Consider the following 121,243-nt stretch of genomic DNA (forward strand, 5'->3'; position numbering starts at 1 on the left):
AGGCTAGACTGGGGCTGAGCATTAAAAGGCTGTCACTGAACAGTGTTGGGAGCCATAGCTCCTGCAGGCGAGGCAGGCCGAGACTTGTGAGGCCTAAGCTTTAGTCCATATCGCCATTTATTGAATCAGGATAGTGGTACTTGCCGTCTTTCAGTTTTCAGGTTTGCAGCTAAAATGTGGTGTAGAAGAGGTTGGGATGTACCATGTCGTGCTCTCCAGCCGTGGCTGCAGTTGTTATCTAACTGGCACGTTCATTAAGTATTCCTTCGTGCAGTGGTTACTCTAAATATGGACAAAAATGGGCAGCACAAAAATGGACCGAAGATTTTAATAAAGCACCATAAAATTCAAGAATTAAAGCTTCAGTGCTTAAATTTTCATGTGTAACAAGTTAGTTGGAAGAAAGGAGAGAGTAACAGCCATGCTGGGTCAGCACCCCGTCTCCAGCAGGCTGACTAGCAGATGCCTGGGCAGGAATATAAAAGCAGTGCAAGCACGTGTAGCACTTCCCGACGTAACACTCCCCCCAGTGCCGCGCTGAGAGACTTTCCAAGAAGGCCAGTAGCATCTTGATCAGAAATAGCATGGCCAGCAGGAGCAGGGCAGTGATCGTGCCCCTGTACTCGGCACTGGTGAGGCTGCACCTCGAATACTGTGTTCAGTGTTGGGCCCCTCACTGCAAGGACATTGAGGTGCTGGAGCGTGTCCAGAGAAGGGCGACGAAGCTGGGGAGGGGTCTGGAGCACAAGTCTGATGAGGAGCAGCTGAGGGAACTGGGGATGTTCAGTCTGGAGAAGAGGAGGCTGAGGGAAGACCTTATCGCGCTCTACAACTGCCTGAAAGGGGGTTCTGGTGAGGTGGGTGTTGGTCTCTTCTCCCAAGTAACAAGTGATAGAAGGAGAGGAAATGGCCTCAAGTTGCACCAGAGGAGGTTTAGACTGGATATTAGGAAAAATTTCTTCACCAAAAGGGTTATTAAGCACTGGAACAGGCTGCCCAGGGAAGTGGTTGAGCCACCATCCCTGGAGGGATTTAAAAGACGTGTAGGTGTGGTGCTGACGGACATGGTTTGGTGGTGGACTTGGCAGTGTTAGGTTAACAGTTGGACTCAATGATCTTAAGGGTCTTTGCCAACCTAAATGATTCTGTGATTCTATGATTCTAAGATCATCATGACAGTCTACTGATAATCCTCAACAGACATGATCCAGTTCCCATGTAAACTTCTAGCAGGCTGCAACATACTATGGCAGGAAAATCTGCCTTTTAACAAGGTGCTGTGTGAAGAACAACCTCCTTTTGTTTTTTTCTGAACCTGCCCATGGCTAGTTTCATGTAATACCCCTTGATTTTGCAGCATAAAAGAAAATAAACCAATTCTTCTCTCTATTGTACATGATCTTACAGACACCTGCCCTGTTCTCACTCGCATTCTATGAGGGAGGTAGACGGGGCATATTCTTACATTACGTTCAGGAAGTGAAGCTGCCTTCCTTTCACAGAGAATCATGTGGATTCGAATCTTAAGAATTTAACAAAAATGCCTATGATCACACTTCAGCTGACTAGCACGCCTGATTCTCAGAAAGGTTTGTCATGTTTAAGGCCCTGCATTAGGAGTGGGGCCAAAGTATGCTTCTGACTTTGTTCCTTCCGAGTCAGAAGTTAGACAGCCAGTACAGCTGGAGTGCAACGTGACCAGGTCAGAAGATCAATGCCTCCAGGTGGATGGCAAATTTCCTTGGAAGTTCACAGCACACATTTTAGCAGGAAAAAAAACCCAGAATAACAAAAACCAAATGAGACAAAACATCCTTCCCACATAAATCTTCGGATTTATGAAATGCCACTGGATGGTGCTGCATCTTAAGGTTTTCATTCTTTTCTTTGCATTTTTCTTGCGGTTCTGCAAGCCAGGTGTCAAGCAAGTCCCCTCTTGGTGGTACACCTCCCTTTCTGCTCCGCATCTCCCGAGAGGACGTGCCTGCTGCAACCTCAGAGATTTGTGTGCTGTGAATCTGCAGCCCGGACATGACACTGCGCCCAGCACCTACCAGTGAAGGCCTACAGCTTGCTGGGTTGTCACTTACGGAAAGCCCAGTCAAAGCCCTGGCTGTTATTACTGTTTTCGTTAAGCAGGACAAGGTTTGGAGGAAGACTTACAACGTCTATTACACCAACAGGCGTAGCTGCAAAGATCCGACAAGCAAACCCCGCAGGAACGGGAGCGACTGTTCACCGCTCCATGGGGCTGCGCAGGTCGGACCCCCCTGAACGAACAAGGCTGGCACGGGCAGCGCCGAGGCGCCTCCGGCCTGGGGGCACACGGGGGCTCCAGCGCATGAGACCGGATTTCCCAGTTGCAGCCGGCGGCTGCCCATTCACCGCCGTGGCCACCGGCCACCCGCCCCCGCCCCAAACTCCCCCCTGTCCCTTTAAACCCACCCCCTCCCGCTCCCGCCCCCCTCCCCCGGCGCGTGACGCCATCTGCGCGCGCCGCGCGGCGCCCCTTCCCGCCCGCGCTGCGTCGATCGCGCGCGACGGGGCCGGAGCGGCGGCTGTGGCGGGCGCCGAGGATGTGAGTGGGGCCGGGGCGGAGGCCGGGGCCGCGAGGGATCGGCGTCCATCCTGCCCGGCCGCGGCGCGGAGCGGCCCCGCCGCCGCGCGGGGGTGTCGAGGGGAGCGCGCCGGAGCCGCCGAGGAGGAGATGGCGGAGCGAGGGTCGGGGATGGGGCCTCGGCGCCGCGGCCTACTGCGCCCGGGGGCGGGGAGGGGAGGGAGGGAGGCCGGGCCGGGGAGGGGCCGGGAGGGGCCGGGCCGGGGCCTGGAGGGGAGCCGCGGCCGGGGTCCCGGCGCTCCCCGCGGCCGGGGCGGCGGGAGGAACGCTGTGAGGGCCCGGGGGCGGGCAGGTGGGCCGGCGGCGCCGCCGGGCGGCGCGGGCCCCGGGGTGCGGGCTCTGCTCTGAACCGACTCTGTGCTTGGTCTGTGCTTTTCTCTCCCTGTTCCTCAGCCCGCGCCTTGGCTTCGCTCATAGTATGGCAACACGCACGGTGCGGTCAGCAGCGACAAGCCCTCGGTCCGCCCGGCGCCGTAACGTACCCCATGGCGTGCGAACCGGGACGCGGAGCTGGCTGCCCCTGCGCTCCTCTGGCCCTGCTCGCTGTAGTTAGCTTGGGCGAGCGGCCGTAACTTTGCAAAGAACTGCCGAGCCTTGAACCCTCTCCTCACACGAGGAAATCTTTTCCCCATTTTGCAAATGAGGATCTGAAGCAAACTGCCATTAAAGGACTTTCCTGTAGTCGTGCAGGAAGTCCGGGGGAGAGCTGGGTTTGCTTCCTCTGCCACAGAATTGCAGCTCTCTAAGAGTGCAAATCAACTCTTTAAAGCAGAGAGGTGTGTGTGTGTGAAATGAATGTTTGGCCTCTGCAGATTGCTCTTAGATTTTCCCGTTTGGGGTGGGTGCTGCAAAAACATTGACTTGTTAGGGATTGAGAGTATTCTTGATTGTAGGAAATAAGCATGTCATTTAGAAATGCATCTTCTTGTGTGAAGACCATGACTTTATTTTTTCCACCTCTTCTAGTGAATGTCTGAATACATGGAGGTGAAAGTGCCCACAGGCTGTGTCTCTTAGGCTGGGGTTTCCAACTGAAGTAAGCTAGACAAGTGGCATTCTTGAGAAAGTTACATGTATTTTGATGGAGAGAAAACACTGGTTAGTTTGGAGGCTGCTTAAATGCTTCAGGTACCATTATGTGGAATTTTGCTGAATGTATAAACATCATGTGGTTAATTGTCTGGTAATTGCCTGTCCTGAGGAGTGGTGCCAGAGTGGTAGCTGTTTAACTGAGTATTACCCACTACTCCAGCAGCAGGCAAAGCGTGTGCTGGTCTTCATCTGGATGCCCTCTCTTCCCCTCTTCCAGTAGGGGCAAAACTGGAGCCAGCTATCAGTCAATAATAGATAGTGTTGCATGGCTGAGGAGGTAGCATCATCACTGTGGTAGTCCACAGATGCAAAAGAATTTGGTGTGTAGGAAGAGATAACACAAACCTGATGATGGTATATTTAGGAGAAGGAAGGTAGGAGAGGAAAATGTCAAATTTTTTTGCCTTGCGAGTCCAGAAACTTGTCTGTTCTGTTCTTCCAAGTGAGCTGGCTGGTCTCATGTGGTGGTTTTCAGTTTTTGAACTGCAGGCCCCTTGCACTTTGCACTAAAGGCATAGTGCTGGTTAGAAAAACATACACTGGTTTGCTTTCCTTAGTCACTTTTGCAGCACCTATGGAACAGTCCATGGACTGACTTCTTACCACCACTTGTGTTAGAGAAGACATTTCCTCTCTCAGTGAGCCCTGCCAGTGTCACATTTATGTTGTGGGTTTCCTGTTCTCCATGCAAAAAGGCATGGGTGCTTCTTGACTTCTGGACCTGCAGAGCGCTGGGTTTGCAAATGTTCATTTGTGTTGCTTTTTGGAGTTGTTGTATTAGGGAAAGCTGTGAAGCTGAAAATGAGGAAAGTGAGTTCAGCTGTTCAGAAGTGGTCTCTTCCCAAGCATAAATTTAATTGCAATTTAGAGAATAAAGTAATTCCTTACCAGAATCTACACCAGAAGTGTAGAAGCAGCAAAGCTGTTGGATGCAGTGAGCTGGAGAGGTGTTTTTTTCTTGTCAACTAAATTTGCCTGTGATGCATGCGGAGTCAGAGAGGTTTCCAACATCATGCAGTACTGTGAATATTCAGTACCACTTCAGATAAGCCTGGCCGTTCAGACATGCTTGTACCCACTCTTCCATTTCCTGAATGTTTCATTCATAGGTAGGTAATGGGTGTTACAGCAAATCAAATCTGCCACGCTCTTTTAGTCGTTATTAAAACATGTGTTGGAGGCAGCTTTGTAATGCAGCTGTTAAACAAACCTTGTGGAATAGCCAAAATGCAACAGCGTGTTTAGACATGGTGGAATATGTGATGGATGCAGCCCTCTCATGGGAAACCTCTGGAATTCAACTAATGCCCAGTATTTCAGTGTTAAATAGTGGGGTGTTAAATTTGTCTCCTTTTGGGTCTAGAGTAAAGAGGGAACTGATTGGGGCTAGATGAGGTCAGAATCTGGTTTAGACTTTCTGCTAAGAAGTTGAAGTAGAATCTGCTGTTGCAGCAGTGCAGCAAACTGGGCCCTTTAATCTGACCTCTCCAGGGCTGACAGAGCTTTGGAAGCAGCTTGTTAAGGCTGAAAGCAGCCATAATTCAGTGGGAGGTTTTGTTCTCAACAACCCTTTCTTCCTGACAAATACACGCTATATGGCACAAACTGGCTTTGGAGGAAACCAGTGCTTACTCCTCTGGAGACAAGGCTCTCGTTGTCAAGAGGCATGAGCTGCATGTACATCTTGCAGAGAAAATGGATGTCCTCTGTCTGCCATTTTTTTGGTTGGATAATTAAGGTCCTTTGTACTTCTGTGAATGTCAAAATGATAGCTTTAAACATGGACACAGACTTTTACATGAGGCACACGGTGCCAGTGTGAGGCAGCACAGAGGTTGGCTGTTAACAGCTATGTGCCAGTATGTGTAAATGAAGTACTCTGTAGAAGTCGGTTGATGCCCAGTGTGCTGCCATTATTGCAAAGCAGGTTTGTTGTTTTATGCCTATCTGTTAATTTCTTGTTTCTAAACCCTTTTATCTTGTCACTAGGCTGTTCTTTGGAGTTTATTGCACTCGATTAGGGATCGATTCTCAGAATCAAGGAGTTAGAAGTGAGATTTGAGATAAGTGAGGCCCATTCGGTGCTGCTTTGGACGCCTCCGAAGGGGAAATGGAGTTATCAGGATTGAAAAAGAAGAGTTTGCTAGGACTCAAAGAAAATAATAAAAAATCCAACACTAGGTAATCATTCTGTCCGAATTTTCTAGGCTTAACAAAACTGGGGATGTTAGAGGATACTAGGGTGCTCTCAGTGAGGGTGAGGAATTGGAAATGTACCTCTTTCTGTGTGAATTTCTGTATGTGAGAATTTCTGTATGCTATAGCTGTCTTCCTCAAAACTGCTCTGTAATGCAAAATATTTTCCTTTTTCTAAAAAGTCCAAACTTGCCTAATGCTTTAGTTCTGCAGTTACAATGATCTTGAGTTACATTTGAAGTTCAATGTTGTGTGTTGATGTTCTGTTCTTTGTTTGGGTGTGGGGTTTTTGTTTGTGTTTTTCTATATTAAACAGCATCTTCTGCAACTTATTCTTGAAGGGCTCCCTCACCAACCAAGCGCAAGGATAGGTCTGAAGATAAATCAAAGGACCGGTCCAAGGATAAAGCAGCCACTAAGGAATCAGGTGAAAAGGATCGTGGTCGAGACAAGACGCGCAAAAGACGCAGTGCTTCCAGCGGGAGCAGCAGTACCAGGTAGTTACTTTTACAGGTAGTAACAAATTACAGTGTTTTCAGAAACCACCAGCTTGATTTCTGGTAGGTTTTGTTCCCTGTGTCACGGACTTCTTGAAAGCTTGCATTGTGTTAGTCGCAATGCAGTTTTGTCTAACTTAAGGGGTTTATTTTTTAGGTATGAATTTCCTTTGGCTGCCTAGTGAGCTATGGAGCGTCAGTTTTCATTGTGCTAACTCACAGTTGCTCTCTCCATAGTTACCAGAAGTTTTTCAGCCATTCTTTTTCTGGGTACTCTACTCATTTTTCTTTCCCGCCCCTGCCCCCCAAACAGATCCCGTTCCAGCTCAACTTCCAGTTCAGGGTCCAGTTCCAGCACTGGTTCTAGCAGTGGCTCTAGCTCCTCTTCTGCCTCAAGCCGCTCTGGGAGCTCCAGCACCTCACGCAGTTCCAGTTCCAGCAGCTCCTCTGGATCTCCAAGTCCATCTCGACGGAGACATGACAACAGGAGACGCTCCCGCTCCAAGTGAGGTTTATTTTTCTTCTAGGGATTACCAGATGGCAGGTTAATTTCCATGCAGAACACAAGATTGTGATCAGAATAGATTTTTTTTCCTGAGGACCATTTTCTCTCTCTGTAACTTGGAGATCTGGATTTTGTTAGAATGGGTGTGCTTCTTTTGCTTGCAATCAAAACATATGCCCTACAGGAAAAGAGATTAGAACCTCATTTTAAAGAGTGATTTCTACACACTATATTTTGTAGAGGCAGTTTTAATCAACGGTTCCCCAATAGTGTGGGAATATATGGGCCCTAGATGAGAGTAAAGCTCTTTGGTTCCTGTAAATTACATCAAAGGCTAACAGAAAAGTAAGGGCTGAAAATGGTGTATATGTGTATGCATGTGTATATGTATATTCGTATGCATTAAAAAAAAAAAAGGGAGGGGGGCAAAGGAAGCATTTTACTGTAAGGGTAGGAATCAATAATGTCCATACAATTTTTCCTTTGGATAATTCAGTAGGTAAGGTACTGAAGGCTGAGCGAATCTACTGAAGAATCTACTGAAGCCAGTGTGGCTTTTTTTAGTATACCCCTCAATTTATGGACAGTAAGATTAGGAAGAAGCATAAATGTGAGTTTTGCAATGCAGTATGTAAAAGTGCAGACTGAGTTTTTTACAGGTTAAAATTACATTCAAGTTTTTTGGGTGGTTTTTTTTTTTTTTAAACTACAAAGAAATTGTGATTGCAGCTACTTCAGTAGTTTTTTTTTAGCCGTGACATTTCTGGACCTCTGTAGTGAACAGAAGATACAGAAATACAAATCATTGGATCCATTAATTTTCCTGGTTGTGGCATGCTTTGGTGTTCATGTCCTCATTTTGCCTCTCTAATTGTTGAGGCAAAGAATGTTTTTTGTTTTAGCAACTGGGAAATTCTTTAGCTGTGGCCAACAACTTTATAGAAATGTTTGCTAAATTTCATGTTTGTTACCCTAGTTGCAGTAAAGTTGAAAACTCACAAAAAAAGGCTCGCAAATTCCAGAAGGTTCTAAAGCAAAAGCAGACAAGGCAAATGCAAGTCCTGAGGTGTTTCTAAGTGGAACACCCTCATCACCACCCCAGTACTTCTTAACCTGTAACTTAAGAAAAAAGATGCTCTCCCAAGAAAAATGGTATTTTTTATCATGTGATAATGACTGGTTTCTTGGTTTGTCTCGCATGTTCCCTGAAAACTCTGAACATTTTCTGTTGTCAAAATCAGGTCCAAGCCACCCAAGAGAGATGAAAAGGAGCGGAAGAGGCGGAGCCCATCACCCAGACCTACTAAAGTGCATGTTGGAAGGCTCACTAGAAACGTGACCAAGGTAATGGCATGCTCCCCTGTAATAGCAAGCTTGCCTATCTTCTGTGAGGGAATGCAAGTGGCTCCTTTAAAGCTCTCAAAAACTTCTGTGTTGCTAGAGTGCTGCCAGGGTGTTGCTGTTGGAAATTCATGCTTTGTGTCCAAATTATCAGTGAGGAAAATTTTGGTAGGATTTTACAGCGTCAAATACAGTGCAGGCGTTTGAGACTGTGTAGTGCTTAAGAGGTCTGTCTGCTTTGTCAGTATCACAGACCTTGTATCTTGCCTTACTAGGAAGAAAACTGTAGAATTTGCGACAATAGCTGAAATTACCTTGGAGGCATTAAGGATATCTGAAGGTTCTTGATAAAGGATCCAAAGAGAGCTGAGCTGGCTTGAGTTGTCTTTGCTAGAATGTAATTTAGAGGTCTTGGTTTAGGGTGCTGAAAAAATGATGTGTATGTTTTTTTGTGTTTTTTTTTTTTTTTTTAATATTAACAGTTGCACCTTAAGAGTTGTCAGCTGAAGGAGCTAAGTTCCTTTTTCAGGTCCCCAACAGGATTTTTACAGTAGTTACATTTTTGTAGCCGATGTTGACATGCAGCAGTAATGCTGCTAGAACTGAAGGTTTGGAACAATCGGAGGAGGAACTGAATAGACAGCAATAGAGAAAGCAATGGTAATCCTTTCCACATCTGGCCAATGAAATATGGCTCTTCCTGGTCACAGCATTGATTTAAAAAGCTAATCTAGTGCTGTGTATGGCTTGGATTTACTGCTCTGCGCCAGCCAGGCCTGGTCACTAAGTGTGGTCTATATCCTTAAGACTTGCTCTTTCTCTCAGGATCACATCATGGAAATTTTTTCCACTTACGGGAAGATTAAAATGATTGACATGCCAGTTGACAGGCTAAACCCGCACCTCTCTAAAGGTTATGCTTATGTGGAGTTTGAGAACCCAGACGATGCTGAGAAAGCCCTGAAGCACATGGATGGAGGTAGGTATCAAATGCTGCAGGGAGGCTGGGTGCTTTTAAAAATCATTGGAGCAGATGAGTCTGATCTGAAAGTGACTTAGAAGTGATGGGGAAGCCTTTGGGGAACTGATCTGAAATACTGTTTTCAGCCCAGATGACTTTGGCTTTTGTGTGGTTCAGGACAGGTGCAAAAAAATCATAGAACTACTAAAAAATATTTTTTCCAAAACAAACACTAATAAAATTATCTAAGTTTTCTAATCTTTCCAGGCTAACATCTGAACTGCAGTTTGATGGGATTAGATTAAGAAGTCTAGTATGTGTATGGATTTTGTCAAAATGATCCCTGAGCAGGTGGTAGCAATAGGAGTGTAGGCTGATTCACGCTTCAGTTGCTTGTGACAAAGCTGTGAGTTGCAGTAATGTGATTGGGGGTTGGACTAGACGACTGTAAAGACCCCTTCCAACCCAAAGCTTCTATGATGTGTAGATCTTAGTGTTGGAAAATACTTACTTTTTCCTGTTTCTGTGATTCCCGAAAAAGGCCAGATTGATGGTCAGGAGATCACTGCCACAGCTGTGCTGGCACCACGACCTAGGCCGCCTCCCAGACGCTTTAGCCCACCCAGGAGGATGCTGCCACCACCACCAATGTGGCGCAGGTCACCCCCTCGCATGAGGAGAAGGTGAGAGCTGTGACAATTTGTATTTGCTTCTCAGTGTAACAACAGGTTATCACTGAAAGACTTGGCATGGGGACAATTTAATCCTGTTGGAGTTGGCTTTCCCCTCCAAATGACAGTAACAGCTTTTGGGCATCAGTTGAACCTAGATTGTACTTCTTAATTCCTTAGTGCCAGGGTGACCTGCTCTGGTCTACACCCTGAATGCTGTCTGTTGGAAATGTCAGATGCTTTCCAGGATGTTCCCTGGAGTCCCTTCTGTGTAAATGCTTCGAGGTGAGGTGGGAATGGGCTTCTGGCTGGCAGAATGCTTTTGGCAGCCTGCTCCAGCCTCTTGCATTCCTGAAGCCTTTGCACCTCCCTCCCTTATTTCTATGAATGCGTACATGACCAAAAAGCAGTCTTTCTGCATCAGGTGAGTGGAGTATGCTGATCCCAAGATGCGGGCTGACATGCATGTGAGGACATTGGATGTTGTCTGTCTGGACTTCTGTATGGCTTTTGATGTGATCCCCCACAACATCCTTCTCTCTAAATTGGAGAGAGATGGATTTGATGGGTGGACTGTTGGGTGGATGAGGAATTGGTTGGACGGTCGCATCCAGAGGGTGGTGGTCAATGGCTCAATGTCCAGATGGAGATCAGTGACGAGCGAAGTCCCTCATGGGTCCATGCTGGGACCATTACTCTTTAATATCTTCATCAATGACAGAGACAGTGGGATCGAGTGCACCTTCAGCAGGTTTGCAGATGACACCAGACTGAGTGGTACGGTTGGCACACCCGAGGGACGTGATGCCATCCAGAGGGACCTGGACAACCTTGAGGAATGGACCTGTGTGAACCTCATGAGGTTCAACAAGGCCAAGGGCAGGGTCCTGCCCCTGGGTCGGGCAACCCCCAGTATCAGCACAGGCTGGGGGATAAAGGCTGGAGAGCAGCCCCATGGAGAAGGACTTGGGGGGTACTGGTGGGTGAAAAGCTGGACATGATCTGGCAGTGTGCGCTCGCAGCCCAAAAGGCCAACCGTGTCCTGGGCTGCCCCCAAAGCCATGTGGCTAGCAGGGCGAGGGAGGGGATTCTGCCCCTCTGCTCTGCTCTGGGGAGACCCCCCTGCAGTGCTGCATCCAGCTCTGGAGCCCTCGGCACAGGAGAGACATGGACCTGCTGGAGCGGGGCCAGAGGAGGCCCCAGCGACGCTCCGAGGGCTGGAACAGCTCTGCTGGGAGGACAGGCTGGGAGAGCTGGGGGGGCTCAGCCTGGAGCAGAGAAGGCTCCGGGGAGACCTTCCTGCAGCTGCCAGGGCTGAGAGGGGGCTTAGGAGAAAGATGTGGACAGACTTTTTAGCAGGGCCTGTTGTGACTGGACAAGGGGTAATGGTTTTAAACTAAAAGAGAGTAGGTTTAGTCTAGATGGAAGGAAGAAATTTTTCACAGTGAGGGTGGTGAGACGCTGGCCCAGGTTGCCCAGAGAGGTGGTCGATGCCCCATCCCTGGAAACATCCCAGGTCAGGTTGGACGGGGCTCTGAGCAACCTGCTTGAGTTGAAGATGTCCCTGCTAATTGCAGGGGGTTGGACTAGATGGCCTTGAAAGGTCCCTTCCAACACGAACTATTTTATGATTCTACGCATGCGCCTGTTGTGCGACTTGGGGCTGCCTGAATGTACTCGGATAATAAGTCTTTTGGCATATTCCTCAGCATCTAGGTGGGATCCTCTCTCTTCGCAATCTCCTTAAACTTCTGTCACTAGTGAAAGTGGCTTCTGTTTGAGCCACTTGATTTCTGAACAGCTGATTTCTGAACTACATGTTTGAAAATGAGAACTAGTTAACGAGGCACAAGATCACGGCCTGTTGGTCCTCCTTTTAACCTACCTTCTGCTGAGGTCTGGCAAATGATAGATTTGGCATTCCTTCCTCATTGTTTTCTTCCCTAGTCTACCTTTTATTATCCTGTTCAGGCTCTGTTCATATTCTGTGCCTGGAACCTTGGTGTCATACTGGTGGCCCTACAGATTGATTGTAGTACTGAAGAGGTTGAAGCTTAACTATTTCTTTAGAGTTAAACTTCCTCTAAGAAATGTCCCTGTGGTTTGAAAGGTCTTACATAAATCCTTTCTCTGTATATCACTGTATTGCAGGAGTCAAAGCTGACCTTCCAGGTGAGGGAGAAACTGATGTAGAATGAACTTGAGCTTATTTTACCTGAGGAAGAAGACAAGATTCTTCTCTGTTCTTTGGCTATTAAGCATTCTTTCGACTTCCTGAAGCAGAGGGAGGGTAGCCAGAACATTCCTGCTGTGTAGTCAATGTTTGAGTTGCCTTTTTCCTCTCTGGTGCTGGCTGTATTTTGCTGGAGCTCTTTAACTGTGGTGTGTGAGGGTTTTTTGGAGGGGGGTGGGGAAGTGTTTTTGAAAAGCTGGTAAATGAGCTGACAAATTACTGGAACCTGTTGCCCTTTCTCTTTCTTCTCTGTCAGGTCCCGGTCTCCTAGGCGCAGATCACCTGTTCGGCGGCGATCAAGATCCAGATCTCCTGGACGAAGGCGCCACCGCAGCCGCTCCAGCTCAAACTCCTCACGATAAAGCAAAAAGACTGGACAGCTTTTTATTTTTTAACTTAAATCCCGTCAGACTAAATATTGTACCTTTTTTTTATAATGGGTCTGGGTGAGGAGGAGTGAGAGAGTGGCAGTGAAGGCAACCTAAGGCAACCTAATCCTGGCAGTGAAGGCAACCTGAGAGGGCAACAGTTCCCGGCCAGTAGATAGCCTTTGCTGTGGGGCTTCTAGTTTCCTGGCATTGAATTGAAATTATTTAAAAATGGCTGTGATTTTAAAGGCTGCAAAAACATCCTTTTGAGATAAACAGAAGGAAAGATGTTACAGCCCCTCTTTTTCCAGTTAGCAGGCTGCTGCTTGGTGATCTCTAAATGCTTAGCATGCTGTACAGACAAGCATGTAAATCTTGAGCTATTTCAGAAACCCTGTATATAAAACAGGGAGGCATTTAACTTGGTCTCTGGGTGCCAGCACAGGAGTTTTCAGAGCAGCTGGAGTCCACATCTGCCCGAGACTTAAATACTGAGTTGTCGCTTTATTCCAATTCCTAAACAGATTATTGGTTTCTGCAGAGTAAGCTCTTCTGTAACACATACACCAGGTGATCACCACAGAAACAAGGGTCCAGCCCACTGAACAGGATACTTTAGAAAAGAAGCTGGAAATCTTGAGAATTCGTTTGTAGCTGTCCGCGTAAGTGATTTCTTTCACCTTTTCTTAAAGGGTTTTGGTACAAACTTCCTACACAGCCTCCCAATGAAGCGGTGTGAGTGCTTCTGCTTTCACAAATCTCAAATTAGCGGCTAAGCGTCAACCCCCGAAAACTGCAAGGCAGAGAGGGAGGCTCAAGGCCATGATGCTGTCTGGATTAACTGGGGTTCACATAGGGAAAGGCAAAGAATATACCACCTGTTGTACAGTCAATACTATAAAGATTTTGTTTTGTTTTGTATAACTTTGTAGCCTTTTGGGCCATGTTGTGTTTGTACTTGTGTAGGACGAGCTACTTGAATAAAGCAGTAGGGTTGAGAATAACCGGCCTGCCTCGCTCCCTTCTCTAGCCGCTTGCTCCGTGCGGAAGTGCTGAGGCCGGCGGATGCCTTTACTGGCGATTTGTACGGTAAAACCGGCGCCGGCCCCTTCCGCCCGGGGGGCGGCAGAGCCGGAGCCGGCGGAGGGGCTTCCCCACCCCCTCACCAAGGGCACCTGTCTCTTTAAGACTGGCGCGGGCGGTGCTTTTTCTGGCGTCACGCCAGTGGGCGCCACTGATTGGCTGCCGCGGAGGGCGGCCGGAAGCGGCGTGGCGGCCTCGCTCCCCTTAGCGCCATGGCGGCGGCGCTGGAGAGCGCCCTGCGGGAGGCGGCGGCGGCACTAGAGCGGGACGGGGAGCGGGTGGCGGCGGCGCTGGGCGCGGTGCGGGCTGCCCTGGCGGCGGCGGGGGGCGCGGCCGCCCTCGGGGAGCGGGAGCGGGCGCTCTTCGGCGGCTTCCTGCGGAGCCTGGCCCGGGCGCCCCGCGCGGCGCGGCCCGACCGCGGGTGGCAGAGCTGTTTCCTCGAGGGCCCGCCCAGCCTCGCCTTCTGCGTCCTGCTGGAAACCCTCGCCTCCCCGGGGTCAGTCCGGCGTGGGCCGCGGCGGGCTTCGGGCCTGCTCCACGGTGGGAGGCGGGTGTCGCCCGGCGCGGTGGCCTGGCGAGCCGAAAGGGGCGCGTTCTCGGAGGTTGCCTCGGGGTGCAGGAGGGGCGTCCGAGGCTGCCCCGCCCGTGGCATCAGGGGGCACAAATGTGCAGGGGACGGACGTGGGAGTGGGCGTGGGGAGGCCTTGCTCTGCCCTCGGGCCCCCTGCATCCCTTCGTTTAAAAACCCACAGTACTGATGTTCCCCACAGAGGTCATAAATTCTCTTCAGTTACGCTTATTGAATGTCCTGAAACGTTATGAGCCAAGGAAGCTATAGAGATACAAAGAGATGAAAATCGCTTTGATTTTAATTTGATTTTGTGTGATTGGGCAGCAGTGTTGTGGTGGTGAGACCACAACAGAAAAACAATAGCATGCGGATCTTTTTTTATCAGTTAAAAGGGGCAGGGACTTATTCCACTTGCTTTCTTCCATTCCTAGCGTTCATCCAAGGGAGGTCGCTGAGGTACTGGAACAGTTCCTGCAGGAGGGACGGATTTCAGCTCTGATGTGGGAGGTCTGTCAGCAGCAAGCGCAGGCAGGCTCACCTGAGCTGCAAGAGGCCCTGCTCAACAAGATTGTATGTTTGCCTGATCACGTGAGCAACAAACTCCAGGGGAAAAACCCACCAGTGTTCTTCCCACAGAACTACTTTCCTCTCTTGGGTGGTGCAATTATCCAGGTGCTGCAGAAGATCTCTGAGTCTCTAAGAGGTAAGATTGCAGGAGGACTGCGCTATAGAGACGGCTCTTCTGGAGAAGTGTTTTGTGCATGGACCCCCTTGGCTGGTGCTTGAAATACAGATAATGGGCATTGCAGAGCCTCATGTTCATCCTTCAGGCTGAAGTTCGTTGTGATTAAAAGCATAAGATTCCAGGAATGAGGAAGATGGCCGAGGCATTTTTAAAATCCCACTGAGAGCTGCAATCCTACAAGCTGTTAAACAGCGTTGTCTGTGGCCAGAGCTTAGTTGTGGTCACTTGGTCTGTGCCGAAGTAATTGTGTGGAAGATTTAAACGGTACTGAATGAACCAGTGGCTTTGTTACTGTTGTGTTAAAGTGGGATTGAGCTGCTTTAGTCTTCTGACTCTTGCTGCGTATAAATAACTGGATGCTGTTTTGTGCCTGAAGGCAGGTAGGGGAGGGAGGAAGAGATGATTCCTGAAGAGGAAAAGTTAATCTGTGTTTCAGGCTTTGGTATGTGTAGAAGTGTATGCACCTCTTTCTGAAGGTTGTTTGGAGGATGCTGATGATGCTCCTGGTGTCTGTTTTATCCCAGGTGGCTTGGATTGCTCAATCTCTTTTGTTTCTCATGTCCTGGGGAAGGTATGCATTCATGGGAGACAAAGTGAGTGTTTTACAATACTGTTTTGGGGAGAGGGACAGTCTGTTTTACTGTATTTAGTATGGAAGGATGACTATGGTGATGATCAACAGGGGAGTGGGACACTGACCAATTAATGCTTTGTGGGTTTTGTGAGTTGGACTGTACAGGCTGCACTCTCCGTTCTGAGGCTACTCAACTACCTGCCTGATTGATATCGATGCTTTTCTGTCAGCTCATGTGAATGTCATCTGCTCTCTAAAAAATTGATGAGGTTATTAGCCTTCTCATCCTGCCATTTGGGTCATAACTATTAAATGCTCTTCTAGTGCTATTCATCCAGTGGTCTGAAAGTGCCTTCTAAATACCAGCATAAATCACTGCCCATATGTAGTAATGCTCTTGTGAGTAGCCTTCAGCCTGGCTTTGCTTAGGACTTTGAAGCCACTGAACACAGAAGTAGTTAACAGGACTGGGGAAGAAGAGGAAAGATTTTCTAGCAGTTTACTGTGATGAGGAATACTTGCAAGTTCCTTCGGCTGCTTAGGTTAGTTCTTACTACAGGAACAACCTGGAACTGCAAACTGTACATTGTATTTCTTTATCTTGTAAGGATCTTGGAATTTTGCAGGCTGACCTTGAGTACCATTGCACCAGTTCTGTCCATCTGGTGTATTTACCTCTTTTTTTCTTCCACTTCAGAGGAGATTCTGAGCGTTTTGGTACCCCGCCTAACAGATCTCACCAAGTCAGACTGCATCTGGCAAAGAATCTGCTGGCGATTGGTTGAATGTGTGCCAGACCGTTGGATGGAAGCAGTGGTCCTTGGTTTTGTGCAGAGAACACCTGGGTAAGAACTCTGCTTTCCTCCCTGATCCAGAGCAAAGGCTGGAATTTTTTCACAAATACTTGCAGAATCTGTTTCTGAAAGATGCTGATGTGTGTGTGTTTGTGTAGGCAGTGTCTTACAGTGCCATTTCCTGAGAAACTCTAGGGTAAAGTAGCTGATTGTTCCCTCTCAGAACCTGTACCATTCCTTAAAGATCTGCATTGTGACATGCAGTGAAAAAAACAAGTGAAAACATTCTTTGCAATTATTGACGTGCTCTTGAAGTTCAGAGGTGTTTTAGACAATTTGTTGCAAATCGCTGCTCACAGAATTTCCTATGATTAGTGGCATCATGACAGTAATTACATGGATTCCTAATATTTTACTATTGACCTGTCTTGCTAGGGCAGATGTCTTGTCTAGGTTGCTGGGGAATCTGGTTGTGAAAAACAAGAAAGCTCAGTTTGTGGTGACACAGAAGGTGCTGCTTTTGCAGTATGGCCACACGGTAAGGACTCTGCGTTGAACAGTGGTGTAGTAACGCCTGCTTTTGCCAAGTGCCAATGTGTTTTCTCGAGCTCCAGGTCTTGAGTAAGATTTAACTCTCCATTCTGAAATCAGCCCTCGGTCTCTCCACATGGACTTGAGCTGTGCAACTGTTCACTTACATCCCCTCAGCTGAATGTGATGAAGAGGGAGTGGTAAACGATTGCTTTGAAATTATGGGATTCATGTCCTCTCTCAGGGTTGATGGCGATTATCAGAATTACTGTACTCTTTCTGGAACCAAATAGTTATTTGCACATAATTTCAGTGTGCTGGGGACCTGGACACAACTAGTTAACTTAGAATCTGAAAGGAGAAACTGAAGAAGTCGTGACCCACCCTCAGGGATAAGAATTAGGTTGAAGAGATGAGACAAGAAGTGGGATTTTTGTTCTTTTCCTGTGCACCTAAGTTTGTCGCAAGGTGTTAGGAAGCATTCTGTGGCTTGTGATGTTGTTGTCAGGGATGTTCTGTGTTCCATGTTTGCCTGAGACTGTGCTGATCTGGTTTTGATGGTAAAAATACTATACTATATTCCTGTTCTGTTGTTCCATGTATGTCATCAGCAACTGCATGTGTGCGTTTGTTTTATTAAAGTTGCTTTTCTGTCTCTGAACCTTGTCAACCAGTCCCTTAGAATGAGAAGTTTAACATAGTAAAAATGCACACTTGTCATTGCTGGATGACAACTTTATGCCCAGTTAAGGCAAGACTCATGCTTTTCATTGCAGACTGCAGTGTTACAGAACCTCCTTGGCTACCTGTCCCTGGACAGCCTTCGGCGTGCCTTATTGATCAAAGTAAGGTTAAGTGACATTGTTGGTGAGGTATCTGATGGAAAAAAAAATCTACTGTGGGAGTGTGCATGTATGTGTGTCTGTGGGGTGCACAATTTTGGTACTTGTCTAAGTCGCTTTTGCTACTGTTCCTGAGAGTGAGTGAAGCCCTACCATATCACAAGTAAATGTGATACACAAATCAAAGACTTTCTGCACTGGTGGAGCTAGTTTTTCCTATTTAATTGGTAAATTGCCTTCCAAGTAGCAAAACTAATGAGGCTTGGATTCTGACAGATGTCCCATGTCCTCCATCCTTCTCAGCTTCCTCTGAAGTTGATGTCATCCCGTATTAGTGTGGCTGGGCAGAAGTGATGAAGTGGGATCGAGTGCACCTTCAGCAAGTTTGCAGAGGACACCAAGCTGAGTGGTGCGGTTGGCACACCTGAGGGACATGATGCCATCCAGAGGGACCTGGACAACCTTGAGGAATGGACCTGTGTGAACCTCATGAGGTTCAACAAGGCCAAGGGCAGGGTCCTGCCCCTGGGTAGGGGCAACCCCCAGTATCAGCACAGGCTGGGGGATAAGGGATGGAGAGCAGCCCCATGGAGAAGGACTTGGGGGGTACTGGTGGGTGAAAAGCTGGACATGAGCCGGCAATGTGCGCTCGCAGCCCAGAAGCCAACTGTGTCCAGGGCTGCCCCCAAAGCAGCGTGGCCAGCAGGGCGAGGGAGGGGATTCTGCCCCTCTGCCCTGCTTTGGGGAGACGCCCCTGCAGTGCTGCATCCAGCTCTGGAGCCCTCAGCACAGGAGAGACATGGACCTGCTGGAGCGGGGCCAGAGGAGGCCCCAGCAATGCTCTGAGGGCTGGAACAGCTCTGCTGGGAGGACAGGCTGGGAGAGCTGGGGGGGCTCAGCCTGGAGCAGAGAAGGTTCTGGGGCAGAACCTTCTTATTGCAGCCTGCCAGGACTATTTAAAGGAGGCTTAGAAGAAAGATGTGGACAGACTTTTTAGCAGGGCCTGTTGCGACAGGACAAGGGGTAATGGTTTTAAACTAAAAGAGGGCAGGTTTAGTCTAGGTGGAAGGAAGAAATTTTTCACAGTGGGGGTGGTGAAGCCCTGGCCCAGGTTGCCCAGAGAGGTGGTCGATGCCCCATCCCTGGAAACATCCCAGATCAGGTTGGACGGGGCTCTGAGCAACCTGCTCTAATTGAAGATATCCCTGCTCACTGCCGGGGGCTGAACTAGATGGCCTAGAAAGGTCCCTTCCAACCCAAACCGTTCTATGATTCTAAGTTGTTTGAGAGCTGACTGTGTGGCAAATGATTGATGCTTCAGAATCTGTCTCCTCTACATTTTTCTCAGTGGGGATGTGGATATTTTCCCTCTCCCAGTCAGCACTGTGATGGAACTTCTAGGGCATTTGTGTCTCTGGAAATCTCTACTGTTTGTCAAGGGTTTTTTTTGGTTTTGTTTTGTTTATTTGTTTTTTTTGTACTGGTTACATGTTCTGTTATTCTAATTACCTGGAAGTACTGGCAGCTATATAAGATTGGACTAAAAACACAAAACAATATCATATCATAGTGTTTTTTGACAATAATACATATTGCTTGTATATAATATTTATCACTTTTACTTAAAAAAAATTATATTTAACAATATGTTCAACAAAGGTGGTGTGGAGTTCTCAGCTGGTCTCAGTACATTTTGGGCCCTGAAATACAAAGTTAGCTCCATTTGTAGGGAGTGTAAAGTTCACTGGGAAGCATGAAGAGCAAAGGGCCATCAGAACATACAATGTGCTGTATGAAAGCACATTTCAAAAATATGCTTCAAAAAAATTACATGTGTGCAGAAAAGATCCATTTCAAGCCAGCTTGAGTTTTCTCATTCAGGTGCTGCAAGAACTGTTGGAGACCTGGGGCAGCAGCAGTGCTGTGAAACACTCTCCACCTGAGCAGCAGCAGTATATTAGCAAGGCCATCCTTATCTGCCTCTCCCACCTGAAGGAGCCTGAAATCGAGAGCTGCAGACAAGGTGAGGCAGTGGGAGAATCAGGGGTTAGGTTTGTTTAACAGAAGGTCTGACTGTGCGTAGAAGAACATCTTGTTTTGATCTATGGATAAAAGAAAATTGTCCCATCTTCATTTTGGCAAATGGGGTAGCCTGCTGGAATCCTCCTTTTCTTTAGCACTGATACATAATTCCAAGTGCATACGTTCAAATTATGAAGTTGGAGAAGCGTGTCTTTGAACTACGTTTCTTACCTGAACAGTGGTTAGGAACGCTTAAGTTTTGTCACAGGAAAACAAGGATTGACTCGGGGACTGGTTAGAGGAATGATGTGATTTGCCATTTGTAGGCTTACCGTTGGAGCATGAGTAAGGCTCCTAAAGGGGACAGGGGAAAGCACATCAGGATAAAAAAGCTGTTTGGTTGGTCTCTGACTATCCATGTGCGTTCCTCAGTGTCATTCTGCTCCCTTCAGTGTGGGGTGAGTAGGGTTAGTGAGTTACCAGCAAGGACCTCCTATTCTGTATTTATACAGTGCGTAGCATGCTGGGGTCCTGCTCTAAAATTTCTGTTTCTGTTGCAATAAAAAAGAAAATTTCTGTCCATTGTCTAAAGTTACTTGTCTGTGTGGGTGGCTTCTGTTGGGGGAGAAGGTTAACTTACAAGACCTGTTCATCTGTTTCATTCTAGAATTAATTCTTCTTTAGGTGAATAAGTGACATGTTAGTAAATAACAGTACTGTAGTTTTTTAATCTGTTTTTTATCTGACAGCAGTTGAAAAGATAAGCTTTTCTGAGTTGAAGGAGGTCAGTCTAACAGCAGTAACCCTGCTTGGTAAAGCTGGCAGCCACCATTCTTTGTGGGCTGAGAAATACTGGTGTTATCTGCCTGTTTCAACTTACCTAGGTGGTGAGGGAAATTTCTTCCTCCATGGTTGTTGTACTGGTCAGAATTTGTAGCTCCCTCAAAACATGGCGTTTCACTTAAGTGGCTTTGAAGCACTCTAAAAACAAGCTAAAGATTGACTTGACTTACCATCGTTTTTTGTTTCAGTGAAAAACAAAATATTCCAAATTTAGAATATACTGTAATGTTTTGTTGACTTTGTACCCCATGAAAAAGCATGGGTTTATTATATTGGTGCTGAGGGGCAATACTGCCATTGCAGAAAGAGAAGTCACGGTTGCATGGGCCCTTCCTATCTTTCTTCCCATTACTGGGTGGTGAGTGGCTAAAGATGCCCTCAGGGAACTGGCATAAAGATGGATGTTTGTTTCTGTCATTGTTTCATGCACTGTTTGTTGTTGGTTTTTTTTCAGAGCTTCTCACAAGCATGATGGAGGGTGTGAAATGCCACTTGGACAGCAATCTGCCACAAATACGGCGCCTGGGAATGATTGTGGCAGAGAGCATTAGTTCGAAAATAAACACTGATGGGCCTGTCCTGAAGTTTCAGGTGAAGGTTACAATGAAATCTATGTCTGGTGTGCAGGGCTTAGAGGAAATAAAAGCTTTAAACCAGCTGATGCAGGGTTTATAGCAAGTTCTAACACTGGAAATAAGGAGAGGCAGCAACACTTGCAAAAAGAGAGGACATCTGTTTACAAAAAACAATTTTATAGAAAATAACCAGGCGGCTGAGAGTGACCTTAAGAGCATAATCTGATGACACAGTTCAGGGTAAACTGATGATAATAAAGGACTGCTAGAGGATTATCGTATTGCATGAGAGAATCAGGATCTGACCCATGGAAGTTGAGAGGGAACTCCAAACATAAACCAGTGGTGAACATTCAGTCCCTGACATGGTGGGAAGACCTGCTCTGAGTTGAGATTTTAAAGATTGACATGGGGATATATGTTCTGCTATTTCCAGTAGAGTTTATAATAATTATGTTATTAAATTGCATTAATTCTTTAAAAACCTGCATTATCCCTTATGTTGCATTGCCATTTATCAAATATTTTGAAGATTCTATACCTGATCAGGTACTACTGTTAAATATAGGGACAAAGATTACATATGGCACAGATTGGTCTACAGCATAATTACATTATTGCTGGCAGCACAGCGATTGAAACAAATGGGATTTGTGTGGGTTCATCTGCTCATGATTCGATCTTCATTTGCACGCAGTAGAAGGGTCAAACGTTGAATGGTGGGTATGTTTGTGATCAAATAGAGTGCAGTAACAGTTATTCTGAACGTCTAGTATGAAGACGATGATGAAGCAAGAGAATTGAAGTCACTTCTGGTGCAGACTCCACCTTTCTGTGTTGTCCCCAGCCTTCCAGATGATGAGTAAGATATTGCTACTGTTCATTTCCATGCTGTCTTTTTGCTCTTCTTCATACCTTTTTTGAGTTACACACTAGAACTGTATACAGTATTCAAGATGTAATACACATGCTTAAGCATTAATGCACCTTATTTTTACAGTGCAATGTAGTGTGTTAAATTCATAATTCAAATGGTAGTATGTATTAAAATTTCTTGTTTGATAGCTGCACGTGGTGAAACTGTGCTGCAGTTTCTAGGGGGTCTTACGTGCCGCTGGGTAGAATCAAATAGGTCTTTTTGTTCACATCTGGGAAATACGGCATTTGGGCCATATGCCCCCAGCTCATTCATCAGGAACAAAAATCTAGCCCATGTGTCAGCCTAAAGACTGGTTCTTTGGTGCTTTTAACTTGCATAGCATCTGCTGAGGCTCTTTGAAGCACTTAATTTTATCAGCAGGTGAACAAAGCACATCATGTTATTAGCAAATGAAGCTGTCCAGCAATCCAGTGAAATACAGAAGATTTATTGCTCCTGTTTTAGGGGCATAACCAGCACAGTCAGCATTTGAGAAGCAGAGAGATGAAAGGACATGCCGAAGTCCACAGAAATAGGTACAGAGATAGAAAAAAATTTCTCAGTTATTGTATTCATTCCACTAGCAGTGGTTAAAGATGTTTCTTCCCCCTTTGTTCAGTTTCATTCATAGCTTCAAATACAGTGCAGGCCAGTGTGATCTACTTACCACAGATGAGTCTTTCCTTTAGCAGTCCTAGGTACAAGTTAGTGCAGGGGAGCAAATTAGCTAGCTTAATTTTTGTTATCCATTGCTTCTCTGTTAAGAGATTCTGCTTCTCTTCTCCCGTCATCCTGTTCTCCTTCCCAGGACATTGTTTCTTGTGTAGGCCAAGCTAGGTGGTAATGTGCCGCAGAAGTAATTAGCTGCTATTCAGTTTAGGCAGCAAGGCTTGATGGTGTGGGTAGTTTCTTGCTTGTGAATAAGGACTGTTACTTTATTGGTTTTAATACTTCTTGTTCCTCACAGCAGGAATGAGAAAGCAGATGCCGCACTGCCGTTGGTATTGGAAAGTAACAAGAAATCACATACAGCGGCCCCTGTGATGCCAGATGAGGAGTCGGATGCTGAGCTCGACAGGTCTGGGGCAAGAAACTAGTAGGAAAGGGAAACTAATGGCAGGTTTGTAAGAGCAGATGTGGGGAGAAGGGAGCTATTGGTAGCTGCGTTTCTTGGCAAATCTTGTGCTTTTGGACCTTCTTCAGCTGCGTGGTAATGGAGCAGAGTAGGACTTTGTGTAGGAAATGGCACGCAAGTATGTTAGTCAATGACTTGAGCAAAGCCTACGTTGTGTATAACCATCGTATTTATTCTGTTTGACTTAAATACATGTTTCCTGGAATTGTGGATATATCTACCCATTTTAATAGTGGACCTGCCTTATTCTGTCACTTTATCAATATATAAGGAAATCCCAAGAATCAGCTTCTAGTCTCTGGGTCACCTGACTCCTTCCTGCACTTGACCAAGAGATCCAGTTCCAGATCTGCTCACAGAACTGCTCTTTCACCAAGCTTCAGAGTAATTTCTAGAACTTCCTATGGAACCCTTTCAGGCTAGGCTTCATGTAGGAAGGATGATGTAAGAGTAACGGTGTTACAATAATGTTATGAGCTGGTTCTTTCCCTTTTGTGTGGATAGCTAGGGAAAGAAAGACCGTCTGTACCCCACAGGCTCTTACCTTTATTTCGTTTACAGTGATGATGACCTTATCCCTTATGACATGTCAGAGGATAAAGAACTAAAGACTAAGGCTCCTGTGTATATCCGAGACTGTATTGAAGGTAGGAGATTTTGGGATGATTCTTTATCTGTTTCATACTGGTTTTGGGAGAGTGGTCTCTGTGTAGGTTTATTTTTTTCTGATTTAATTTGAAGAAGCTGTAGGATTTCAGTAATTTGGGCTCATATGTTGAACTATAATTTCTGAGTAATTTCAATTTAGTTCCTAATGCCAGTCATGTGCTGGGTCAGTGATATCTGCCTATAACAAGACAAACTATTGGCAGAAGAAAGTTAGGGGTATACACCCAAGCACAACCATTCTGTTAATAGCTTTTGTTTGTCTTCTGATTACCTAAGTCCTGACAGGATCTGAAGATGTGGACAAAAGGGAAGCTACAGTCAAGGCTCTTGAGAGCTTGGTTCGAAAGAATCCAGCAGCAACAAGAGAGGTGAAGTACTATGAGCTAAGTTACCAGTGGGATGTAATACGGGATTATACTGTTGCCCTTGTGAGGAAACTAAACATACCAACAGAGCAGCAGGCCAGTCTAACGTGTATGTGGATTTAAAGCTTTCAACTTGGGAAGGGAAATAGAAGGAAGCAGTTGCTTTGGAGGTGAGGGAGCACAAAGAAACAAAGCAGCAGGCGAAGGTGCTGGCAACAGTATGGCATTTAGCAGCTCCAGTGCTGAAAATGAAATGCATTGCAAGTAGAGCTTGCCAGTGACATGAAGAAGCAGAGGAAACTCCGTGCTTTGTGCTGGGTGCAAAAAGCATTAGAAATGCAGTTTACAGAGCAGCCACAAATTCCACAGACCAGTTGATTATGATTTTGGACTTAATTGATTTTTAATTGAAATTGAATTTAATTGTGGTTCACCAACAAAAAGGGCTATAAAATCAAATGGACTTCCCCTATTTGCTTGTACAAGCATAATGTCTTCCTGCGGGAGTGGTTGGATTGTACTGATCACGATGAAAAGCTCAGGTGAGACAAACTTGGGAGAAGGTCACCAGTGTGATGAGTGTTTACCACTTGTTAGTGAACACTTGAAGGTGGCAGAGATACAGGCCTCTGCCAGCTGAGAAGGGGAAGGGGTGTCATCCAGTAAACAATGTGCAATCTGCTGATGCTCACTGGACATGTTACTGAGCTGGATGGGCTTTGGGTGTGGTACTGTACCCTCTAACCTATCAGTTATAGTGACAAGTCCTCCTATATTATGATGCCACCGCTTGTCCAAAAAGCCCAAGTGCATGTGGATGGAGAAATTGGCATAGGCGTTTATTCAGTGTTTTAATTAAGTTTATTAATGAATTTATTTATTTTATATTCTTTATTTAATTGGATGTTAATTGAATTTATTTATATATTAATTATAAATTTATATATTACTTGAATTTATTTATGTATTTTATGTTATTTATTTAATGAAGTTTATAATGAAGTTTTATTCAAGTGTTTAATGTCTTGATGGCATTTAGCTTAATGTGTTTTCTCTCCCTCCTAAGTAATGGACATGCTGCCTGTATTCCACACCCTCATTGTCTTTGCTTAAACATTAGAAATGGTGTGTAAACCCTGTGAGGAAAAAAAACGTGTAGGGATTTGATTCCTTTTTTTCATATTTTGAGCAGGTTAGCGTGGAGCTGGCAAAAATATTATTGCATCTGGAGGAGAAGACGTGTATTGAAGGCTTTGTGGAGCTCCGTCAGAGAGCTCAAGTAGCTGTTTTAACCACAGATCCAATACCTGTAAGTCCCTCTTACTGCTTTCCTTTTTCCAGCTGAGGCACAGGCAAAAATTTGCAGCTATTCACAAGCAGCTGAAGTCTCTTGCTAGCTTGGCAGAAGCAGGTATCAGAGTGTAGTAGAATAGCTAGTTCATGTCTGACAGCATTTATGCAGAGATGGGCTATGTACTGAAGAATCTGCAGTGGATGACTGAAAACAACAGGAAAGAGAAAACTCTGTAGCTGTAATGGACTGGAGGAACTGTTTGGAGGCTGTTAGTATGAGTATACCTGACAAGGCAAATTAGATATGGATTTGTTGCGCTGAAGGGGAGATTGTTTCACATAGATGGAAGCTGAGGCACAAAGGGCTTCTCTAGAAGGAGACTTGACTGGTGATTGTAATCATAGAATCGTAGAATGGTTTGGGTTGGAAGGGGCCTTTAAATATCGTCTACTACCCTGCTGTGGGCAGGGATATCTTTTATTAGATCAGGTTGCTCAAAGCCCCGTCCAACCTGACCTTGAACACTTCCTGTCATGGGGCATCCACAACTTCTCTGGGCAACCTGTTGCAGCGCCTCGCTACCCTCATCGTAAAGAATTTCTTCCTTACGTACAATCTAGATCTATGATCTGTCAGTTTAAAACCTTTACCCCTGGTCCTGTCAGTACAGGCCCTGGTAAAAAGTCTCTCCATCTTTCTTACAAGCGCCCTTTAAGTATTGAAAGGCTGCAGTAAGGTATCCTTCGAAGTGCCATGGCAGTTGTTTGGGCGCCTCTGTATAGGAGGGAGAGAAGAATGGCAAAGTCCCATTTGTCATTTATTTTCTTTGAGAGATTCTAGAAGTGGAAGTGCCTGAATTTCCCCTATTGCAGAGCGTGGCTCTTCCTTCTTTTGGAGGCTTGTGGTTAACTAACAGGAAGCAGGACTTCTGAAATGGAGTGCTTTTAGAATTAGTGGGAAGGCTGTACAGCCTGGGTGTATGTTCATTGCACCTTGATTTTTCTGTACAGGTAGCAAAGTACTTGACCTCCCAGTTCTACTCTCTGAACTACAGTCTTCGTCAGCGCATGGACATTCTCGATGTAAGTGCTCTTCAATTCCCACTTTCCTTGTGTCTTTGTTGCACCAGTGCTGTTTCACTGAGATGTAATGGAGTTACCTTTTATTCCTCGGAGGAGGCGGCAGAAGCATGGGAACCTCTTACATTAGCATTTTTGCCTGGCATTCCCCTCTTGTTCGTAACACCGCTACACTCCAATTACACAGCAATCATTCCTCACAGAATGCAAAACATACGATGGTTATTTGGCTGGGAGAAGCTGCTGTTTCCTAACATGTCATCAGTCTGTTATATCTTCACTTTCTGAAAGACAGCAATCTGCCTGTCACTCCTACATCATTACTGTGTCTGAAGAAGGAGCAACTGTTCTGTTTCAGGGTTAGATGACCAAGTGGTTGGTCAGTACCTCAGAGCCAATTGGTTGTTTGGAGGTCAGTTACCTTGCTGTTCTTCATTCTAAACCTGTTGTGCCGTTTGCTTTGCTGTTCCTATCAGTTTGGGTGCAGGTTGTTTTTCCCTAGTACATGGGTTACCCCTTTCTAACAGAACCTCCCTCTTTTTCATCTAGGTATTGGTTTTGGCAGCTCAGGAACTATCCTATCCCAAATCCCATGGGAAGACCAAGCATTCTGGTGCCCAAAAACCTTGTATTCAGCTCCTTCCTGGAAGTGACAGCTCTAAGGTCTGGAAAAGAATTGTTGATGAGAGGATCAAAAGCAAGACTCGGAGATTTGCTACGGTGAGGACAGGGCAGAAACAAACTAATGTCAAATACAGTAAAAATTGGGATGATAAGAGTTGCTGTTGAAAGAGCAAAATACCTATGAAATTAGGCCCAATCCAAAGGAATACTGTGTAACTTCAGATATAAATTTGTCTTAGTATCTGGCTGAGTCTTTCAGTGCAGAGTACCAACTCCTGTAGTCCTGTCCCACCAGGGAGAGAAAAATAAACCTTGAACTCCTTGCCTTGCATGGGGAGATAGTTGTTGCTGTTCTGTGTTTGTTCTGAGCTTGTCTGGCCGCTACAGGGAGCTGTGACTGCACCTCACGGATCCCAGAGCTTCCTCCATCAGACTAGCTGCCTCTGGCCTGGACTGTTTCAGCCTTCCTATTTGATGCCAGTTTCCTAGTTCCCAGAACTCGCCTGTGGTTCACTCTGGAGAACTTGCTTTCCAAAACTCCTTTATCCCTTTCATGTTCTTGTTTCTTAGATCTAACCCAGCAGTACTGAGCTATGTTGTACTGAAATATGTAGATATATGAGAGTGGGAAGTGAGCCATCTAGTCTTGGAAACTAGTAGCCATACGCGTACAAGCAAGCAGTGGCTGACAGTGGGATGGCTGCAAGGAACCCATGGTCTTGACAGTGTCCAGTGAAGTGGAAGAGTCGGATGCTGTGTCTTGTGTCTAGACTTAATTTTTCTCTTGGGCAGGGTCGGTCTCAAGTGGAACTGTCTTCTGGCCCAAATGAGTTCAATTCTGTTGCTGGGCACTTCTTTTTTCCATTGATTCAGCACTTTGACAGGTGAGTGTGAACACCTTGGGATGTGGGCATGGCAGCTGCCGGAGTGAACCTTTCTGCTTGTTCTGCTTGCCTCGGAGCAGCAGGCTAAAGCCCAGAAGCTGTGTGGGAGTCCCATGACACCACACTGATGCCTGGCCCGTGCATAAAGCTTAGAGAGGAGGGGTTTGTGTTCTCTTGACCTATTCTTTGAAGTCTTGTTGGGGAGGAGTATGTAAGATGCTGCAGAAGTGAAGATACATTATGAAGAATAACCTGTCAGCAGGTGCACAGGTAGATGATTTTGGCAATACCAAACCAGCTGTCTTGGCTGACCCTCCACCTTGGGAGGTTCACACAAAACTGCAGAACTCAGATTGCAGTCTTCAACCAAAGTTAACTCTGTCTCAGGTTTGGGCCTGTCACCTGGACTGGTCCTTGTGACCACATTATAGGACATACTTTATTGTCAGTCATTTAAATCTTTGCTTACCTAAGGAAGGCTGAGTAATTGATTCCATGAGAATCCAGATTCTTGTAATACCAGTCTTAACGGTTTGTTTCTGGTAAGGCAGTGGTGCTAGTTTTTGCATGCAGTTCTTTGTAAGTAAAACCTGTTGGTAGAGTGATATCTGCTGTAAGAGAAGAGGATATTACTGGTCTGGGAGCAAAGATGAGAGCAAACAGCTGTGGCCTGTGTTAAACTGGGAATGACTGTACAATGACTGTTGTCGTAGGGATTCAGGCTTGTTGGGGACAGTTTGCCCTGCAAAACCACCCTGACTGTTACAAACATGCACTGATTAGCCTTCCCACTGCTACAGGACTCTGTATCTTGCACTTGCAGGCCTTTGACAACATTTGATCTCCTGGGGGAAGATCACTTCGTCCTTGGAAGACTGGTCCACACTTTAGCAATCCTGATGTACTTGGCTGTCAACACTGTGGTAAGAAAGGCTGCATGAGCCTGCAGATAGCAGGAGAGACTTCCAGCCTGGGAACTCAGGGGTGCCTCCTGAAATAGCACCATGCTCTGGGCCCTGCTACACTTAGAGTGGAAGCAAGTTTGAGTCGCATGTGCTGAGAAGTTGCAAAAAGGGCTGGGAAGAAATGGTCAGAAAAGAGACATGGGATTCAGGACACCCCTGCAATATCCTTTGCTGCTTCTGGTAGAAAAACTATCAACTTCTATACGAGGTTGGGCATATCATTTCACTTTACTGCCGAAGTTTACTCATCTGTAAAATAAAGTTAATTGTAACCCTGATCTTCACAGCAGTGTATCTCAAGGCACAGTTCTGTAGGGTGGTGTGAATGTGAAGGTATTCAGTGTTTCTGTCATAATCCTGTTTTGCAGGCAGTTACTGCAATGGGAAAGGCACTGCTGGAGTTCGTCTGGGCTCTGCGTTTCCACACTGACTCGTGAGTTGTAGTTGTTTGCTTTCGTTTTTAAAGATCAGCTGCGAGCCAGTCTCCAGCCATGGTTTGTCTTTGACCAAGAGTAGCATCTGACTGAGAATGTCAATGACTTCATGCTCTCCTCCAGCCTTGTGTTCTTACGACTGAGTATTGCAAGAATAGGTAATGAAGGCATTGCTTTAATGTCGGACCAACATGTGAACTTGGCTAGTGTGAGTACAGTCATTACCTATAGAAAGCACGACAAATTCTCGATCAACTATCCATGTGATAGTTTCATCTATATTTACTCAGGGAGCTCAGAAAACTTTAGATTCAATTCCAGCATTCAACCCTGGAAAGAAATTAAGACATGTAGTCAAAATGCTGCAAACATCCGATTTCTGTTTTGATCTCAGACTTGGCCAAGACTCTGGATTATGCTAGGCTCCCTGCAGCACAGTATGGTAGGGAGTCTCTGTGTGGGCACTCTGCCAGCTGGTGCATGATTACACTCCTAATCAATAGGAATATGGCAAAAGTCATCATAATCACAAACATTTGAAACTGGAGAACCCCTGAGGTAAGGAAATCAAGGTACAGCATGAAGTTGCAGGCTCTAACGAGTTCAGTCTTTCTCCAACAGGTATGTGCGCCAGGGTCTTTTGTCCTGTATCTCCTCCGTGCTCCTCAGTGTCCCTACGGAGCGTCTTCTGGAAGACATGACAGAAGAGCTTTTGGAGACTCAGTCCTGGCTGGGAGGTAAGATGATGTGGTGTAAGCCAGTATTCTTCTGATTAGTGCTGCAGTCTTTGTGCAGCATCTCTTTAATTGTGATGGTAGCAGTAATGTCCTAGTGTTGTGCACCAGAGATTTGCATGATAAGCGTATTTATTGCTTGCTTGTAAGTTTAGGGCAAATACCGTGTGCTGTACGGATGTATTACATCTGTAGGTGTCTACATATTACATCTGTAGGTATCTAAAGCATAAGCTGAGAGCTGCATATGGCATTTCAAAGTGTGACTATCCTCACCTCACAACCAAAAAAATCCCAAAATGTAATATGTGCCCCCTTTCTGTGTCTAAGCATCCAACCACCCACCTCGTGAAGCTGCAGAAAGTATTGGCATATTGCATATTGCATCCAGGCAGTGACTTTGGCCAGCAGTAACATACAAGGCTTGTAAGGCCCGCTTACGCTATGTGCGCAGAAGATGGGTTTCATTAGTGCTAAAAACAGGAGGAAGAAGAGCACGGCCCCATCTCCTGACTTCCTATTGCTGATGGAAAGAACAACCTATGAAAGACAGCAAATGACTTTTCCGTGCTGCACCCAACGCACCTTACACCAACACAAGCTATGTTTGTGGGTTCTGGCAGGCTGGAACTGCACAATCGGTGGTCAGGTATCGCAGTGTGCTGGCAGTACAAGGGGAAATAATGCTGTGTGCTTTGTAGCTCTGAAGTGAAGTATTCTGAGTGGACCGCATGTGACTCCCTGCGTTGGTTTCCTTCACCATTCTCACTTCTGGCGAGTTGGCTTCCCACAGGGAGCAGGCAGGAAGCGACACTGAGACTGCCGGCCTCTGATCCTTGCAGGTTGTGGAGCTCTGTGCCCTTTAAAAGGAAGAGAACTGCCTTGTGGGGCCAGAAACTTTACTTTTCCCATGACATGGGGTGCTCAGAGGAATCTGCTTGTCTCTGCAGTTAACACTGCTATGACCGAGTAAAGCCTTTCCAGGAATGTTATAAATGTATTTCCAGCCTGAGGGTCTGCGTAATCTGTTTTTAATGAGTTATTTTTGGAAGGAGGAAGATGACAGCGCTAGTAGCATCTTTTTATGCCTGTAGGTAGTGCAATAGCCATCTCTTCATATGTAGTGCTTTTGCATTAAAATTGTGTGTTAGGTGCTGGTGGGAATGAGAGCAGGATAAGATTACAGTTGTGTGTGTAGTAGAGAAGGGGAAATTGTTCTATGAGCCATTCAGAAACCTTAAAGAATACAACTCAGCTCCGTGTCTGGTCAGATACAATTTAAGTGCAATTTAAAACTTTGCATCCTTTTAGAGCTGCTTCCTGAAACATGACAGCTTCTTGGGCTATGCCTTTGCTATTTGTTGTAAGATTGTTGGTAAAACAGCTATCACAGGGAGGTACTGGGCTCCTTCTTGCTACTCCAACAGGTGAAGTCAGTCACTAGAGACCTACTTTTGTGACTGAATCGTGGTTCTGAGCTAGCAGACTTGCTGTTGCTTCATGACTCTTCCAGACAAGATTTGCAAGAGGTGTCATGCTGCTGTAGCTGGGAAAAATTGCAAGCTGTCAAGCGTGCAAGCCTTCTACTACCATGTCTAATGGCCAGGAGAAGTCACCACTTCGGGCTTCAGCTTAAGGCATGTGCGTTTCTCCTGCTATGGCTAAAGCACAGTGAGGAACAGTGGGCTAGAAAATGTTATCCATGAAGCATTTAGTAGAAACCTACAAATCCGCTCCAGTTTGTTATTGTATCACAGCCTGTGCAGATTGCTGGAGTGCATCGTGTGAATATGACTGACTGTTCCTGCCCTTCAGCCTCTGGGCTGTAACTAGAACTGTTCCCTGTTAGAAAGTGTTTACGGTGTGGTGTAAGAAACTACTTCAGTCACTGTCACGGTACTGTCTACTCAGGGGACGCTTTGGGACATATCAGCTGGAAAGAGAGGCTAGGATCCACCGTGTACTTGTCTGTCATTGCCCTTAATGCCATGCTGGACCTACTTCGAGTAGCCTAATCTTCCCTGAGGGAGGGAGGGAACACCTAAACATTTCTAGGAAACAGTTCCTTTGATTCCTCAGCAGTGGCCTTTGAGGGAATTCCCCACCCCTTGCAAGTGCTGTAGAGCTATGTCATAGGTAAGTTTGTTTTATCTAAGGACCTGAATGATACTCTGGTGCCCTGTGCCTCCCTTTCAGTGGCAGCACTTCAAGTTCCATGCTCATGGCAATTAGAAACAGTGCCAACATCAGCCTTAGCTTTTGAGCCTGCACTAACCTGTCTTGTAGCCTCCCCCTTTTTGCCTTCTGTAGAGGGAGCATGGAAGCACCATCGTGAAGCTCTCCCTGGGGTTATAAATAGCCCTACTCCATCTGAATGAGTCATGTGTTTGGGCTGACAGTACTGGGCGCTGAGCACACGGCTTGTGCGTACAGGATATCCTTACACAGACTCTCTGCTCTTCCAGGCTCCCCCTGCTCAGACATCCTGCGCGCATCCTGGTTTTTACCTTGCAGGCCCATTAAGGGCCCCTGAAATAACAGCTGCTGGAAGCAGCTTCATGCCCTCCCTTACATGCTGCGTGAAGTGTGAAAGAACTGCTGGTTTATCAGAAGACTAATCTCTCAGAACGGGGAATGTGTTGAAACTTGGGGCCTGCCTCTTTCTTTCCCTCATCTGAAGGGCAGCGTGACCACAGATTTCAGGAGGGAGCACCGAGCGTTTGTTTAGGTTGCAGGAATTGGCAGAATAGAGACTTTAGGTTTTTGAGTAAGTGGATTTCTTAACTGCAGGCTGCATTCATGCTAGTAGATCAGCTGTAGAAAGGTTATGTATAGCTCAAGGGCACAAGTGTAAATTCTGGCGTGGAGGTTATCCCATGGAATGCAAGGTCAGGCAGTTTCTATAGTCTTTCAACCCAACTGACTATTTGTTTCTGCTGCAAGAGTGATCTGAGCATTATCACATGTGACAGTCAGGGCTTGGCTAAACTCATGCTGCTTAAGATGATCAAGTTTGTGCATCTTTGCTTTCTGGTGTAACGTAATTCCTGCAAGTGCTGATGTCCAGCCCAGACTTAGTCGCATTTTCTGTGGCGTTTAGTGCCGTTCTGTGATGGTCAGTGAAATGGTAGAGAAGTGTTAGGCGGAGGGCATTCTTCCCATTTTCCAACTAACAGTGGCTTTTTCTTTTACAGATGTGGTGGAGAAAGATCCAGATGGGGAGTGCAGACGGCTGGCCTTGCAGAACTTGCTACTAATGGAGAACCTGAAAAAGAAACTTGAAACTGTCCCTTCCTAGCTGAAGGGTGAAAGAAGTGACCTCTACCTCATACTCTTGCCAGCTGGATGTGTGTAGGCACTGCTGGGCCTCTTCAGCAGTCACCTGGCTGGAGAAGAGGAAGAAGGGGGAAGGGTGCAGAGCTGTAAGCCAGCAAACCTGACTTGACATCTGGACTTTGTAGTGGAGGCCAATTTAGTGAGCTATTGCTATCCGGTACGGAGTGTACAGATGCAGGAAGGTAGGCTAGCACTGCCATCCTCCCCACACCTCCCCAGCCCCCACCCCCAGCTATTTATAACCTTGGCAGGTTTGAGTGCTCTGCTAAAAATACAGGGAAGACCTCATAGCAGACTTCTTGTCAGAAAAACAGGAGGGCCGCTTACCTCCCAGGGCTAAGCCCATAATACGCCTGTAACAAAGGTTCCCATGTCTTCTAGCAGTCAGCATTTGGTGGAGTCGTCATTGGTTTGCTGTTCGAAGGGGTGGCGTGGTGTAGGGAATGACACTGCTGCTGAGATGCACAAACTGAATAGCTACACTGAAGTTCTGAAAATGTGCCAAACTTTAAAGACTTGAGCTAGAGCTGTGCCGTGGTTAGGAAGGAACAAAGCAGGAATTCTTTTTCTATAATGTTAGTACAGAAATAAGTTTCTATTAAAGGATAGCAAAGGTCTAGATTTTGACCTTAAAATCTCCCCTCCCTTCTTCCCTGAAAGCATACAATTTAAAAACTTCATATTCATCCTAAGTTTTGAAGCAAGTCACAGAACAGGAAAAAGAAAAATCACTCTAAGCAGAAGGGCTAGTTGCTATGAAATGTGTGAGACTGACTTTATAAATACATCTTTGTGGGGCAGGGTAACAGGCTTAAAAGTGAGCAAAACCTTGGTTGCTTAGGTTGAGCTTCAGTTCTCACAGTCCTGTTTGTGCCAGGGAACAAATTTGCATCCTAAATCTGACTAAGACAGAGTAGCTTGACTTAACTCTGGTGTTCGGAAAAGAAGCTTCACTCACACCCATACAGGGAGGATTCAATCAGATGACCTCCAGAGGTCCCTTCCAACCCCAACCATTCCATAATTCTGAGGTTTAGTCCAGATTTTTGTAAGTGGTAGCTGTAGCCTACGTGACCTTATGATGTATTTAAATACAAAAGCTTTTGGCTGGGTGAAGGCTCCCTTCGTTCTGCAGTAGGGGAGTAGTTTGATTTTTACCCAAGCTCCTACCCAAATGGGACAGAGATTGTTTTCAGAAGTTCTGACTTCTAGGGAATGACAAATAGTTTAGCACCTTAGCAGATCAAAGTTGTACTTGAAAATTTTGTCAACTTGGGAGTTTTCACCTCAGTTACTTGGCTCTTTTCTGTACTTGGAAATAGGCCTGAATATGTGGCTCTTGTTGGGGTGTTTTTCCCCCTCAAATTTATTAAAATACTAAAAACAGCTTCATTAGAGGATATACATGTGAATCTTTGTATGTAGTGCTTAAGCTAATATATTCACTTCGATATTGTTGCTTGTACAGTCAAGCAGGAAGAATAAATTTCTTGGTAATAACCAAAAAGCCTTGTTGCAGCAGTGTGTTGACTGATTTAGGATCCCTAATGAGGACAGAATAAACGACCCAGTATTAAAGTCAACTTGGCATTTGGTAAGTTGTCAGGGGTCCTCCACTTCATCAGCCACTTCTTCTTCCACCTCCTTGTTCTCCATACTGCTGTGGCACATTTGCTCTGGAACCAGGGTTCGGCTTACAGGAATGCCTACTCCTCGGTGAACAGCCTCGATGGTCTGCTGAGTCACGTAGTAGCTCAGGTTCATGGGTGGAATTCTTTTCTGCATCTCTTCCAGATACCGGTAAGCCTAAAGTAATGCACAGAGATCAGTTATGGGGGGTGCAATGCTTTTGTGAGTCCCAGCAGAACGGTGAAAAGCATCCACCCTTAGTGCGAGGCTGAGCTCTTGACAGGAGCTCAGTGTTAAGGGGTGCTAATGCTTAGCCAGGAGTTGTAGCCTTTGCTGACGTGATGACCTTCCATAACGACTTGTGTCAATTCTATCTTTTTCAGTTTAAAAAAGAAGGGGTCTCAAAGGTTGCTTTTATGTTCTCCTGACAGCTGAAGCACTGTCAAAACAACATGTTAAAAATCAGGTTAATCAGAACAGCTGGAGAAATTAGCGCTTGGCATCCTTATGCTTCATAATAAAGTTTAGTCCAAATGCTGGTGTGTGTGGCACTTCTGCCCTGAAGAAGTGATTCACCATTTCCTCTAATGATTGCAATTGTACAATTTTCTTTTCTTCTTTGGCCAGGTGGCAAATGAAGTACAGTGTAATTGCTGAGACATGCATCCAGACAGACCCTTCTGTTCTTACCTAATAACTGGGATTATTTAAGATTTTACCACTCTTTATGCCCTATGTCCTGTGAGCTTGCTTTTTCTCCTCAGTCCCGTGAAATTAAAAATATATTAATATGGACATAGTTCCTGAGGTCTACAACACCCTGCTGAGCAGTTTAGCTCCTGTAAAGGAGCCTCTACTGTGGAATGTCTTCCTGTATGAGATAACCATGCTATATCAGGCTGCAGTGGTGTATATAAAATATGGGCTCTGTAGATTAGCAGAATTAAGAATTAACTTACCGTATGGAATTCCTCCACTTGTACGTAATGTTCAACCAGAAATCCTAAGACATCACCGTGACGGATGGCGCTGTCAAAATCTTGTTCAGCTAGGAGAAGTTCACACTGTGTGACTGCTTCTTTGGGATCTTCAGAGTAAACTCTAGTACAGAGAGCAAAAGGAAACTGTTAGTCATATGGGGGAGAGCATTCAGCTTGTCATGTGAAGAACGGGGAAGATTTTTTTTACTGTGTTGCGTTTCCTAATCGCCTTTCTGGCTACACTTTCCTTGTCAATACACTCGCTTGTATTTCAGGTTACCTTTTAATTTTTTATGTCAACAGCACTTTTAAAAATCACATAATGGTTTCCCTGCTAGAAAAATGTAACAGCAGCTTTTAGAAGCGAGTCTGCAAATTATTTATTAAACTCTAGGTACTGGTACAACTTTTCTTCTTGTATGATATTTCTGTCATTAGTTTACATGCTCCGACTACTGCAGCTCACCTCCGAGCATGGATGAATCGCTTAATCAGGGCCATCTTGCTTTGCAAATGTGCTAGTTTGCTTTCCTGTTCCAGAGGGCTTCTCGTCATTGCTTTTGAAAGGCACTTATATGCTTCTGTCAGTGCTCCTTGTGCTTTTTCATAGTTCTGATACTCATCAATTTCTACCTGCAAGAGGAGAAATGAGATGAACGTCTTGCTCCAGAGCTAACAACAAAATGCCTTCAGCAGTTGCAGAAGGGGGATGTACCTGAGCACATGCATCATAGAAACCTGCCAGCAGGTCAGGGGCCCGTCCTTTAGTATAGAAGCTAATGATGTTCTTCATAATCTCGGGGTCCTTACGCCAGTCCAGTGACTGTAGATAGTTGGCTGCCATGATATAAATCTCTCGCTGTTTGGAAACTCCCGCAAAGAAGACAATTTTCTCGGTATCTCCAGATTTCAGCAGTGCCCTCATAGCCTAGCAATGGAAAGGGGGACACGGGGGCAGAAGGGGAAAAATACCATTATGAATGTAAAAACATGAGCTATGGTAAAAGGGCTAGGAGCCTTTCTGGATAGGCTACTGTATGAAGATTTCCAAGATTTACTTCTCAAAACACCGTTGTTTTGAGAAATCTTAGGAAGGTAATAGGCTCAGCCTCTTCAGCTTTTTCTTTCTACCACTGACCTTTAACTTGTTTCCTGCTTGCGTGTATTTCTTGGTTGCCATGTGGTAATTGCCTTGTCTCATGCAGCAATCGGCAAGTTGTTCTAACAGCTCTCTCCGGGACTCCTCAGAGAGATCCTTGGAGTCCTTAGAGACCGTCATCTTCTCAGCCATCTCCTCCGTGATGGTCAGGTTCTGCTTCAGGCAAAGTTGCAAAGCTTCATGGTACTAATGGAAGCGAGAAAGCAATGAGGTGTTGCAAACCCTATAGTAATGCTTCACGTTGCTCGTGGTGTAACCTACAGCAATTAGCTATATGAAGGCACAAATGCTAGCAGCTGTGGATGCTCCATCTAGAACACTGTTGTGTAGTTAAGTGTCCTGACATAAACTCCTGTTCAAGTGCACACTGTCTCATTTTGTCCACTAAGAATGCAGTTGTTCTTCCACGAAGTCCATCGTTTCTCACCCATTTTCTCAGGGGACAGTAGTGTGGCCATAAAGATTGATCCATTTCATCTCTTTGAATGTGACATTCTCAGAGACATACAAGTCAGATTTGTTAGGCATGGTTGAGTGTATTAAGGTTTTCAGCAAATACAAATAAAATAAATACAGGCATCTGAAAGATTTTGTTAAATATTTTGCTGCTTCCCATATAGGAACAAATCACAAGTAGAATATATAATAGCCCAGAAAAGGGCTGCTGTACCCTTGCAAAACATGGCAGACAGACAGACATAGGAGCTCACTGAAGAGGAGTGGGCATAGGACTGCTTTGGTATCCAGCATTTTGGTAAGGCTGAATTGCCAGCACAATTACGAGGGCAAGGTAGAAGCATGTAAAAGTTTAGGTGTGACATGAAGTGCCTTAACTACATTGGTAATATGACAAGAGGGACAGCATTGGCTTTTTTGACTGATGATGCTATAATTTCACTTTCCAAATACATTGGTTTAGACCATTGGAGTTTTTCTTCCCAAGAGTGCAAAATCTGCAGGTTTTAAGCAGAAATAAGACAAAACCCCAGGAATCCATTTTTAGAGTTGAGCCAGAGGGCTACCACCTGATGAGTCATTGGCATGAGAGGAAACTTTAAACCTTACAAATGTGTCTGCATAGCTGTTTACCAACAAAGCTAAATGTATGTGCACGCACATACGCACCGGTTGTGCTCGTCTTTACCTGTGCTTGGAGGGACCAGAGAAGCTAGAGCTTACCTTTTTGGCTGCTAGCAGCAACTCCACTGCCTTCTCATACTGAGCATGTTCTATAAAAAAATCAGAACAGCGGGCCAGCAGCACTGGGTCTGATTTCTCATCCAGGTCTTCAGCAATTAGCTGTAGGGCCCCGAACTGCTGTGTGGCAAAGGCTAGCTCCAGTGCTTTGGAGAAATGTCCTGCCTGCAAAATTACGAGTAAGTCTTTAAAGACTAGAATAAGCACTGCAGAATCAGTTTGCAGGATACCCTCGAGTGGATTAATGAAGCATTACCCACCACGAAGAAATGGCTAATAAACAGTACATATAGTAAACTGTACAGCTGATTCAGTGTTCCTTTGCTGTGGGAACCACTTCAGTTTAAAGTTTGTTATTTTTTACTAAAAAGACATTTACCTTGTGGTATAACATGACAGCTCTGTCCATTTGTTCCCCCTTTTCCTCATAATAGCAGGCCGCCTCTATCATGTCTTCTGGAGAGCTCAGAAGAGCCAGGTTCATCAGCTGATCATCTAAATTGTTCTCCTATTCAAAAGCAAAGATTTGGCTCCAGGTATGCAACAAACAGGTTTCATAATTCTGTCTCCTGGCAAGCCTGTAGCTTTACACTGCCCATCAACCCCCTTCTCTGTAAAACCTATACCAGCACAAGTAACTTTGATCTGCAACAATGATAATTTGTTTCAGGCAGTTTTCTGTTGAGATATACAAGAAAATAATGTCCCATATAACCAAGCCTTTATTGATGCATCGCTTGTAGAAGACACAGGCAGAAACCAGGAGCATCTTCATAGCGGGCTGCGTACGAGCAAGCAGTGTTTCGCAAGAGAGAACAGGCATAAACAACTTCTACCACTTTCATGCTGTATGCTGCCCAAGGGTAGAATCCTGCTTTGCTTTTGGACATAAATGTACCTCTTTGCATACCTTACACAAGCGGATGGCATTGTTAAATGCCTGGGCCCTGGTGTAGAAATGTACAGCCTGCTTGATTTCATCCTGACTCTCATACTGGCGGGCCAAGTGATATGATGCTGCCCAATTCCCGGTTTCATTTGCTATTTCAGCAGCCTGAAAAGGAAATCATGTAGCTTTACTTTGTGCCCATACTCATCTCTGGAAGGAGATGGGAGCAGGCTGCCTTACCTTCTGAACGTTGCCCTGAAAGCAGTGGACACGGACTAGAGAAAAATAATCCTGAGCCAGTGCATAGTATTTTAGCGCCGATTCCATATCTGATTGGCTCTCCAGATACTGTGCCCACCATTTCCATAGGCTCCTAGAAAAGCAACAATATTAATTGCAGTAACAAGAATTGCCAGAGACTGCATTTTTTACTCCTGGATATCTTGAACTCAAGACTAGATACATTTTTTCAGAACACTGACACCACCCCAACGCAAGGGTGACGTTCCAAGGTCTGCACTATAAGGGAGTTCAGCCTAGGTATCAGGTCTTGAGCAAGATGTAGCATAAGCCTGAAAAGCCGTAGGAGTATCATAATGGATAACCAGGGGTTGAACTTGCGGCTGAGAGGACTCATTCTCCTCCTTCCCTGCTCTTTTCACAAGTTGCATTTCAGACCTGAAAGTCCCATTTGGGAGAAGGAACAAGCATAGCACTGACTTGTCTTTCATCTTGTTGATGTAGTTCTCCAGGGCTTGTAAGTCTTCACAGAGCATTCGGGGTACCTCGAACCTATGCGTGTCTGACTTCTCATAGCTGCAGAGAAGAACATATTAGATGTGAAATGAGTACCTTATTAGCTCACTTCCCGTGTAAAAAAATCCATGTAATGTTGTCTGACAGCTATAGAGAGACAACACAGGTAACACTGCTTCATTTGTATTATTAAGTTCACTGTAAGACCAGTTGCAGTCTGCCAGCACCATCAAAAATAAAAAGTTTAATGGTCCTGCAAGGCACCTGGAATTAGGGAGGCAATGTGATCACAGGACAGTAAATACTTTAAAAGTGCCAGTGATGGTCCAAAGAAATATCCCAGAAAGCTCCCCAAACCCTAAGGACACCCCTGTGAAACAGTCTGAAAAGGTCGCAAGAGCCCTGGGCTCCTCATCTTGTCTAGTCCTTCTGCCAGCCACTACAACTTCAGCCTCTTTGCCACTACCGGCCACTGCGCTTATGCCACCATCCACCGTCAGAGTTGTCCCTCACCTCCCTGCCCACTTTGATCACCTAATGGGTCTGTCTGATCGCATCAAAGCTCTACTTTGACTCTGAAGAGAAGCAACCTATTTGATGATGATGATGATGATGATGATGATGATGATGATGATCATCATCATCATCATCATCATCATCAATCATCGTAATATTGTGAAGGTTCATATGGTAAAACTTGTATAAAAACAAGACAAAACCCAAGATTTCGAACAACAAATACAGCACATTAAAAATCACCACCCCTAACTTCTCTAGGGACTCAGCAGTCCCATCAGGAGAGGTCCAGGTGCCAGAAGCACCCACGTCAGACTAAATTCTGCCACAGGAGTTGTGTCTGAGACTCTCAGGAGAAGTAAACAAGTGGTTTTGTCATGGAAAAGGAAGGAAAAGAGGGCAGTGGTCTTCCAGAGGCAAGTACAGGATTGGATATTAGTGGGGTTCAAGTACTGGCCCCGACAAGACACTTAACCTTTCTGACGCTAAGCTTCATTAGCCTGGGAGGGTGCTGGGAAGTTTATCATAACAATGCTTTCACTCCATGAGATAGAAAGCACCAGAAACAGGAAAAGACTTTAATTAATTATTAGTAGTCATCACCAGACATCCTCCTTAGCCTGCCTCCAGTCTTCACGGGAGAACAAGGCTCTCAAACCCCTTGGGTGCCACAGGCTGGTGCTTACTGGGCGAGTGCAAGACTGTGCTCTCCGGTTGCCTCCAGGTGCTTAGCGTAGTTGTAGTACGTGGTACGTAGGTGAACCCGATCATGAGCTTCAGCTGTTTCGATGGCTTTCTGCCACTGGTTTGAGGCTTGGTAGAACTTGTTCAGGAGATCGTAGCGTTTGCAAGCCTTGTACAGTCGCTCCGCATCCTCCTGGAAGGAGAGCGTACAAACACCTCATTAGCTCCGACTGGCGTTTCATAGGTGTCCTTCACAACAGACACTGCAATTCGGAGTAGTTTATTAGTGTGGGTCATTGTAGTGCAATTAAATTAACAATAATTCAGGCAGGGGGTTTAACCAACTAAATACACGTAGCCTGGAATAGCACATTACTGGGAAACAGGATGTTTATGTGAAAATAAGGAAAGCACTCAGATCCTGGCATTTACTGTACAGCATCAACTGGGGGGTGACATGAGCAAGCCATCAACAATGAAACACTGTCATCAGGAGCATAAACCGTTTCAGAAAGGGGAGCTATGCTCGTGTGGGGCTGCAGTTGAGCTGCCGACCCAGAGGTGAGGTCCAGGAGAAGGTCCTGGGCACCAGGGCTTCAGCAAGAAGGCGTTATGCGCCGGGGACCCCCTGCAACCTCCGAGCAAGTCTCAGAGGTAGCAATGCTGTTCATGGATAACTGAGATCCATCCCTAGGAATAAATGCTGTTCATTTAAGACAGAATTAGAACAGGAGGATTTTGCCCATGCTGACGCAAGGGCAGGCAAATTTGGAACTATTATTTTTACGCTTTGAGAGGTACTCCTGTGGAAGGAGCATTTTCCTGCTCCACCCAACTGCTGTCCAGCTGAACACTATATTTAGTAAATTGAAATTATCTGTCCAAGACAGAAAAATAGTTTGTGTCTCTTATTGTTTCAAATTCAAAAAAGCACAGAAAATAGAGATGAAGATGCCTGCACTATGATTCTGTACGAGATGAAAAAAAGCGACAGAACTGCATTCGCTTTTGCTACAGTTCCCCTCCACCTCTCCAAATAGATCTAAATATCCAAAAGAAGGAGTATTGACACTTTTCAGCCTCATAGTTTTCTCTGCCAGGAAGCGTTTCTAAACACTTATTTTGAATCTTCCTTTTCTTCTTCACTTTAACTCAGAATTATTACTTTCTCTCTCTAGCATTTATACTCTTTAAAATAGCTGTAGATTGCTAAACACCTTTTTAAGCCAAACTCTAATTATTCAGCTAGCTTAAAGATTTCCTTGTCTGTGAAACCTTTCCAAGTGCTTAACAATTTGCACTGATTTTCTCTGAACTTCTTCCAGTTCATCAACGTTTTTTCTGCTAATGAGATACTTAAGGGTGGAAGTCAATGTTCCAGCTGTAGCTGCAACAAATACATAGACAGAAGTTATCAAATCAAAGCCCCAGGATGTGGTGTCTCCTCAAACGCAACCCCGAACAGATTTTTGCTGTCATAGCATCTTGCCATTTTTTATGTAATTTGTGATTTCCTATGAACTGTGCAGTATTTCATCAATTCTCCTTTCCCAGTTTTTCCCTCTTACAGATGGTTTGCCTGGATCTTTTATGGCTCCCAAACTAAAAATCTCTGCTTTTCTTACAGCTCATTTGATGAAGACATTAAAGAAAGGCGAACCGAGGGAAGTGCATGCTCTTATCATTCATCTACCTCAGCAGTGCTCCGGGTAGTTTTCAATCCACAAGGATAATGCTGGTCTCAAACGCATTTTAGATCTCAGTTCTATTCGTAATCAAAGGGAGTGGGTTCAGACTACAGTAAAGACACATGGGAAAGAGAAGGTCCATTTTGGTATGTATTTGCTGCTAGGTCGGGCTCCAGATACAGGTCCAAGGGACAGTCACCCTGTGCACCAGACTATGGGAGAACAGCCCAACCACGTCCTCTGGCTGTGCTGGATCCAGGCAAGTTACTGCTCCCATGGCGGGAGAAGCTGGGATGGAAATCTGGGCAACTGTAGCAGAGCAGGTGTCCCTGGGACAGCACAAGCAGCAAATGTGACTTGCCAGAGCTCTCCAACCCCGCAGGAAACATCAATTTTGCTTAAACCACTTAAATGCCTTAAGCGAGCCCTCACCCTCTGGCGAAACACAGCTTTAGCCTTTCACTCTACAAACAAACATGTCAAAATGGAACTTGTATTTCCCATATTGGACCTTAAATATGTTTGTTGAAACATTTTAGCTAGAATACTTTAAGGTACATCCTTTTTTTAATCCAGTCAAAGCTAGAATGATTTAGCTTGGAAGAATTATGCCCCCAAAAAACAGTTTTTCTGTTTAATATATCACATATAAACCATCCTTAAAAGATGTTCCCTTCATTCAGCAGTTTCCTTCATTTAGCAATTTTTCATATGGGAGTGAAACTCCCATATAAATTCTGTACAACAGTTAAGAAAACAGAGGAATTAATTTGCTATACCCTTATGTGCTATGGCTCCTGCTACTCTTATCTCCAGGCATCAGACTCTGCCACGCTCATTCTCACCTACTCTTTGTGGAACACGAAAAGGGCTCAGGGGACCACTGAGTCCCTGGAGTTCAGGGAAAGGCCCTGATCAGTGTCACACGGGAATCGTGCAGCACGGGGTTGCGCAATGCCGAAGGAGATGCCCATTTCCCCAAGATAAAAACTCAACTTCAGGAAAATAATTGTCAGAGCTATTCTTCACCACTCCTAGGAAACCTGGCAACAGGCTTTACTAATAGGTTTGACTTCCCTCCAAGGTTTTTGCATCTCAGAATTTTAAAAAGATTATAATTTTCTCATTCTTGTCCCTAGTTTAGCGGGGTGGATAGTCCTGGATGGTCAGCGGGGCTTACCAGCATGCCCAGCTGAACGGCCAGCACAGCCACTCTGGCCTCCTGCTCCGGTTCTCGTTCAGCCTCCCTCAATGCCTTGGCTCCTCTTGCATGACCCATGTTTCCAAGGCAAATTTTGGCAACATCGAGCCTCTGAGTCTTCACACACATGCGAGCCATGTTCTCCCAGACAGCCTCACTGTGAGAAATGGGAAAGAAAAGGAGACCCGTTGTGGTGTCACCCTTAAGGCTTGGCTACTAAGCGGGTATGACGCAAGGAAAGACGAGAGTGTGAAAGGGAAAACCATTAGCATATTGGACACTTGCTGGATGCAACAAAGAGACTCCAGGTGCTGTGTGAAGATTGAAGAGGAACAGAAATAGGCCTCAGATGTAAAGGTTAGTTCTGGAGCTGAATGCCCACAGCCTTAAGGAAATATTGTGCGGTTTGTTTTACACCAATGTCTAAACAAAAGCAGTTATGTTTGCACATATAGAAACATTTATCATGCACCCATCACTGGTTCGTGCTGTAGCTGCAACATACAGACATTCACAATACCCCCACGTCGATGGTCAGAATTCAAAAGAAAACCTATGAGCAAAGTCTACATAGACCTTACACTGGAATCATTCTGCTACTCTCCTACTACATGTTCAAATATGGAACAGCTATTAGGAGCCTAATAGTTGCACTCAACAGGGAATGATGTAGGAAACAACTGACCAAATGATCATATTCTAATTTAAAAATGGCACAAAGAAAAGTTTTGCAATGCTCAGAATGAGAACTCCTCAGGGCTAAGAGCTTACGCTTAACACTGCAAAATCCTTTGCCAAGGCAGAAGCAGGGAATGGCTGAGCACTGTGCTCCCATGCAAGAATGTCAGGTCTCAGCAGGCAGCATTGCTCAATAGAAGGACCGTGACACAGTTGACCATTACATGGGGTGACAAGCAATGATTTTCATAGATTCTGTTTACATTTGAGGCTCTTCAGAATCAAACGCAATATGTTTGACTAATAGAAACCATAAACATTCAAAATATGGGGTTTTTGTCAGGGTGTGAACCTCAGTGAGGTATGGTCCATATGGTTCTCATACAACACAAATGACAAAAGCAAGCAAAAAGAGAGGGGGGGCAGGGAAAGAGAGTTGAATGACACTTCAGGTCCTGCATCTGCAAGCAAATCCCCTTCCAGTTTTCCTATGATTAAAATGTTTTTCTCTTCCCAGTTGCTGTGGGAAAGCCCTGCACAAACAAGGAAAATGACTAACCGGGAAGCAGCAAAGCAGATGAGACACGACGTGCTGTCAAACACATACAATAAAGAAAGGCAGAGAAAAAATGTTTTCCCTAATTTACTTCAGCATTACAGCATCTTTTATTTGCAACTACAACGGGTATAAATTTTTCAGGTAGCAATCAACATAAATATGTCACATAAACTTCATTAAGGCCAAACAATATAGAGAAAATAAAATGGGATCAGAAGTGATAGATCAGGGGCAAATTTCAGGTAGTTCAGAAGTTTTGGTTGTTTAGAAAAGCAAAAATGCATGTCTGAATATTTTATTGAATTTCTTACATCTGCATGTCCATGCTGAATGTGGTTCAAACACAGCATCCTCTCATGCCCTGCTCCAAGATGTCCAAGTCCCCCAGACTGGGGAGCCAAAATGAACACTGAAACAGAGCGCAGTAATTTCTGAACCAGAAAGGCCTTACAGAAACTTCAGTGCTAGATCCTCCTGAGTGTAAGTCAGTCTGTGCATTGCCACTCAATATAGAAATGCTGGCTTACATCAGCAGAAGATGTGACCTTCCTAATTTTTCAAAAGTTGGAATTGGTTTCTCTTTTATTCCAGCCACTGCCTGTATCTGGAACTAGAAAAAGCAGGAAAAACATCTTTAAAGAACATTTAGGTTGTGTTGGATATGGTCACCTGGCATTGATCGACAAGGACGATGAGTTCTGTCATTAGTAAAAGAAGTCAAATCTTGTGCGCATGGACATGGCTGCACAAGGAAAAGAAATGTATTTTCCAAAATCTGTAGCATGCCAGAAGAAGTTGCCAATAGCTGTTTCACTCTGGGTGAAGGAACGCACGCCAGTGCTGTGCTTTGTCAAACTGATTAACAGCAACTTTCTGAAAGGCAATCAAAATCTTTATTTTGCAGAGCTTTGACAGCTCGTGATTCCCTAAATGCAAGAAGATGAGAGTTCATTGGCTTGAACAGACAAGTGCATGAGAAATCTCATTTAGACTACGGGGAGTGGAAACTTTTGAAAGGAAATAGACAAAATAGTGTATTTTAAAGCACTAAGTTAAAAGATAAGAGTGTGCAGAGACACACAGCAGAACTTAGAAGGTGCTGCTCATCATTTATCAGCTGCATTATGCTTTCCTGAAGGGCAATGACTCCTGCCAACTCCAACACCTGGTGGGAGCTGCTGCCCCGGGGATTCCTCTTTGGGAGCTCCTGCCCCACGCACAGGCTGCCCGTGGGCCACCTCGGCACCCGTGCGAGCCGTCCGCAGCAAACCACCCAGAAGCACCTCTGCCCCGAGGAGCTGGAGCTCTGCCATCCTGCCTCTTCCTCCTCCGCTCCAAACCCTTTGCAAAACTAACCCGAGAGGCTCCCACCACGGCATAACCCCTGGGCCAACGAATACAGAGGCAGAAACATCCCCAGCGGATGTGCTCTGTCTTTAGTTGTCTCCTGGCGAGCACTGCCGTCCGGACAGTGCCAGCCGGGCCGATGGTGAGCATGCTGTGGTCAAACCAGACCAAAGACACCGAACCGGGAAGCACTCACGGCAGAGCAGTGCTCGCATGGCCTCGCACGGCGCGGAGACCAAAGCCAGAGACAGGCTAAGAGCAGCTCAGCAGCGCAAGTACTTGTGAAGGGTACCGGAGGGAACGTTTCGTCTGACGAGCCTGGCCCTGCTCTGCGCACTGGGGCTAAGGACCGCAGCTGCGTGGGGGAGAACCCACAGCCAAACCTTCTCCCCTCGCCCATGTGGAGCTGCTGCAGGGGCTGGTTCTCTCCAGTAGACGTGTCCCTCACAAGAAGGACACTGCTCTGATACGGTACATACATGTACTATTTAAATTTTCTTCCTGCAGCAGAATAATAGAAAACTGTTTCTGCTTTGAGAGACATTTTGGCAGCACACTCCATATACTGCTGCTAAGGTACGCAGGTATTTTTGACACAGCATCATACTATTTGCTTGCAAAGACCATCTTCGCATGCATATATAATGTACTTATTAATATATTTACATTTGTATTTATTATTTTAATATATTGTTGTTTATATCTTATTTTAAATCTAGAAAGGTACCACAGTAACACCACCCTGTGAAGTGCAAACGACCCCGCGTACTTCACAAACGGCCTCACCAGACGCAGAAGGCCTTGCTGCCCAGCAGCGGCACGACCCAGAGGCAGAACCATTACCCGCCACAGCGCACCGCAGCCAAACCCCGGCTGGGCAAGCGCACGGACCGTGTCCCACGGAAGCCACGGGGGGATAACGCAGCAGATCCGCGCTCCCAGACCTGGGCCCGGGCACCGGGACCGATGCACCCACCGCGGGAAGACCCAGGGACCTTTAGCCAGACCCTCAGTTTTACCTTCACCCTGAAAAGACACCTCCAGCCTCTCCACACCACGGCTCACCAGAGGGAACAGGCACTTTCTATAGTGCCAAGCTGGTTTTTAGAGATCTCCCTTGCAAACCGTTCAGCTTGAGGCAGCTGGCAGGTTTGCTGGCCGGAGCGGGGAGGCCTGCGGGCAAGGGATGGGTTTAGAGATGAGAACGATCCGGGAAGCATCAGCAACACCTTCTCCGTGTTTCTCCGTGTGTCAAGACCAGCCTCGGCCTTGGGATGGCACAACCTTCCTGGTGGGCGGACACCTCCAGCAGCACGGCGAGGGTCCTGCCCCTCGGTTTTGTTGCCTCTCGGGAATGTGGGCAAATTCATGCAGGTCTGGTAAAGGAACACGAAGCAGGAGGTGCGGAACAGGCTCACTGAAATCCCAGGCAAACCCACGGTTTATCCCTCAACCCTTGTTAGTGTAGCCAGGAAGACGAGTCTGTCCTTGCATCCCTAAAAGGCACCAACTCTTCCCTCCAGGCCTGGCCCCGCTGTCGCGTATAAAAGGCCAAGTAACGATTTACCCTGCCCCCAGCTCACGCTCTGGGAATTTCCTGTTCTTCCCCTCCCCTCCTCCTCCTCCTCCTCCTCCTCCTCCTTTTCTCCTCCCTGGAAAGCTGCTCGCATCTGTACTTCATCAGCCGGAGCTGGAAACTTAATGAAGCCCAGATGCAGCACCAGGGCGAGCGGAGCCATGGTCCATTTCCAAATCCAGCTACGGATGTGGAAAGCGAACGCTGACGCCTCTTCAGACTGGACATAAGTTTTATCACGTATTTGATGAAAGGGGTTTTCTTCCTTTGTATCTGATCTTTTGCATCTGTTTTTCTATGAGACTATGTTTATAGCGTTTAACAGTCCAATTTTACAAACCCGCCTGTTCCTATGTATTTTTCATTGCCCATTTTGCATGAGTTTAAAGAAAAAATCCAGTAAATGGAGTACTATTTAGAAGTGCTGGAGATTTATATGTCTGAAACATCTCACTACAAAATCTCTCCCCCTCTATTTAATGAGGTGTATTTGGAAAACAAACACATGTTCCATCTCTTGCCTCTAAATATCTTGATCAGAAGGAAAAAAAGAAGTTCTCTTTCCAGTTTGGGCCCCACTTCGTTGAGCAAGACCCTAAGCATTCTGCTTTAGCAGACTACCGTATAGCGTCAGGAGAAATACCAATATAAGATATAGTATCTGTAACACTATATTATATGTAAAATATAAAATATATTATTCCGTCTCTCTAACACCATATTGCATGTAATATATCAGCCTGGAGCAGGCGGGTGTCCCCTTGTGCCTCAGGCACGGCCTGGGCTCTCAAAAATGGAAATAAATCCAGCGAGTGGGAGAGCTGTTGCCGACCCAGCAGTGGGGACAAGGAAGCTTCGCTTCCCGATCGCAACATAAACCGCATGAGAAAGTCAAAGCAGGTTCTCAGCAGCTCAGCCACGGGGACTGCAGGGGATGCACCGTCCTAGTGCAAAGTGTTTACTACGAGACCTACCCTGATGTAAACGGTGTCTGGGCTGGCCTGGACAAATGCTGCCCGGCACTGGGCACCACCCTTCCCCAGCCTCCACCCGCTGCCTACGTGCTGCTCGGGGGTGTTTTCTACGCAAAGGAAAAGGATGGGACAAGGCAGGTGCTGCTTCCTAAGGAAAATTAACATCTATTACTATTTTTCAAATGTTAATCCCTTGCCTGGATTTCGGTAACTTCAAGCTGCACCTTCCAACCCTTGGAAAAAACGTGTTAGAATAGCATCATCTGGCTTAAATCACAGAATAATTAAGGTTGGAAAGGGCCTTTAAGATCATCAAGTCCGACCATCAACGTGGGTGATTCTGACCAGATAATTCATTTATGATCAACTTCTTTACATACATGTGATTTGATTGACCAGTCATAGGACAAAAGCATCATGCCGTGGACCATAACAGCTACGGAGGGCTTGGACATGGTCAAACGAGACAAACTACGTCACACCTACGGCTAGCTGGGAGGATGAGGTGATCATTTAGAAGTACTATTTTGGAGACTGATCTTATCTTCAAACCACGGCAAAAGAGGGTTAAAATGTCAAAACTGGTAGCTTACTGTCTGTTTTCTTGTAACCCAGAAAAAACTCAGAACTTGAAAAAATGGAAGTTTTATCTGATGTAGCTAGATTACATTAGGTACTATTAAAATGCATTTATCAGATGCATTTATTATATGCATTTATTTATTAGGTACTATTAAAATGCATTATTCTGGTTATCCCTGTTCCGTGGGACTAAAAGATAACAAGGAACCAAATAATATATGAAAATGAGATTCTTGATCGCATTAATCATATCAAATGAGTGCTGCTCTGAGAACTGTATTAGGCATTTCTCATATACGATCAAAACACTGAAAGCTGTCTAGATTATTCCTAAAAACTCTTCCCTGGCAGAAACAGAATAGCTGATAAAGCAACAAACACTTTTCAGAATAGTATCTATAATATCATATTAAATACATAACATTTTCTATTCCAAACTTATCCTGATAAGATCAACACCAAGCTATTGTTCAGTCTGAATTGTATCAAACAAAACTCTTGTGTCCTCAGAAATGCACTAAGCAGCGCAATTGAATATACTGCTGCACATTTATCAGCACAGAAGTGTCCATTAAGGTGATTTTTTTTTTTTAGGGATCATAAGGATTCCTGGACTGTTTTTGTACTGGGAGCACAAGATCTCTGAGAGAAGATTGAGAATGTCATTGACTGTGAACGTGCGACTGAGAGCCATTCTATTAAAACTGTAACAAAAATGAGTAGCAACTGAGCCATTTTGGTATAAGCAGGCTAGGAAAATTTACCAGATCTTTGCAAAACTCATGTAATTTTGACTTTGTATAATCTACTCATTTGGGGAATTACCCAATTTTACATCTTTAGATACTGTTATTAGTTGAATAGAATGACAAAAAGCCATTTGCCTATTAAAAAATAACAGAAAAAAGATTATGCCCTGCTTAAACAACTGTAAACTGAATTTATTAGGTAGTAAATGGACAAATTCAGTATGGAAGCAACTAGTTATCTGGCATAATCTAAATTATTTAGATTTTGAAAGTAAAATTACATTTACATAACTGATTTCTCACCCAGAAAGACCCAAAATGCTTTATAAGCTGCTATGCAAATTGTGTGGAGTAATTTAACCTACCCCTGAGGAGAACCCCGCTCTCTAGAACAATCAATTAGCAAACAACTAGGTCTAGACAAGAACATCCACTAGAAATTTTGCCATGGGAAAAAAAGTCATCATGTGCTTGCTGAATTACTGCAGCCAACAGCAATTGCTACTGCCTTGCATTGCTCCTCAGATGCACTCCACACCGGTGTATTATCTGGGTGGGCTGAAGACTGCAGCGCTGCTGTCCTTTCTGCTCTGTAAGCCATCATCGGGGGTCCCAGAATAATTTCCATCATCCCAAAAAGTCCCAAATCAGCTGTGATGTGTCCATCCCCACCACCAGAGAGACCATACAGACTTGAGTTATGCAGCCTTTTTGGAGATGACCACCTCACCATAGCTAGAGGGATGAAGCATCTGATTTAAGGCCAACTTTGTCACCAGTCCCAGGGCCACCTCCTGTGTTTTATGTGGCCGTGAACTGACCCACTTGACTCATCTGCATCCGCTCCCAGCTGCAACTCACTGCATAGCCACCCACCCATCTGCAGCCACAACAAGAGGCAATCTGGGAGAAAGAGATTTATTTTTTTCCTCTGGGAAAGCTGACTTAAATGCAAACTCATTGACTTGCATGGATTTGCAAATGTAACATGAAGAATTTCTCAAGCATCATATATCTCAAACCACATACTAATGCCATGATGTTTAGATCATCTGATCCCTTTGATGCTCAAAGACAAGTATGACTTAGGGAAGGAATATACTTTTTTTAATGTTAATGGAATTCAAAGAGAGGTTGAATATTCTTACACCAAATAACTGGTGTGGAAAGAGGAAGAGATGTGACCAAGCTTTAAATGATGAGACTGATTTGTTCAGCCTCTGTAAAATAAAATTACTGTATTTTTTTTTACATGTAACGTGAACAAAGTTTGTGCCCTTCTGACAATGCATGCTCAGACTTCAACAAATCACAAAAGTCAAAGACAGGAGGGGGCAGAAGCAGGTGTGTGGCTAGGTAAAAGAGATTTTTCCCTAAAGGTAAATCTCTCCTGGCATTATCTGTCTATGAACATCATCTGTCTTGCTACTGAATCGGAGGCTTAAAAAAATAACAAGTAACCCACGGGTTCTAAAATATGAAAATATAGTCACTGTTCTTAGGAAATTTCTTTGAAGAGTGGCAGCCACCAGTGTGTCATCTATACTGAAACTTCTAAAATCAGAGATGTATAGAAATATAACCAATCACAGGGAAAAAAGAAACCAAAGATGCTGTACTGCTGTCAAAGTATGAAGATGCTCAAAGTACCTAAAGCTTAATCCATTTAAGGATTAAAAATGAACCAAGCTCACAGAGGAGGAGTGAATTCATAGCCAGATTTGTACATCCAATTCCAAAACTAGTTATAGGGGCATATGAACTTCATTGAAATATTTTCCACTCCTCTCAGCAACAAGTCTTAGAAAATAAAACGTTGACTTTAAAAAATTTTCCAACCAGTTTGTCTCCGTGTACAGGGTCGGTACGGATCTGTTGACTAAGGGCAAAGTAACTTAGCTGGTAAGACAGAACTGCAATAAAATGAAATCAGTTTCTAATCTAATTTAATGAATTACACTGATGTGAACTCTTGTGCCAACATCTCAGGTGGGGCCGGTGCGGTGCAGCTGCGCCGGGGGATGCAGGTACCCTGCCACGACTTCTCACCGCTCCCTCTCCAGGCTGTTGACAAGAATGTCACACCTTCACTCCACAATGGACTATTTAATGCTACGCCTTGTACGGTATTTTTTCAGCCTAAAGACCGTTGACCGGCCCAGCACGGGGAAGGGCACAGCCACAGGCGACAAGGCCCACGGGGGCTGTGGCGCCGGGGGTGGCTGCCCTCGTCCCCGGCCCTGCGGCAGGACCTGCTGCGGCAGCTGGCGGGAACATGAAACGGCGAAGAGCCATTTCGAGAGCCGGTCTCTGCAAGACCCCTCTGGAAACATCCACCTCCAGGGACGGTTTGAAACATCCTCAACAACTCTTTTTTAATCTGTTTATTAGAGCTGCTTTCCTTGCAGGTTTTGCAGCAGCGGTGCTGCGGTCCTGGCTTGCTGTGTGGTAGCCGATGCTGTCCTGGATCGCGAACAGAGGCATCGTATGAAGCGACTTGCAGCAGCTTTTCCATCCTCTGGCTGCCTACGGGAGAGGGCCAGCCGCCCCACAGGCACCGCAGGGGTCCACAGCAAGCGGGACGTGGGGCTCGGGGCTCTGCCAGCCCCGCACCCCGGCTCTGCAGCGGTTTTCAGCTTCGTTCACATCGTTAACACTTGCTACTGCCTTTTCGGACACCCCCAAATTCGTTTGCTTATCCGGTTGAGAATCTCGAGATTTTCTACTTTCTGTTTGCCTGCCACGCTCCCTTCGGGGACCGCCGAGAGGAAGGGGCACCTCAGCGGCGGCCCCCGCACACGCTTCGGTCGTGCTGTTCAGCAGCTGGCCCCAGGACTGTTTGCTTTCAGTAAGAAGCGTTTCAGAATCCCCCTCCTCTCCTCACCCCGCTTCTGCAGACCTGCTGCTCCGAGGGTCGAGCCTGGGCTTCCCTCGCCCCCTTCCACCGCGCAGCGCCGGCGTGCGCCCGCGCTCCGCGCGCAGCCCGGGCCTGGCAGCCCCGCTTTGTGCGGCCGGGCGGGTGGGAGGAGTGAGGCGGGGAGGGGGGCTCTCCGGGGGGAGGAGGTACAACTTTAGAAGTCTCCATAGTCTTTTCCTTTCAGGAAATACATCCTGTTAATGTTTGACTGCTGTGGCAGTGGCTCTGTTTGTTGCAGTCGACTACGCCCTGAGGCTCACCAAAAACAGCCACAAAAACAGCCATTTCCTCTTCGCGGAGAGGTGGGGGGGCCTTTGCCTCGCAGCAGTGGCTGTTCTCCAGCCCCTGCGCTTGCAGCTCGGCTCTTCAGGGAGGGACGCAGCACACCAAACTCCTCGAGATACTCCCACCTTGCAGAGCTCCTCTGGGATGACAGCATTCGCCTCCAGTTCGGCTTGGCTTTGAGAGAATGACATTTGTCACGCTTTGCGGGATATTCTGAAGTTCGCACCCCCCCCAAAAAAAAAAAAAAGGCTTTCGGAGTGGCGCACGTTGAGTTGGAGGGCCGGGAGTGCTTGGCACGCTGCTGGCGAGCATCCCAGCCTCTGCCTCGGCAGCGGCTCAGGCTCTCCCGCCTCGAGGCTGGATTCTTTCTGGGTTTGCCTCGTCTCACAAGGAATGGACCTCCCTATCGTTCAGTTCATCACAGGACTGGCATTACTTATCAAAGTGCAAGAAGGTGGATAAACCAAAACTGGGAAGGACCTGAAAAAGCTTCTTTCTCTTCTTATTTTATGGAATTCTCCTATCTACCTCGAAAAAATCTCATTTCCTTGATCAGAAACACCTCTGGAGTTGACTTTGAGAATGAACGGTGATGTCCTCTAGCCCTTCGTAACGTCCTAGCGAAGCCGCCTGTTTCAAGTCCAATTTCAATGTGCTACAGCTGATTGAGACCCTGTGTCTTCTGCACATAGAGACGGGCAGCAAGCTGACAGTCAGATATGACTGTCCAGAAACTGGTAGCCACAGCTGTGTTGGTAGCCCTGGTCTCACTTATTCTTAACAACGCAGCTGCCTTTACTCCCAACTGGGTGTACCAGACCCTGGAGGACGGGCGCAAGCGCAGCGTGGGGCTCTGGAAGATGTGCTGGCTGGCAGAAAAGAGCAGAGCGGGCGCAAGCACGAGTGCCAGGCATGGGCAAGGGGAGGAGCGCGAGTGTGAAGCCCTGGGCTGGGGTTCCGAGTCAGCTGGCTTCCAGGAGTCGCGCAGTACTGTCAAACGTAAGTTCAATCTCTTGTCTTCTCTGCTTAGGCCAGGTCGCGACCGATACGGTGTACCTGGTCCCCAGGAGATGTATAGCGTAGCAGAGCATCCTGAAATCTCTGTTAACCACCTGATTCTAAACACCTCAACATTCATCGCAAATAAATTAGTTTGGGAAAATAAGAATAATTATGTCCACCAGTGATTAACTTAACTTCTCCTCCTCCCAGCCCAAAAGCAGTAATCTACATTGTGCTCTCTGGTTTATACAGTGTTTGAAACGACGTACTTTGAAAAAAGAATCTCTGAAGGGTAGCTCTAAAGCTTTAAAACATCTGCTGCTTGCTTTTCCCTCTTGGGTTCCTGCTATGAGCATATCCCTTCCTGCTCAATACATGAAACGCCAACCACAGTTGCTCTGAATATCATAAAATTAAAAAAAACACAAGAAAGTATCCAGATGCCATGCTAAGTTATTTCTCCATTCTGTTTACTTCTGTTGGAAGTGCCAGGAACAGAATAGACCGAAGTAGTTTTGGTAAAAACACGTAAAATTGAGATAGGCCTTAAGGTATGCAACTATTTTTCCTGGTGAAAAAACACAGTTAGCATACTGCTTGGGGAACATTAAAATCATTAAGCACAGTGTATTTTTCATTTTGCAAATTCACAGACTCACAGGATCTGAAGGTTGCACCTAGCTTAAACTGAGCTAGTTAAAGCTTTTGGATAAAATAAACCTGTAATAAGTTGAGAACTATAAAGCTGACTAATAGAAAGTGCACGTTACTTAGCCCATTCATAACGTTAATGGCGCGACCCTGCTCTCACTAAGAAACTAGAGCGGAACTGTGCCGGAATACCTGCTGGACACCGTGGCTGCGACCACAATAACCACCGTGCCAGGAGGTTTGCTCCGCTGAAAGCCTCAGCTCCCAGCAGCCGCTTCCAGGCAGGGGCTGCGGGCAGCAGCGCCGCGGGGGCCGCTCCTGCACCCAAATCAGCTGAACCCTTCAAGGAACTGAATTTATCAGAACAACCCTCTATAAAGTTCATGCCTTGACAGATGATAGGATTTTCCAGAGATTTTAACAGTGCACATCAACAGCTCTGGTGCCTCTGAAGGGCAGAGCATTGGTTACATAAGTTATTTCAGGTAGATTTTTTTTTTTTCATGGTTTGAAATGTGGAGAAAGAGCAAAATGCTCTGCTTCTCCTCAAAGTCTCTCACATCCCTCTGGAGACAAAAGCAAAGAAATATGAGAGGAATTTCTTTCCAAAAAATGCTTTCATGTGGACCCATTCCATATCATGTTTTCTGACAAAATTGTGCAGTAACATTTTTTGCACATTTGCTAATATTAAACCTGCATAAATCACAAACAGAAAACTTCTAAACTGTTATAAAGCCCTAACCCTAACTTTCAATTCTTTTTTAATTGAAAGAACTTTTGAAATGAGAAATAGTTACAAAAAGGACTAAATTGTTGATAAAGTTCCTTGATGTGTATCTGCAACTTCATCACTGGAATCACTGCCCCAATTAATACTTATAAGTCAAGTTCTAATTTGAAAAACATGCATGAATTCATGAATTTTCAAAGAACATGTTCTATGTTCAACAGCTAGAATGAGCTCCTGCATATTGAATTTGGCTCCTGCAGCATTTTAAACACACAAACTTGTATTTCTTGCTGTGCGCAGGTCAGAAGATGGGTGGTGCTATAAAGATCGGCGTAGATAGTTTCATAGGAGAATTGTATGGGCAGCAATTTCTTACACCAAATAGAAGCAAAATGTGATAGAAAATTTAAAACTTCAAAGTAATAATTATAGCATGATCAACCCCCTAGAAGAATTCTCAAACAAATTCTCTTAAAATTTAAAGGAGGACTTTGAAACCCAATGATTCAATTCGTGTAGGAATAAAGCATCCATTCACTATTTAATCTGGGAGCAAATAGTAAGCAAAAGGCCAATTTTGAATCTTTATAAAGCATTTAGAAGAAAATCTCACCTCTGCAGCTGTGCCATGGCAAACTAAGGACACAAATCTGTTGCACATATGTTTAAGACAAATACGTTTCCATGGATTGTACACATAGTCAATGAGCCTGATTCTGCATCCAAGTTTTTGTCATTTTAAAGAATTCCTCTAATAAGAAATCACATGTGATTTTAGTAATATGTATGGCAATCCTCATCTGTCCGTTGCAGATAAACCACAAACATGTATGCGAGTGTATGGATATACATATATATAAAAAATAACTTTCTGGACAAAGAAGTTCCTTCCTCAGTGGTACATGTTAACATGTAGCTCTTCAGATGCCATCTGTAGTTCAATAAATAGAAAATAAGTTCTTCCAGTAGCAATGCGAAAAAGGCCACAATCTCGCTCATATAGAAAAATTATTTATATATTACACACATACATATTCGGGGGGCAAGTTATTTATCTCACAGTTCAACAGAAAAACTAAAACCTTTGAGAATTTGCTTCTCCCTATACGGGTGACTCCTGTACAAGCAGTATGTAAAAAACGGCCAACTAAATGCACTGCTGTGAGCAGGCTTGCTCACTGGCAGAAAACAGCACAGTCTTAAAACCTGTTTTTCACTGACTTTCACTGCCTGCTCTTTCTCCCATTGCAGTCATTGGCAAAGCCGCTTTTCAGGCGACACAATAAAGTTGGGGTAGTTTTTCTCCCCCCCCCCAATCATGTACACAGCTCAAGCAAAATTATTTGCATGAAAAATTATGGAAGTAGCTCATTGTGTCAGGACTTCCATGTGCTTAAAATAAAATAAACTACAGCAAATTGAAACAAATAATAATTGAAGTTTTGCATATTTTGGGTAAAAGTCATAGTAAATGATCAGTCAAAAGGTCATGCAGGGAGTGAACAGTAAAAAGTCAATGTGATGGAGCATGTCTGCCAAAAGCCTCTCTGGAAACACACAGGCAAATTCCATACCAAATACCTCTCTGATCCAGCTCCCCACTAACAGGACATCTGTGTGGACTATTTCACTGTAACACAAACCACTGGAGCAAGAGGAAAACTGAAGTGTTTTGCATTCAAATCCTATGATGTACACGCTGCATCAAGGCTATTAAAGTGCCAGTAAAGCACCGCTGGTGTAAATACCAAGTGACATAAAAGACGGGGAGATTACAAACGCTGCAGCAAAGGGATGCCGTGAGAAAAAAGTATTAGAAACTGGGGGGAAAAAAGAAATCTGGGGACAGGAGTTAATGATATTAAAAATATTATACGGAAACAAAGCGTCTCAGTGTGAACTATTTCAGCAAGGCACTATACAAGAAACGTGGATCACTTTGGTCCTAGGGGAAAGCACCTCAGCTCTGTTCTTCAAGCTGAAGCCTCACTGCTCCTGGAAGGGGGAGATCTCAAGCCCTTCCGTCTGTCTTTATCCACTTCTTTCTTTCTCTCCTTCTCACTGTGCAGTCATGCACCCTTCTTTCACCCATCTGCGATGCTAAAAAGCTTCTGTGAGACAGTTCAGATGACTAACAGCAAGAAAATACTCAGCTTTGGAGTGGAAGGTTTGGGGGGAGCAGAGATGGGGGTTTTGCATGGTTATTTTTCTGTTGGATTAAGTGGTGGTATCAGGAGTCCAACAAGTACTGCTCCTAGCACAAGCCGAGTGATGCAAGTGGGATGACGGGTGAGATAGCTCCCTTTTAGTGCCAACAAACGATCGGATCTGAAATCTTTGCTTATGCTGAGAATCAGAGCCCAGTTCTGAGGACACCTGCGTTTTTCTAACCTGGACAAACCACTAGATGATACAAACTTAAAGGCTTCACCAGGAACTCCGATGGCACATCCCCTCTTCAAAACACTGTAAGGAAACCTGGCCAGGTCACCCAACTTCCCTGTCATCTGAGTGAGGGCAAAGAAATTTGCTGAAGGTTATGGAGATGCAGTTTCAGAGCTGTTGTAAAATTTCAGAAGATTATGCTCTTGTCTGCATCTTTTAACCCTTCAAAAAAAGATCACATGTAGTAGAAGCATACGCTTAGTAAGATCTTGGGTAGGACAACGTGTCTTGAGTACTCAATGCTCAGCTTTGTGCCCACTTAATGCATAAGCATACTGAGCGATGCAGCATCACGCGGGGACACACAAACTACCTCGGGGAGCGAGAACACATAGCTACACCTCTGGTGATGCCCTCTCAGAGCAAACCAGACCTACTCAAAGCCACCATTACCTACGTCCTGGCCCAGCACCAGGCCACTAATACCGCGTCGCACTGTGTGAACACACCCGATCACTTGGAATCAGCTTAGATATTTTTAACTACGCTGCGTGGTACAAATATGCCCTTAAGCCCTACTGTGCTACAAGGCTATCTGTGGGTGGACAGATGGAGCTGATTTATTCATTAGCCGAGGTCACAGTCTGTCCCTTTTTGTCTAAAGAACATCATGAACAATGTGGAAACGCAGGAATAGGGAGGGGTTTAAAAAGATATAAAACCCTTGCTTGGTTCTTCGAGGCTCCAGAAGACATAATGAAAATTCCAACAGCAGGAAGCGTGTATCGACTACAGCTGCCCCGAGCAAGACCGATAGCTCTCGTTAACTGCGGCTCTTGCAGGGAAGTAAAACCAGCACCAGGGAGAGGCACGGTATCATGAGCAACTACATGACTGCCGTAGGGACCAAGTGTAACAACCAGTCCAGCCTAAATGTACGATTTATGCAAGCGCATGCACACGATGAAATGCAGCGGCTACGGCGGGATGCTGCGCAGCGTGGGGAGAAGGAGCCAGCGTTCGCTTGCAGAGGCAACAGCCGCCTGAGTGATGATGTCCACTGTATTTACACAAATTTCCAGTGTCCACGTATTTCTCTGAAATCTGGCTGGATGGACGCCAGGCTGAGGCAAGCACCAGAGTATGCTGTAGACACGTGTTACTTTTTTGGTGTCTACAGGTCAAGAAAGCAGGCCCGCTGCATTTGGAGAAGACAGGAACTACCATCAGATTTAAAAAAGCCTCAAAACTGTATTATATACATGGTTGCTGGGTAAACTGCTCAGGCTGTTACACAGAGATGGAGGCAGTGCAGGCTGCTGGCAGCTCGGGGCTTGTGATTTCCCCTCCTAACATCTGCAATATGATCAATATTTAAATAAGTGAAACTACAAATTTAACAGTAGAGGCCAATGCAATCTTTCTGGAGGTCTGGCTCTTCACATTAGAGTGAATGCTGATTTTAATGTGGATTTTACTATGCCGTGTACTTATTTTGGAAAAGTTAAAGAATTTTTGGGATTCAGTATAGGAAAATGAACCTAATATATGTTTCACTACAGTACCTTCACATGTGTTGCATAGAAATATTATCAGAGAAATCAATGTTTGATTACTCTCACTGTCAAGACTTTGAATTCAGTTAAAGCATTTAGACTGAAAATGGCTATGGAGCTTTTGAAAATTTCAGATTAAATACACTTATTGCAGCCATCAACACAGAATACCCTACTGATGTTTATAAACAGGCAAACCATAACACGTAGACAACTAACAACTCAACAGGAACTGTGTAACAGCCTTGTCTGTTAAAATTGATCACTGTATAGAAGGGGTCTCAATGTTGAGTTTTGAAAGGTCCCCATCATTTAACCATAAGCACTCGTTTATGTTGAAAATACTTGATGTATCTATGTCTTCACTCCAAAAGTAACTACTGAAGCTGTTAAAGCCAACCAACCAATCACTCTTCTTCTCTCCCCAAACAAGATCTGCATGCCTTTCAAACTAAATATTCAAACATGAAGTTTCACACTTAGATAAGCTCAATCATGAAGTTCCAGAATACGTAAAGGGATGGAAGATTTCACCAGTTTGTCACATCAGAACATTCTTTTAATTGTGCTGAAATAGTTTGGTTTCTCTCCCCTCCCCCCCTTTAAAAAAAATTATTATTTTTAAGTGAAAAAGCATAAATTGCATACTTCAGAAAGCTACCCAGGAGATGAAACCAAGCAAAATAAGTGACTGTTCTCATTTTTAAGATATTCATCCAGCAACAGAACGTATTGAGGACTCCTTGTAGCTGGAAGCTATATGGCTTCTTTTTAAATCTCCATAAGCCAAGAGAGGGGAGAAGACTTTCCTTTTCAGGATAAAGTCCTGTCCTTACCATAAGACATGCAAACAACATCCTCACGTGGAAAGAGTACAAAACAATGAAGAAAAAAAAATAGATTCAGATATATCTGTATCAAAGAGGCAGTGCTTTAATTAAATCTTCCCACGGTCTCAGTTACATAGTCATGCAAATCTGCACTTAGATACTGCCAGCATTTGTTTTAGTTTGCTTCACAAATACCTTTAAAGTCTTTCAACATGTTTCTTAATTCATACTCCAAAAAACAGCTCAAGAGGTTAACAACAGAAATTCCACAAATTTAAATCAACAGAAGAAATTAAATGTCCAAAGACTTCATAAACAGAGCAGAAGTTTGGGAGGCATAGCACAATGCTGACTGTCAATAAATAATTATATTGATTCTATTTACTGTCCTTATTATCTCTTAACTATTTTAACAGTAAGTGCTGAATCTCCTACATCTATGTTGTAAAATGAAGCACGGTTGTACTCTGCATTTTCATAGTGCTCTTAATACTCAAGGCACAGCTCCAACTGATTTCCATGCCAGCTGCAGAGACCGTTTCTGCACATCTGATCTTTGCTGACAATGCTGACATCCAAAACAAGAGGAACACACAACTGGTTGCCAAAAGTTTGGCCACAGTGGATTTTTTTAGAATTATAAAGAAGGGTTTCTTCTAAAATTGTTTATTAATACAGAATTCAGTTCTCCACGTTGGAACTCAAACTTCATTAACAGCAAGAAGTTCATTAACAGAAGTAAGTTAGCAAGACAAATAGAGCTCCAGTCGGAACGGCACCACTTCAGCTTGTTTGCAAAGCACTATTCCATGTGTTGAATGAATTTAAGCTCCCACGAAAAAACAGTAAAAGCCCATTTAGGTAAAAGTGTACTATTCTGGCTTTTCCCAGTGTTTGGAAGTTTGGCTTTGCATTTCTGAAGTCCCTATAATGTAGATTTTAAAAATTACTCCAAGAGGCTGAAAAAGTAGAACTCTGCTATACAAAACCATGCACTAAGCCCAACCCGAACCATGGGCAGGCTTCAAACCTTCAGGTTAATGCACAGGCATAACTGTTACTTGTTTTCCAAATGGCTTAGTAACTGGAGCAGGAATGAGGAGCTGCCCAGCGAGGGCTCAGAGCTTGGCCAGAACAAACTCCTTGCTCTCTGCTCTTGAGCATCTGGTACCACAGTGGCTGGATGAACACATGCAAAGACTGTAGTCAATGTTGTGGCATATCCACCGCTCTGTGACAACAGAGCTGTGATGTGATGAACATGCCTAGCGCTGCTGGGCTTTCAGAGAATTCAGTCGTCAGCTATGGTTCTGTTCGGGCACTGTGTACCAAGACTTACCGAACTACTACTAGAGTGAATATTAATAGAACAGCAAGAGACGCATCCCTTATCTCAGGATAACACCTCAGCAAAATGTCAAATGCCACAGGAAAACCAGGTACCCTGAACTTCTTGACTGTATTAGAGAAAATCTAATTACTGACCTAGTTAGATTAAATTTTCACAGCAGAGTATGATCTCAGCCGGCAGCCACAAAGCACAAGAAGATGAAGTCTAACAAAGTTACAAGCAACTGAAAACAGGTTCTTATAAAAATAAGTGAAGCAGCCTGAACGTAAAAAGCATTACCAGTTCTATCTGTAATTATTTAGAAACCTCTATTTCAGAAATGCAGCCATTTATCCTCCTTTCCACAATAAAGTCACGTATGAACATTAAGCATTTATGAAGACAATCAGGTACATCTCAGAATGTGTACTCAATAATTCACTAAGCAAGCAATAAATAAACCCAAGAACCATAAAAAGGAAAGAACACCAATAGAATACTTGTTTTTTAAATTCCTTTCATCGCAATAGCTACGTTTTCAAACCATTGAATTCATTCTATAATGGAACCATTCAAACCATTGAATTCATCCTATAAAGTCTGCCTTTTTATTCTGACAGTGCAAAAAGGTTGACAACTGAGTAATGTTTAAAAAGCAAGGCAATGATGAAAGGTATTACACTTAGTACTCTAGTTGGTTGGAATAATTTTTAAAATTTAAAATTTTACTTTTTTTTTTGGTTTTTTTTGGGACATGGCTTAGGGGGCATGGTGGCGTTGGGTTAACGGTTGGACTTGATGATCTTGAAGGTCCTTTCCAACCTTAGTGATTCTGTGATTCTGTGAAATCGATACCTAAAAGGGTAACTTTTGGTTAAAAAACCCCTGAAGTTAAACACAACCAAAGTAGTTGTTTAACACCAAAACAATCAATAGAAACAAGGAAGTACAATTCCTCAGGGGATTTAAAGTATGTAATCAACTTCACAGCAGCCTGAAGCGGCACTATCCTTCAGCTAAGCATAACGAATTCCTGCCCATCTAATTACAAAGTTTGAATACCGTTTTTTAGATGTAACACATTTTGCGTGCCACAGCGGGGATGCAGTAACAACGTACTCACAGTCAGCTCCTGCAGCGTAGATGACGGGCAGGAAATTGTGAAGCTATGGTGAGGTGTTCAGAGTGGGTACTCCTCCTACTCAGTGAGTAAACGTGCGGTCACTAGTCTCTTCCCAGGGCTGGTAACTTAAATAAGCTACAGAAGCTGGGCTTAAGTTTGCACTAAAATTTTTGTTCACCAGAAGTGGTATTTCACAGGGGAAGTTTTCACAGAATCACAGAATTTACACAAATACGATTAAAATATCTTGAGCCATTTAGTTTCCTTCCTACGCACTCTGTGTTTTAATCAGTAAAAAGCTTGAATTCCCACTTATGACTGTTTTTTCCCTAGATGCAGACAGAAAAGAGGAAGAAAACCTCACATTTTAAGCAATTAACATAATCTAATTTTTCAGTGAGATCATCCTTCCTCATTATCCCAAAACACCGCAAATTACTTTACAATATGACTAATCTACTTCTGCAAAGCAAAAGGGGGGGGCTATCACGAAACATCACAAAACAAAATTGCTGATTGCAAATAACAAAATCAAATCAACATTTCTAATTCAGATGGATACATCTGGTCTAGGAAGTGAGCAAGACAATGAGGAATTTGAATTGGTCTCATCCCTGGAGTTTGGGTTTTGACCCTTGACTGATCACTGTGTTTTAAACAAAGCAGAATTCATTAGCCAGTACCCCCAGCTGTACAAGGGACCCAGCTGGATACCCTGTCCGTGAATTAACTACTTCTCAGAGTAAACTGGGATCGAGGTGGGTTTCCAGAAGAAAAAAGTCGGACTAGCATTTTACAGCTATGAACAATGGCCACTTAGAGCAGAGTTTTGGAGCCATTTCTACCCCTTTCCAGTTCTCAACAGCCAAGTTGCATCTTAAGGGAGGTGAAGGAAAGGTATGTAAAAAAGGAGAGAGATATTCTGGCTTGCCCAGCCTCCCTCCTTCATCTATGTCAGACATGTACATAGGAATAAACCTTCTGCAGCGTCCGGTTCTGTTCTGCTAGAAGCATCCACCTCCAGCTATAGGAAAGCCCTTTCACAGTTAAACTTCAGGACTCCGGTGACATTAACAATAGTAAGTTAAAAACGAAAAAGATAGGACATCCAAAATACAAAATGCCTATGTCATCACAGTCTTAGACAATAGTTTCTAGAATCTACTGGTTAACACAAATGTCCCCAGTAATTGTGCAGATATTATAATCATTATGAACCTCTTGTTTTACAAATTGTGGCAACATAAATCATTCTGCAAAAGTTGATGAAATTTGTAATGGCCACAGAAAGTTACAATGGGATCATGGATACTGTAAATGAAGCAGAAATGTTTGAAATGGTCGAAGAGATCATCCTAAAGTCATACCAATTATAAAGTCTATAGAAAACACATCAGAATGGACTGAAGCTGGCTACTGAGGAATTTCTGGTTTACATATAATTTAAAATAGCAACAGGCAGAGTAAAAGAGCACAAAGGTTAACACTAAATTTCACAGCTGTTACAAAAACTATATTGCAGCCAATTTTATAAGAGATGAGAAACATTTATTCCTGGATTGAGCAGCCATTCAAGTAGGAAAAGAGCTTTGTGGCCTGGCCTTCCTCCACATGATTTACATCTTCAAAGTCTTTGGGTACAGGCTCTGAAGAAGTGCTTTGAAATTGCACACACAATTCTCTTTCTTGAGCAGCGTTGTCTATTGGCTGTCCTCAGTAACAGGCAGCCAGAGCTGCTTTCCACAATGACCACCTTTTGGGGTGGTAGGTTTCATGTTGCAGAAGCTCAACTTAGGGTTGTGTATGTACAAAATAGAATTACCATGTGATGAGCTGACAACATGCGAAGTTACCGTGGCTGTGAGTAAGAAAGCATAGTCACCTGCAGAGTGGCACTTTCAGGCTGAATACAATTAACAAGCTCCACTGCATGAAGAATGGAGTTTATAACAGTTATACATTATTAAGTTTTATTTTTTTTCCCCTCTGAGGAAGAGGAATCATTACAATTCTAGAACAAAACCAAAAGATGAGAGATCATACGTTAAACCTGTTAGAATAAAAAAACAATATCCTAATATGAAATATGGAAGGGTACTCAATTCTTGTAATACCTTCTTCCATAAAAAATAACCGTCTTCACATTTCATGAAAGCATACCAGCTGCTTCCTCCTTATTCTACCTATCATCATCCTGTTGTGGTTCCAACCTGCACCATGTGTGACCTTCTTTTTGGTTAAAAGAAGCAGCTATGCAAAATATCAGTTGCATTTCTACATCTCTCTGAACAGCGTAGTATATCAGGCGAATAAGCATCCCGAAGTCTGCAGTTCTTACAAACAGCACTGAAGATCATCAACGTTACACACCCAATGCTACTGCCCTCTCCAACCGCAAGGAAGGGCAGCGATCATGGAACCATTATTTAAAGACTAAATTATTACAAGTTCTGTTGTAATTCAATTGAGTCGCAGTCATAAACTTACTATTTTTAGTATCCTAGACATAATATCATCCATGGCAAAGTCAAAAGAATTTGTAATACAGTGAAGTGTTAAAAAGAAGTCATGAATAACAGTGAAGGCAAAAATTTGGTGTTTGTTTCTATGTCAAGGGGTAGTATTTGTTTTTGGGATAAGCTTCAGACATTTAGAGGGTATATGATAACAGAGGTTGTTTTTTTTTAAAGATCATGCACAGTATATACAGACAAGGCAACAGAATTCATTATGGTTGTAAACAAACTTTTTTTTTAATTTGACACTACAGATAGCTCTGTTGACAAATTGAAGTATTTTAATAATAATGGCTGCAAGCCTGCTCTTTACTTAGTATATTTCTCTCTGAAAATCATTACTATCTCTTCAGCAAGCATTGGTCCTGAAAGTATTACGAAAGTCTATTTAAGAGGAAAAACAAAAGAATACTCCAAATGCTCAATGTTTTACTGATATTTACAAAGCTCAGACATCTGAATATGATTCTATGATCAGCCAACATTTTTCATGACCTGTAAGTGTTCAATGTGGCAAGACACCTAAATGCTCCCAACGCTAGAAAGGACAATTTTGAAAGTTAAACACAAAATCTTTGAGCAAACTATTTTTTTGAGTGAAATAATTTTCCCCACTGGTCAGAGATGAACTCACTAGGAAAAACCAAAAATACGTAGTATGTTATCTTCTTAACATTTTCAATGAGAAAAAGTTTAATGGACTATGTTTATTAACTAACTCTTTCCGGTACAATACCATATTTTATTAAATTTTAATTAAATCATGAGCTGTTAATTAGAACACTGGAAGCCAAAGATGACCTTTGAGGGGAAAATAAAGGGCAAACTAATTTTTATGACTCACAAAAGTAGACCAGACTCAATGATCACCACGATGGAGTTTACTCTTGCTTGTTTATATCAAGTTTCAATTTCTGCACTTCCTAGCAGTCTCTTTGGAAGATCAGGAATCAAATTCTGGTGGTCACTGCACCCACTAAACTTACAATCAGTTAAGTCACTTTTGAAAATTGGGTGCATATTCAGGTCCAGATTCTCTCTTTTTCTAATACATGCCAACTTAAACACTGAGCTGCTTCTATTTCAGAAGAGCAATGACATACTAGCAAGAGATGTTGAACTGGCACAATGATATTTACAGTTCCCACCTTTTGCTACAGAGGAAGGAAAAGGATGAAAACAGGACATCCATCAGGTTAACAGGAAAAGTAGGAAAAAAGCCTGACTAAAAGTACCCAACTTTCCAGTGAATATATTCCATTCAGTAGCCAGCTGGGAGACACATTTTCATCAGGTTTCTAGCCAAGACTCCAGATATCTACGTCTGTAATAATTACTGCATTTGTTATTTCTATTTAATATAGAATCATAGAACATCTTGAGTTGGAAGGGACCCATAAGCATCATCGAGTCCAACTCCTTACTCTTCACATGACTAAGACCGTTGTCCAGAAGCCCTGTGCACTCTGACAGGCTTGGTGCCGTGACCGCTTCCCTGGGGAGCCTTTCCAGTGACCCAACCACCCTCTCTGTGAAGAACCTATTCTTAATGTCCAATCTGAACTTCCCCTCACGCAGCTTCATTCCATTTCCTCATGTCCTATTGCTGGTCACCAGAGACAGATCAGCATCTCCCCCTCCGCTGCCCCTCTTGAGGAAGCCATAGACTGCGATGAGGTCACCCCTCAGCCTCCTCTTCTTCAAGGTGAACAAGCCAAGTGACCCCAGCTCCTCCTCCTTGCCCTCAAGGCCTTTCACCATCTTGGTTGCACCCTCCCCTGTACACACAGTTTGATGTCCTTCTTGTACTGAGGCACCCAAAACTGCACTCAGTACTTTAGGTGGGGCCGCACCAGTGCAGTGCAGAGTGGGACAACCACCTCCCTCAACCAACTAGTGATGCTGTGCCTGATGCACCCCAGGACATGGTTGGCCCTTTCAGCTGCGAGGGCACACCATTGACTCATATTCAAATTGCCATTGACTTAAACCCTTGGATCTCTTTCTGTGTGGCTGCTCTCCAACCTCTCATCCCCCAGTCTGTATGTATAATCAGGATTACCCCATTCCAGGTGGAGAATCTGGCACTTGCTCTTACTAAATGTCGTAAGTCTGGTGATTGCCCAGCTCTCTAGCCTGTCCAGATCTCTCTGTAAGGCCTCTCTACCCTCAAGGGAGTCCACAGCTCCTCCTAGTTTAGTACTGATGGCAAACTAACTTAATGTACATTTGATTCTGGCATCCAGATCATTTATAAAAAACATTAAAGAGCACTGGCCCTAAAACTGGGCCCTGGGGAACCCCACTGGTGCCTGGCTCTCAGCCTGATGTCTATATTTACTATTTACTATAACTCTTTGAGCCTGACCTGTCAGCCAATTGCTTACCCAATGCAGTACGGACTTGTCTAGCTGGACAGTTTATCCAGAAGGATACTGTGAGTATCTGTGAGATACTGACAGTATCAAAAGCTTTGCTAAAATCCAAACCCACCACATCTACTGGCCTCCCTTGGTCAACTAGATGAGTGACCTTATAATAAAAGGAAATTAAACTGGTTAAGCAGGACTTTCCCCTCATGGTAACTCCCAGAATAACCTTCTCCATCATTTTAGCAGGCACTGAAGTGAGACCGACAAGGACTGTAATTACCAGGGTCTTCCTTCTTACCCTTCTTGAAAATTGGGACAACATTTGCCAGCTTCCAGTCCACAAGGACCTCTCCAGACTCCCAAGACCATTGAAAAATAATGCATAGAGGTCCCATGATGAAACTGGCCATCTCTTTCAGTACCCTGGGATGAATCCCACTGGGCCCCACAGCCTTATGTGCATCCACCTGGAGCAGCAAGTCTCAAGCAAGTTCAGGGTTGTCTGGGAGTTTATCATCCCCCCAGTCACGGTCTTCCAACACGGGGGTCCCAGGGCCCATCATCGGTGTTAAAGACAGAGGCAAAGGCAGCATTAAACATCTTTGCTTTGCCTACGTCCCTATTTGTGAGGTGACCAGCCTCATCTAGTAATGGACTAATGTTACCTCTGATCCTTCTTTTGCTGTTAACATATTCTAAAAAGCCCTTTTGTTGTCCTTCACAGTGCTGGCTGGCTTGAACTCTGAGCTTTGGCCACATGAATTTTTCTCCCTACAGTGGCAAACAGCATCTGTGTAGTCCTCCTGTGTCACCTGTCATTGCTTCCAATGTCCATACACTTTCCTGTTCTGCCTGAGTTCTAGAAGAAGATCCCCACTCAGTCAAGCTGGTCTTCTGCCCTGCTTGCATGACTTCCAACACTTTGGAACTGCCTGCTCCTGCCTCTTAAGAGAAGGCTCTTAAAAAGTGACCAGCATTCATGAACCCAAATACCTTCAAAAGCAGATTCCCAGGGAACCTTACTAAATTAGCTCCTTCAGCAGCTGCTCTCTTTATATCCAGGGTCGAAGTTTTGCTGGCAGTTTTTCTCCTATCGCCAATGATCTGAAACGCAACTATTTTGTGGGCACTGTCACCAAGCCAGCCACCAATCACCACTTCTCCCACAAGTCCCTCTCTGTTTACAAACTGCAAATCTAGGAGGGCACCTTTCCTAGTTGGCTCCCTCAGTACATGCACCAAGAAGTTATCTTCAACGTGCTTCAGAAATTTCCAGGACCTGTTTGTGTCTGCTGTATGATATTCCCAGTTGATATCTGGGAACTTAAAATCACCCATAAGGACAAGGACAGTTCATGTAGAGACATCCCTTAATTCCTTGTAGAATAATTCATCAGTGTTGTTGTCTTGGCTGGGTGGTCAATAGTTGACTCGCACAACAGCGTCTGCTAATATATATATATATGTGAACTAATATATATTTTTTTAAAAATGTAGATTTTACTTATATATGTAAATTATGCCATAAAACCTCATTCAGAACTGCCGAGCATTGGCATCTTCATTGTAACTGTTTCCTTCATTGCACAGATAGAAATACAGGGGTCTTTCCAGTGCATCCAAAAGATTAATAAATATTAAAAGAAGAAAAAGTTAAGAATCCTGTATACAAAGCTCCCTTAGACCCATAAGATGTTAGCATTAACATCCACAGGATGTTTTCTAGGACAATACAGATGGACTAGGTGAAAAAGAAATTCAGGGTGTTACAGATTTGTCTTCGGAATGATTATTATTTTAGGGCCTTAAAAACGTATTTCTGAACTAAGGTTTCATTTCAGTCAGTGCCACACAAATGCAAAACAAACACCATACCTGCCCCAAATAACTGATAACTAATTGTAGGTAGAAACTTCATAGGGCAAAAGAGAAGCACCTCCAGTGGGCCATCCCCGCTTGTGGCAGCTGCTTGTTTCATACACTATTGTTTTGCCCTGAAGCAATAGTTACAGGAGGCTGTGTAACGAAAGAAAATATTTTCTTAATCAGACCACAGGGAATGCAGTTAGAGCAAGGGACTGCTGGGAGTAGGAACAGTGTCTGAGAATCATTTTTCTACGGATTGACAAATTTTATGTACCTGCTTAGCCAGGATTTTCTTTTTCGCAGTTTTTATATAATTTTAACTTTATGCTTAATGTTTCCCTAGTGCAGTTTGACATGATGCGTGCTTGTAACCTCATCGCCACAGTTGCTCTGACTGCCGGCCAGCTCATCTTCGTCCTGGGCCTGATGGAGCTACCTATCATTTCTCAGGATACCCAGTGGTGGGAGGAGGCCATAGCTGCCGTGTTCCAACTTGCCAGTAAGTCCACTTCTTTTTACTGATGGAAAAATACTTAGTCTCTATTAAATCCAGGTGGAAAAGTGTCTCTCACTTTATAAATCTTTCAAGTGACAAAAAATAGCAAAAAGGCCTAAATCTAAAAGTAAGCTCATTGTCTCTTAAAAGCTCTCCCCATGAGATTCTGCAGTACATGAATAGAAGCTTTTATCTTGGATATATCAGAATGACTCTTCTGCCAACCAAGAAAAACAAGCCTTTATTATTTCCTATGAAACCAGGAAGGCAAACATGAAAGAAATAAACTGGATGCAATGTAATCCCACAATTTAGCAGGACAAAATACACCAAAGAAGCTGTTTGAAAGCAGAACAGAATGGCCAAGGAAATTTTTGAAGCCTTGCTGAAACAATATTATTTGCTTTTAGTTAACTGAAACTCAGTGACCATCGGCTGAGTTTTGATAGCCAGATATGTCTGCAATCTAGCAAAGAAAGCTGAAGTAAATTCATAACACTGACTGCTGTAAATAAAATTCCCACAGTAATTCTCATGGACACAGACTGTATACAGAAATGAATGAGGAAAAGAGGAAATGGTTTTATCACAACTCCATATCGACAGCAATGGCAACAAACTGTAAACATTTTGCAGTAATACCTTTCTTTACTATGTAAAATAAGTCACTTAATATTCCTTACACCAAGAGTCCAATCCTATAAAATATCCATGCATGAAACTGTCATTAATAGAGTGTAACATTCAAGCTGCTTACAAGATTGGATTAAAAATATATATTATTATTAATAATAATGTAAACAACAGGTTATAGTAAAGTAACACCATTTTATTTTAAATTTTAATTTCAACTTTAAAAACTCAGAATATTTAGAACTGTATAAACCTACTGAGACCTCAGGTTTACACTGCTGCAAGATCAGAATCTAGTCTAGGTCATTTAGATATGGTCCTCACAGCAATAAACACCCATTAAGGATGATGAACCTGAAATCCAAACAAGAGGAGGAGACTGCAGAGGTTCTGTAACTCTCAAAGCGTCTGATCCAGCTTCCAGGTCCAGCAAGACCCTCAAGTGCCAGTCAGTGCTACCAAAAGACACCTTGCCATAACAAGACCACCCTACAGCCTCTTCATGTACACCATGGGTTTTATAACTCTGGATGCTTTCTGGATAGTTCTCCCCGATCATTGGTGTGATGCCTGCTTTATTCTCATTCCCTCCCATCCTCCCCAAAACTTGACATGTCTGTTTTTCCCAGAGAGGAAATGCATTCTGGCGCTGTTTAGATGTGTTGTTTCATTGACAAACAGCACAGTGGACAGCCGTGTGCCTTTCTTCTATCAAGGCTGCTAATTTTAGACTGAGCTTTCCCCCCCCCCCCCTTTTTTTTTTTTCCTGTGCTGAAGTCTGTTTTAAACACAGTCAGAGAGAGACTGAAGGGCGCCAGGATATCCCGACACAGGAGAAGGAAATGCCTGCTATTACCTGTTATGCAAGCTGAACCTTGAAATCCCCAGTGCTGGGAGGGGAGAAGGGAGGAAAGCCAGAGTCAGAATGATTAACAAAACCCTAATGAGAATGGCTGAAGAAGCCATTGAATCAAGGGGTTCATCTGCCTGCCTGTGTTCAAAAGGTGTGAAGAGATGGATCTGGCAGCTCGTTGACAAAGGCAGACGTTGCGCTATATGAATCAAAGATCTCCCACGTGCAGAAATAATGCAATGACTTTGGTGGCTACCCCTGCCCCCCTTCCTTTGCAGTTATGCCACGCTCTCCTTCACCGTCATCAGATGGTTTTCTGCTTTGCAGTCAGTAACATGATATTAATTTTACATCTGATTATCTTAATGAAAGTTTTATGTTTAAACAAATTCCTTCTTGATATCCAGAACAACCAGCTGAAGTCTCCTGGAATGTTTACTTTTGAAAAAAGAGGGAAAGAGTCATCATATCTGCCATTATCACAATATAAAATAGAGTTCTTGAAGACCTCCCTACTTTTCCAGGACAGTGGTACGTCGACTACTGACTACCTGGGTAATCAAGGTCTGCGTGCACAGGACAGGCGGTTCAGCTTGCACTGACAAAAGAGGCTGTTTCATCTTTCACAGGGCCCAACGAGTGCTCTGTAATGTTGAACCACTCAAACTAGCCACAAAAATCCACCCCGGCCACCAAATTCCCTGGATTAGGCCCAGGTGACAGCATTTCATACATTATGGCTGAAATGTCTTTGATATCGGAGAAGACACATGTGAAAACTCTGCGCAAGTCCAGCATTTCTGTTGCTTTGATGAAGGATTTCTGCTACATCTGGAGACCAAGATTTCTTTATTGAAGGGGAGGAAAGCGGCTGCTCCTTATCCAATAAGCCACAGGTAATACTCAGCCTCTGAGCCTCCACTCCAAGATGGTAACCTCCCATCTATTTTCAAAGTAAAGTAGCAATATTAGGGAAAAATATCAGAACAGTGGATACAAAGGTTGTAGTTAAAAGCACTTTGTTCATGCAAAACAGCCCAAGAGAAATCACTGTGAAGCTCTCCCCTACTCTATTTTAAGGGTTAAAGTCAATGTACTTTAGGCCAGACAGAACATTTGTGTAAAAAGAGCAAACAATATTTAAGAATGTACATAGTTAGATCTTATTAAAAATTTCTTGAGTACTGGCTGGGTAATTCCTGTTTATTACACTTTCAAATATGTTACTGAAAACACAAGCACCCACCTCCTGTTTTTTCCTTTTCAAAATCCAAATGATCTGGAGAATTGTTCTACAATTCCTCATCCTGTCAGTACGTTCAGAAAGAATTATCTTGAATCATGTCCCTAACTTTCATCCTGGAATATGCCAACAAGTGCTGAAGAGAACCGCAATGGTCACTGGTAGAATGAAATCTAGTATTATGGAGGAAGGCTTGAGGATATGGCTCAGAACCACAAAGTCAACTTACAATTTTCTTATTTTTAGTCAAGGTTTACCCACTGGAACGTTATGTGTGGGTTTCATTACAGTTTCCCGAGGTCTGAACAAAAGTCCTTTTTGTTCTAGAAAGCTAAGTATTATCTTCCAAACCCTATCGTAAGTTCAAATCAACCATCTCCGATCCCACTAGAGCTTGTGATGACTCCAGGCTCCACTGCTTTTTCGCTTCTGCCACCTGCATTTGACAGTCATTCAAAAAGGATGGACCTCTGACAGAAAATAAAGCCCCAGGAAGCAAAGAGGAAGGAAAGAAGAGCGGAAACGGCATTGCTCCTGGGACAGCAACGGGATTCACACAGCTCCAAAGCTCCGCAACCTCACACCTCCCAGTTAACAGGAAAGCGAGCTGTTTGCTTTGGAAGAGGCATGTGGTGAAAATGGAACCAGCGCTGTACGTGGAATTTTGTGTCAACACTCTGAAATTTCCCTCTAGATGGTTTTGGGTTTTCTGTTTTTTTCAAAGGAACTGTTACAAACTCAATGTGCTGAATATAGGATGAATAACGGAGCTGACAGAAGAGCAGTTGGGATGGGACATCCATCCTAATAGGATAGGGAATAAAGAGCACTTCGGAGACCATTAAACTACTACAAGCAATAACCTGCCAGACTGCATCAGACCTTAAGGGACTCTAGCCAAGTCTCCAAAGATGATTATCACAGACTTTATAGTGAAATGTTAAAAACATAATGGGGAAAATCTGCGATAAAATATCATTTACATTAGATCTCATCCTAGTTTCTGAAAGTCCAAGATTGGAATAAACCTGAATCATAATGATTAATATTCTTGCCAATCTGTTTTCAGCATTAAATTACTTTAATACATAATATCCTGAAGATTAAAAAAATCTTGTGTTCCTACCAAGCTTGTCATTTACAGCCAAATAAATTACAAACTCACCTCCCCCTTGAATTTCAGGCATAGCGTTCCAACTTTTCCTACTGTGTTTTTCTGCTGATGGTGTATTTCACTCCAGACCCCTGAGGCATCACAGGAAATCTGAGTTCACGTATACTCTCATTTCTGTGCTATTAAACCTAAATCAAACAACTGTTAGACCATTTACCTTCTCTCTTCTTTCTGGGTACTACAACTGTAGACTGGTTGATATCCAGAAAATCTCCAGGCAGAACAGACCAGCAAAGCAGCCATTGGAGAATATAGCTGAAGATATTCACGATAGCAACGTGATCCTGATTTCTGTATTACTTCCTTCCACCTTTTTTCTTCATGACACCCTCAAGCCAGATCTGTTCTAAGCTGAAATCTATGGAGTTGTAAACCTAATACTTCCTGAAAAGGAAGCAAATAAATGAGACACTGTAAATAGCCTAAAATTCATAACAAAAAGAGAGAACTTGACTGCTTGATTTGTGCTAAATGTTTTCATTATTTCTCATATTTATTTCATCTCAGTGCCAAACTTGCATACTCTTTATGTGGACTGCAAAACTTACAATAAAGTGATCTTGTTTTCACATGTTTGCAAAATGAACTGCACTTGCAAAGATCTTAAAATATGGAAGCCTATTCCACTTATTTTAACTGAAATGGTTCACGTGAGAAGCTGAACCATCAACCTGGGAAGGGAAGTAGCTCACAAGAAGTGTGTTGAACTCTTCAATAAGTATAACTGTAGCAGGAAGACGATCTGCGTATATTCTTCATGTATACGTACTAATATGAGTAGCAGGCTATTTGTTACAGCATCTCAATGTCAAGGGCACATATTCTGATTAGAAATATGGTAACAAAGATACTACCAGATAAATATCATGTGGATATGCAAGTGTAACGAACATGTTTTATGACAGACATAGCATTAGAAATAATGCAGAAAGAAGCATGTGAAATGAATAGTTCTTCAACTCAAGTATTCACTTTCTTGCTTATGAGCATGCATTTTATATATACATGAAGATTTCTCCTAAAAAAGTTTCAAATGGAGTTGCCTAGCTAGATCCACAGTTATGAAATTCTTACCCTTTGATGCATCAGGAGATGGACAAAGCACTTGGAAAAATGGAAGGAGCTCATCCTTATAGACAAAAGATGACCACTGAAGCTTCCAGGAGGACCCCTTGTCAATGACTGCTTCTCTCTGCACAAGCTGTTTTCGCTCAGGCTGACAAGAGCTCTTACCTGTGTCTGATATGAAGTTTACTGTGATCAAAAGCAAAGCTTTCATTGACTCCAACTACCTCTGAATCTGAGGTGCCAAGAAATGTTTGCATCTGACTTTCAGTGTGAAAGTCCGCATGTTTATCCTTATTGAAACCGCTGCCCCACAGGAATGATGTCTAATTCATAGGGAATGTTTTTCAACCTTCAGTTCAAGGACTGGCATCATTTCTAAGGAAACCTCCAAAAGGCAATCAAGAAAAGCAAGTTCACTGTCAGTAAATGTAAACTTGTTAAATAGTGCTCTGCACCTCCCTCTGAAGATTTCCAACCAACATAAAGTAGAATTCATTGCCTTATACTGACTAAGTCTCCCAACGTTGTCAGGTTAAAGACAAAGAGGGACTGACAAACTCACAGAACACCACAAGTGGAAAGCCATTGTAATTCAGTGGTAAAAAGTGAAGGACAAGAGGTTCTTATTGCTCCTGAGAAGCTTTGCTACTCATAACTTGTTTAATTCTAAGAGACGTTATGTTCTACCAAAATCCTTGGAAGGAAATTTTTATTGTACTCAACAATGTACAACCAAAAACTCAAAGGCCACTGAAGTCTCTGTAGAAGCATACTTCTACAGCTTTCAGCCTGGTACTACAACTAAGAGCACACAACTATTTTCCTGTGTCAACTTGGCTAGGGTAAGGTGTTAATTGATTAATCATTTAGGTAAGTCCTATAGAAATCCCACTTTGGGAATTTGTCTTGCTTTGATAAATACACCTGAGCTCCTACAAGCAGCTTACTCAGCTTGAGACTCATTGCAGCTAAATCATTCCCTTTAAATGTTTATGGGGTACATAGAGAAGGGGGGTGAAAAAGTTCCCCTCCCTGTTTGCAGTTTTGCTGCACAGGCGTGGGTTGTGAATTCTGAACAACAGTCTGGCTGCTCCATTTTCCTTCTTCTCCCTCTTCCTGCCAGCAAAAGTCATCCTATAGGACAAGCTTTAAAGAGGAGGATTATAACTCCCAACATAGACTTTCTATTGACCCAGAAAAAACATAATGTAGATTTCTTCAACTATCAATGTACTAATAAAAAGGAAGAATGCAAATCAGGGGTTGTCTGAAAAAAAAAAAACCCAACCTATCACAGAAGTAAAAAAGTGACTATGAGAGTTCTTTTAAAATGCTAAAAATCTGTAGCTGGCTGCAAGCCAGCTACAGTCAAACAGGAAATTCAGTATACAGATCTGAAATGTAAGTTCAAAAAGTAACATTCTCTCCAACCCACCCCCACTCATGCAGTCAATACTGTCCCAACCAAAAGTCTTCCTAGTGAATTTGTTATCTGTTTCCTTCCCCAACGGAAAAGCCCCCCCATCCAGGCTTGTTTTGCTATGGATGGGAAACAACTAGAGATAAACAGCAGGTCTATGGGAAAAAAAAGTACTTTAAGTAATCTCATCAGGATTTTTAGTAACGATGTGCCCTCTGTGCAGACTTTAGACAATGCACAATACAATGATCTGAAATTGATTGACGTACGTAATGAAATTAATTTAGGGAAACTCAGCCATGCATCTAAACATCTTGTCATTGCTACAAAACAGAAATGAAAACCAGATGAAAACGTTTAATATTTTCATATCTAAATTTAAATAAATATTTCCTATCTACAGCCCTCCTCAAACTGTATTGTAAATTAAGAGATCAAGAAGACTGATGGCAAGTAGAGCCATTTTCTGGTTATTTTCAGTAGAGTTACCTATGGGAAATAGTCTTGGAAGCCAACTGTCTCCCTCCAGGTATTTTATTGGAATACTGAAATTAAATTTTGGAACAGGCTGCCCAGGGAAGTGGTGGAGTCACCATGACTGGAAGTGTTCAAAAAATGTGTAGATGTGGACTTTGAGACATAGTTTAGTGGGCATGGGTGTGTTGGGTTAACAGTTGAACTTGATGATCTTAAAGGTCTTTTCCAACCTTAATAATTCTGTGATTCTGTAAATTCAGACATTGTTACTCAATGTAACAATTACCTATCTAAAAAGTGAAAAGTCACCACAGTCAGTTTTAGTCATGGAGACAGAAGCTATTCTTAATACAAAGTTAATTTTTATATGTGTACTTCTAACTGTTCTGAATACAGACCCAAATTCTGCATTGATATATTTACATTAACTGAGTTATACCCATACTACACAACCATCAGTAGAAGCAGAATTCCAGCACCTACACTATTCACTACACTACAGTTTCTACACTAAATTCTCATGAAAGTGACACACTAGCTGAATATTTAACAATTTTCAAAGGCAACAAATTAAAATGCTGTCAAAGATTTCCTAATGCTAGTAACACTCACAGTGAAGGCAGTAAGCAAAACAGAAGATACCAACGTCATGAAGATACTCTGCTTTAGCTATGCCGATAAAAATAAAACATTAGTCAAACTTCAGTTTCATTCTCTTGCCTTAGAGAAACTGAGTATTATCGCATCAGTACATTTAGGGTTTGCAACCAAATGGTACACACGTAATTATTCGTAAGGGTTCATACAAACTAGGAAGACACCACTCCTCAGATGCATCCATATAACAGAGGAATTAAAAAAAAAAAAAAAATTAAAATCTACTTTCCCTAAGAAAGGAATCACTGAAGGAGAAGAGCCAGGCTGGCACAAATAAGTGAACTGAATGTGTTTGCCCACTCATTTAGAGAACAGACTTGCTGCTAAATGTTCCATCTCAATGTTTGGCTGGTGTACAAGACCACTCTGAGGGCAAGGAAAACCTAAGCAGCACATTGGAACACTTTGCTTCAAGAAGTCTAATTTTGATTAAGTTATTATAGGCAAAATCTCTCCAAGCAAACTTTGAGGGTTTTCACACAACAAAATCTTTACAAAAGCAGCATTAATCAAAATTTAAATATCATCCTATGCAAACTCGGTCTCTTTGGATCAATATGATTTCTCCATCCTTTGGTCTTGATTTCCTACATTTATAAATCCAGTATCAGGTCATGCTAATATGAAACAAGAATGCTAGAAAATAAGGTTCACAGTGACATTTTTATTCCAGAGCTCATGCTGACAGAACTGTAAAACTAATTGTGGAAACTCCCTATAGTAACATGCTTACAACTCTCCCATCTCTGTCATGTTTTTCTCTCTTCCTAAATATCAGTTCCTGTCTAGCCTGCAGCAAAGTATTCTACAGATCCTACGTTTTTCACTCAAGAGCTCCAGTGACTTCTGCTATCTGCCAAGGAGGGGAGTTCTCAAACCCGTTATCTCCCAGTTCCCCCCTAGTCAGACAAAGGGAAGGCCTGCAAAACGAAATAGTCTTGCTAGCATAGTTTTATTTTGTAAGGAAGCCTTAGTGCTTTCTCCTGGTGCATAATTGCTCCATCAGATGGAAGGGAGCTTATGAAGGTGGCCGGTCTAGCATGGACATGTGTAGCCATTTAGGACAGTAATTGGCTGTAAGTGGTATATAAGCAAGAAAGAAAAAACTAAGTAATTTAATTAAAAGATGGGTATTTGGAGAAAAGTTTAAATATTGAACATCAATATTCCTACAGCATTTATTTACTTTTACTGTGCCATAAAGGAATACGTATAGACCACTGCTGCCTGCCATGGCTAAATGAGCAAAGAATGGGGTAAAACTCATGCCCAAGGGAGTACAGCTCTCACTCACCAGGAACCCCAAAGGTTTTTCCCAGCAGGTTTGCACAAGACCTGACTTTCAATAAGGAAACTAGAAGTGTTAATCATCCATTACTTCTCTAAGCTAGAGATAATGGTAAATACCTGTAAACCCTCAGTGGGAAAGCACCAGTCACAATTCAGTAACTGGAAATTAAGCTGCAAAACACATCACATCAGCATTACTCTATGTAACTGGTGTTCCTGAACCTAGCTCCCTCTACCAAGAGAGCCTCAAATAATGCAAGACAGTGTAAAGTGGACTGTTAATATTTATAACTGTCCCTTAGAGGTACCTGTAAGTGGTCACTGGTACAAACAGCTTATGTTCAAAGTTCTTCCTGCTTAAGGTTTTATGATTCGCTTCACACTTTTTTTTGTAAATTTATTTAATGCTTTTTGTATTCCCTGTAAAAGTACATGTGAACTGGAAAAGAGTTCTGAAAGGAAAACTGAAAAGGAAAACTGATCACGCGAAGTTCCGTCCTGTGCCAGACTCATCAGTAAGATGGGTCTCTTCATTTGTACCTCAGCATCCTCCTTCCTGCAAATTGTAAACTGGAAGGAAAGGAAACAGGTCCACAACTTGGCTGCAGGAGGTGCAAGCAATCTCCCTTTCTCTCAATTTACCTTCATGAGAAAATTGGTATCTATCATCCTTTGAAAAATGGACTGTAATCCGTGGAAGAGCAAAGCACTATCAATGTTTATCTGTATAATAAAACCTAAAGACCTCAAACATAGATGTAGAGATACATATTTTCTACAAGCACTTTACAACTAGCACACACTGCTCCCAAAGCCCTAAAATGCAAAACAAAACACAGGAGAAAAGAAGTTTTATCATCTTGGTTCCACAAATGAGGAACTAAGCCACCTCAGAGAAGAGTTCAAAAAACCTAATGTATTCCACAGTAAAGGATCTGGTCTCCCCCTCTCTTCTCTACTACGGGCCTCAGGACACACTGAGCTCAGAGAATTGCACTGGAAATTAGAGAAAACTACTTTGTTTCTGAACTCTGTTGCAATCTTTCTGTATGCTATTGCTACTAACAATGAAGAATAAAGTCATAGAAGACCCAGATAACACCAAAGGACAAAGCCATGAGAATTCAAAAGCAATTCAAGGAAACATCACAAAAAAGGAAGAGCACAATTAACTGTAGCTTTGGGGACAAAAGTATTCTTCTATGAATGCTGAAAAACCTGTGCAAACTTCAGTGAGGATTTTGAATGCACAAGGAGAGAACATTTCCACTTTCACGTGGTGATGTGCTAAGCATATGAATATACAGAAAAATTTACTCTTTCAAAGTCAGGTGATTTGCCTTCAACAGTTCATCCAAGGATGTAGATAACATCTGCCTGGCTTCAAGAGACCAGGATTTTAAAAAACATGCGTAGTCTGATACAAGGTGTGTCATCCAACGGTGATTACTGAGAAAAAATGAAGATTTAAGCTTAATTTGTCAAAAGCACAACTTCACAATTTTTCTACCTCAGCATTTTTTGAACAGGAATCGAGAAGAAACTTTCAAACCTGTATACTTTGAAATAATGCTAGATGACCACCTCTGTATTGGGATCCCATCTCCAATGCGGCTAATATTAAGATGGCCTCCTAAGTAAGTCTGCAGGCTCTAGCTGCGAGTGCTAGCAAACAATCATCATACAGATCCACAATTTCTGCAACTCAGTTAAGTCAATGTACTGCATGCAACCACATTTTTCCCAGATGAACTTCTTCATTTATAACTAAGCTGAACAATTAGATAACTACTAGACTTTCTGACAAAATCAAGGAGTTATTAATTGCTGTCCTTACAACTGACTCAAGAGTCTAAAACCCATACAGAGTATGTCAGACTTCACAGCAAAGGCTACTGCAGAGTGGCGAAAGAGCAGGAAAGAACTACTCCTCCTATAAGAACCTATTTCCTCCTCATACACCCATAGGAAGAGATGGCTCACTTCAAACTCTCTGGTACGTGCCATCTGTGGGACAGTGCTACTTCAGGAGGAGATGATGTAGCAAGCAACTGAGTTACAAAACACCTTCTAGGCAGACACAAGAGAACTGAGGATGCCAGATGTCTCCTGAATTAATACTCATTCATTGCTTGTTTTATTAGGAGTGGGATTCAGCCTTCACGTTATTGTGAAGACACTCTCAGAATAGTGTCACACCTACTTAAGTAGTGATTGATTTTCTTTCTCCTATTTATATTTCATTTCCCTCCTCTGTTTTTTTTTTATCTGTATATAATGTGTCTTTTCCATCTTCACTGCATTACTAGTACTCTTTTTAGAAAGAAACTTGATACAATGCATACCCGGGATGTTCTGTCTCATGGAAAATCAAGGACCAGAGCCAGGTGTCCCACCATTTTAGAGCAATGCCATATATCTGTGGGAACAGTGTTTGCAAGCAGCGTGGCTAGCTGAGCGTGCAGCACGCAGCCACTGGGACTTACTTGCTACTGACTTGTCCTTGCCCATGAACTGAGGAAGATGGTACCTAGAAATCCTCCGGCTGTTTATGGACCTTTGTTTATTCTAGTCTTCCTTCATGAAGGGGTCCCTTTCTCAGTGATATTTCTTGTGTTGTGGTGGTTAAGGAACAAAGAGAAAACATTTTTCAGTTAGTGAGGCGTATTTGCCTCTTTGTGTGTTTGTTTCAATCTAACCACATGTATAAATTACTTGCCTTAAAAAGCTGAAAAGTAGTTTTATCTGAGAGTAGGGACATGGAGACAGACTTGTACAATAAACAGAGGGCAGAAAAGTAAGTGTGTGCTTGTCAGTGCATTCTTAAGGAAAAGGGCAGCCTTAGTCTTAGAAAAGCAGGAGTCAAGGGATACAGATTCTGCCCCTTGTTCTAATATGGACCTCATATATGACTAGAAAAGTCACCCCACCTCATCTCTGAAGTAATAGTACTATTTATCAGTGGTGTCTACCAAAAAGAATCTGAAAAACATTTTTTTCATTTTTTTTGCAAATCCCATTGTGACATCTGGATGGAAATGCTAGATGAGGGCAGTGCATTACTCTACTATTACCTACCTTTTAGGGAACTTACTACGGTGCTTAAGGTTAGGAAGGCAATGGAAACCTTGTCTTTGGTAGCTTCTGGAGACATGATATTACTCTTGCCTCATAACACTTTTTTCCAGCATAAAAAAAGTAGGACCATAAAGTCCCATTTATTTCACTTTCCCTTTTTTTTTTAAGTTTCTGTATTTTTTTTTTATTATTTCTGTAAGATATTTAGCTATTCATCATTTTTGCAGTTTACAATAGTGGCCTGCCTTAAATAAATATTTTAAAATTTCAGAACAAGTGTACCATATTCTGAATGAAAGATTTTCATAATTATTATCATTAATATACCAGTTTTCTATGTTGGCAATGGGAATAAGAAAGAGGACATCTGTGTAAGTGAAACAAGAGGATGGGGAAAAAACACAACATGAAGTACAGGTAAGTGGGAGTAAGACATTTAAATCAAAGTGAAGAGATTTAAACCTAACATTGAGACTCTATTTCAGGCATGCAGTCTTCACATATTTCCATACATCATGTCCAAATTTGCCTTCAAGAACACATGCAGCACATCATAATAGGGATGGAAATGCTTTACAGACTCACGAGTGTTGTCCTATGGCATCTTGCCACTACAGAAATTCAAGAGAATAACACATGAAAAATAATTCTCACATTCTCCTTGCAGGTTTTGTTCTGGTTATCGGATTGGTGACTTTCTACCGCATCGGGCCATACACCAACCTCTCTTGGTCTTGCTATCTAAACATTGGAGCCTGTCTTTTGGCCACGCTGGCAGCTGCCATTCTCATATGGAACATCCTTCATAGGCGTGAGGACTGCATGGCACCCCGGGTCATTGTCATTAGCCGTACCCTGACCGCTCGGTTTCGTCGTGGCCTGGAAAACGACTACGTTGAGTCACCGTGCTGAAAGAGTGGACTTGAAAGGGGAAAGATCTCCAAGGAGATCTGCATTGGAGTTGTTTGCTATAAATATATGCTATAATTTAAAACTAAGGGTTGAAAGACATCACGAAGCTCACTCTTGTGGGCAGAAGCCCTCAACTGTTATTTGGATGGGCTCCATCTATATACATATGTATAAAACACATAATTTTATATATATTATATTATATTGCCCTCTCCCTCTGCTGTACAGCACAGAATGTTGGATTGTCAAAATCCTGACAGAGCATCACAGCTGCATGTCAGCAGGGTCAGCTGTAGCAGACACAGAGTGTATGCAATGAGAATATAGAAAAGAGGCAACCAAACACATTTTCTCTGTCTGCATAAAGTTATCCTACTCCCTAATAATATTGTAAAAAGCTATAGGAGACCAGTGACAATAGCTTTGGAGTTAACAGGCAATCTGAGAAAGCAGAAAACTTTGTGATGAATAAGTGATGAATGTGAATAAGTGATGATTTTAACAGCTGTTTAAATTTCATGAATCTTTAGTCCTTCTATCCACCTCTCTTCAAGGAACTTCTCATTAGCTGCAACACCTGCTCCCCAGTCACAGCATAGCCCAGACAGTTAAAAGCAAAAGGAACTCTAACCATTCTGATTATAAAGTAAGGGAATGCAGAAGAATTAAGTTGCAATTTTTTCAGACACTTCTTTTATATCCTGAGACAAAGGTTCAGGTCTATCCTATGTGTAAACAGATATGCCATTAAAAATGAAAAAGGTACCCAGCTACAGCAGACCATACACGTTGCTGAAAAATCTACTTCAGTGTTACAGTAAGGGCAAATATCTATAGATATAGAAGATATCTATAGATAGAGAGAGATATATATGTAGAAGCTTACCTGGATTCCCTAATAATTACAGACACTATTAACTTACATTATCGGAAACAATTATTAAGAACAGGTATTTCAGCCCAAATTAATTTTTTTCTTCCCAGCTTGCTTTAACATTTGCTGTGACATTTTCAGATTAGGGTGCTATGTCAGGAGACACAGCTCTGCCCAGCAATGCTCAGAGGCACATAACACAGTGAATACTGGAGAATATAACTGCCACTCAAGTACCCAAACTGAAGAATGACACACACATACAGGATTTAAGCATGACATTTAAAAAAAAGACCTGCCTGATAACTTAGTACAGTAATGAAATTAAATAGTTAGCACCTTTGGAATTAGGCATCATGTTTAGAAGCCTGACCCTGAGAAGCACATGGGCTCACAAAAGTCATATGCATATAACTTTCCGGAAGAAAAACAACAGGTCAAAAGCTATTATGCAGAAATATTTATGATACAGGAACTAGAGGCAATGACAGATGTTTAAAAACTCTAAAGGATGCTACTCTGAGCTCAGTTACTGATAGGTTTGAAGGACCATGAGCTGTGAATGTTACAAACTCTTTTGGATGGTTGTGTCGCTCCCAGCTGAGTACACTGCTTTTCTTCTTTATCATTATTTCCACCATACTTTTCCACACTTTGTTAAAATGTGATCATCAAGCTGGCTCTTGAGTTCTGTTCTGCACTCAGTTCTGATGTAATAAGAAACTCCAACTGCTGCTCTGCACCATGTTCAAAGTGAGCAACACTCTGCAGAGACTGATGCTCTAGAACAACTGCCTTGTTCTAGACTATCAGGGTAGAATACCAGAAAGCTGACAAAGAGTTTCTTCTAGCAGTAGGTTTGTAAAAACCAACTAAGATTTGTATTCATTTGCTTGCATTACTTTCTGGAAAATCTTTTCTAGAAATAATATGCTATGATTAATTGCAGGGTTTTTAAAAAATAAAATATTGGAATATTTAAAAGACATTATATTATTTCTTCTAATATTGCAATATCCATATTATAATAATGTACATTTAAATTTAAAAATCATCTATGTGGTTGGTAAATTTGTAATACTCAGTATTACTGTGATTATTTTAGATGTATAAATAAAGTTGTGAATGTTGATTTTCTTCTAGTGATAATGTGAGATTTTTGCCATTCAGACACAGAATAAGGTTGCTTGTTATCAATAATCCTTTCCCGTTTGGTAAAAAGGAATCCACAGAGCTTGCAATGTCTTGTAAAAAAAGAATAAGCAGAAAATAATACATTAAAATGTCTGTAAGATAAAGATATTTCATCTTGTTAAAAGTGAAAGGGAGAATTAAATCAGAGAGGAAGATGTAAGGAGATTTTATGAGGATCAAAACTTCATACAAACTTCTAATAAAAATAAACTGTACCCACAAAGAAATCCATACAAATACTTATGATACCTTTTGATCAGCTTGATGGATTTGAAGGCCTCATCCATGTCTCCAGCAGTCAGATAGAAGCTGAAGTTCAGCATGGCGTCCCGGGTAGTCTTATCACAGTCTCCTAATCCAATGAAATCTCTCATGGGTCTTCTTGCAACCATCTGAGAGACCGCTGTTGAGCCAGACTCTGCTTGTCCTTTTTCAGCTTCCCCCGGCTAAAATAAGAGTGTTATCATTTAGGTATCAAGTAGGTTGAAACTCACTCCTTTGTATGTGTAATTAATTACATTATTTCCATTACAGTCCAAGTTTTCTATTTCTGCCAGACCATGATCAATAGTGACAATAGTTGCAATGTTTCAGAACTTCCTACAAAATGTCCCAAAACATGGAATGTCATAGAACATATTAGCATATCATAACGAACAATCACAGTACATCAGTGATAGTTTGGAGATTGGTAAAATACCACAGGAGAGGCAGCCACTAATAATAATAATAATAATAACAACAACAACAACAACAATAATAATAATAATGATGATGACTATATAGCAACTATTATTTTAAGCCCCCAGATTTCTGGAGATTTCAGACAAACATTTCTCTAAGGTTAGTCTCTTCTCAAAAAGGAGTCTGCTGTTCTGAAAGTTACTATATAGACCCAATTCTTTTATTCTTGCCTTCATGTGATGCTTATGAACACCAAAGCTCAGATTCAAGCCCTTCCCCATATAATTGGCAGTTCTGGAGCCTCTGGAGCTTCAGTGATACTTTCACCAGTCATTGAAAGGCAGCTCAAAGCAATTTAACCATTATTCAGAAAAAGAATAAAGATAAAGTCAATCATCAATATCAAATGATCTGTCTAGAGAGTAACAAGTAAATTTTCACAAGCCAAACACAGTGGAAGATCATCTGAGTCATGAAGGACACGAAATTTCACATATACTCTACCCCAATTGTATAGTTAGATGAGATAACTAAATATTAAGGTTTACAGAAGCCAATTAAAAACGGTATTATATTATTATACAATGAAAATATTAGATACAGTGAAAGATACAAATCAAAAGTGCAAACGCGTTTGATAGCAATTTGGGGAATTTCTGGAACCAGGACAGAAAAGACATTCTAATGAATAAGGAGAAACCCTGGAAGGAAACTTGGTCAAAACAGGCTTGTTGCATCAACTTAATGTGTTACATTTGAAGCAGACTCTGTTCATATACTAAATCATGTTTCCAAAATGAATTATTATACAACAAGTAATTTAATCGCTATGATACGGTAACCTACTGAGGGAAGAAAATGGAAACAGAAGAGAGAAAAGCAGAGAATGAAGGAAGGGGAGCAAAATAATGCAGATACTTACAGGTTTATAGACACATCCCCTCCGAAAAAATAACTAATGGCAGCAATAATCCATACAGAGGTTAAAAAAAAAAAAAAAAAAAAAGAGATGTAATGTCAAAGTAAAATAGCATGAGACATGATGGGGGCAAGTGTTAAAAGATTAGAAAATGCAGCAGATCCCCTTTGACCTTTCAAATAAAGAGAAAAAGGAAAGTAAAATAGAGTGCAACTCTAAAAGCTAGATCTGCATAGGAAGAGTGACAACAGTCAGTTCTTCGGAAGGGGACTAAATTGCAAATTACCGTTCTGAAACTAAATATATTAAGTTGAAAAACATCTTGATACATTCTCCCTGTTTAACACTGCTGCTAAAATAGATGAAATTAGATTTACGTGATCACATTGGTCTGTCTTATTCAGAAGATTTAGAGGATTAGAAGTCTCACTAATATTAAGTTCCTGCAGATTTTACAAAAATAAAATTCTGGTAGAATAAACAGACTCTGTTAAGCTCCCTAGGCAAGAGGGGAGCAGTGGCACATCATCGTCTTAACAGGCACTAAGAAACTCAGGTCAGAGTTTAACCAGAAAACCAGTCTGTAGGTAATAGGCTTAATTTCTTCCGGTATGCATTGCATTTACCTATGATGCAAACAGTTTTGGATTCCTATTCAAGTTTAAGAACTTAAAGCATGCATTCCTGGTATTCGTAGCATATAGGCATTTGGTGATAGGGTAAGATGAATATTCTTGCGCTCTCTGGTTTTCTGTGGGGATTAAGCTCCATTCCAAAAAGCAGATGGATTGCTTCTGCTGAAGCTAGTAGGAAATGTCCCCTCTTATGGCCTACGTAAAGCTGACACACCGCCGTCCCCTTACTTGCAATAGGCACAGTGACTATGTAGATTGAGAATTTTTTTCACATCCCTTTTTTAGTTGCATTCCGTGGTAAGTACTGTGTCTCCTATGCTTGTACATGGCATGCAGCTTGCAATACCCACGAAAAGCCAATTCAGTACAATTTCCACAATACTGCCAAGTACACCCGCATTAGAATTATCATTACGTAATTTCTACATGTGATGCAGCAACTGTCATTGGAGTCCCTCTACTTACCCCAGACTCAATTTGGTTACATTTGATCCCCATGCAGTGAAAAGTCTGAACTTATGGGAAGGGAAAGAATTGTGAAAGTTTTCCTCACCTTTTTTGCAAAGTAATAATGTGGCACCTCTATGCCCAGAAGAACCTCGTAGGATGAAGGCAATGGAAAGCTGTCCTGAAGCAAAAGGCCATGCTCTTCAGTACTGAAGAATGATACAATCCAAACATCCATCTGGAAAAGGAAGCAAAGCATTGTTTTGGTTTTATGCTGCAATATCCTTCTTTCAATTTGTTTTTATTCTCCATATTCACTTGGCAGAACCTTCTCCTGAAAATAATATGACATATACATTCACATGCACGCACCTGCTGGACAGGGCAGAGCTGCACGCTTCCTCCCTATAGTAAGTAGCCAACGACTCATTCTGCACTACAGACCGTGTTCCTACTGCAAAGGGACCTCTAGCTCTGCCCTTCAGGAACCAGCTTCACCAACCATAAAGAGAGAAGTCCCTGGCCACAGACTGCTGCTCTAGAAGTCTCTCTGACAGATTTGACTCAGGTCAAAGAAATACTCCCAACTGCTTTCAACAATTTTTTTTTTTTTTAAATACAATATTATTTCTACTATAATTTCAGCAAGCTTACTGACTGCTTTAAGTTCCCAGGAAGCATACCAGCAATTTAAAAATAGTTTCTGCAACAGCTTAACTGTTGAGCTGACTCAAGTCAAAATGAAGCATTTACTTCCAACTGAAGTTAAACAGACTTCTCATTTCTTAAAGGATAAGCACACAGTTAAAAATTCTGTTAAATAAGGGACAAAAAGTAAGTTGCACTCCTTTTATATCTTTTTATTTTTCAACTTTATGTAGAAGCCAAACATTTTTACTTTTTTACATTAGGAATATTAGGTTGAAGTGTTCTTCTCTTTGCTAGAAGACACTAGCAAGGCCTTCTGAGACATCCCTATTCCATTCCTCCTTTCTACATTAATCTTCCCGTGGTTTTTCTAAGGTCATTTCAACCAACAAAAGAAACAAAGAGCTTTCTATCTCTAACTGGAAGATGTTTAACTAAAATCATGCATGAATCAGAAAACTTTAAGTCAACATGGACATTTCAAATCAGTGGAATATTTATGAAGGACAGGCAGTTCTGTACAGACAAAATAGTAAGGACTGCTACAAGCACATGAGTGGGGTAAGCAGGGAAGAATTGTCGGTGTGTTGAAAGAACTCTTTGATTAAATTGTTTCTGGTCAATAAAAATGAAATCTTTTTTCTACATTTTTTCTAATGTAAAGACGACCGTGAAAGATAATTTGGGAAGCACTGTAAAGGTGTACAATGTCTGTTCAGAAAAGCAGAAGATGATATGGACTGGGTGGGAAGAGCGCACTTCACTGCTCACCTGAACAGTAGGGTCCCTGTTATTCTATCAAATTAATTCTTGCTGCTTAAAGAGGACTCAAGAGAGAAAATCTGCATTATTTTTTAAAAAATGAGAGTAAGTATCAAACCTCTAGATTATCAATTCACCCAATAATTTCACATGAAAAACTGTAGTCCAGATATCAGCTTGCATTATGATCAACCTCAAAATTCTAGCATAGATAAAGAAATCACCTCTTTTTCTTCGTCATTGTATGCAAGCTAGGGCTAAAACAGAAAGCTAACGTACAGTGACTGCCTGAAGCCAGAGACACCAAACATATAGTTTCACTACTTATTTTTGTACAAGATAATGTATACTATCTACTCCCACATCCTTAATGAAGAACCAATGATTTATTACTGGGACAGGGAGAACTCCACATAAAGCAAAGCAAAAGAAACAAACAAAAAGACCATACTATGCTCTCAGTCTGGTTTTTCTTCTGGTCTGGAGATTGTAGGCCTGTTTCAAGAACTGCTTCACATACAAAAAGTCTTGGTTCACTCTGGTCCCAGAAATGGCAAGCAGGGATATGACTGTGCAACTCTGGATACTCCACAACAGACCTACCAAAAGACAAGGGGGGGGGGGGGGAAAAAGTAGAAAGGGACACAAAATAATTCCAGCCCGTTCAGTGCATGAATGTAAATCAAGGACTAACCAAGGGATAATTCTCAGATGATGATCAGTTATCTATGCCAGTACCTCTGCATTGTAACATTAACCATATACATCTTCCTACCTCCTAGCACTTTATACATGGCAATGCCACTTTTAGTTTGTTCTGTATATATTAACCATGACTATAGGACATAAAGCATTTCAGTAGAAAAAAAGCTGGTACTGCCACAAATACAAATAGGCATCCAAAATTTGCCTCCACTGAGATGACATGTCCTACAGAAATATTTGGACATCCTTCAAATGATACACCTTAGCGACTGCTACCGGTGTAGGTACTGTAACACGGGGACTACCTCAGCTCTGTCTTCTTGTGGGTTTTACAGCCTGCCCCAAGGTGCTTATTGCCAGGACCGCTAGAAATACCCAGCCAGGCTAAAGACAGCTTGAGCACGCTGATGTGCATTTTGATAAGCAGTAAAGAGAGAGTTTCTGGTACATATGCCTCACTTTCAAATCCAGCTAAGCAGCGATCATAAGAGATCACAACTAGACAATTGTGATTAAACTGATGGGAAAAAAAATAAGAAATTAATTTATATTCTCAGGCAACAGATCTCTCTCTACTGAGACTTCAGCAAAGAGACCTCAGCATGCAGCGTGATCGATGCTTTGAGCTGCTGAACTTCTCAGTGCCGAGGGAAACTCCAGAGTTGCAGCTCAACCTGACCTGCAGCTGGGGGACTTCAGCCTCCAGATACGCCACAGTTCATTCCCTTTTCTCAGTACTGTACTTGAACTTCATACCGTGTATGAAGAATTCTGAGGCACTGTCAAATAGCACATTAAGCACAAGGACATGCCCTGCAGCCTTGGGAAAGTCACTCTCTGGCAGTTTAAATAAGAAACGTCTTTCTGCCTCCTTCGGGCATTTAAATACTACTTCAGTGCTGGCCATATTAATACTCTAGACATACAGAATCACACTATTTTAGCCATGGCTTAGGATTCTTCTGAAAAAATACAGAATATAAATAGGTGTCAATTTTTTAAAAAAGAGAGAAACCAAAGGCATCATTAAAATATTTTTCTCATTTGCTGTCACCACTGAAGGCTGGGCTTTTTAGGGAGGATTGGAGTAGGGCTAGAAGGCAAATTAAGGGAGAGATTCAAAGGGGTGCAGAAATACACAATGCCCTATCCATGCCACTGAATTAAAAATTAATTACTTGCAAACTGAGAAGCAGTATTTGTGTAAAAAGATTGGGAGTGTTTAGATTCTGCCTCAGGAGGAAAGAGAGAGAAGTGTAGATTATTTTCTGGTGAATTTACTCATGCCAATTTCAAGATACTCTAAAATGAAGCACAGATAAATTCACGCTGACACCATCTAGCATTTAAATACCAGTGAAATAGGTTTATTGGCTTGTGGTGGCCTCTGTTGGGCTACACAAGATACTACACTTGAAAACAACTTCCTCACTACTCATTATTCCACCGTTTGCATAACTGACCAAGATACAAGGCCTCAAATTCACATTGTCCTTAGTTTTTGATAAGCTGGGTAGTTTCTTCCAGTTTTCAGTGATAAGGAGAGTAAATCCTTTTTGCTTGTAATATCTATAGCAGATAGTTGCTAGCAAAAGCAAACCACCTTCTATTCTAACACTGTTTTTTCTTAAGAAAAATAAAGTCAGAAAAATTAATGTAAAACCAAGTGGGAATTTGTACCCTAACATTCCACTGTACTTCATGAGAATTCCTAGTTCACTGCATTTTTCTGCCTTGCTACTAGGATTTCTAATGTATTTGCCACAGAACAGCTTGTATGAAAACAAAGCTGTCAGTTCTAAATAGACTTTTCATTAGTTCATTCCATACAAAAACACCCTGAATTGGACTTAAAAATTAACTTTTTTCTTAGGAGGAGCTTCAGAATGTCCTCTTTTCATTTCCTACCCTGTAAACTCTTCATGGAAGAGTAGCTTTCCAAGATTTTTCTTTATTTTAAGATCAGGATACTGATTCCAGTCCTATAATACCTTGATGCATACCCCCCCAACACCTAATCATCCTCCTCTCAAAGACCTCTTGAGCCAGATACAGCTTCCACATAACTAATAACTCTCACTGCATTGTTCTTCTATGAGTTTGTCCAATACGTCCATGAACCTTTCCTTCATCATCCATAACTTCCTTTGGCATGGAGTTCCTTAGCTCAGCTGCATGCTGTCTGAAGGAACGCCTCCTCCCGCTGATTTTGAGCTTGCTTTCTAATACCTTTCTTTGACACTCCCTGTTTCACATATTGGAAGAGGCAGGGATGCAGGCTGATTGACATACAATGCACCAGTTTTAATCAATTCTTTAGAAATAAATATATTTGTACAAGCTCCTACACAAAGACAGAGGAATGCCAGTATCAAGGTGTTGCTTGTCTTCATAGGGCAGATTCCTATCTTAAATCCACGAGCAATACTTCTCAAAATAAAAGCTTCTTACTTGTCGATGCCTTGTCCAGAAGAAAGCTTCTCTCTACCATTTCCCAGTTCAGCCTTGAAATCAAAGAGTGTAACTTTGTCCATTTCAACATCATAGAAACAGATCTTGGAATCAATGTTCCCATCTGCCTACAAGAAGGGGAAACAAAAGTTGCTGAAGCATGCAGTCAAAAAGGAAAAAAGGTAAAGTTCAGGTGGTATGTTTAACTCATCTGATTCATACTCTCAGTTTTGTTTACTGGTAATCACACAAGAGCATTCTTCGGTAGAAATATCAGAAAATTTCTTGCTGTTTTTAGAGTCTAGCAAGTTAGCCTTTGATTTCTTTGAAATGCTACAAAGTAGCTTTTGAAACCAAAATATTGCTTCCTTTTCTGGGTTGTTGTTCTCACCACATGTACAAAACCTTAACATACCTTAATTTTAGTGTTTAGTTACATGCTTGGACATGACATTTCAAGACTCACCACACTGCACAAAACATGTAGGTTTATTTCTGAGAAGTGGATCTTGTGTCTTTGGTAATCTTCTTGAACCAGTCTATTAACCAACGGTCAGGTCCTAGGGCTGTTAAGTGAAGAGCTTTGCCTCACCTTGCTCACAAGAATGCTGACTTTATTGCCATTAGCATTGCACTTGACAGATGCAATGCCTCCAAGGCCAGGAAACAGCTCAGAGAAGTTCTTGCTATTGCAGTGCACTTTTGCCTCTCTGTGGAAAGGAATAAACTTAAATCATATGGTGGCAAGCAACTGGCAATATGCATCAGGCAAAACATTTTTCAAATTATGGGTAAGACATTTAAAAACAAACGATTTCTGCCTTATGATACCACTGCCCCAGACTCTAGCTTCCTCTCCAGAGAATTGCTGCGACCTGCCTTTCTTTCAGGAAGAAGTTAATGAGACACTCTTTCCTCAATAAATCAGCAAGAATAAACTTCAATGCACCTACAGTATTCCCAAAACAGGGCTATATAGCAAGAACATCCTACCAGAATTCTGAATTGAGACATCTTTCTCCTACATAAGAAAGCTGAACAGTACCCTGAATGTTGAATATAGCCCATCACATAAAACTTCTGTGTATGGAAAACACACTGTGGAGCAGAAGTGAAGAAATGCCATTGGGGGGTGGTATTTATATGATCTTATTCATCACATCTCTGTACGTAAGTTCCAAAAGACTGTATCCTTCACACACTTAACACTTCCTCTCCACCCTGCCCCTGCATTTTTCATTATCTCGAAAGAATCTTTCTGCCAGTTTAGACACAAGCCCAGCAATCATTCAGCAACAAAGAGGACAAATCTCATGAATCACAAGAATGCAACAGAAAGAAGTGACATTAATTTAGAGCCATAATATGATCTCATGTAAGAAAATCTTTGATTCTGTAAAAACAACATCCTTGGGTCACATTTTTAGATCTCTCATTTATTCTAAGCCAACTATGCTGGCTTTGAAATTAAAGAGCACCATACTGTCATCATTTGAGAAGGGGTATTTTCATTACTAGCCACAAAAATTTAACGTAACACACAGGATTTAAGCTACTTTTTCCTCCACTGTCAAACACCATAATCTAATATTTGTGATAGTTACAACCTGCCCCAATAACCTTCAAGTTGAGTCCCATGTTGAATTTGTGCCATCTCAACATAGGTAACGAGTTTCCAAGTGGGTAACTAACTAGACTTTAGCATTCCTCTGGTGACAGTATGTAAGAAAGAACAGAATCCATCACTCTTGAGGTTTTTCAGGTTTTCAAAATTACTTTTGTCATCAGCAGATAAATTTTCAAACTGAAAGTCATGGTAGGCACATATCTTTTTCATGTCACAGCTGTTTGTCAGCATGGGAACACAGTAAAGTTTGAACAAAGTCAATTAAACTTCTCTCTTAACCTAAACAGGAGGAAGAACAGGAGGAAGAACAGAGTGTCTACACTTCTAGGTTCACTTCCTCCATGGATTTAGTGAATCAAGTTTGTTGATTTATGAGGAGATACAAGACCTAGCTTTTTTTTCTTTATTTCAACTCTTCTGAGATTAAGGTCTTGGTCAAGTTATCAGCAAAAATGTGCGACATCCTTGTCTTGATCCTCCATAAATTCTCCACCCACTTTCAAACACAAATATCCCTCACAATATCCTCTTTGAAAAATTACTGTTATTATTATTATTATTACTCATACCATGATTTGTCTAATAACTCTGTGGCTCTTCCCTTGCTTTAGGGATAGGCCATCATTTCACAGAGGCTGCGTGTATTGTCTCAAGATTCAAAGTGGCTGTCATTTTTCATCAGAGCAAAACTAACTAAAGATTCCCCCCCCCTCACAAAATATACGCTCCATTATAAACAGCTGGTTTAAAAGGCCTATTAATACCTGCGAGAGAGATCAAAGATTTTAAAGTGAGCCAAATCAGTTCCCACAGCCAGGAAATTTCCGCAGACATCCAAGAGGCACGGATTCCCCTCTGCTTCAGAGAAGACCAGCAGCTGTTTAACTGTGCCCTAAGAAGAAATGTGTAACACCAGGTTTGTGTACTCAAGAGTCTAACTAGAAGGGGCTTATTTTGTCTCCAAGTTAAGTAACTAACTGCTGAACTTCTGTGTTAGACAAATCACTACCAGCAAAATGAGAGAAACTACAAACACACACATTCTCTACAAATTCAATCCATGTTTCAGGTTGAAAACTGGATGTATAGCCTCCAAAAAAGGAAAAATTTAGAGGTGTCCTTCTGCAACAACTTCCTCTTCAATAATACATTTTTTTCCAACTAAGAGGGATACAGAAATACAGGTCTCTGAAGGTCCTTTAATATACAACTGCAAAAATAAATATGTGAGTTAAATCAGTCCTTATTGTGATAAACCCCACCCATTCTTGAATACAATATTTTTTTCTTAAATAAAAACATGTATCATAAAATTCTGATAATTAGATTTCTCTTTTCAGTTCTCACAGACTAGCAGAGGCTGCAAAGGTTAAGCAAAAGATTTTGCAGGGACACACAGAACGTGCAGGGGGTATTTTTCATTATCTTGTAATTTTATTATACTCAGTACGTTGCTCTTCTGTCAGGAATATACTTATATATATTCAATCTGCATGCAATTTTGATCCACTTAAAGTCCGGTCCTTTTCCTCCAAAATTCTGTTGTCTTTTATAAATACCTATTAGTTACAGTGCAGTAGCTTTTAAAGTGACAGACTCTTTAAAGAACACAAAACATCAAAGATCTTTCTGCAGAAATACTCAAAATATTTTTTTCTATGACAAAGGTAGAGTTAATAGATTTACAGAACATCCATTTAACTTTAATCTGTAACACCACTCTTTGAAAACAGTAAGGCATATTTGTCGCTTCATCATTTCATCAGCCCTTACCTGCCAGGTGCGGACCTGGACCCGATACGGCTCAACTGTGTACAGATTTTCTCCATGCATGGACAGAACTGGAGAGTCACACAGAAAAGAGCCTAGAACAATCACAATAAAGCCATCATTAAAATAAACAGATTTTTTAAAAGGAAAAAAAAAAAAGTTTTTTTTACTTAAGCCATTCAATTTCCACCATCTTGCACCAAATCCATTTTTCAATCTGTCAGTCTCTACTGATTCTCAAACTCCTTGGTGTTGCAGCTGCCTTCCGTTCTGCCACTATAACCAAAAGCTGGGATTCCTACTGAAAACAGGTGTTTTGCACACTCTACCCATGAAAACAAGTGGAAGGGAAAAGAGTGATAAAGGGAGTGAAAGAAAGCGACTAGTGCAATGTGAGGTTCCATTAAAAGAATTCATTCCTTCCTTCATTGAAGAGTGATAAAGGAATCTGTGTCAGAAAGAAGAGCGGCTCGTAAATAATTTCATGAGTGTTGTAGACTGTTGGGACCTTGCTGGTAATAACACATTGATTCAGCATGGAAAAATTATAAAATAAATAAGTAAATATAGACAAGATAAGCCACTTTTCAGAAAACACTTGATAATTCTTCAAAGAAAAGCCTAAACTCTCAAGATTTTGGATGGGATTGATGGAATTCTGCATAACCTGTTGCTCAAGGCAGAAATATTTATGAGGGAATTCATTTACTTGATGCAGCTGTATATGCATATATATATTTACAGATCAGGAACAGATTTTCCTGACAGGGACTAAAATCCGCTCCTTCCCAGTTCCTATGTAAATGGTATGTAACCTTGATTCCACTTTCTCCCAAACAAAATAGAAAAGCCTTCAGTAGCCATCCTCATGACCTACCTGTGGAAGGCAACAGGAGCTATGGCTACAAAAGTAGGAAAAGAACTCTGCTCTTGATCAAATGTTGGAATGATTTACTTAAGAGATAAAAAGAAGCAGCCTTATCCTCATATCATGTTTTGTGCAAGGCCCTATATTATATGCTAGCTCTGAGGATACCTTTTAAGTCTAGGTGTGACAGTTGGGTATACATCTAATCTGTGGGAAACAGCAACAAGATGCTTGGTTTTGCCAATGCCAATCACAGACATTATATCCCAGCATATTTAGTGAATAAAGCACAGATGTAAGAGTTGGCATTTAAGTTCTGGCCTTGTTGACAATTTTTATACCCTAATCTTTCTATTCTGCAAAATGGGAATATGAAGTCCAACTAGTGTTAATAATATTTTTCACTTTGGAGTTGTGATTACAGTCCATCAGCTATCGTGAATGAAAAGAACATATAACTTTGGAGGAAGAGAACCATTTCAGCTCTGATCATTGTTCTAAGTACTACCTGCACTTCTAAAGGTATCTCCTGAGCACTCAAAGACAGTAACTTGCTTCCCATTCCAGAATACTAGAGCATCCTAAAACAAAAAAAGCAAAAGAATATATACATTCAGTTTCTTTGGAATCATACAGGAATTCATGCAACAACACAACAAGACCCTCCACGCAATAGCCACCATTTACTAGTTCCTCTGTATATTGAGTTGGAAGGCTTTTGGCAACCCAAAAGTTCCCTGGTCAGCACCTAGAGAATTACTAAGTCATTGTACTATCTGAAAAATTAGCTCCACCACAACATCATCGCTACCGTCATAACGATACTTCCATAACACAATAAACGAATATCAAAGAAGGGTTATATTAAAGACTTAGAAAGTTTGGTCTCCATACACCTAATTAGGTAACTGATCAAGCAAATAAATGAAAAAATCTGATTAACCTTAGTAGCGAAGACTCCATTTACATTCATATCAACACGAAGACTGTGTGTGGTTCCTGTGCTAAAGATGGTCACATTAAATAGGTTGGGAGACACCTGCACAACGGCCACTTGCTGATGAAAATGAGATGACATGGCCTGCTCACTGAGGATCACCACAGAGCTGATGTTGTTCACTGCCAGCAGGTTTTTTCGGGAGCCCCACTGCACACAATGGGAAGAGGGGAAAAAAAACCCAAACAAATAATAAAAAGCACACCACACAATGTTATCTAAGATCTTGAACAGTCACAGCAATGTCCCAAGACAAATGACAAGGGATAGGATAGAATAGACATTTTTATACATATATGAAGTCCTACATCTAAATACAACTATAGTCAATGACTAGGAATTATTACAGATTAAAGCTATTATGCTTGTCACCCAGCTACTCAGACTCCCTTAGTCTAAGTAGAGGAGCTGCTTTTTAAATTAAAACCACTTTTCTTTCCTAAAATATTATTGCACTACCTTACATTTTCTACTGCAAGAAAGCATCACATGTTTAAAGGGCTTAATAATGCTGTGATCTGTAAAAGCAAGTTGCATGCATAGTTTCTTTTTTGATTACCATACTCTTTTCTGCAGTTTTGATAGCCCTTTCAGTCAATGTAGTTCAAATTCCCTCGCATGTGCATGAACAAAAGGGTCCACTTCTCCCCTTCTCCTAAAGAACCTGCATGTTCCAGCTAACTCTTTTTCAGTGAACTCTATGAAGGTTATCTTTCCCTCCTTTTAAGACTGAAAAATAGCACCTACACAGAGCAATTCTAAAACTGAAAATACCTTACAAAATGCAATGGGAGAAAGACAAGATCTGTTTCCAAGATGGCTTGCAAAGACACTGTTTTTTAACATGCAGCTGGTGAATTCTATTATTAAAGAGAAAGTAATGCTCCCATTTTCATTCTTTCTTTCTATATCCACAGTTAAACAAGCGTGTCTGACATTGTTTATGGTTATTCCTACCAAAGGATGATTCTTTTCAGAAAGCATTGTGGCAACCAGCTGACTACACGTGAAGTCTCTGCACATACCGCGTTAGCCAGAAGCGATCCATCCAAACTCCAGTCCGGAAGCCAGAAGTATGGATGGGGGTGTGGGGGTGCTATTCCCAAGCTACCACACACCATCGATGCTGCTCCTTGATAAGCACAGTCCCTGGTTCACTGCACAGCTTCAGCACAGAGGCTCCCTCAGGGCTGGGCCAGGGAACAGGCAGAGGGGGTCGGGTTTTGGGAGTAGGGGGGCGGGCAGGGGAGTTTTAATCTACCAGGGACCACTCACACAGACATCCCTTCATGGGCTAGATGAACTATAAAGTTTCTCAGAGCTGCAGAAAATCCCTTTGAAGTCCAAGAACTTCTCTGTCCTTGCACAACCGATAAGCTCTATCACAACTGATAAGCTCTAGGGATACGCCAAGTCTCTAAGGTCTCTTCTTCCCTCAAAGTTATTTGAAGTGTCATATTAATTTCCTGATATACTGGTATTTCTGTGGCTATACATTTCCAACAACACTGATTTAAATAGCTGTGTTTGGAAATAATTTCATTTTATTCAAGAGCATGATCTAAAAAAATGAAGCTATTTTCCGCAGTTTTTTTCGGGGCTTTCTTTTTAATGGTACTGCTTAGTTACAACTAACTAGATACTACGCTGCACAACAGAAGAGCTAGAGCGCGTTTCCCAACCACCACTCTTTTGAAGCCACCATGTCAGGTTGAAAAAAGATGAGGCAAGGAATCAAATGAAGTTATTGCTGCCCTTAGACCTCACTATGGTATATGGCTTTCTATTCTGAATTTTTCATGGTAATATAGGAAAAGGCTTTTTATAGGAATTACCAAAAGATTCCACATGTAACAATTTCTTAAATCTTTTACAATTATTTTTTTAATGCAGGGATTAGAATAAAAAAATAATCTAGAGTTTCCAGAATTAAAGACAGCTTTATAACATGAGATAAAAATGCAGTGATTGTTGGCAATTTTTTGGCACTGCTTTTGTTTATGCTAACAAACATTGGGAACAAGGTGCTATTTCTGGACAGCGCTCCGTACCCTGTTACCTGGAAAATGCTTGAATGGTCAAGCTGACATAAACACCTATATCTCTTCCCTTACCTCAACTTATTAGCAGATGTATGATATGCTAATGGCACACACTATTTCCTATATCCTGGACCTTTTGTTACTGAAGCATCTTAAGAAAAAGATTTGTGTTCTCAACTGTAGTAGTACTTATATTTTAATTGTGTAAGTATGACTGTGATACAGACTCTTGCTATATGCCAACCCAGAGCAGGCAAATGCCATTGCCTTTTAAATAGTTTCTATTCTTATGTAAAAACAGAATGAAAGAAAACATAAAATTACTTTCTCTTGAAAGGCACCAGATATATAAAAAATAATGCATATTGTTCTCACATATTAAGCACAGCAACAGAATAAGCTAAGTTATAACAGAAACTCTAAACAAACTGGAAAAAAACTTAATAATAGGGTGTAACAAACAAACAAGCCAACCAACCGAAAAATGCTGGAGAACCTAAAAGCAGAAGTTCTGCCTTTTAGCAGAATGGTGGTGGTCAGAAAGGCTAACTGTTTGTTAATGTAAAACTTTAAAAATTTAAATTTATGATTGTAACGCTCAGCATTTCTCTTTTGCATATCTCAAAATGCTAGTAAGTATAGAATGACAGTGTTTAAGCTTACTGTAACAAATGAAAATATTTCAAATAAATAAAAATTCTGCACTCTGACACTTAACAGACAATGGGTTAAAAAATAAATATTATGATGCTATGCATTGTTATAACCTTCAGCATTAAAAATATTGTAAATAGAAATGTTTTAAAGCATTGGTTCTACAAATTTGTAAGAGAAAATTTATCATCCACATCTAGTGTGACACTGTTGCACAAAAAAAAATTACATAGCAAACAAGAAACATTTTCTGACAAAAAAGCAGCTGATCACAGAATCATTAAGGTTGGAAAGGACCTTCGAGATCATCAAGTCCTACTGTTAACCCAACGCCACCATGCCTTCTAAACCATGTCCCAAAGTGTCACATCCACATGTTTTTTAAACACTTCCAGAGATGGTGACTCCACCACCTCCCTGGGCAGCCTGTTCCAATGCCTGACCACTCTCTCGGTGAAGAAATTTTTCCAAATACCCAATCTAAACCTCCCCTGGTACAACTTGAGGCCATTTCCTCTTGTCCTATTGCTTGTTACCTGTGAGAAGAGACCAACACCCACCTCACCACAACCCCCTTTCAGGCAGTTGTAGAGAGCGATGAGGGCTCCCCTCAGCCTCCTCTTCTCCAGACTGAACACCCCCAGTTCCCTCGGCCACTCCTCATCAGACTTGTGCTCCAGACCCCTCACCAGCTTCGCTGCCCTTCTCTGGACACGCTCCAGCACCTCAATGTCCTTCTGGTAGTGAGGGGCCCAACTCTGAACACAGGATTCAAGGCGCGGCCTCACCAGTGCCGAGTACAGGAGCATGATCACACCCCTACTCCTGCTGGCCACACTATTTCTGATACAGGCCAGGACGCTGGTGGCCTTCTTGGCCATGTTCAGCCAGCTGTCAACCAGCAGCTCCAGGTCCTTTTCCGCTGGCCAGCTCTCCAGCCACTCCTGCCCAGGCCTGTAGCGTTGCATGGGGTTGTTGTGACCCAAGTGCAGGACCCGGCACTTGGCCTTGTTAAATCTCATACCCATTGATCCAGCCTATCCAGATCCCTCTGCAGAGCCCTCCTGCCCTCCAGCAGATCAACACTCCCACCCAACTTGGTGTCATCTGCAAACTTACTGAGGGAGCACTCGATCCCCTCATCCAGATCATCAATAAAGATATTGATCAAGACTGGCCCCAAAACAGCCCTGGGGAACACTGCTTGTGACTGGCCGCCAGCCGGATTTAACTCCATTCACCACAACTCTCTGAGCTCAGCTGTCCAGCCAGTTCTTTACCCAGCGATGGCACATCTTCTCACCAAATAATATTTGGTTGTAAATATATCTTTTTATTTTTGCAACTATCTGTAAGAGCAAGCTTTACATTGAGAAAGTGACTGATAAGAAGAAAATTATCTACAAATTACATCATGCATTTAGTCAGATTTTCTTGCTTCCTATTTTAATAAATTTATGCAACTTTGACATTTCTGACAACCTATCTTTTCCAGAAAATAATCTCAGGGTGCTGAATCCAAAGGGTTTATCAATGAGACATATAACAGACAGATGTTTGGATTTAAAGGTGCCATGACTGCCAATTCTCCTAAAGAGATGTATTTGCATTTCAGTGTGTTATCTTGCTGAGTATTTCAACCTTGCCTGTAACAGAATAGCTACAAATAGGTAATATTTCTGCCCATTTCAACTTTAAAAGTTACTTGATCCTGATGGTTTTTCCTCCTTCTTCTGAAGGAGGACGAGCCTCTGCTGGTGCACATATCTATATGATAGCAATCACATTCATCTGTTTCGCAAAGATGATTTATTCATCTAATGTTTGTGAAGTCCTAACATGCAAGAAGACTCTTTCCTGTCTTACCTTTATCTGAGTGACATTTCCTTCAAGTTCGGTAGGTGCCTGGAGCTTCCACTTCTCCTTGCCCTCCAAAGCCCGTATGCTCTGATCAGATCCTGCTGCTTTCCTCCACATAGCTATTCTCCCTTTGTTAGTACCAGCCGCTAAGAGACCTGCCATTCACAAAGCTTTTAGCCATTTCATATCTTAAATTTCAGAAAAACAAACCCACATTATACAAAATAGCAGGCAGCCTAGCTCTGATTCTGAGGTACTGAGAAGGCTTTTTCTAGGAGCATCCATTTCTTTGCCTTCCTGCAAACCAGCATCCTAATCCTGAACTGGAGAAACCTTCTGGAGAAACAATGGGAGAAGTTTCATGTGGCAAGGCCCGTTTTATAAGCTACCAGATTAAGTTCTCTTTTAAATGTATCAGACAATGATTTCATTTTAACTGCTTATTTTTGGATAGCTGGTTTTGTAGTCACCATGGGCAAGTCATGACTGAAAACCGTTCTAGCAGACACTAGCTGCACCTATGCTGGCAAACGAGGTGATGCATAGGAGTAGCTCTGTAGAAAACATCAGTTTTAAGGACCTGACGTCCACTCTATATACGTTTGGTGAGTTCTATTTTGCATTAGCTCTAGTGTGGGCTTGTGGACTCTGTGCCCATAACATGTTGGGGTGCATTAGGTGTACTCCAGGAGTATCTGTACCAGTCTAGTGTCATCAAACGGAATCTAGCTTGTGTGCCCGGAGACAACTCCACATTGAGACAAAGTGTGGTGAGTATTGAATGATCTCATTGTACCTTCAAAAGCACACTCGTGATCTGAACTAAAACATTTCTACATCAGATGCTGTTACTGAAACCCTCAGTAACAAGACAAACATACTGACATGACCACGGGGCACTGAAGGCTGAGGTTTGAGAAGGTTTAGGATCCAGAGATCACAGCTGCCATTCTATTTCTCACCTTTAGCACTGCAGTAAGAAACACAGTTAATACATTCTCCTCCCTCAAAGCCAAATTGCACATCTGGGGACAGCACATAGTTCTCATCTCGGTCCAAATCCCAGAACCTAAGGTACACAAAACAAGAGTGTTAACAATGCTTTTCCTTCCAGGTGTCTTACTAAACACAGTCAATAAGATGCTGTACATGGCATTAATTTGCTATTTCCACAATGCCCAGATCATTCATTTTTTAAAACTAAATTGCCAGCAGCTGCCTCTGGAAGGTGAATTCCTTAAGAATCTCCTTCCTTTTCGTTTGACTTTTTTATCTGCAGCATGTTTTGTGATATTCTCCTATGAAGAAAGGAGTCAGAAGCAAACCCAGCTTTAAGAAAAAAAGTGAAGTCTAGTTGTAGTTTTCCTCCTCCCTGCTTATACTTCCTCCTCTATTTTAAGAATGTTCCTTGGGTAACCAGTAGTTCTTTGGATTCCAGATGTATTTTCTAGAACTAAACATTGTCATCGAATATATTCCTACTTGATACTTGGCCTTTACCACACTCGCACAAAACTAACAGATGATTTTGTCTGATAGTAGCAGAGAGAGGCTTGAGAAAGTGAACTACTCACGTTAATGGAACACCCCAACCCCCAAAAAGTTAGAGGAAACAGGTAGAGCAAGGCATATTAAAGACAGGAAAAAGAAGATGTAATACCTTTTTTAAAAGGATGCGAAAAGCTAAAAACTATAGAACATGGTACCTTAGCAGCATGGCAAAGTAACATACTTGGTTTAAAGAATTAGGGATAGCAGTAACCAAAATACTTGTATTATATTAGAGTAACAGAGAAACAGCCTGAAAAGCTTTTTAAAAAAAAAAAAAAAAAATCACTTTTTTTACTGTTGCTGATGCAACAGCTATCCTAAGAATCAGACAATAACAATGGAAAGAACAGTAAAGTGACTTTCTTTTTCATGTAAAAAACCCACATGGATATATTTTCAGAAGAAATCAATAACAGCACTCAGAAACGAACATGTTTGGGTAGTACTGCCTGACAAAATAACTAGAAAGAAAGATACATATAATTAGTTTTTGTCCTTAAGGAAACAGATTTTTCATGTCTGTATTTATTTTGAGAAACAAAATTAGAAAATATTGTAAGTTTTTTCATTATTGTTTAAAAAAACCCCAACAGCTCAGTAAATTATTCAGTGCATTGCAGACCATTAACCTCTTAGCTGGCACTTCTCACGGGCAGCCAGAACAGCTTTAAAACAGGATTCTTACCTGATGACTGTCTCACCTAGTGCTGTAACAACAAGGCTATGGTCTATTAAAATGATGTCTGCAGAATGACCTATCTTCCCACTCAACTTCACCTGTTAACCATAAGTTAATAAATAAATTTACATACGGTAAACACTGAAAGACAGTAAGTATCTGAATTGCCTAGTTTGGCAATTAAAATATAAGAAAAACTAGACCTGTCTGTCAGTTCAGATAGACCAACAGTTTCTGTTGGGCAGTGATCACCACTAAATGCATCAAGTATATGACGTATAAATAAAAGAAACCTTGTAGTGGGTTAATTAAGTAGGTAAGGAGCAGTTTTTTCTCTTGTATTAGATCTTCTCCTAGAACTTAATAAAGATTTCTTTAAAATGTGAAATACCAAATCTTCCTCTTAGTCAAAAAGAAATAATGATTAACAAGAAGTGGACACTCCTGTAATACACAAATGCTCAGTCTTTTTCAATCTTAAAGAAAAAAAAAAAAAAATCTCAGGAAGGTGGAGGTTTGAGTTCCATCTCCCCAAGCAGGATTGCCCAGCAGTACCGTATTTTATTTGAGCCAAGATGATTATAAGTCCTGGATGAGGTCAGTTTGGTTTTTGTCCCTGCACAATAATTTTTGTGTCACCACTTTATTATTTGTGATTCTGTGACTTGTGGGTTGTTATTTTTTAAAAGCTTCCTAGCCTCTGCAGCTCTGAAGAACACTTTCACAATGTGAGAGCTAAACTGTCTTTCAGATTTGCAGACAAAGACAATACCACCAAGAGGAGGTGCGGCTCCTACTAATCTGAAAGACAAGACACCTCTGAGCAACTGATGATAATAAAACCGAGGATGCAGATTAGCAACTATTTATCCACAAGACATTTTAAGAAATATTTGATTATACTAGAATTTTCAATTCTTCTCCAAGACAAGGTAAATTAAGCATAAAGGGATTAACATAGGGTCAAAATGAAAGAAACTAAAAAAACCCCAAAAAACCCCAGGAAGGCAAGATGAAAATCATCTTTCCAAGTTCAATAACACATCCCTCTACTCCACTTCTAGATGAGCATATATTTGCTCATTAAGGTATGACCTGAGAAACAAAAATGAGAATTCATTCATTTGTAAGCAAAAAAGTTACAATCAAAAAACTGTAACAAATTCTTATAAAGATTAAACGTTGCAACTGTACTCTGTAGTCTGCCCCTTACCTTCATGAGCTCTTCTGCCTCTCCCTCGAGAGTAACTGCATGCAAGGACAACTGCAGGTTCTCTGTTATTACAATTAAAACATCTCTTTCCTCCATGAACAGAAGCTTTCGGACCAGACTATCTGCGGACAATACATGCCTTGTCTTTCCTTTCTCATTCACATAATGCACAGAACCTGTAGTACACATAAACAAGGTATAGTTTTTATTCAACAATTTTTAGCTACAAAAATCAAAGTTGCTGCTTTCTAGCATAATAAAATATTCCTCAAGTGCTGAAAAGGTAAAAATAATCACAATTCTTTTGTCTTCTAATTTGTCTCAGGATACAGACTATGAAAGTTGACCAGAGCAATAAAACAAAACTTATTCACTTTTTCCCCATCTAGGAAAACCAGAGGGGAATAATTTAAGTGCCATCATTTAAATAACTTTAAACTAAAAGTAAACTTTCTGCATATGTGTGCATGAATGATGGCTTCTGAAGTCTTCAGTATTAATAATAATTTGTGAAAGAAGAATGACAGATAAGAATTGGTACAATTTACAGCAGCATCTAGATTACGGAAAACTGTGGATATGAAGTTCTTCATTGTTTAGAAACACCCCACCACACGCACTAAACACAGCTTTTCTACATTAGTTTCACAAGCAAATGGATAGTGTCTTTCTAAGAACACTGACAACATAGTGTGCAACTTGGCAACTACAGCACATACCAACACTTTAAAAGCCATTATCATTTGGTTAAATGTATCAATCATGCACAGGTCTACCCAGTGAAAAACCCCAGAATGCTCCATAGCATTTTGCAAATGGTGTTACAGATATCACACAAACAAATGAAGTCATCGAAATCTGACAGATCTCGTGCCACACACATACGTAATTCCTTAGCAAATCACATAAATGTGGCACTTCAAACCAGTGCAAATCAAAAAACTCTGTGAAATGAAGTAATATTTTCCCCCAAAAGCTGAAGCAGAAAACACAAGCGTATAAGAATGAACATTAAGGATCCATGCTAAAATGTTTTCTCCTAAGACCCCTTTAAGTCCTGGCAGGCTGCAATAAGGTGTCCCCGGAGCCTTCTCTTCTCCAGACTGAACCCCCCCAGCTCTCTCAAGTCTTTCTTCATGGGAGAGGTTCTTCCAGCCCTTGGATCATTTTTATGGCCTCCTCTGTCCCCGCTCCAACAGGTCCATGTCTCTCCAGTGCTGAGGGCTCGAATCCCCTCCCTCGCCCTGCTGGCCACGCTGCTTTGGGTGCAGCCCAGGATACAATTGGCTTCTGGGCTGTGAGCGCATGTTGCCGGCTCATGTCCAGCTTTTCACCCACCAGTACACTCAATTCCTTCTCCACAGGGCTGCTCTCCATTCATCACCCAGTCTGTACTGATACCAGGGATTGTTGGGATAGTTCTCCAATGGAGCATTTTCCATCATACAGATATCTGTTTATTGTAGTAATACTTCGCAGTAATCTATCATCTACCGAATCTCAGTTTTATGGGATCTTTTACAAGAAATGTACAGTCCCTTGATTTTATTTGCCATCTGAAATTGTTTCATAAATTAAATTAACCTTCTATACTTGGACATTACCGTACAAAGCTTCTATACTTGGACATTACCATACAAAGTATCAGGTATCGCACAGATGACACTACCCACTATTTTGAAGCTACTTAGGCGGTTAGGGAGAGGGTTATAGCTTTCTGACTAACTTTAAGAAAGTTTTTACACTGTATCACACAAGAGACTAATCTCAAAAGTTAACAAATCTGAGCTAATTCAGTAGAGCAAATAACTCTGAGATTCAAAAGAGAAAAAGCAGCAGTAAGTGTATGTGGTTTAGGAAATACGAAGTGGACCAGAAAAGGATTATTACTGATGACCTAAAATGTCTGCAGTGAAGACAAACAAACGTGGATGCAGTAAAAATACCAGGACGACTTCCACTATTCAGGTCACGTCCCAGCACCCGTACCAGTCATCTCAAACACTCACTAATAAGATGAGTATTTGTGCTCATGGAAAGTGTTGCAAAACAGCCTCTGAAAATTGTTATCAGTTCAGTTATCCTCTCTTTAGAAGAGCACCTCATGTAACATATTACCTGAATTGCAACTATTGTTTTACTGCAATGATCAGTGCTTTGGAAGCATCAAAAAATATCTAGACTAATAAATCCTTGAAATTTGGGAGGTTCTTCCATTTTATTTTGGGCTTTGTGGAGGAGCTTAATTGTTTATTTACTTTTGCTTTAAAAGATGCTCTACTGTCTTTAGTCAAATCTCTTTTGAGATATTTAAAAGTATGCAATAAGAATGGTTTTTAATCCATTTTAATTAAACAAGTTTGGGCTGAGAATCCATACTTTAGAGCAAATTCACAGGTCACATTTAAGCCCTACGAAAACATTAACTGATTCTGAAGTTATGACAGATAACTAGCTAGATTAAGAACTGGGTCCAAAATACAAATGCCCAAGTCAACTTAAGCAATAAGACTGCTCAAAAGAAACAGTGAGTGTCATTTCACTGAAATCTGAAAAAGTTTGAACAGGAGGCCCAAAACCAAGATGTGAAGGAGAGTCGCTCGCAGGATAGAGCCTGTCCCTAGATGGGGCTGTGTACCACCACAACAGCTGCTGTGCAAGCGAGGCTCCAACAGCCACAGCTGCTCAAAGATTCTCTCCTCATACGTCTAAGAAGTGCCCTGTACCCGCTTTTCATTTAAATGGTTCATACCTAGTAAAGAGGCTTTGTAACTCACAAATCAAATGAAGGTACAGACCGCTGTTCTGCAGGAGAAGCGTGCAGCTGGACGGCATGCATATGGCAGCTATACCGGCGTGAATGATGGGTCTCAGTCTTGATAATGTAAACGCTGCATAAAACTGTAACGGAGCTGCAGAACTAGCATAACTTAAATGTTTTTTGAAGTAGTTAACGCTTGAATCGAGTTAGGATTACATACTCAAATCACCTACCAGAAACATACTCATTACAATACTCATCACATACATTCTGGCTCCGGTCCAACGAGTTAACAGGTTAGAGGGATAGAATGCATCACGAGAACGACTGGGGTAGGAAGAAAACAAGCTGGGAGAAAACTAGTACCCAGAACAATAAAAGGGAGAGGAAAAGACAAATGGCAGGGAAGAAACAATATTAGGAAGAAAACTAAAAAACCAGATATTCAGACTTTTTTGCTTCCTTTGACTGAAGCCTCATTTCAAAGCATGAGAGAAAAAATAAATTAATAATTTAGTTTAAAAAGTACGTTCTAGCAGCATTTGCCTATTTCTGGAAAAAAACACACAACACATGCATTATTTTGAAGCTTTACACAAAATACCAACAACTTCTAATTTTATTTACACTTAGGTGTTAGAGATCAATTTCCTTACACTCACTTCTTCAGGAACCTGACTAAGCCAATACCTATGGTGTCCTTTTGGAGACAAGTCACCCTGAAGATGCTAAGATTTTAATAACTGTAGTAATTTGTTCTTACCAAATATTCTTCAACTCCTTTGAATACTCTATCCTGTTGGATACATGAATATGATGGACATGTGGTTATACTCCAGATGTTTGACATGAAAACAGGACTATCGTGCACTGATCTATTCTGAAGCACTAAGGAGACAAATTTCCAGCATACTGGAAATGCGATTTTGCTCTTACCATCTGTCAAAGTGATAAAAAAGGACTGTCCTTCCTGGAGTCCCATTTTCAGAGGTGTTCCCGTTCCAGCTTTTCTCCAGTTAAACATATCCAAGGCCTTCTCATCACCACCCACAGCTGCTTTTGCCAGCTGTACGAAGTCCCTGCAAAAGACATACTTAATTACCAATTCCTTCCATAACAGAGTACTTTCCATCTCAAAGAATGAATGACTAGTTAATAAAACATATTGTAAAGAGAGAATAAAGATGTTTTATACACTGACTGGAAAAAGGACAAACTCCAAAAGATACAAAGTAAAATTTTAATACTGGTTTTCATTTGCATTGTTTCACTTTTTTTTTCATACGCATTATTATTTTTACAGAGATGTGAAACAGAAGTGGCCCAGTGGCCCAGACAAGGATATTCTTTTTTTTTTTTTTTTTTTAAACTAGAGCTGTTTCCTATTTCTTGCTTGGAGAGGAAAAAAAAATAATGTTTAAGAACTGACTTTTAATTTAATTATTCTTGCCAATAATTCCACAGATAATTGTGTTTTCAGTGTGCTTGCTGATTGTGAAAAGCAGAAACATTGCTAATTAGAAGAACTAAAGAAAGAAGAGTCAACAGCAACAGAGAGAAAGGTATGGACAAAAGGAAGAAGATCTGTTGCTGATACAGGACACAAATAGCCAGCTACTAGAGTGGGAGAAGAAGATGGAAATAAAGGACAGTTAGGAGAATAACCGGGATCTTTATATATTTTTTTAAAAAAGGTTTGTCTGTGAGTAGGATTTTCTTGCTGTGGAACAAGAGAAAGACCTGGTCTACCAGTGCTCTGATGGGGCACAATACTTACTCGCCAGGACGGGGTGGTCGAAAGACACAGTGAGACAGACATTTTCCATACTCTTGTTTCAGCAGGGCAGGACCCTGCACTCTGCCTCGCTGGTCCATTCTCCATAGAACCAAGACACCATGCTAGCAAAAGAAAACAGTTAATTCATTCCGCTTTGCACACAGATGAAAATACAGACTCCAGGTACCCGGTGCATATAAAAATCAACATTTTATTGACAGAGCAATACACTTCCTTTCATTTAGTTGACCCATATAATTACTCCCACTTAAAACTAAGCCACGAGGAATAAAAATTATCTTTAACATTACATTAATTGCTTATTTAAAATCAAGTTATCTAAAAAAGCTTCTTGGTCATATCCATTCTTAGTAAAACAACACTGCCAGAGAAATTAAGTGGAACAGCTTGGTTTTCCTCTGCAGGTAGCATATGCAAATATTTGTTTAGGTAACTCCCTTTCCACTTCTTTCTTGCAAGTAACTCATTGCTAAAAGAAAAGATACTGAGATTAAGGACAGTAAAGTGTAAGATGCACATCCCTGAGTAAGTGCATGTAACACTGATATAGAGGAGCATGGGTATGTGATTAGGCACATGTGAAGTCACAGGATGCAGATAATCTAAGGAAAGAATTTCAGAATTTCTGGAGCTTTCCTCTTTCAGAGTAGACATTCAAGTATAACAAGGGCTTATTTTTAGAAACAGAACTTAGTAACTAGAAGAATCATGGATGCTGAAGAAAGGAAGACTGGTTAGCTAATTAATTCAACAGTAGTCAATGTAAGCTGGTACAGGTTCTGAATGTAACACACATTTTGCAGAATAAGCATCAAACCCCTGGTGACTGGAAGGAATGGAGAAAGCAGAGGGGCGAAAAGACAGTTCAGCATGACATACACATTAACCGTTGCAACAAACTGACTTACACTACAGTGTCACAGCTGGAATTTTAAGATTATTATTTATTGTTGTTATTATGTTAGTACTTGGGGAACCAAATTGCTTTTGGAGGCCCTCTGTGTAAGCATTACATGAAAAAAATAGTAACAACTTGCAATATGAAGTTCAATTTCTTTCATTAAGATAGATAACAATAAAAGTGGTATTAAAATTTATTTTTCATTATTATTTTCAGTGGAGTATAGTCTTTCTAGAAGTGACAGACTAGCAGCAGTGGTCTCTAAACATTTCTTCTTCACAGTCCTAATGAGAAGCCACACAAGATGCAGCTGAGGCCTTCTAAGGTAACATTTCCTTCTTTTTTTCCTAAGAATCAAGAATCAAAGTTTTAACTTCTTTCAGCAGTAACATGATTAATTTATACCACGCAAAACTGTTTACTAAGTGCAATGCTGTCTCTTATGTCTTAAAGAATGTGACCCAGCTGTGCAAATGTGAAACTGCTGTACTCCTCTTCCAAGAGGCCACCTGCGGTTCATACAGTGTTTTCTGGTTACCTCTGGAAATCACAGGATCCTATAATCTGAAAGTTCATATCCTGTTGGCTCCTCCTCTCACTTTTTTTAAGTCACCAAATTCCAGGGATCCCAACTGCACCGTTTATAAGCTGGAGGAAAAGCCTGCAGCTTTATAAAGCTGATGACCTTCCTTCCATCCAGTTCTAGTTATCCAATCCTGTATCCAGACGACCTAGTTGCGAACTCAATTCTGAGTTTGGAACACATGAGATTGGAAATAAAAAAGCTCACTACCTCTTCTAAGAGTGACTGGTTATAGAAAGGATGCAGAACAGGTCTGTTTTCAAATAGTATTTGAAAAGGACAAAGGACATTGACATTATCATCTATAAGCTTTACTCTTAAGGCATCCTGTATCTTCCCAATCATTCTTAATAAACCAAAGTTTTAGCTTCTTGTTATAAAGGCTATTTGCTTTATAAATAGGCTTTCATTATAGAAACCAACCTTTTAAGGACCCACATTTCATTGGCCAGGGACACCAGGGAGCACCTTGAACTGCACTCAGGTGGGTATTTCAGTGTCCGCAGGGGGTAACACAGCTATTTTGCAACAATGAACTTTTCTGAGTTCCAATGTGCTGCTGTTCTGCCTATTGAGGATGGTCTTTCCAACTACAGCAATTGAAACTACGTGTAACTGAAGAGCATTCACGTCAACACATGCACAGGCTTTGTTTTGTCATGTTAAGGCATTTCCTTGAAACCACTGCTTATTCCACTTTGATTAATATTCTCATCAGAGGAGCAATTAGGATGAGTCTATAAAATTGTTAAATTTGCTTACAAGAATGGCTATATCTGATTTAAGATGACGTCATTACTGTGATCTGACACCAAATAAATAATTTTTTAAAAAGTTTGTTCATAAATGTAGGGTTAATGTAAACTACACTAATGTATTATCACCATATAAATAAGGCCTCAGTTACACTGTGTGTCACCTTCTTTTGTCTGGGCAGCATTTTCTCTTTTCTAATAAAGAAGTGCATAAATTAATTTTTTAGTCAATTTTGAATTTCTGCATTTCTGTCAAATGCAGCAACAGAATCTTACAAACAATGATTTAAAGTTGTATTTTCCTCTGACTCATATCGGTAAGAATTCTCAAAGAGCAGAACTGAAATACTTGTACAAGCTCAAGTTTATATCAGGGAAAATATAGAAAGACCCACTTTGTTTGTTTGCTGACTCAAGAACTGGCGAAACCAGAATCTTCTATGAATACTTCATGCTGAATACTAAATATTCAATAGCTAGTTTCTAATTTCACTATATAAAAAGGGCAACCAGCTCATCAAGAAATAAAAATTGTCAAATTTCAAGTATTTCCTCAACATATTTTCCATACAATAAGTTTGACTCATTTTTAGAGTATTAATAAAAACAGAACAAAGAGAGATTAGTGCGCACTTTTTGTACTTAAGTGAGCATTGCTATCCACTCACTACGGATGAATATGTTGTAGCTGGAATTTGTTTCTCAACATCTGGGCTTTATTCCTGAGTCTGCCACAAAATTTGTGCATAGACAGGAGCAAATAATTCAAATTGTCTACACCTCAATTACCCCATACATTAAATAGTCTTAAACCCTAATCTACTGCTCAGCTCATACTGAGATCAGATACCCTTTTATTTAAAGATAAATTGATAAAACAGCAACAAGTATTGTAGAAAAAGTTAAAACACCGAGAGATTTGATTTTACTCCCTAACAGTTTTAATTTGTACCTAAAGTGAGGAATTCCATCTCCTCCACAACTATCCCTTCCCCTACCAATCTGTTCCATAATCCCTTCCCGTCGCAGGGATCGCAACACTGTGGTCCACATCAAACACATTTGGCATTTCAAATACTCACCCTGTCGCCAGACACAAGGTGGGTACCATTTGTACTCCAGTTTAGGACTGCAATTTTGGCGTTATGATTTGGTGGTACAGCGTGGTCCTCCTTGTCTTGTTTGTTAAGTATCACAACTTCTCCCGTCTCCCAGCCTGTGGCAAGAATCGGTCTGGCAGGGTGCCAGGAAAGTGATGTGACCTGAAAGCTTCTCTCAACATGTGCATGGGACACATGTTCTCCCTGCAAATAGAAATCAAGTGCAAGCTCTGTACAATGGAAACTCAGCACAAGGATGTAGCTAAACCTTCAGATTCGCGTCCCAACCAACAAGGTATTTTTTCTGTGATAAAGGACTGGCATGTGATAGAGCTTCCTGCAAGAGATATGAAGTGGCTATACAAATTGTCTTTACAGCTATTTCACATGCATAAAAGTGTGCTACAACATGCACTACATCCACTTGAAAATTGCTAATGAAAACACAGCAGTGTTAAAGTGACTGCCTCACTTTGCTTTTCCAGGCTATTCTTTTCTCACAGCATACATGAGCAGCTCTCACTGAATATCAAGCTTTTACTCCTGTATGAAGCACAAGACTGCTTCGAGCACATTTCAAGATAAAAAACCCAACTTATGAAAGAGAAGCACCCCACTGAGGAAACAGAATAAACTAATGCTTAAACAGCTCTTAAAGGTAGACACTCCTTTGAGCATGGCTTGCAATAATATTTCAGGCAAATCATTTAACCTCTCTATGTACTTATTTTTCCATTTGTAAAATTTGGATGACAATTTTTCGTAACGCACTTTGGAAAGTATATATTTTATAGGCTACTCATATTAAGACCTAAACATTTCCAGTACGTCTGCTGCTAGATAACTTGTATTACCATTTCCCTAATAGCATACTTTTTTCCTGAAAATTATGCAAACCAAAGTCCTACGCAAGTCTCTTATGTAAAGCTTAGATTATGCAATTGAAATATCTGTCTACAAGCAGAAACTGTACTAGGAAACAACCTACTCAAATGGAACAAGCTGAGTATAACAAATCAGCTCAGTCTCAAGGTGGAGGAATGATTTTTTTAATTTACATTTCTTAGTACATTTTATTCACTCACATTAAAAAAAAAAAAAAAAGAAGCAGCAGCATGTGTCCATTTTACTTTTAAGCCTGAAATTCTCACACTATGAGAAGTAAAAAGTGAATCAGTAACCACCACAAACAAGACTGAAAGCTTGTAAAAATTAAATTTAAACAGAAAGATCAATTTAATTTATGAAAACCTTTTTATAAAATACATGTAATCAGTAGCTGATGAATCTGACATGCCGTAGCTAGCACAGAACATGGATAGAAATTAAAATTCAGAGAAGAGGGATTCAAGAATTCAAGCGACATTTCAAACCAGCAAAATGGTATCAAGCCCAAAAGCAAAGCTGCTGATTATTCACCTGTTCCAGGTAGATATCCACACAGCCCCCAGATGCTGTGCTGATGGAAGCAACTGCCAGCAGTGGATGAAGTGGGTGCCATGCTATGTGAGACGCGGAGGCAACTGAATCGGGAGCTTCCGTTCGATGATCCACATAGACAGCCATAACAACAGAAGCTGTCACAGACTGCAAACCTGTACAAGGAAAACAAACATTTCTAACAGGTATGCTTAAGTATATAATATATACACACTATATTACATATAGTATATATAAAATATATGTAACAGAAAGCTACAGCATCACCTTGTTAATACGTACTACACAGACATGAAAAAGGTCATAGTGGTATTTTTAAAAAATATGGAGAAATACTGAGCCTTGCAGTCTGTAGATTCATAGTGCACACAGGCTTGTACCAATCTCTCACCAGTGGCTCACGCTGGCTTATTTCAGAGGACTCTGAAATAACTCAGAATTTACCAGAAAAGGTACTTCCAGTACTTCATATCCAAAGATGTCCATTAATGTGCAGAGTGCTTTTATGTTGTAAAGTCTCATATCTGGGCTTTCAAAGTAAGTTTTAGCAGCTGTCACACCTTTGGCGCCTGTACTGTTGAAATTATGCAGGATTAGTTTAACTTATACTATGTTATCTACGTTTGAATGAAAATACTCAATAAGTGCTGATGTTCCAAGGAAAAGAACCTGAAAGTAATGCTCTTTTCAGAGTTGTGTGTCAGAATTGGAGGAAGTCACTAATAATCTTTAATGTCTTATATACAGAGATGGCCTTTGGGATTTGTGTTGTGTGAACTTATTGGCTTGGTTTCAAAAGAAAAACACCTCAAGAGTTACTAGCAAATAATTCCAAGATCTGGCAAAAAAACTAAAACAAAAATGAAAAAAACCCCAAACAACTGTGAAAGTTTTAAAAGACTCCCTTCATATTTCAGGGGAAGAGACTTTTTCTCCTGTGCAGCTAAACCATGAGTTGAGAACCTGCAGCCACACATATGCACAGCAGTCAGATTTGCCCAAGTCACCAACTGGACACCAATACAGGATGTAAAGCAAACATATACAGACTCTTGTTTTACAAGTCTCTTTACTTCAAATATTCTGTCAGTGCTTAAAATAAATATTTTGTTTTAGGAAGGCTGTCTTACTCCCCCCTGCCCACCAAATGTAATCAGATTCAGCACCTTTGATTAGACAGGTGAGAAAGGTGGGTAACATTTTTAGATAAATTAGTAGTTCTGTGTCTTGCCTCTGACATTACAAAGAACACCATGAACTACCAAGGCATAAAACCAGAAACAAGTGTAGTTAGCCTAATAACAAGCAATTTGATCTTTCAACAAAATCCATTCATCTTTACCTTCACACTCTTTCAAAATCCTCCCTGTTCCCATAGTGGCATGTGGGATGTAGGTCTAGTTTTATTGTCACACAAAAAACCACCAACAAACCATTCAAATAAAAATTGCAGTGGATTTCATCTTTATTTCATTTTTTTTTAATAGTTTTCTTAAATCTTCAGTTCTGTTCCAAAATACTAGACCCATTCTATCACTTTCATTCTAATCCATCTGTTTCATTTTACTCTAACGGGAAGAATTTAATCTATATGAAGCTTTATGTGGGCTCAAACTTTGAACTAACAGAGGAATTCACTTCAGATCAAAATAAAAATTTGAGATGCCCAAACAAAAACCCCCCCACATATGTGGTATGAAATAATGGTTTTATCACACAAAACCACACAGCTGTAATGCCTTTTCTAGAGCCACCTTCTTCTGCTGTTGAGCTTTCCTTGCATTTACAGTCATAAATATTTCCTATTATTATTCAGTTATTAAGTCCCCTTCAGAGAGGGAAGAAAATAAGTTTGTCAAACTTAATGCATAAACTCACTAATGCGTACATCAAGCCACATTGTCTGCTTTTCTACAGGTGACTGCCAGCTTGATTCAATTAGGATAGCTATAGTTAACTATAAACTTTCAGCATTGATTAAATTAATTTGCTGCCTAATTAATAGGCAGCAAAAACAATTTTTCAATCAATACTGTATATATTTAAAAAGGCAGACTAGCACTTACAAGATTCAGTGATATTGTCATCTAAATCATGGACAATCCCCAATATAAAATACGCCACCATCTCAATAACTATACAAAATTGTGCAGGAGACTGCTATAGACTGATTGAATCAAATCAATTTAATTTCAAATTCAATTGATCTTTCCATTGAAATATAATTTTTATACCACTGAGTATACCAACTTAAATAAATTGCTTATATAAGTGCATTGCTCAGTGGTGTAAGAATCACTAAACTTAGATTCATTTGTTTGTTGTAACCTTGGGAATTCATTATTCACATGCTTACTGTTGCTTCAAGCTCATGTATTTAGACTCTGTAGCTTTGACAGATACTTCTTCAAAAAAGCCTTCAAAGAAAAAAAATGAAAACAAAGTTGCCTCTACAAATGATTCTGGCACTGCACATTCTATTTTTTCAAGGTATAAAAGACAAGAATTTCTGAAAAAGTTAACCACTTTGAGGATTGCAATAGAACTTGACCACGTCCAGATATCTGATCTCAGTAATCACATTAGATACAGCTGATGAACGCTTGAAACAACCCACAAGCACTTCATAAAAGCCATAAGAGTTCATAGAATCATAAAATGGTTTGGGTTGGAAGGAACATTTAAAGATCATCTACCTTTCACTAGATCAGGTTGCTCAAAGCCCCATGCAACCTGACCTTGAAAACGTCCAATGATGAGGCATCCACAACTTCCCCGGGCAACTTGTTTCAGTGTCTCAAGACCCTCATCATAACACTTTTCTTCCTTATGCCCAAACTAAACCCATTGTCTTACAATTTAAAACCATTACCCCGTGTCCTATCGCTACAGGCCCTGCTGAAAAGTCTGTCCACATCTTTCTTATAAGATCCCCTTAACAATGGCAGGCTGCAGTAAGGTCTCCCCGGAGCCTTCTCTGCTCCAGGCTGAACCCCCCAGCTCTCCCAGCCTGTCCTCCCCAGCAGAGCTGTTCCAGCCCTCGGAACATTGCTGGGGCCTCCTCTGGCCCCACTCCAACAGGTCCGTGTCTCTCCTGTGCCAAGGGCTCCAGAGCTGGATGCAGCACTGCAGAGGGGAGTGGAGTGGCAGAACCCCCTCCCTCGCACTGCTGGCCACGCTGCTTTGGGGACAGTCCAGGACACGGTTGGCTTCTGGGCTGCGAGCGCACATTGCCAGCTCATGTCCAGCTTTTCACCCACCAGGACCCCCAAGTTCTCCTCGGCAGGGACTCTCCATCCCTTATCCCCCAGCCTGTGCTGATACCAGGGGTTGCCCCTACCCAGGGGCAGGACCCTGCACTTGGCCTTGTTGAACCTCATGAGGTTCACACAGGTGAACATTAGACATGACATTAATGTCTACATACAGAGAAAAGTGGAGAAGTTCAAGGTCATTCCAGACACCATAAACACACACTAACATGGCCCTGTGCTCAGGATATCAGGTTCTTTGGGGAAATCAAGCCCTATTTCATCAGGGTTTATAAGCTCACAGGTCATATACCACCAATACAGGGACCAACGCAGACTGATAACTGGCTATCATCTCAGAGCATGGGAAAAGGTGTTTGCACCCACCAACACAGACGTGCATAAGATTTCACAAGAACTCAGTAATTTTATGAGTAGGGGAAGATTATCCTTTGATATGGGGCGATTTCCCTACAGACAAACCTCTAAATTCATTACGTACAAGTTGACAAAGTATTAAAATAAATTAGAAACCAAACAGCCTTTATTTGTTTTGTTTGAATTTTCTGGGATTTACATGGGTAACCTCAATATTCCTATTGCTACAAATGACAGCAGTGAGCCAGAACACATGCACATATTTCAAAAGACAACCACCTACCTTCAGAAGAAAAAAATATTTCAAATTATGCTATTCTGTCTTTGATGACAGTTCTTAAAAAGATACTTTGATGGTCTGTATGCTAATGTTGTCAGCACATTCAGCATCTAAGGGAGGCTGATTACGATCAGGTTTGCTATTCTCATGGAACTGCTACTGGCCACAAGCTCACCAGAAAACCCACCACCAAGCATATTCATAAAATGAGTTTCTGTATGCACCGCAGGGATCTTTCCCTGACAAGACTTGCCAACTACCTATGCAAAATCATAGGTTTTTCCTTATAATCCCTACCTATAAGAAATGCTAGCCTTCTACATGTTAAAATGTTCAAAACAGCTAGCCCCAGAAAAAAATTAGGATACAAAATTAAGTCAGGCTAGAAAAAGATGGCTAACGCCTAAATACTATTTCCTCTAGCTAGTAAAACGAAAGAGTAAGTAGCTAAAATCTGTTTAAATCCCGAACCCGCACAGAGGAAGATGGAGTGAGAAAACACGCCGAGGGACGAGCCCGGCCTGCTTCCCGAGGAATTTTTCTGCCCGTGGGACAGCCCCTCGCGTGGGCCGAGACCCGCGTGGGCCACCTCGACCCAGCTGTAATCGTCATTCCCCAGTACAAAACAACGGGCTTCGCGGACCCGCCACAGCACGCGCGGAGCGACGGCGCCCGCCTCGGCAAACAGCCGGCTCCCGCGCGCCACCTCCGCGCTCCGCGGGCGCGCCGGCAGACCCGGCCGCTCCCGCCGCCCGCCCGAGTTCGGGGCGCCGCAGGCAGCGGCCCGGCCGCCGCGGAGCCTCGGGCTGACCGCGACCGACCTCGTTCCCGCAGGCCGGGCCCAGACCGGCCCCTGAGGGCTCCCGGCGCCTTCGCTCGGGCCGACCCCTGAGGGGCGGCGCCCCCCGCCCGCTCTTACCGGCCGGCAGCCCCGGCGCGGAAGGCCGCAGTCGCTCCGTGATGCTTTGCGTTACCCCTGACAACGGGGAGAGGCCCCAGCACGGAAACACCCGACCTGGAGTCGAAGAGCGACGGAAACATCCGAAGCGGTCCGCCGGCACACGGAGAGAGACGGAAAGTGCCGAGCGCGGCCCGCTCGGCCGCGGCGTCCCGCCGCCGGATCGAGGCCGGCACCGAGCGTCCCGCACGCCTCCCTAAGGGAGCGGCTGCCGCTCGTGCTGGCTGTCCTCTGCCCCGAACCAGCCCCCGCGGCACCTTACCGACGGAGGACAGCCCCTTCCCCGGGCTGCGCGGCGCCCTGTCCCACCACCCTGCCCCTGGGCACGGAGCCGCCTCCGCACTTGGAAACCCGCCCTCGGGTCTCCAGCCGGTGAGACCCCAAATCGTAACAGGCAGCCTTCAGGCATCAGCAGCGGTCTGCAGGATTTTGTGACTTAACCCGCGAGGGAGTTCTTCTAACACAGATGATGGCCCGTGAAGCTCCCCGGCTTCCCGGGAATCAAGATTTGACCAGAAACTCTTTGGGTCCCAGAACACATATAAACACCCACTGCAACAGAGCCTGCACCAACCAAAACCGGTGAAACACAAATGCATGTTGTCATTGTATGTGATTATACAGCCCAGAGTTCATTCGCTCTTTCAGAGATTTTGTGGGAGAAGTGATTTGGTAACTTAGGATGGTGGCCAAGTTTCTCTAGTAACATCTCAGTGAAGATAGCCCCTGAAAGCCTTCCTGCTGCTGTCCTCTTGCACCACCCCTCCTCTCCCCAGCACCCCCTGGGCACAGCAGGTACGGCCCAGGTCAGGGACAGCCCAGCTCCAGTCCTCATCAGCACCAGGCCTGCACTCAACCGCCAGGTTTACCCAGTGCATCCAAAAGAGAATTCAAGGTCCAGTCTTTGTACCGCTATCCATTCCGCAAT

The 121,243-nt window shown here is 42.3% G+C and overlaps 4 protein-coding genes across 4 annotated transcripts; 3 read left to right on the forward strand and 1 right to left on the reverse strand.

The window, feature by feature from the left end:
* Positions 1-5,819: 5,819 nt before the first annotated feature.
* RNPS1 (RNA binding protein with serine rich domain 1) lies at positions 5,820-12,475 on the forward strand (the record flags this gene model as incomplete). The annotated part of the gene is made up of 7 exons (XM_082006667.1): positions 5,820-5,890; positions 6,247-6,402; positions 6,716-6,907; positions 8,149-8,251; positions 9,074-9,227; positions 9,751-9,892; positions 12,370-12,475. 7 exons carry the CDS (start codon positions 5,820-5,822, stop codon positions 12,473-12,475), a joined length of 924 nt encoding a protein of 307 aa, XP_081862793.1.
* A 1,301-nt stretch (positions 12,476-13,776) lies between these two features.
* Positions 13,777-33,652, forward strand: TELO2 (telomere maintenance 2; the record flags this gene model as incomplete). Its single annotated transcript, XM_082006723.1, has 20 exons — positions 13,777-14,060; positions 14,567-14,838; positions 15,405-15,473; positions 16,152-16,299; positions 16,684-16,786; positions 17,556-17,624; positions 19,503-19,644; positions 20,941-21,077; positions 21,835-21,923; positions 22,948-23,058; positions 23,677-23,762; positions 24,061-24,152; positions 25,342-25,458; positions 26,454-26,525; positions 27,072-27,242; positions 27,939-28,030; positions 28,854-28,953; positions 29,364-29,428; positions 30,051-30,166; positions 33,358-33,652. The coding sequence occupies 20 exons, from the start codon at positions 13,777-13,779 to the stop codon at positions 33,459-33,461; spliced, it is 2,439 nt and encodes an 812-aa protein (XP_081862849.1). The 3' UTR covers positions 33,462-33,652.
* A 1,449-nt stretch (positions 33,653-35,101) lies between these two features.
* Positions 35,102-115,574, reverse strand: IFT140 (intraflagellar transport 140; the record flags this gene model as incomplete). The annotated part of the gene is made up of 29 exons (XM_082006722.1): positions 35,102-35,305; positions 36,088-36,229; positions 36,575-36,741; positions 36,824-37,036; positions 37,247-37,453; positions 38,447-38,629; positions 38,844-38,972; positions 39,375-39,518; positions 39,594-39,726; positions 40,074-40,169; positions 41,312-41,502; positions 44,178-44,355; positions 85,848-86,044; positions 88,390-88,521; positions 90,145-90,292; positions 92,850-92,977; positions 93,442-93,559; positions 95,241-95,368; positions 96,250-96,341; positions 97,623-97,695; positions 98,058-98,261; positions 102,674-102,822; positions 103,630-103,736; positions 104,904-104,995; positions 106,111-106,286; positions 109,808-109,950; positions 110,649-110,770; positions 113,991-114,212; positions 115,428-115,574. 29 exons carry the CDS (start codon positions 115,572-115,574, stop codon positions 35,102-35,104), a joined length of 4,365 nt encoding a protein of 1,454 aa, XP_081862848.1.
* On the forward strand, positions 54,532-83,530 carry TMEM204 (transmembrane protein 204; the record flags this gene model as incomplete). The annotated part of the gene is made up of 3 exons (XM_082006724.1): positions 54,532-54,864; positions 70,573-70,728; positions 83,286-83,530. The coding sequence occupies exons 1-3, from the start codon at positions 54,585-54,587 to the stop codon at positions 83,528-83,530; spliced, it is 681 nt and encodes a 226-aa protein (XP_081862850.1). The 5' UTR covers positions 54,532-54,584.
* Positions 115,575-121,243: the final 5,669 nt, after the last annotated feature.

This window comes from Phaethon aethereus (assembly GCF_964289735.1).
Source record: "Phaethon aethereus genome assembly, chromosome: 15".
In the NCBI taxonomy this organism is placed as follows: Eukaryota; Metazoa; Chordata; class Aves; order Phaethontiformes; family Phaethontidae; genus Phaethon; species Phaethon aethereus.